Source organism: Pelecanus crispus, chromosome 6 (assembly GCF_030463565.1).
Source record: "Pelecanus crispus isolate bPelCri1 chromosome 6, bPelCri1.pri, whole genome shotgun sequence".
In the NCBI taxonomy this organism is placed as follows: domain Eukaryota; kingdom Metazoa; phylum Chordata; class Aves; order Pelecaniformes; family Pelecanidae; genus Pelecanus; species Pelecanus crispus.
The window spans coordinates 71614376-71736271 of NC_134648.1; the positions used below are offsets into that span (position 1 = coordinate 71614376).

General features: G+C 55.5%; 3 protein-coding genes across 4 annotated transcripts; 2 read left to right on the forward strand and 1 right to left on the reverse strand.

The window, feature by feature from the left end:
- Window positions 1-19451: 19451 nt before the first annotated feature.
- Window positions 19452-95390, forward strand: TRIM9 (tripartite motif containing 9). Of its 2 annotated transcripts, XM_075712140.1 has the most exons (13): window positions 19452-20267; window positions 63929-64024; window positions 64493-64615; window positions 74479-74589; window positions 75180-75333; window positions 78609-78766; window positions 81606-81744; window positions 87392-87580; window positions 89946-89987; window positions 90710-90733; window positions 91785-92088; window positions 92878-93040; window positions 95328-95390. In XM_075712140.1, the coding sequence occupies exons 1-13, from the start codon at window positions 19452-19454 to the stop codon at window positions 95388-95390; spliced, it is 2382 nt and encodes a 793-aa protein (XP_075568255.1). The 2 variants fall into 2 exon arrangements, with proteins under 2 accessions (XP_075568255.1, XP_075568257.1); XM_075712142.1 differs by lacking the exons at window positions 87392-87580; window positions 89946-89987; window positions 90710-90733.
- Window positions 95391-100341: 4951 nt separating this feature from the next.
- Window positions 100342-113442, forward strand: PYGL (glycogen phosphorylase L). Its single transcript, XM_075712095.1, has 20 exons — window positions 100342-100584; window positions 102097-102198; window positions 103849-103927; window positions 104217-104320; window positions 105551-105682; window positions 106699-106810; window positions 106893-106975; window positions 107970-108113; window positions 108296-108388; window positions 108659-108805; window positions 109410-109573; window positions 109675-109789; window positions 110702-110803; window positions 110882-111029; window positions 111143-111201; window positions 111641-111782; window positions 111958-112165; window positions 112245-112379; window positions 112963-113029; window positions 113254-113442. Exons 1-20 carry the CDS (start codon window positions 100342-100344, stop codon window positions 113440-113442), a joined length of 2568 nt encoding a protein of 855 aa, XP_075568210.1.
- A 719-nt stretch (window positions 113443-114161) lies between these two features.
- On the reverse strand, window positions 114162-120795 carry ABHD12B (abhydrolase domain containing 12B). The gene is made up of 13 exons (XM_075712952.1): window positions 120707-120795; window positions 118538-118665; window positions 118046-118148; window positions 117815-117934; window positions 117433-117463; window positions 117224-117269; window positions 117006-117135; window positions 116715-116755; window positions 116349-116428; window positions 116146-116228; window positions 114849-114927; window positions 114555-114679; window positions 114162-114183 (listed from the first exon to the last, which is right to left on the reverse strand). Exons 1-13 carry the CDS (start codon window positions 120793-120795, stop codon window positions 114162-114164), a joined length of 1077 nt encoding a protein of 358 aa, XP_075569067.1.
- Between the last annotated feature and the right edge of the window lie 1101 nt (window positions 120796-121896).

Consider the following 121896-nt stretch of genomic DNA (forward strand, 5'->3'; position numbering starts at 1 on the left):
ATTTTGGAGGGGAGCTTGGCAGGAGCCATCCTGCATATCAATCGAGAAGGCTCCCCGGGAGCCTCCCTTCACTTATAAAATCCTCAGGCATATTGACCAGGCTCTGAAGGGCCACCTGCGACTTCTGCCTAGCTCCAGCTTTCCCTGCTGCCCTTTCAGAAGGTCTCTGGAGACAGCACCTTCTGCTGGGTACCTTTCCTTTTCCGGAAAGGGTAGTCAAGCATTGGAACAGGCTGCCCAGAGAGGTGGTGGAGTCCCCATCCCTGGAGGTGTTCAAAAAACGGGCAGACGTGGCACTTTGGGACATGGTTTAGTCTACCCTTAATTGGTTTAGTGTGGACTTGGTAGTGTTAGGTTAATGGTTGGACTGGATGATCTTAAAGGTCTTTTCCAACCTAAACCATTCTATGATTCTATGATCCTATGATTCCTTGCCAAGAGTCTATCGCTATATACTGTTAAAGGCATTTTGGGGAAGCGATCAGCCAAGCTGCTTTGGAGGCTAGCTCAGGCCAGCAGCCTGGGGAAGGGCAAACGTGGATGAAAAGAGCAATGTGTAGGAATTAAGACCAGCACAAGTGGAGTCTCTGCCATATTTCTTTGCCTACAGATTAAAGCTTCCCATGGCTGCTTGAAATTTTCCCATGAAAAGTAATTTCTCTGATAAATATAATGAATCAAGGTCCCTTCCAACCCAAAGCATTCTATGATTCTATGATTCTATGAATCAGTGATGCTTGGGAACTGTTGTGTGGAAGACTTTTCTTCTAGAGTCATCCTCTTTCTAAAAGGCAAATATCTTATTTATTCCTTACTTGGATAAAGATTTTTCTTTAGCAGATATTATTTCCTGCTACTGCTCTGTGAGTCAGGGCACCTTGTACAGACACTGTAAGGTTGTGCCATGCTACAGTTGGTTATTTATGTAAGGGTAGATAATTACAGCCATTAATTGGGAATTAATGAATTGTATGCAATCCTCAAGCAGCTTTCTTGCTGCACAAAGACGGGACCACAGCTGCGATGAGTGCCAGGAGAGAAGGTCCTCACCAGGGCTACTCGGGGCTAAAGAACCGCTCTAAAAATTGAATTTTAATGGCCTATTTTGAAAGCCAGCGTAAGGGTGCTTGGAGCCATTTGATGCGGAGCTTGACTTCCCACAGAGCCTCGCCAGACCCTGGAAAATATTTTCAAAATACAGGCTAAATGAGGGCAACCTGAAAAGCCTCCCTAGCCTTTTCAAAACCATAAAATCCTCTACACGAAGCACTAGGTAGGGGTGACACAGAGCATCCTGCAGCCAAATGGCCCAGCCTGGCCGCCTGCTGTGGGCTTCAGTGCCCCGACAGCAGCTTGTCCCCACCAACGGGCTGGCACGGGTCTCTCCACTGGGCAGCTATGGCACTTGTGGTTTAAGGGGCTGCCAGCATCCCTCAGGCAAGCCGGACATGTGATGGGCACCCCGGGAGGTGGCATCGGCAGCCAGGCGCAGCATACTGTGCTTGAATACTGTGTCCAGTTTTGGGCCCCTCAGCACAAGAAGGACATTGGGGTGCTGGAGCGTGTCCAGAGAAGGGCAACGGAGCTGGGGCAGGGTCTGGAGCACAGGGCTGGTGGGGAGCGGCTGAGGGAGCTGGGGGTGTTCAGCCTGGAGAAGAGGAGGCTGAGGGGAGACCTCATCGCTCTCTGCAGCTCCTGGCAGGAGGGGGCAGGGAGGGGGGGTCGGGCTCTTCTCCCAAGTGACAAGCGAGAGGATGAGAGGAAATGGCCTCGAGCTGTGTCAGGGGAGGTTTAGATTGGATATTAGGAGAAATTTCTTCACAGAAAGAGTGGTCAAGCACTGGACCAGGCTGCCCAGAGAGGTGGTGGGGTCCCCATCCCTGGAGGGGTTCAAAAAACGGGCAGAGGTGGCACTTTGGGACATGGTTTAGTGGGCATGGGGGTGTTGGGTTGATGGTTGGACTGATGATCTTAGAGGCCCTTTCCAACCTTAGTGATTCCTGGTTTTACTTTCATTACAAATAATGCAGCCACCAAGCCAGGAAACATGAAATTAATTACTTCTTTCCCCTTAATTGGTTTAGTGGTGGAGTTGGCAGTGTTAGGTTAATGGTTGGACTGGATGATCTTAAAGGTCTTTTCCAACCTAAACGATTCTATGATTCTATGATTCTGTGATTGCGTCTGCATTGCGGAGATGCACTATTCATTGATCCAGCTCTTGAGACCACTCTTTGGGGATGCTTTGAGTTTTAAGGTTTTTCAGATGCATCTGCAGTAGCTCCTCTGTCTGGTGCCACGGGATGTAACAAACCTTTTCCGTTTTTGCTTTATTATAACTGTTTAGATAAACAATGAGGCTCCCCTTAGCTTACGTGATTTTTTTCCACAGCCAGGTGGTATTTGCAGTGTGAGGACATCTGCCATAAATGATTCATTCCTTCCCCTCCTCTCTCCACTGATACTTTCCTCCTAGCCATAATAATATGCATTTTCCCTGTTAATGTTCCTCACGCTTCTGTGTTTGGGATATTTCTGCCCCAGGAGGGGGCTGGCGAGAGCAGAGGTGGGTTCCCCCTTGCAGGAAGGTGAGACCCACAGTGTGGCACAGGGACATCCCTGCCACCCACCTCCTCTCCCTGGAGGTGACACAGTCAGCTTTTCGAGGGCTGCAAAGCCAGCATGGCACTGCCCGCGGGACTGCGTGGCCGGGCTGGATGTTCCCGGCACCAACACGGCCCTCTTCCATCAGTATCACTTGGAGATATTTAAATCCCTTTGGATAAGCTTGGGAAACCACAGCCAAGAGTCCCCAGCGTGCCCATCACTCCATGTCGGTGAGAAAGTTCAGCGAAGCAGCTGCTAAACAGCTATAAATAAGGAGCTTGGGGAGCCTGTTTCCAACTGCAAAAGGCAGAGCTGCAGAGATGGCTTTGCTGCGCTCGGATGGTGCTAAATTTTCCTGAGCTCAATAGCAGAGAAGACAATGAAGATCTCAGATGCTGGGATCCTTTTCTCTGACTGCCTTCGCCTCAGTAATTTTGTCTGCCCACCTCCTGCTCCTCCTCCAGCAAACCTCCGCCCCCGGGCACAGATGTAGCTGCAGCATCCGCCAAAGAGGATTACGAGAGCAAGGGAGCTGGGAAGGCACTTCTGCCTTCGGCTGCGCATCCCTCCTGGGCCTCATCCTGCCAAGCAGGGTGCTCTGATGGAAGCCGTTTGCACTGAGCCTTGCAGCATGACAGGACGTCGCACATCCTCCCGCACTTCCCAGTGCCCCATTTCTGCTCCATCCCATTCCTTCCCCGGCCCTCACCGCATCCCACCCGAGCCCACGGCCTCCACGGGGTCTTCAAGAAAACATCTCAATTCAGATCCAAGTCCCTGAACCACTGGAGGAGGTCGCTTGGAGAAGGGTCGCCCTGTGCTCAACCCTATTCTTTTCCCCTACGTGTTCACTGTTGGCCACTGCTGGAGAAGCTCCCAGCCCAGGGTCCAGCACGTATGGCCACTCTTACGTAGTTAAATGTACACACACCTTTCATTCAAGAGCATCCTTTCATGAAAGCCGTTCCCTTGTGTGGTCTCAGCATAAGCAGATGCTGCTCGTTTTTGATGTCCATTGCAGATGGGATCATTTGATCTTCAGATTTCTCAGTGAAGTCAAGTCATAGCCTGCAATTTCCTTTCAGATGCATTAAGTTCCTGCATAATTTTCAATTCACTCTTCTTTTGTGGGTGATGAATAGAGAAGGGTGTTCATCAAAGACAGTTTATTAAAATGCAAATAAACTTCAGACTGAAGGTCCATTTGAGCGCTGAAAATCATGTACTTCAAGAGAGAATATTACATTTGATCCCAAGAAGAACTGAGGAGCAGAATTTTTTTTCTGCGGGGAGCCAACATCATCCCCCATCACAAACACTGCCCATCTCCTCCCACTGAGAGACCTTTATCGGTGGCTTATGGCATCGCCCCAAACGCCGGGCAGCCAGAGCTGACATTTCCCATGCCAGGTCTCTTATCTGTCTTTTTGGAAAAGTTCAGCCAGACCAGGCCAGCCACTTTTGAGGAAGAACTAAAAGTTAAAATGTTAAGTAAAATACCAGGTTAATGAGAATTCAGCAGTAAAAACTGTCAGCGGAAGTAAAATGTTGCAGAGTTCCCAAGGACCTTTTCTTGAGTGTCCCAGGAGATTTGGGAGCCCGCACCTCTGCCTGCGGGCAGCACCCATCTCCCACCCCTCCAGCGGGGTGCAAGAGGAAGCTGGAGGCAGGATTTCCATTTCTGCAACCTTAAAGTATCCCTCGAAATGCTGCCTGGGGCTTCCCTAGGTTTGGTTTCAGCAGGAAGGTGAGAGCGGAGTCGGGGAGAAGGAGGGACAGGAGCCGGTGCTGGGTGTGCAGGAGCCCTGGGGCGACGGCCGTGGGTGCTGAGGCTGCCAAGGGACACAGCCGAGGGGAGGGATAGCGTACAGGGCAGGATCAAACCTTATTAACCAGCTCTATTTTTAAACCCCAAATGGAGGGCCGTAAAATGGAATCACCACACACAGCCCCGGGCTCCTGCCGCCCCTCTGGGCACTGGTAAGGCAGGAGTGAGAGCAGAGGGGCCATTCCTGGGCAGCCGCTGCCCAAAATAGACCCCTCAAAGCCTGGAGCACGTCCCAAGTGGGGAAGCTCTGCTCTTTGCTGGGGATCCAGCGAGGTCCCTGCCCGCAGGGGACATCCCCAGCTATGCAGGTCCCCAGGGAGGTGTGTCACTTGTTGATAGATGTTTCTGTGGCCATCTGCAGCCAGGGAGGCCAAAGCCGTGACCAGAATCTATCCAGGTTGCCATGGCAGCAGGGAAAAAAAACTAAAAAAAAAAGGGAAAAAAAGCAAGTCATAGGTATGGGAGAAGGGATCTCCAAAAAAAAAATAAAAAGCCAACAGCATCTCAGTGCCAACACAGAGGCACTGGTGGAAACTCCTGGGGCCCGTGGGTCATGCTGGGTCACCCCAGGTACCCGAAAACTGAGCAGCCGCCAGCTGCAGCCCTGGTTCTGTGCCGCCTTGCAGTGTGGTTAGGCAACAGCAGCAGCACCCAGTGCCATTGGGTCGCCCATCAGCACCCCAGGCACACAGAAGAGAGGGGATGGGTCATGGATGGATGCAGAGCGGTCATGGAAGGAGGAGGAGGAAGCCAGGAGCAGCGTTACCAGGACATCACTCTCCCTGGGGGGAAAAAAGGCTCCTTAGAGCCTTACAGGATGCCGGGATCAGGTAGAGGTGCTGCCACGGCCCATACACTCAGAGAAGCTCCCTTTCTTACATATGAAAATGCTTCAGCGTCTCCTTGTCCTGTCCTGGTCACTTGTGCATTGTGCTGGAGCCCCGGGGGCCAGGCAGCCAGCACTCGCCACTGGCTCCGGGACATCCAGCGGTTGCAAGAGCCCATCAAAGTGGATTTGTTCCTCACCTGGCCTTTTCTGAGGCCCAGGATGACTAGACTGACTCATTTTAATTCTCTCCCTTTTCTTTTGTAGGTTGATTTTTTCCAGTCCTGTTCCCCACACCCCTCTGCTCCCAACTGCTCTGCATTAAGGCACAAACACAAGTCCCCAAACCTTTCATTTTGCTGGCATTTTAGCAGCCCTTTCAAATCGTGTGGTTGTAGCAAGTGGGTGGCTGAAGTGTCTGTACAAATGATGCCCCTTTTGCTTTCCTGGAAAGAGCCTTCGATGTTTCTCTGCTAAAAAACAAAGCCAAAAGCGGGGCGGGGGTGGGGGAAGTATGAGTTATGGGCAAGAGCCTTCAGACCTAAGAAAAGTCTTAGGTTAGGTTAATGGTTGGACTGGATGATCTTAAAGGTCTTTTCCAACCTAAACCATTCTATGATTCTAAGAGTGTCCAGCAGGTCCTGGCCCTCTACAATTCAGCCATGCCAGGAACAGGGCCATGGCTGGTCAGTGCTCTCTTTTCAGCCAGGAGACAGCCTCACCCAGCTGCTGTTGAACCTGTGGGTGTACACGTATCTTCTTGGCTGTTTGGGAGCCTGAAGTCACTTACTGCAGAGCAGACACGGAGCACCAATGTCCTAATGTCCACCCCTTCCTCTTGCCATGGTCCAGACGTCTCCTTTCCCGCAAGCTCCTTTAGGAGGTTCCGGCTGGAGGGCTGCTTCTGAGCTCCAGCGCGGCAAAGGCAGTCTGAGCCCCACATCTACACCAGCTCAGGATTTCCCCCACCCACATCCATGACCGTCATCTCCAAATATCCTGTGTCTGTGACGTCTCTGCGCCCGCCCGGGCAGCCCACGCACCGGATGGATGGCAGAGTGGGAACGTGCCAAAGAAGTGTCCCTGCAGCAATCTTCAGCTCTGCGCGTGGTGGCCTTGGTCCTGCCCCTGGCAACAGGACAGGCACGTTGTAAGGGCCTGTAAACCATTTCCCACCCAGCCATGCACGTTGCATCTACTCCGATGCCATATGGCCATTAAAAATAAACAGGGAAAAAAGAGGAAAGAGGCTTTTGCTTGGAGAGGGGTTGGTCCCTACCTCGGGGGACTGGCAGGTGACATCCCCTTGCCAGCTCTTGGCTACAGTCACAAGGCGTTGAGGTATGTCTGCCCGGAGCAAGGTGTTTATAACATCTCTTCTTTCGTAAAATCTTTCTGCATCGCCAGGACAGCAAGGACCCTCCAGGAGAGAAGTGCCAGCCTGTCCCAGGGAAGGTGTAGTGAGGACAGTTCAGCTTCCAGTGAGATGGTGTAGCAAATAACACGTCCCATGAGATATTTTCTTTCCACATCCTCTCCTGCACAGATCAACTGTTCATCTACTCCAGCATCTGCTCTCACCAAGTCTGAACCAGATGGGATGGACATCTTCTTCCAGCCATGAGGCTGGGCTGGATGCCTGGGTGCTGGCTCCCCTAAATGCCCAGGGAACGTATGGGGGATTGGAAGTAACACCCCAAAAGAAAGATTTCTGACTTTTTTGAAGTTAACCTCGGTAGCAGAATAGCAGGAGGTAGCGATGGTGTGTAAGAGCAATGGTGGACACCCATGGACACACATTGGTCTTCTGGATGTTGCCCCAGGTGAGTGGCAGCCCAGCATCCTCCCTGAGCCCAGCTGCCACCTGGGAGGAGATGCGGGTTTCTCTCTGTGTCCTCCCACCGTGTTGCCCTTTTATTGAGATTAAAAATTAGATTTTGCCAGCCAGAGGTGAGTCTTCGTGAGGAGTGGGCTCTCAGGGCTGGGAGCATGCCTGGTTTGCTTCCCTCACATCTCCTCAGCGCTTCCACCACCCCTTTGATTCATCCGAGTGTGTCACTGCATGGCAACAGGCTTTTGGGAACACCCACGCTGCGTTATCCGTGGCGGAAGGAGAGGGAGACTTGCCGAGGAGCTGGAAGCAGCGATTCCTCTGTGGAGGGTGAGCGTGGGATCAATGCCACCGATCCCACCCCGGGCTGGAGCTCAACCACCGCCACAGCCACCGCCACAGCCACCACCCCAGCCCGAAGGAGCAGCCGTGGGAGGAGTGAGTGAAGGGTCTTCCTGCCGCTGTCCTTCCCACAGCCTTCACTTTAGGACCTCTTGGCGCAGTGAGCAAGCCCATATGGCTGCTGAAAAGGCAACAGCTATGAGAGGAACGCAGGCCTCCCAAGCCTATCCGAGCCTCCCCTGGAGACAGCCAGTCTTCCTGAACAAGCTCTCCTGCCTGCCCCGTTTCCACGGGAGGCACGTGGGGGGTCAGACACAGCACCACGACAGCAGCAATGCCAGGGTAGGTACTGTCACAGCACCACGAAGTGGGATGTTTGATCCCCTCATTGCCTCTGCCGGGGTCTGGCCACCACCGTGGCTTCAGGTCAGGTCAGATTCTGTCTGCCAGGGATTGGCATCTGGCTGGCAGGACTTGGGATCTGAGGCTGGACGGCGCCGGGGAGAGTGCTGTCTCTCACAGCACCAGCCCAGGACACCCTGCCTCTTTACCGTTGTCTTCCTTCGGGTGAGAACCCACCTCCCACGCCAGCTGTCCTGGAAGGGAAAACGCACAGCAGCATGAGCATCAGCAAACCCACGGTGAGGTCTGGTGGCACCTTCTGCTGCCCTCGGCAGGAGCCCAGCCTCTTGTGCAGTCTCTGAGTGTCCTGGAGTCATGGGCTTCATCTGAAGGCCACGTAGAGCAACAGAAAAACTCAGCGCCTGGGTATCAGCCCATCTATCTCATCCCACCTAACATTAGACGTCCACCATGAAGACATCTACACCTGAGCAAGTCTCTCCAGGCTCCCTTTCCAAGCTTCTGCCTTATTTCAGGTGTCTGATTTAGGAAGAGACGAATCGAGTCCTTGGACGGAGGCAGCAGACAGAGGTGCTTCTTCCTGCGGCCTGCAAGCTGGTGAGATATCTGCACATCTGGGAGCAAGCAGCTAAAACGCACCTCGCGTGCCCACGGGGTCCCCTGCGGGCTGGAGTCCACGTGGTGTTGCCACCTGCACAGGCAGATTTTCCAAAAGTCCAGATTTTGCCAAGCCCTGGGTAGCGGTTTATTTAGAGAGGATGGACAGTGGCAGAGATTTCATCACTGTGATGTCTCCCTTCGCATGTAACACATCATAGCAGATGTCAAACAGCTACGCTGAGCATCTAGTTATCACATTAACAACATAAATATCGAAGAATACAGGGAAGCAGGTTGACTGCCAAAGCTATGCAAAACGTCTAACCTGGAGACAATGTTCCTGTGTAATTACTGTAATGTTAAACATTGTTACATAATGATTACAGATTTCGGGTCAGATACTCCGTACGTCATGGAAGCATGGTGTGTTTTGACATTTATGGGAATACTTTTTATTTTTAGTTAGTTTGGTTACCATGGCAGCGAGAAGAAATCTGCACTAGACTCAGCTATACCTTAGATTTTGGCCTCCCACTTGAAACATCCAAAAACTTTTCAACTGATTTCCCCAAAATTGTCAGCCATAAGCCGCGACGGGTGGAACAAGGCTTGAAAATAGCCCGTACGCTGCTCTTTAATGGGGAAGCTATTCCTGAAGCCCGTCTCTAACGCCTGGTTGAAGGCAGGCACTCATTAGCATTTCAAGTTTTGCTTATTTAGATATCTCAGTGAAGCAGGCTGTACTGCAGAGGTTAGTAGAGGTTGAACGGGTTGAGATGATGATGAATGAGCCGCATTCTGCTCAAAGCAAGCAGGAATTGTCTGAAAACAGGAATATCTTGCAAATACCTCGGGTCCTGTTCCTGAGCTGCACCCCGGGTGCCGTGGGAGCTGCAGCCAGAGCTGCTGGAGTTCGCCGGCGGGGATGTGATCCTGGTGCACCATGAAAGGGTAGCTTTTACAGCTCTCCTAATTGGGAAGCAAGAAGGAAAATGCCTTCGCTGCCCTCCTAAGCCTCTCAGCTATTAGAGCACTGAGAAACGGTGGAGGGGCGGCTGTGATAAATAACTGCCCGTTGGCACTGCATTGCTCCCACGCTCCGTTTGATGAAATACCTCCGGGCGCTGCAAGCTCGCCATGCTGCGGTGCCCGCTGAGCTGCAGCTGGGGTTGGCTTCTAGCAACAGCGATTTAACTCCTGGATTTAACTCCTGGAAAGCCTCCGGAGCGGGAGCGCTGCAGAGGCAAAGGAAGGAGCCTGGGTTGCATCTGCACGAGTTAGGACCAGCACACTTAACCCCTTCCTCTGGTAGGGAACAGCTGCTCTAAGGTGGTGGGAGGCGATGCAGAAAGAGGGGGGTGTAAAGCACCCGATCAGCCACCGCAGAGGGATGGTGCTGGGACAGACCTGGCCCTGCCATTGGCGTCCCCAGAGATGGGAGTTTCGGGTTGGGGTGTTGCTGAGGATAACCTCCCCGGTGAGAAGCGAGGATGAAATTTAATGGGAAGCCAGTCTGGCGTGTGTGTGTGCTGAATCTCTACCGGGGGAGAAAACGATCCCATCAACCTTCCAGTTATTTTCCAATGAAACGTGATAATTCATTGCAGACACCCAGAATTTATCACTGCTTGACAGCCCAAGAAATCCAGGGTTGCCCTGAGCCTCCTCTGCCTCGGCCAGCACAGACCAGTGCACCCTGGGTTCAGTTCACATATGGCAGGCACCTTCCAGATCCCCCCCAAGAGACGCGGGGAAGTGACCGGGAAACGAGCAATCGCCAGCAGGACCTCAGGGATGAGCGAGAAAGGCTTTTGCATGCTGACCGACCTGAGCTGATGGTCTGGAGACACAGAAACCTCCCCGGCACCCAGCCAGGATCTGGGTGAGATGCAAAGTGCTGGTGGAGTGGAGCAGCCCCGCGCGGGCTCCCCCCCGTCCCCTCAAGCTGGCTCCCATATGCCTCCCCTCCCTGGTGCTTTGCTGTGCGTGTTCAGAGAGGGGCGGTTTTATTTCATTATTACCTAGATGCTGGTTTGGCTCAGGAACAAGTGGGCTGAGCTGGCTCCCAGGACCGCTCAGCCTGTCTGGCCACATACCTCCACCCACATTTTGAGGGGATCCATGCCCTCAGTGCCCCGGGCTCTGCTTTTGAAGCACCAGCACTGCTGAGTCCCGGCACTTTTGTAGCCTCCCACGGGCAGGCAATGCCAGGCAGGTCCTGGCCACGGTGGTTATGGCCATTTTGCCAAGACCTTTGCACTCTCCCCCTGCTCCTATCCTTGCAGCTCCTGCTGGGCAGCGCATGGCCACGGGCTCCTCCTTCCCTCAACATCTCTCTTGTGATACCCTCAAACCCCCTTAGATCCCCACTGGCTTATCTATGGTGGCATCTATATCACCTCTCCAAGTGCACCCAAGTGTCTGGCTGCCATCCTCATAGATCACAGAATCATAGAATCGTTTAGGTTGGAAAAGACCTTTAAGATCATCCAGTCCAACCATTAACCTACACTACCAAGTCCACCACTAAACCAATTAAGGGCAGAGGAATAATTAATTTCATGTTTCCTGGCTTGGTGGATGGATTATTTTTAATGAAAGTAAAACAAGAATAGAATCACTAAGGTTGGAAAGGACCTCTAAGATCATCAGTCCAACCATCAACCCAACACCCCCATGCCCACTAAACCATGTCCCAGAGTGTCACATCTACACGGTTGCAGCGAAGGACAAAGAAGAGACCGAAGGCAAGGTTATATTTGTGGAACATCCCCTAAAACCAGCCTCCTGGGGGCAAATCCTCTGCTTACAGTTTCTCCTCCCTTTTCCCGGCGGTGGCTCACCTGCCGTGCCGGTGTCGGATGGGGCGAGCTGAACGCCCCACCAAGCCTCTGAGTGCTGTACCAGCACACACACCTCCATCACTCGGCTTGCTGCTAGAAAACCAAACAGATTGCTTTGGCGCAGCCAAAAACCATGTGGATTGGCACGACCCCCCTGCTAGGGCTCTGCACATGTTAAGGTTCCCCATGGCAGGACCCTGTTATGGTTAAAGAAGCCTTGGATCAAACCGGGAAGCCAATACATTTCAGTGGGAGAGCGTTTCCTTTTTGACACTGAAGACACATGGAATATCACACCTTCAGCACATCTTCTGAACCACTAAATGTTGCTCAGCTGAGCCTTTGGGCAGCAGAGAAAGGAGGAAGAAGACAAGCCCAGCCTGTGGGAGGAAGGACAGATTTCTCTGGTGGGATGAGTTTCATATTGCTGTTCTCTAAAATGAGTCACAGGTCGGAGAAGTGGGGCATTAATCTCAGGGGAGATGAGTAAGTGGGCAGCATGCGAAGGCAACAGTCAAAGGAGCATCACAATTTATACTTGCAGCTCAGCTCTTTCCGTGTATTAGCAGTGGTTTCTGCTCTCTCTCAATTAAAATCAGAAATTTTCCAGTAGCTCCCCAGAGTAAAAAAAAAAAAAAAAATCATGTCACCTTCGAAAGTAATCAGCAAATTTAGATTTGCAGATTTTTCAATACATCTCACTCTGAGGCATCACGTAAGCATTTAGCTTCTCTTTCGCAGCCCTCCTGCAGCAGTCAGACATCCCCAGGTCCTGGCGTATCGCCAGGCTGGGAGCCACTTGACGGAGTGATTTTGCCGTCTTATTTTCAGAAGTGATTTTCAGAAGATGTTTTCAGGAGGTGACAGAGAGGCAGTGCCACCCCGGGGCTCAGCCACCCGCCGATGCCCATGGTCGCTGCCGGCATCACTGACAAAAAGTCCTCGGAGAGGAGCAGCGGTTCTTTGGCATTTGGGTTTTTATCCTTACACTGTGCTACTGCTTAAGTGCTGGTTTTAATAAGGAAAGTGTGTGCTCAGCGACTGTAATTAAAGTCTGTTAAAGGAAAAAATCATTAAATATTTAAAACGGTTACACTGTTAATGTTCTCATTAGTGTTTCTCAGGACCTGGATCCCTGATGAAGAGACTCGGCTGCCCAGAGCAAGTCACACAGCGGCCTGGGCCACCTCCACAGGTTCATCAGAGGGGTTTAAGCAGTTACGAACCAGGGGTTTATTTAACACCCACTCTGTGCGGGTGGCAATGAGTAACTTTCTCGGTGTATTGGGTACGTAAGTCTAGAGATGTTGCTCGTCAGCCAAAGAAGCCCCGAGTGTCATCATTTGGGGAGCAAGGCAAGAGGGAAGCAGTGAGACGCTGACTCCGACTGTGATTCAAGTAGCTCCTGACTCAGAGCCCGCTGAGGTCGGTGGAAAGTCTCCTCCCAATGCCGGTTCAGCCCCAAGCTCAAAAATGGGCAAATCTCCTGTGACTCGATGAGTACTGCTTGTCTGAAACAAGAAATACAGTTCTGTGATTTGATGGTGCTCATGCCATCACCCAGGCACGGAGGACTTCTCGGGTTGCTGCTTTGCCTGTCTCCTACACAACAGAAAAAATTCTAACTTCTAGTGTTTTACTATTGGGAAGCTTTCCTCTAACTTCCAAAATCCATCTAGCCCCAGGAAACCTCATCACTATCCCAGGAAACTGCTGTTCTTTTCCAGAAGTGAGGCAACAGAGCTGGCAACAGCCGTCAGACTGCAGCAGGCTCTAAGCGATGGAAAGCAACCTGTCCCAGGCAAGGGGACATTGGTTCTGAGAACCAAGCATCGAAACATTCGAAAACTTGCAGGTTTGGCTTCAGGCACAAAGTATTTCTTGGATCCCTCATGTTCAGGCAAGTTGGTGACAGTGAGATAAAATGGGCAAAGGTGCCACCTGGGTTCAATGAAGGTTGATCATCCACACTAATTTGGCACTTTTCCTTGAAAAGAAGACGCCTCGGAAACAAATGGGAGGTGGTTTCAACTTTCTGAGCTTCTTCAGTGCACCTGAAATGGCGCTTGGGGCAAATGATATAACTGGTGAGAAGCTCTGAAAATTGTGCTTGGAGGCAGTTACGGACGGAGCCCGGGGAGTTTCAGATGTCACCTAGCATTCCTGCCAATGATCTTTGTGCCAAAGATGAGGGTGACCTCAGCAAACGTGCTAATGACACAAAGCCAGGAGCTGTCATCAGTGCAGAGAAGCAGCAGGATATGTTGGAAACTCTGAATGACCTGGGGGAGTGGAATGACAGCAGGGACGTGGATGTCAAGGTCACGCATGCATGCAGGGACTAATAAACAAGGATTTCTGCTGTCAGCCAAGAGCTCATCCACTTCAAAATGACTGAAGAGAAGGAGGATCAGGGTGTATTGGTTGATTGCGGGATGAATTACGAGCTGCCAATGTCTTAAAGTCATAAAAAGGCAACTCTAATCCTAGGCTGCATCCGCCGAGATGTTTCCGGTAGACACAGGGGAGCACGAGTGTTCCTGCACGAAGGGCTGGAGATGCCGCCTGTAGCTGACACGGTACCACGCACGGTACCTCCAGGCACGAGAGGAGGCACATTTCCAAAGCGCAAAGCATGGTAGTGGAAAATCCATCTGCTTGCATCCGACACCCAAGGCCTCTCCAGCAGCGTGGGGGCAACTCTGGGAAAGCCCTGGGGCACCCCAGCCACGTCCCAACCCCTTCCCTGTCAGGAGGGGAGCCCTGAGCCCTTGTCCGCTCTCTTATTTATCTCTTCAAAGTGTTACGGGAGTGCAATGAATAAAGAAGACTACAGAGCTCTTTGTCGCAGCTCATTCCTCTCTCTTATTTATTAGCTCTAGCCCAGCTCAGGGCCTCATAAATCAACCCAAACTCACCCTCCCGGCTACCCATTACCTGCACACAGGCATCTGTGCGCTGGCACACTTTCGTCTGTCCAGTCCACCTCTCCCCTTGAAATCCCACCCCGGACCCTGTGCGGTACGGGCGAGCAAAGGTGGGAGCCAGACAATCTATTGCCTTCCCGAGACCCTGCCGGCAACCCAACCCACCGATCTCTGCCCCGGTGGATGGAGATCGATCGGCATCGCAGGGATGATGCTGACAGATTAATTAGCGACAGACAGCCTTCAGCTTCGTGTCCCGCTGCTCCTCGCTACAGTCTAAGATGTGAATGCTATTGATTTCCCAAGCCCTGCCTTCCTTCTGTCCTGTAATCCTTTTGCTGGTGGGGATCTTGTCAGAAAAAATTGTGGTGGACATGTCTTTGCACATACACATGCGTAAATATACAGCACGGAGGTTTAAGAAACTACTGTTGCCCAAAGCAAGTGAAGTTTAGGTTATTTGTCATCAAGATAATATTAACAAGAGGGAAATACTTAGTTGTTAAAATGGAAGAAACAGCCCCTGCCTCCCCAAGCAGGAGCCCGGCATCCCCTGCAGGTTCCGCTGGGATGGGCCCAGGACCTGCTCCCAGCTGCCCACCTCCACCTTTGTGCCACCATCACCAACAGCTTCCTCCCACGGGGATTTCACAAAACAAAATACTGCAGAATTTCCATGGAGAAATGCAGAGGTTCGGATGTTTTGTCCCGGTTTGTGATGAAGATTTTCCCTTCCCCAAGGTAACTGCGGAATGTGGCATATTTTTCCCTCCAGCTCCCAGCTCTAGGCAAGTCCTGGTCATTGCCCCAACCCTTACCTCCATCCTGCCAGGGAACTGGGGGGACTGGGGGCTCTCATGCTCTCTTTTCCTCTCTCGACTCAGAGTCCCTTGTGACATCTGCCCATCTCCTCTCTCCTCATATTCTTATTTCTCAAGACAAGGAATGTCTCGGGGACACAGCTGATGGGCGCCAGGAGCCAAAGGGGGTGGCTGGGGTGGAAGATGGAGGGGGATGTGGGAGCAGGTCCCGACACTGTGGGCCACCTCCACCCCTTGTGCCACACCCCAGTTACTGTGGTTTTCCAATCGGTTTAACAGAACCGCAGTGGTGTCGCCATCTTTTTGGCAGGTAACCCACCACATACAATTCAAATAGCATTGCTTGCTGCCCCATCTCGCTCCTGTCGATATCTCCAAGCTCGATCCTGATTTCTAGTCTGCATTTCCAGCAGACAAAGCAAACACACCCGCAGGCTGGCGGGGCGCAGAGAGGAACGGCCAGGAGCAGGCAATTGATGCTCATGGTAACGGTCCTTCTTGTTATTAGGAATCACCAAGGGGATGCAACAGCGCTTACACAGAGTCCCGACAACTTTAATTTATCTCAGCCCAGCGGTGCCTTCTGCATCCCCCAGAGCAGAGGCCGGTTGCAACAGAATCGGAGAGGCACCATTCCCATCGCGGGAGCTGGGGCCACTTCGAAAGCTGAGGCTCCTGGCAAGAGGCACGTGAGAAAAGCAAGAGCCAGCTTCGAACAAGATGACTTCATGATCCTTTAACTTGTAATCGCTGATCACAGCAACATTAGACAAATGAATGTTGAAGCTGGGTCAAGTAATTATTGCAGGTTCATAGCGGCACGCTGCACAGTTCTCGGGGCAGTAACAAGTCTGACAATTGTAAATAATATGCAGCCAGAGCACGGGGGTGCTTGCCTCTCGCTGAGATGAAAGTGAAGGCACAAGCTGCTGCGCCAAGAAGAAAACAGCTAAATGCTTATGATCAAGGGTTGCTTCCAAATGCACTGGCTGCATTCCTCTTTGTCGGGCTTTTCCCTCTTTCTGCCTATTTACATGATCAGCATATCACCACAGCAGAAACGGCATCATATACCTGCCAGAGTGAAAAATGGCCACAGGAAACAAGAGGCAGAGCAAACAAGGAATGATGGGTTTACTTCAGCAAAAGGGCAGCTAGAGGAATGAGAGCAGGGAAAAAAAAATGACCAACTCTGAGCAGACACCAAAAAGGAGCAAATGAGGAATGCTCAGCAGAGTTCAGGGGAAGCCACAGTGCCGGCGGTTGATACGGAGCCAGCAGGAGCCTGGAGAAGCAGAAAGGAAAGTACAAAGCACCCCTGCTCTCGCCCCTGCACAGAGCAGGAGAGAGACACACTTGGAAATTCTTTTTCTCCTTATCACTTGTCCCTCCTTATCAGGCTGAGAAATGACGGTGCCTTCCCTGTGCATCTCAGCTCTTGGGCTTCTCCCCCTTCTGAATACCAATGTGGGAGCTTGAGATTGTATCTGCTCGCTGGATCCTGGGAACTGCACGAACCCATGAGGGGATGGAAAGAGCCTCTCAGCACCCCTGCCTGCAAAGGATTGGGCCTTTCAAGGCTAAATCTGATAAATCCCACTCGAATCTCTTCGGTACCTACCCCAGCTGTTGGCTAATGGGCAGGCGTGCTGGGAGCGATGCTCTGCTCCAGCGGGATCGCTCCTCTGCTCCCCTGCTATCCGTCCCTGCGCTCGCCCACGCAACACCACAGCTCAGGCTCAGCGGTCCCGGGCTGTGGAGTCACCTGTGTCCCTGCAGAGGCATGAACCCAGCAGCCGGCATCGGTCCCTGCCGCCACGGCTACTCACACCATATCTCTTTAATCTGCCCAAGACTCAGAGGAACAGCGTGGCTCAGCGACAGCGGCCCACGAACGGCTCCTCAAGAAGGATTTCTGGGGTAGTGGGATCCGTACCGGTTCCCAGCACTCTGGATGTGCACGTACAAGCAGCCAGAGGAAAGAGCACCGGTGACTGTCCCGTTTTGTCTGGACGCTTCCAGCGCCAAGCAGATCACTGCCTCTCCTGGATGCTGCAAGATCATGCCCATCAGCGGGGACTGTCACGCACCGTGTCAGGGCTCTGAGGGCACTTAATTGCCCTGACGAGCCTCACCGGGGGCTCCCCCACCCCTCTGCCCAGGGTGCTGGAGCTCCAGCTAAGCTCAGGTCTTGGCCCTTGGCCCCAAACTGGCCAAAACCTCAGCCACAGGGGCATCCAGCTCTCACCCTCTCATGGTTACTGGGGAGTTGCTGTGAACCTGCCTCAGTTTCCCCATCTTTGCCGCCAGTCCCCCTGTGCCATCCCATGGCTTAGCTGTTGAGCATCGGGATCCCAAAGCCACTCTCCCTGCACCCTCAGTAACTGCCTGTGAATGGTGGCAAGGGCTCATAGAATCATAGAATCATTTAGGTTGGAAAAGACCTTTAAGATCATCCAGTCCAACCATTAACCTAACACTGCCAAGTCCACCACTAAATCAATTAAGGGGAGAGTAGCAATTTCATGTTTCCTGGCTTGGTGGCTGCATTATTTTTTCATGAAAGTAAAAACTAGGAATCACTAAGGTTGGAAAGGACCTCTAAGATCATCTGTCCAACCATCAACCCAACACCCCCATGCCCACTAAACCATGTCCCAAAGTGCCACCTCTGCCCGTTTTTTGAGCCCCTCCAGGGATGGGGACCCCACCACCTCTCTGGGCAGCCTGTTCCAATGCTTGACTATTCTTTCCGTGAAGAAATTTTTCCTAATATACAATCTAAATAGAATCATAGAATTCATCCTTCCCTTTGGGCCAGGGCCCCGCGCCTCGCATAGGGGATTGCTCCCAACCTTCTTCAGCCCCTCACTGCCCCCACCGTGGCTTCGCAGAGACTCTGCAGCCCCTCTGAGCTCCAATTTCAAGCCCCAGGCTGGGGACCCTCTGCCCCCAAGCTCCCATACCGTGCTGCTCTCGTCACGGCTCCTCTCCCAAGAGCGGTCCAAAGACACCAGGAGAGGTCCAAAGACACCATCACGGGAGGCACAGAGCAACTGCGCTAACAGGCAGCCCCAAACGCGCGCACAGGGAGAGGGAAATGAGAGATAAGACAGAAACATTCCAAGTAATCTTATTTTTCCATTGGCTGAAAAGGAACCATGGCACTGCACGTTGCCAGGATATTTTAGACGACCTTCAGAGTAAGCACGGTTGACAAACCAGCCGCAGGAGACCCGCCAGCCCCCCTCCCCGCCCTCCAGCAGCACCCCACGGGGGTGTCCCATGCTCGGGGACCCCAGCACGCTGGCCCACGCAGGCCTGCCTCCCTGCTTCTGCAAGCCTGTGTATCAACGCAGTCAGCTTACTGCTATGATTAATAGAAAGCTATAGGATTATTGAGCGTGTTGCATTTATTAGATACATGTGGCTGTTGTAATAATGATGACAACAGCCTCGTGACCTGGGCCCTCAGCAGATAGATTTCTCGTCTCCAGCGCTCCCAGGTCTGAAAGTCGCCTTGTGCTGTCAGAGGGGAAACTGCAGGAGCCCCCCGTATCGCACACGTGCCCCGTCCTCTGCAAAACTTGCCCCCAAACACGCTCCTGTTCTGCCTGGACTCGGGGCTCCTTCACACTCCACCGCTCAGCCCCCTGCGGCCCCGCAAAGCCCCCCACAGCGGAGCCTCACCCGCCAGGTCCCCCTAAAAACCAAACAAGAGGGAGGCTGCAAACCATCCTGCGGCCATCCAAACTCGCAGGGCTCTTCTGCAAGAGAACCCAGGTCGCCTTCCCCTCATGCTGAGCAGACCACCGCAGTACGCCCGAGGGCTGGGACCTGACTCCCGCTGCCGTGACCCAAGGCACGGCAGCAGCACACAGCGGGGCACCGCCGGCCCTCCTGCTGCCGGCAGCGGGGCCCCCGAACCCCTTCACCGGCCAGGCTGCGGGCCTGGGGACACCGCAGCGCAGGGGCCTGAGGGAGGCCGCCATCTTAGGGGGCACCCCCGGGGCTTGGGGCAGGCTGCTGCGGGCACCGCGGGCTGCGCGCAGGGAAGGCGAGAAGCCCGTGGCGGTAGGGACGCTCCCCCTGCGAGCGGCGGGGAGCCGAGGACGGGGGAAACCGGGGCGGGAGGAGCCGGGGCGGCCCCGGGGGCAGACCCCACTCCCGGCGCCCGACCCCGCAGCTCCGCGCCGCAGCCCTGAGGAGAGACCCCCGCAGCGCCGCCGGCGGGGGGGGGGGGGGGGGGGAGGAGACGGACGGGCAGGCGGCAGAGCCAATCGCAGCGCGGAGCCCGCCTCCCCGCCGGCGGCGGGCCAATGGCGAGGCGCGGGGCGGGGCGGGGCGGGGGCGCGGCGGGCGGGCGGCGGGCGGGCGGCAGTCGGCGCCGAGGCGCGGTGCGGTGCGGGTCGCTCCTCTGGCTCTGCCGCGGCCGCCGCCGCGCCCGCCGCTTTCCCTCCCTTATGGAAGAGATGGAAGAGGAGCTGAAATGCCCGGTGTGCGGCTCCTTTTACCGGGAGCCCATCATCCTGCCCTGCTCGCACAACCTGTGCCAGGCGTGCGCCCGCAACATCCTGGTGCAGACGCCGGAGTCGGAGTCGCCGCAGAGCCGCCGCGCCTCGGGCTCGGCCGTCTCCGACTACGACTACCTGGACCTGGATAAGATGAGCCTGTACAGCGAGGCGGACAGCGGCTACGGCTCCTACGGGGGCTTCGCCAGCGCTCCCACCACCCCTTGCCAGAAATCCCCCAACGGCGTCCGCGTCTTCCCGCCGGCCGCCCCGCCGCCCCCCGCCGCCCTGGCTCCCCCGCCGCCGCCACGCAACGCCTGCCTCACCTGCCCGCAGTGCCACCGCAGCCTGGTGCTGGACGAGCGCGGCTTGCGGGGTTTTCCCCGCAACCGGTTGCTGGAGGGCGTCATCGACCGCTACCAACAGGGCAGGGCGGCGGCCCTGCGCTGCCAGCTCTGCGAGAAGGCGCCCAAGGAGGCGGCCGTCATGTGCGAGCAGTGCGACGTCTTCTACTGCGATCCCTGCCGCCTGCGGTGCCACCCGCCGCGGGGCCCGCTGGCCAAGCATCGCCTGGTCCCGCCGGCCCAGGGTCGCGTCAGCCGCCGCCTCAGCCCCCGCAAGATCTCCACCTGCACCGACCACGAGCTGGAGAACCACAGCATGTACTGCGTGCAGTGCAAGAGCCCCGTCTGCTACCAGTGCCTGGAGGAGGGCAAGCACTCCAGCCATGAAGTCAAGGCGCTAGGCGCCATGTGGAAGCTCCACAAGGTGAGCCCCAGTCCCGGGGTGGCCTCTGTCGGCAGCCCCGGCCGAGCCCCGTGGCCGGGAGATGGCTGCGGAGGGTTGCCTGGCCAGCACACCTTGCCCCGCACCGTCCGCCTTCCCCTTGGCTGGCAGGGTGGGAGCATCGCCACCCACCATCACCCGCACCGGGGCTGCGTTTTGCACCCTTGCTTGGGAGGAGAGTTGCCCCCCGGCGCGGGGAGGCGGGCGTCGGGTAGATGATGCTCCCCCGTGGGTCCCCAAATCGTGCCGGCTGGCTCCCACGAGCCGAGGCTCTGCCGATGGGGCCTGTGAGTGATGGCCTGGGGGTGGATCGGAGACACCTGTGCTGCGGAGCTGGAAAAGCGACGGGGAGCGATGCTTTCGCGAGGAGGGAGGCGTGAAATCTGCCGCGGGGGAGGACGGGGACGTGGCAGCGTGGGGTGCTGCTGAGGAAGGGCTGCTGCCTCCTCCCGCACACCGAGTCACTGGGAGGAGGAGGAGGGACAGCAGCGGGCAGCGCGGTAGCGGAGCCTTTTGCTGAATACTGATCAGCTTCTCTTCAGCGCGCTCGCTCCCACACGCGTCCTCGCTGGGGGAGAGGGTCCCGGCGCTGGAGGCAGGGACGTGGGTGTTGTTAGTGTCAGCTCCGTTCCGTCCGCCCCGCTGCCTCTCCCCCTCCTCACGCCGGCGACCCCCTCGCTGAGGGAGCTGGGGCAGAAGTGACAGGGATGCGGGCGGACAGGGTGCAAGGGGATGGGCGTCACTCCTGGGATGAACGCCGAAATAATCGTTCCCCGCTCCAGCGAATCGCTGCTGGCAGGAGAAGGTGGGGGAACCTGTGGCAAGGAGTTGGGGAGAGATGGGGAGGTGCGTGACCCCCTTGCCGAAAGGGGCTCGGCCGGATCGCTTTCCAGGAACATCCAGGAACACAGGCTGCGTGGCGGCACGTGGCTCCGTGGAGGATGCAGGCTGCTGGGTGCAGCTCGTGCCCCGTGCTGGGTCAGCGGGTGCATGCAGGGACAGGCCGTCGCTCGCCGTGACGCTCCTCGAGAGGGCTGGGAGAAGAGGGTAACCGCGTTACGTTGCGGCGTGGGAGGAAGGGGTACGGTGGTGCCTGTTGCTGCCGGAAAGGGCTCGTCCTGACCCCCTTTTACTGGGAGCAGGAACACCTCCTCCGTGGCTTTCCTGCACTCTTACAAAGACGAAGCCCATGCGCCGGAGCAGTTTTGGTGCCCTGTGCCCTTGTCCTTACACATGGGGTGCAGTCACTGCTCCCAGCTGGTGTTGGGCTGCCGGGGTGCACTGTGGCATGGGTAACTGCTGACCCGCTCACAGGAGCACAGGGGCTCTTTTTGGCTGGCGTGTTAGCATGGCACAAGCCGTCGGGTGCCGTAGGCATCTTGCTCCTCTTGCCTGTTCCGAAACCCAGTCAGCGCTCGCTGTGCAAGGGCAGCATCTTCTCCGGAGTCTGGTCCTCCTGGCCCAGCTCGTGGTGGAGGATGGACCCGCTCGGGCTGTGCTGGTGCAGAGCAGGAGCGGAGCCGGGTCCAGCTGTCGGTGTTGTTCTCCAAAACGAGAGAAATCTAATGGGTACCAGGCCTTTTCATAAAGGTTTTGCTTCACCTTCCTGCTTTGATTCAGGTGCAGCAAGGCACTTGGCTAGATGCACGCGTGAGTATCTGGACAACTTCGTATGCAAGTACTCGGATACTTCAAGTTCAGTCCTCATGTTCTTGATTAGGATGGCGTATTCTTCCTTGAACGCTTAGCTTTTCTTTCAAAATACCTTTTTGGGGGGAGAGCTGTAGCAATGCAATGTCATTGATGTAGCTAACAGCTGTGGAACTGTGACATTATTTGAAATGATGATTTTCATGCAATTTCTCTCAAATTTTTGGATATTGGGAAGTGAAGTCACACCTGCCTTGAGGGAGCCTGTGTTTCTGCGGGTGGTCAAAATGGCTTTTTTGGTACAGCAGTGCAGGGGTTTACTGCTGTTTCCTGATGCTTGCTTGTTAGGGGAGGGAAAAGAGTCTGTCGAGTCACTTGTACGGTATAATCAAAGGAGGGATTCCAGAAGTGCTCCCTGAGGTGCTGTGTAACTGAATCAAGGGGAGAGGCTGTTGACATTTCAAGCTTTATCCTGCTTGGGACTGGGCATTGGGAACCAAACCACCTGCGGATTTGAGCCGGTGAACCTCCTGCAAGAGTATCTGGGTGTCATTTTTTTTGAGGGGACGGGCCCTTTGGCAGTGAGACAAACTCGCCGCAAGGTCGACTGTCCCTTTTTGCCTGATTTTTTCGCTGCGATGAGTGGTTGTACCGAGTACCTAGAGCTCGTAAGAAAGGACAGAGTCGTCAGCTCTTGACTTCTCCATGATTACAACACTGCTCCACACAAAATATTCTTTGGGATACGTCTGCGCTCTTAATTTCTGACCCGAGGAGGCTGAGATTCTCGCTGCAGTCTGCGATGGTCCGAGAGTGCCTAGATGAGCTGCTGTTCTTGAAAGCAGCATTCACGCGTCAGTACGTGATTGCCGGGCCCTAGGCAATCGCTGTTAAGTGCAGCGTGCTTCGCTTTGGAAAGGAGACCAAAGGGCTTTTTACAGACCTTTTCGGGAACTGCCCCAATTTTTGCTTTCCTCTGACAGAGCGCTGATTGTGTGGTTCTCGCAGATGATCGTTTCAAAATAATCTGTGCTGAGGCACAATCAAACATAATTGAGGGAGCTAGGATTGCTAAGCCGGACACAGATCATGGGAAATCCTCTCTCTTCCTATCTTCCTTTCAGGACAGCTGTTGGGAGAGGGGTAAATATTCAGAGAAACATAGAGGAAAATGGGTTTTTAATCTGAATTGTCCCAGTTTTGTACATATATTGCAGCTGTCTGGATTCTATCCTGACAGGCTGGAGTGCTGCTTGGCATGTCAAAAGCAGAAACACAAGATGGAGCTGAATCATTTATTCTTTGCGCATTCGAGTCCCTCTTGCTTTTGCTGGGAAGTGCGTGGTGAGTGCAGGCTCAGCAGCTTGCTAATGTTTTTTTTTATATATAGATAAGTAGATACATACATACGTACACAAACGGACTGGAAGGGATCTCCAGGGTCACGCAGTCCAGTCCCCAGCTATCCCCGACAGCCCTGAAATGCCATCCGTCGGTTGATCAGGCTCTGTCTTAAAAACATTTTACCCTTGCCGATGCATGTTGGAAAGGTCTCCCAGAAGTTCATGGTTTCTGGCAGTAGCTTTTGAGCAGGTTTAAAAGCTTCCTGGCTTAGGCGATGGAGAGAGAGTGATGCAGAGTAAGTTATTCCTGCCCGTCTCTCGTAGGGTGTCGGGTGGTTGCCCGGCACTGTTAGATCTGGCTGTCCTCTGCAGAGTCCCTGGTACTTCTCGCCCCATGGCTGGACACGCTCCCTGGGGTGGGTCATGCCTGCCAGAGGCTGGTTTTGTCTTTGGGGTCAGTGCCCCGCTGCAGCAGTGATGAACCTGGATTTACCGTGCGCAGAAAGAGACTGAAGAGGCCAGTGGTCCCACGGTGAACGGTGATGCAAGCTTCTGCTCTCTTTTTGGGCAGTCAGGCAAGAAGCTTCCCTCTGCTTTGGGTTGGGATCATGGGGTTTTCTTTACAGGGGCTCATGGGGCTCTGCCTCTTTTCTCCACTAGCATCTCTTTCACGTTCCCTTTGCCTTAAACCAAGACGCTGGGGTGGGACCACTGTCTGCTTTGCCTGGACACTGAAAGGGGAGCAGGTTAGGCAGCCTGCCCAGTTCCTCCTGTAGTGAAGCAGAAACAGTCTTGACTTCAGTGGAAAGTAAATAGAGCTCTCGGTTCTACTTTTACATGGGATTTAACTGCCCAGGATGGAATTGCCCAGCCTGGCGACACAAGCCGTCCTCTGATTGCATCATCCCTGCAGCATCTCCACACAGATTGCGGTAGAGACCAACCCTGTAAACTGAGGTTACGTGCTCTGTTGAATCAGCTGTAATGATTGTTAGCAGTCAGAGGCTAATGAGCAGAGGTGTACTCTCTAGACCTCTGCTCATCCAGGCTGTCACTAGCACAGATGGGATGCAGGGGGAGCTCCCTCTTTTAAGAATCAAAAATCCTATGTACGCTAGGCATGACTTTCTTCCAGTTGGTTTGCACAACTAGGGGATGGAAAACACCACCAGTGCCTCTTCGTTTCTGCCCGGAGGGCAGCGGGCATCAGAGCCAAGATAGTGACAAGCAGAGAGCGTTATTCATTACCGTACTTGGCTGGGCCTCTGTTAGCTGCCAGAGAAACTTTTGTGGGGAGTCGCTTTCTTGAGGCATCGTGAACATAACTGCTGTTGGGTCCATGGGAATTCCTGTAGCCCACAACGCTTGTGGGAAGTATCCAGGGAGCTGCTGTGTGACAAAGATCTGTTTGCATTTGCAAAGTAAAATATTTGCTGCTAAAACAGAAGTGGTGAGAATCCTTAATCTTTTCCTGTTGCAAGCAATGCACTTTCCCAAGCCTTGGTTTGACGGCCGAATCCCACCGCGCTTGCTCCGTCACTTGCCACCTGCAGCGGCAGGGTCTCTCCTGTCCATCTCTAGCAAGGCCAAACAACCTTCCCAATTGCTCCAGTTTTCTGTGGCCAAATCCTGAGAGTGGCAGACAGGCTGAGATGCTTTGAAGTCAGGGAAAAAAAGCAAAGAAATGTCACTGAAATCAGTGGATTTACACCAGCTTGTGTCTGTCGGGATCTGGAGGTGATGCTGCCTTCTTTTATTAATTTATTTAGGAAAAAAAGCTTTCTGTCATGTGGCTCTTTCCTCTGCACTTACCGCAGTTAACAGAGTAAGGAGCAACCACAAATATCATGTTAATGAAAGGTAATGCAGTACAGCGAGTCCTACAAGGCATTCTTGGAGCCCGTGTGGCACTTAGAATCATAGAATAGAATCACAGAATGGTTTAGGTTGGAAAAGACCTTGAAGATCATCCAGTCCAACCATTAACTTAACACTGCCAACTCCGCCACTAAACCAATTAAGGGGAGAGAAATAATTAATTTCATGTTTCCTGGCTTGGTGGCTGGATTATTTTTTAATGAAAGTAAAAACTAGGAATCACTAAGGTTGGAAAGGCCCTCTAAGATCATCAGCCCAACCATCAACCCAACACCCCCATGCCCACTAAACCATGTCCCAAAGTGCCACCTCTGCTTGTTTTTTGAACCCCCCCAGGGATGGGGACCCCACCACCTCTCTGGGCAGCCTGTTCCAGTGCTTGACCACTCTTTCTGTGAAGAAATGTCTCCTAATATCCAATCTAAACCTCCCCTGGCACAGCTTGAGCCCATTTCCTCTCGTCCTATCACTTGTCACTTGGGAGAAGAGCCCGACCCCCCCTCCCTGCCCCCTCCTGTCAGGAGCTGCAGAGAGCGATGAGGTCTCCCCTCAGCCTCCTCTTCTCCAGGCTGAACACCCCCAGCTCCCTCAGCCGCTCCCCACCAGCCCTGTGCTCCAGACCCTGCCCCAGCACTTGATGCTGGGAGATGTCCTCTTAGTTATTTGCAAATGGAAATGGGCCCAGGGTGGTCTCAGAGCAGGTGTAAATCACCGCAGCTTCATCTGTCCCAGTGGGAAGTCCAAAAATACCCCGACCTGACAGGGTGGTCGGTGGTTGCACCATCTGCACTCAGGCTCTCCAAAGGCTTTTAAGCATCTCGGCATGCAGACTGGTGTCTGGTGGGATCTGTCTTCATCCAGAAGTTTCCTGCGCTCTGTAGATATCGAACCTTTTCCATTCTCCCCACACAGATGTTATCTGATTTTATTTTTTTCCTTCTCTTGGCCACTTTATGAATGAAGGATCCCACTGGCTTGATATTTCTTGCTGCATTTACTGTGGTGCAGGTCAGGAGCACTGCAGCTGAGATGGGTGAAAAATCAGCCCGTGGACACATTCTTGTCTCTCTCTTGTGGAAATTTCAACAGGTATCAGTGTGTCACCTGGAGACTCTCCTGTTCCCGCATCCGTAGCCTGAAAAACCAGCAGAATTAGCAAGCGCAGTGAACACTGTACCTGGTGTTAAGTAAATGACGTGAAAGTGAGAAAAAGGCATTGTTATTTATTTACCGGGTTTCACAAGATGCACTCGGAGAGCTGGCAGCGGTGCAGGGTGGATCTTGGTTGGGAACATGTTCTCAAGAGGCTTATAGGGCTGCTCTGCATTGCTTATTCCCACTTTTCTAAATAAACCAGCACCCAAAAGTTCAGATTTTTAAAGGGAAAAACTTTGCTTGGTGTCACCTGCCAGAACCTGTTCACTTATGACCACAAAATCCTATTAAGGAGTCTCACGGTGTACTTTCTAGAGATCCAGCACCTACCATTTGGAGATATTTTCATTCTCTTTCCTGAAGTTTGAAGGAATTTTCTGCATCCCTTGATTAACTTGCATGATTCACGTACATATTCATTTAAAGCAGAGTGCTTTTGAATTGCATGTGCTCTTCCCAGCTGTATCAAAGAATAATTAAAAAAAAAAAAAGACAGTTGAAGCGTTACAACTCCCCAATTCTCAAAACTGCTCTTTTGACAGCCTTGTTCCCTGCTTTATTTTGGGGATGAGGCATCCTGTGTGGCTGTGGTATGCATTCTACCTGTTAAATTGGCTTATAAATAAGCCAGCTCATTCCCTCTTCGTTCAGAAAGTCCTACTGGGATGAATTGGATGAATATCTATTTAGAGCAAGCCCATAAGCCGAAGAGAGCTCGTGGTATAAATCTCTGGTGACCCTAGCTCAGGTAGCGTCCTGGAAGGAGAGGCAGAGGCTGGTGCGTTAGAAGCCCAGTTACCGTGAAGAATAAAGCAACGGTGCCAAAGTCCTCAGGATGAAAATTTCTCAAAGCTCTCGTGGACCATCCAAGTTGTAACTGAAAAGGCTGTGCAAAAGACAGGATGGTTTGGTGAACTGGTGCGCTGGGACCGCCGTTGAGGGGTGGCTCACTGGATGAGGCTCCTACCGGATAGTCGTAAGAAGGAAAGCTTTTAAGCTTTCTAACAAGGAGACGTATGTATGTAGAAGCTGGGCCCAACTCTCACGCGTACCAGTGGCACCTCGCTGGTGAACGCAGGAAGGAGATACGTCAGTTCATAATGCAGAAGAGACCAGAGCTGAGACCAGCGTGTCAAAGGATTCGGCTTTCCTATTCAAAGGAAAATTTTGTTGGCGGTCTGAACTAATTCGCATTTTGGCTTCAGCTTTTGGGGACAACCTGACCTGGAGCTGGCTGGAAAAGCTCAGTGGAGGCTCAGCTTTTCTGATAAGTGCAGAATTTCTAGCTAGAAAGAATAAGACCAAGTTCATTTTGAAATTTTTGTAAGCCAGCATCTGGCTGCAGCAACAGGTGAGAGCAAGGAGGTCCTTGACTGTGAGGGTCAATACCAAACCATGACACGGCAGGCGCAGCATGGACTAGATTTTGGGTTACGTTTTTTGCATTTGATTAGCCATTAAATTCACCGCATGACAGAAATACAGGGGCGTTAATAGGCGCACGCTCAGTTCTGTAACGCAGTCAGCAGAAAGGGATCCAACAGCTGAGGGATTTCCCATCAGTGTTACTTACCCCTTCCCCTTTACGAACCTGATATTAGTTGATGGATTTACAAAGACGATGGGAACTGGATGTTAATCCGGCGTGCACGGTTGTTGCCTGAAGCGCCGTGGGCCGGAGCCGCGGTTGCCATTGCCCGTCAGCACGAGGTCAGATCCGCAGCCGGTGTAAATGAGCACGGCTCCACTGATGTGGCAGCACCGAGCCGCTTGAGCGGAAGATCGTGTTTGCAACTCCAAATGCCTCGTGCGGAGATCCCAGCCTGGGTGCCCACATTGGGGCTGCTGCTTCTTCCAGCTTGGAGAGGAGGCATAATGCCTGAACACCGGGGCAAATAGCAAGTTATTTGCGTGAACCCTGGAACCGTGGCACGTCTTTCAACCAGTGATCCCTTTCTTTTTTCTCTTTTGTGGGTCAGATCCTTCCATTCAGCACCATTTTTCCCTTTCCCCTGTCTGGTCCTTCTGGATTTGCGCCATCGGTTCCCTCCTCTCGTCACGGTGCCCTGCGACAGGATTGTTTAGCGCGTGTGAATTAATGACGGCTTACGGCTGTGCTTTCAGCTCAGGGGTGCATAATGCACCCCTAGCATCACTCGTTCAAGCCTGTGCTGTGGAACTGCAGCTGCTTTCCACCTGCAGCTCTGGGGGTCTTCTCTGATGAAATCCCTCTGTCTTCCCAGATAACCAATGCTCCTTGATTCAAGAGACATTAATTCACTAATTCTTTTAGCTTCACCACTTTCCTCCTCCCTGCTCTTTACCTCTTGACCTTTGCAGGTGTCGGCTGTAGATGATGAAAAGAGCTGCTGCTCCTGGCCCAGCACTCAGTGCCTTGGCTGCCCAGGGTCTCTGTCCCTTTGCTAGCTGGGGGCTTTCTGCTTGGGAAGGACCTTTCTGCTGGTAAGGCAGGCTCAGAGGTCTGGTTCTGACTCCAGGGAGTTGTTAGGAAACCATCCTTTTCCAGACAGGTTTCTCTGATTTTATGCCGTGGTCTCTCCACTGGAGTATGTAAGGCTGGGAGAAAGGGGGATTGCATCAAGCTTTGAAACGGATCGTTTCTTACAAGGCGTATTTATTCATTTCAAGACACGGATGTACTGCTTTGGGGTCAGAGTCACCATTCCCTTGCTCCCCTTCCTGGCAGGGCTGGGCTGCGTTACCCAAAGCACCTGGTGATTCAGCCCGAAGCAGGGAAGGAGTGGGAAGAAGCTGGCAAATGCTGCTCCGGCTGTTTATATTGCAGCAAGGAAGGGAAATGCGGCAGCATTTCCCTGAGGATGCTGGAAAAAGAAGGGATGGGCTTGTGGCTATGACTGGAGGTCACCTCTCCCTGCCGAGGATTTGCCTTGTGCTCCTGGACAAATAATTGCTAAGTCTCCCTGCCTGTCCTTTCCCCTGCCTCAGACTGCCCTAGCTTGTCCAAAGCTGCCTCTTAGAAACATATATTTAGCACAGCTCCCTTCCTCCAGCCCAGCAACCTGATCACGGTGCAGTGCAAATTCATAACCAAGCACCTTCTGCTACACGCGGAGAGGTACCGGGAACTTGCAACAGCGCAGAGGGCATCGTAGCTGTCAGGGCTGCGTGAAATCCCATCAAGGACATAATGAGAGCATCGGCCTCCCTCCCTGGGAAAGCGCTTCCATGCATGCTCAGTCGTAAATCGAAGTCGCAGAGATTTACGGGCATGACTTAAATGAGCGCTTGAGTTGGGGCGTCTGAAACGCTAAAACTGCTGAGAGCCCTTGATGTGCAAACGGCGTCGGATTAACTGCGCGCTGGGTGAGAGCTGGCGTTGTCCCTTGGCTTGGTGACAGATGCCACTGTTTCCTGGGAACACAGCGCTCTTTCTTTGGCAGGGTGCAAGAAGGAAGTGTAAAACAAGCCCTGACTTTCATGGCAAAGCCAGTAAAGTCTCAGTCTTGCTGTCCGAGGAAGCGGTCAAAATGCCTCTCTGATTGCCCTGACGTATATTTTATTGGTGCTCCTTTGTAGTTCGGCTGACTACCTCTTTCTTAAACCATTTTTGATCGACACCCAGCACTTTGAGAGGGTCTTCTCTAGGAGGAAGAGCAGCAGTGGCTCAAGTCACACTGTTGCATAAAACCCACTCGGCTCCGCAGCTCAGACGTGGCTGAGTTTGTCCTGTATCCATCCCGCAGCAACGCTTCTTCCATCTTGACATTGAATTCCCTGGAAATGAGGACCTGAAAGGGCGTTTGCTTAGGTCTGTGCCGCCATCAGCCCACAGCTCGGTGAATCAGAGCAAGTGCGTAGACACAGTTTCTCACCTATGAGATTATTTCTCACCTCCCCCGGAGCACAGCAGTTAAAATTTGTTGTTGGTTAAAAAAAAAAAAAAAAATCCTATACCTACAAAGAGTTGTGGTTTTCTGTCATTTTATGTTTTGCCCTCTGGCTGCTCGGCAGGACGGAGGGGAGCTGAGCGCTGCACCTTCCCTTCTGCTCTGCTGATGGCAGATGACAGCCCAGATCGAGGGGCGAGAAGGTTATTTGATCGTATCGACTGCGTGTATCATGCTGTGCTTCTGGAGCTACAAACCAGGCGACCGATCCATCGATCCATCTGTGACTTGGGCGATGGTTCGGCTCTCTATTGATTTCCTACCGCGGCGCCGGGTTGTCAGATGGTGAAGGGCGCGCCGCAGGCAGCTCCGAGGAGGAGCCTTCCTCCGTTTCTGGCTGGCCGGTGACTTGCCCACATCTCCGCTGGGCAGACCCTGCTGAGTTCCCAGCTGCCTCTTGCAGCGGGGTTCTGGCTCGTGTTGCCGTGCCCCAGGTATTTGCTTTTGGCAGATGTGCCAGATGTGGCTGATTGATCCCTCGATGAGCTGTGAGCGGTAGGTAGGTGCCAGAGGAAAGCCACCGTGCTGCTCTGCTGCTGGGATGTCTCCTCATTGTGTGAAGCCTGGAGGAATGCATCTGTTGCAGGGGAGAAAGGTGAGAGGAGGGAAGGGAAGGGAGGTAGGATCCCATCCCGTGGTCTCAGTTGCTTTTTCCTTCCCCACCTTGCAGCTGCAGTGCTTCAGCAGCTGGGGAGGATCCAGGGAACACAGAGTGCTATTTATGTAGTGGGGCCAAGTTTGACTCTTTTCCTAACTGCTCTCAGGAGAAATATGCCTCTTTCCCCTTGCGATGGAGGGAGTGTAAGGAGCTCTACGTGATGAGACTGAAACCTCATTTGAACCCTGTTTGTGACTGAACTAGAGGTATTTCATGATGTGAGCGAGTCAGCTGGTTCCACTATGCTGTGAGAACCAACGCAGGTGGATTTTGTGTTGAAACAACCCTATTTCTGTCTGGGCAAAAGATACTTTCTTCAACTATAGCGCAGTTCTTAGTGCATAGCGAGCGAGAGCTCGGTGCAATGCAGCAGGAGGAGGAACAAGCAAGCCACGACTTCTCGGTGTTATCCTGAGACTTGCATGAGTAGGTTATCATGGGGCAAAATGCCAAAGCTCACAGAGCTGTTCGCGTAGTGCGTCAGCTGGCTTTTAGCTCATGCCTCACAGGTTTGATTTCCAGGTTTTTGTAGCTCGCTAGGTGCCGGTAGCTGCATGGTCAGTCTTCACCTGAGAGTGGGCACTGTTGGGAAGCGAAGCCTGACTGCGCTCAGGATCTTGGCAAGCACTGGAAGTGGTGAGATCGGATTTATAAGCAGGTGCTCTTTACCCCAGGCTCCTGCCCTGTTTCTCAGCTGGAGTAAATCAACATAGATTCATCGACTTAAGTGTCTTCCCTGAGCAAGATCCTTTCCCTGTGACTCCTCTAGGAACAAGGGGAATGCACAGCCCACTTCAGACATGAGTGTGATCTGGGGGAATACCTCCTGCAATTACGTGATGTTTCTTGTGCTGAGTGAGAAAAGTGAGACACTCTTACGGGGCTGTTTCAGTTCCTGGGATCGGTTGCAACGTGGCAGAGGCATTGGCAGGAGGATACACTACGCAAGGTCGTTTGTGGCAATTAGCACAGAACGTCTTTCTGCAGGAGCACGTGCACTCAGCATTCGTCATCTTGGTTCATCTTGTGATGCGTCAAAAGGAAAGTTGGGGGAATAAATTTATGTCACGACTGCGGCAGGCAGTGTTTGGTAGGATAAAAGCCCTTCCTGCCATAATCCCACAGATCTGGCTTCCATAAAGCTGTAAATTGTTACAGGTGTCATGAGTCACATCAGGTCTGAGAGCCTTGGGTTTTACAAAACCAGCCTGTGGCCCCAGAGGGATCTGGTTGGGAGGGACAGTTGAGTGGTTTGATGACGGATGGGCCTGGAATGGCAAAATGTGCAGAACTTGATAGTCTTAAGAAATGGCTTAAGAAACTGTGCGTAGATCGTCCATCGAATGCCATTGACCGCCATGATTTGTCCCATTACTGTTCTGTGCACGTGATGAGAGTTGACAGAAACCCAACGATCGACCTAAGCACTCTTGCAAAACTGGAGGGTTGCATGGTTGCCCAGCTCCAGATACGGCACCTGGCTGGCACTCGGCGCGTGATCTGAACCGCCCGCAGTGATCCCCTCCCCGGCACCCGATAAAGTCTGTGTGTCAGTAGCACGCTGTCCTGGTTTCAGCTGGGCTAGAGTTCATTTTCTTCCCAGTAGCAGGCACAGTGCTGTGGTTTGGATTTAGGATGAGAAGAATGTTGATAACACGCTGATGTTTAGTTGTTGCTCAGTACTGCTTATGCCAGTCAAGGGCTTTTCAGCTTCCCATGCTCTGCCAGGGGCACAAGAAGCTGGGAGGGGGCACAGCCAGGATGGTTGATCCAAACTGGCCCAAGGGCTATTCCATACCATACGGCGTCATGGGCAGTATGGAAACTGGGGGGGTTGGCCGGGGAGCAGCGATCGCTGCTTGGGGACTGGCTGGGTATTTGTCGGCGGGTGGTGAGCAATTGCATTGTGCATCACTTGCTTTGGATATCATTATTATTATTGTTATTATTATCTTGTTCTTATTATCATTACCATTTTACTTTATTTCAATTATTAAACTGTTCTTATCTCAGCCCAGGAGTGTTTCTCACTCTTACTCCTCTGATTCTCTCCCCCATCCCACCGGGGTAGGGGCAGTGAGCGAGCGGCTGCCTGGTGCTTAGTTGCTGGCTGGGGCTAAACCACAACAGATGCATCTGAGGGCTTCATCATCCCCCAGTCCTGCAACCCTTCCTTGGGGTTTTATCACTGAGTTGGTGGCGATTCCCTACCGCAGAGAGCAAGCATGTTGTCAAATGAGAGGAAAGGTGCTAGCCAGAAAATAAGTGAGTTCATATTTAATCAGGAGGCTGGGATTGGAAGGGTGGGATACTGGAGTTTTTCTTCACCCAGCATGTGGACTGGTGGTTTCCAGCGGAGGTCACCAAGGCTGTCTGAAGGGTACCAGGCAGTGTGATTTAATCAGAGTTTTCTTCAGGTAGGTCATGGAACAGTTCCCTTCTAGTGAATGTGTTTTTTATCACCTTGTATGTTATGAACAGTAAAATGAGTATAATTTAAAACAAAAAACATAGAAGTGGTTAGCAATAGGATGAGAGGAGATGGCCTCAAGCTGCGTCAGGGGAGGTTTAGATTGGATATTAGGAGAAATTTCTTCATGGAAGGGGTAGTCAAGCACTGGAACAGGCTGCCCAGAGAGGTGGGGGAGTCCCCATCCCTGGGGGGGTTCAAAAAACAAGCAGAGGTGGCACTTTGGGACATGGTTTAGTGGGCATGGGGGTGTTGGGTTGATGGTTGGACTGATGATCTTAGAGCTCCTTTCCGACCTTAGTGATTCCTGGTTTTACTTTCATTAAAAACTAATCCAGCCACCAAGGCAGGAAACATGAAATTAATTATTCCTCTGCCCTTAATTGGTTTAGTGTTGGAGTTGGCAGTGTTAGGTTAATGGTTGGACTGGATGATCTTAAAAGTCTTTTCCAACCTAAACCATTCTATGATTCTAAGTAGAGTTTGTGTTTATGCAACTGCCAGGTGTTAAGCCATTCTAGAAGAGTTCACACCACAGCAGGCTTCCTGAACCCAAGAAAACATCCACTTTACTTGTACGTGCCCCAAAATATATTTGATTTAAATTAAATATAATGAAGCTTACAGGACCAGCATCATCACCTGGCAAGAGCATGCTGCAGAGTCAAGTTCAGGGGAGCTGGGCTGATTTAGACTGCCTGAGATTCCGCTATAATATACAACCTATTAATAAATGTGCTTCCCAGGGATCTGGAGCAGAGTTATGTGCCTAATGACCATCTCTGTGAAAAGCTTTTAACCTCGGTAAAATGTTTACAAAATCAATATTTGTTATACTGCAGTCATTTTGTTTAAATAGACAGTTTACTTGGTTTGGGGTCTCCAAGTTGATTTGCAGTTACAGTTTGAAGGAGCCAAGAGATCTCTGAATACAAGTAATACCACAAATGTGGGTCGAGTGTGTAATTTAAGGCCAGATTCTGCCTCCCTCATTTGTGCAGAGTGGTCCCTGCCGTCAGGAATAACCGTGGTAACTTGAAGTGATTTACTCCTTCAGCAAGAGGACGGTGGAATTTGACTCTGAAAATTTCTATGCAATTGGTAGGTAATTTATCTAACAGTTTATGTAACAACTTGCTGCGTTCACACTTTTGCGTGTGCATAAACGTGTTCGTCTACCTCTTTGTTACTGAGAATATTTGAAAAGCTGGTAGCCTCGACGACTGCACGGCTCTGCAATAAAGCACCAGTATTTGTTCTGAGACAGAGTTGATATGTAGATGATTATTTTTAATGTATGTGTTCGGAGTGGCAGGTAATATAGTGTATAATTAAATACTGGTAACATGCCTGGCCCTAGACAAGGGGAATGGAGATGATAGGATGCGAATGTGGCAGGCAGAGGAAGAGTGGACGGGGGAGAAGGGTGTCTTGTTCTGCTGAGAAGCGTTTTGGCCCTCCACGTGCTCCCTCCAGCACATCCACGGGTGGCTGGTTTCCAGTGGCCTTGGTCAGCCGGCTGCACCCTCCCGTGCCCGGGAGAGATGGGGTCCGTGCGGGGACCACCGTAGCGGTGCTGATGCGGTGTCCCCAAGAGTGGTGGGTGGGAGGACCTGCTCCTGTGCCCCTCTGAGCAGGGCTTCACGTGAGGCTACCGGCTTTTAAAATATTCTCAGTAACAGGTAGGTGAACGCGTTTATGCACATGCAAAATTGTGAGCACAGTAAGTCGTTAGGTAAACTGTTATATAAATTACCTGCCAACTGCCTAGAAGTTTTCAGAGTCAAATTCCACCGACCTCATGCTGAAGGAGTAAATCACTTCAAGTTACCACGTGCATGCTTCAGCAAGCCCTTTTGCCTTGCAAAACTGAGGTTTTATTTCGGGGCTGTTACATGTCAAGCATTGGAACAGGCTGCCCAGAGAGGTGGTGGAGTCCCCATCCCTGGAAGCATTCAAAAAACGGGCAGACGTGGCACTTTGGGACATGGTTTAGTGTAGTCTACCCTTAATTGGTTTAGTGTGGACTTGGTAATGTTAGGTTAATGGTTGGACTGGATGATCTTAAAGGTCTTTTCCAACCTAAATGATTCTATGATTCTGTGAAGTACATTCCTCCTCTTAAGGGCTTGTCCTGTGGCACACGGATACCACCTCGGTGGCTTTCCACAGTGGAAGCGCCCGTGATGGCTCGGAGCCCACGGTGCTGTTTGCTGCCGGTACTGCTGCATTTGCAGCGAATGCATTTTGTTGCTGCTTTGCTGGGAGCCTCGAGAGAAGGAAGGGAAGGACAGGCCTGGGCAAGCTTTGCTTGATGAGCTGGTTTCCCCTTCTGTATTCAGAATGAGTTGTAAGTTTAAATAGAAACATATTTAAGGACGTCGAAATCTTCAAGGATCAAGGCTGCAACCCAAAGGAACAGGCCCTGGCATTTCTGTAACTTACCCCCTTGCCTTGCAATGTGCCACTGAAAAAAGCCCAAACTTGACATTTTGGAGTTCTGTTAGAAACCCCGGGTTTCTGCCACATTTGTGTTCAGAGCCTTTGTCCTTTATTCCTTCCAAGCTGTCGTGAGAAGCAACCACAGCCTCTCCGCAGTACCAGTGCCTTGAAGCCAGCGGTGCTAGACGTGCTCCCCGTACTGGTTTCTGCCCGGAGCCGGGTGGTAGAGACAGGCCACAGAGCATGGGGCAGCCACGGGACAAACCCAGGCTTGTCCTGCGCCTATGAATTGTGAAACCACGGAGTCATGGCAGGGACACTCAAGCTGACTGCCTAGGAGCTAATTAAGAGCGAGGGCTAATGAGCTTAGGCAGAGCACTGGGCTAATCCCGCTAGAGCAGGTCTGTTGTTCATCCAGCTCTGTGGGGTGGACATCCCGGCTCAGACACCCGTGGGAGTCCCTGCACCCTTCTCTTTTGCGCCACGTTAACATACTGTCCTGGTTTCGGCTGGGATAGAGTTAATTTTCTTCCCAGTAGCAGGCACAGTGCTGTGGTTTGGATTTAGGATGAGAAGAATGCTGATAACACGCTGATGTTTAGTTGTTGCTCAGTGCTGCTTATGCCAGTCAAGGGCTTTTCAGCTTCCCATGCTCTGCCAGGGGCACAAGAAACTGGGAGGGGGCACAGCCAGGATGGTTGATCCAAACTGGCCCAAGGGCCATTCCATACCATACGGCGTCATGGGCAGTATGGAAACTGGGGGGGTTGGCCGGGGAGCAGCGATCGCTGCTCGGGAACTGGCTGGGTATTTGTCGTCGGGTGGTGAGCAATTGCATTGTGCATCACTTGCTTTGTACATTATTATTATTATTATTATTATTGTTGTGTTATTATTATCATTACCATTTTACTTTATTTCAATTATTAAACTGTTCTTATCTCACCCCAGGAGTGTTTCTCACTCTCACTCCTCCGATTCTCTCCCCCATCCCATTGGGGCAGGGGCAGTGAGCGATGGCTGCGTGGTGCTGAGCTGCTGGGGCTGAACCACGACATAACTAATGAACCCCAAACCTGCCAGAGCAGCTGTGAACACTGTCGGGCTACGTGAAGCCACTCTACTACGTGTACAGGCTGCTGCTCAGATGCCCCTTCTCCTGAGCAGGTACTCTTTGCTTACCGATGAGGTCCTTGCTGCACCAGGCCAGAATTAAGTAGCAGGAGGAGTGAAACTCATCTGAGATTTGCTTCTGCTGCTGCTCATCCACCTAGCCCAGCAAGGGGCGGAGAACAGCAGAGCGTTTTAACAAGCTGCTTCCAGCCCCTGCCAGCACATCATGGTGCGTTTGCTTTCCGCACCCGGGAGATGCTCTCCCATTCTCTTTAACGTTTGTTGGCGTCGCGGCAGAGATGGAGGCATGGAATAACAGAGCTCCTGAGACGCTGCAGACTGCTTGTTGCGTTAAGAGGCTAAAGTAATTTGGCAGATGCCCAATTCGTCGTTACAAATCCAGTCGCGTTCGGCGTACTGAACTATCGCGATTACGGATGCACAAACAACGCAATACACCTTCAGCCTAGTCGCGTTTCATGAACTACCACGGCCACGCTTAAAGAGTCTGGTCGCGTTCGATGAGAACTATCACGGCTAGATTAATGAGTAGTGTAGTTTATTAAAGCAACAGACACACAGGTTCCTTTGGATTACCGGTGATAAATTCCCTGTCTGCAAAGCATGTGCAAATACCAAGAGTATGAGTAACACAGCCTGGCTACAAATGCATTAAAAGATATAAAGCGACTCTATAGAGGTTTCTGAGTTTCCACGGAAGGCACTTGATATAACCAAGTGTTCAGATCTTACCCAAAGGCATCCCAATGTGGGGGGAAGAGAGGCTCAGCCCGTCAGTGGATCCCAGAGGTCAGTGGTACGCGATGGTATTTTCCCTAACATTCTCTCTCTCTTAAGCTGTTTTATACTACTTTTTACCCTTCAGGTGGAGCTTGAGTGACTCTAGTCATACATACCTTTGTTATGATTGGTGTAAAATTTTCTCGCTTCACTTTTAAAAGTATAAACTAGAAAAATTCAAAGCGCAAGCTCAGTGAGGGGTGGTCGCACCTTAGAGGCGGGTAGCTTTTGGGATGGAGGTGTGTTTTGGTATTATAACGATATTATAATGAGCAAAGTTTACCAAAGGACAGCATTTTGTCAAAAACACGACAAACTGTTGGCCCAGGGTAGCAAATACGCAGCTTATCGGTTCCATGGTACCTTCAAGTGCCCATATTATCACAGAGCCTGGCCGCGGTGTCTCCACACTGCTCCACCCTCCGGGCAGTTCCTCTTAGAGCCAACACACCGAGTTCCCTTGCAATGCCGACATCTGAGGTTGCAGGCCTAGGGAACTTCCCTGGAATGGATTCCTTGCACACCAGCCGCACTCCACCCTGGAAGCTTCTTCAGTGCTGTACCTTTCCTAAAAACTGTGAATATAAGTTTAATTTCTAAGTCATCTCCAGCAGTTAGTCCACACCACTACCGCGAGCTGGCCAGCTTAGTGCTGGCTTTGAAGCTGAGCTTGTAAATATTACTGAAGTACCTGTCTCCCCAAGAGTTTCAAACCCTCAGCGGGCACGTTGCAAAAGACTTCTTTTCCCCCCTAAGTTAAACCAGTGATTTAAAACAAACCCTTCATATAATAGAAAGAGTGGGGCTTTTGCTGACTTGGCAAAATGAGAGGGGTCTCTGACAGCCTGTTGAATACAGATTTCACAAGGTCTCCGGAGACTCTTTTCTTTTAAAAAAGGAAAAAAAGGTTTTCGGTAAAGGACATAAAATTTATCACTTCCAACTGCATTTGTACTTTTGCGGTATAAAAGGGCTTTTGTGCGTAAAGATAAATACCGCACAGCCTTGTCTGAGATTTGAGGTACCACCTGCTGATCCCGTATGCGGCTCTTTACAAGGCAGCTTACGACTTGGGGCGACCATTTGATGTGCCTTCTGCGAACTAAACCTGTCTCCCATTTCCCCCCTTCCCTGCTCACATATTTAAATGAGGAGAGTTTCTCCAGTATTTTCCTTTACCTTGATAGCCCTCAAGCTAAAAATCACACGTTCCCATTGGGTTGTCTCATTACCGTAGCTAGCAACAGCAGCAGGTCAGAGACCAACGTGATGGGCTTCTTTTATTGCAATGCTTGTTATTAGGAGCGGCTGTGCGTCCCGTGTCTTCTCTTCCAATTTACCTTGGGGTACACAGAGATGCAGGTGAGCTCTCCACTGGGAGATGCAGCCTGCTGCCCAGTGACCCCAAGAGGCTCGGTTTGGAGATGTCGAAAAAGGCCAAAAAGGACCTGGGGGTGTTGGTCAACAGCCGGCTGGACATGAGCCAGCAGCGTGCCCGGGTGGCCAAGGTGGCCAACAGCATCCTGGCTTGTGTCAGGGACAGTGTGGCCAGCAGGAGCAGGGCAGGGATCGTCCCCCTGCACTCGGCACTGGGGAGGCCGCACCTGGAATGCTGTGTCCAGTTTTGGGCCCCTCAGCACAAGAAGGACATTGGGGTGCTGGGGCGTGTCCAGAGAAGGGCAGCGGAGCTGGGGCAGGGTCTGGAGCACAGGGCTGGTGGGGAGCGGCTGAGGGAGCTGGGGGTGTTCAGCCTGGAGAAGAGGAGGCTGAGGGGAGACCTCATCGCTCTGCAGCTCCTGGCAGGAGGGGGCAGGGAGGGGGGGTCGGGCTCTTCTCCCAAGTGACAAGCGATAGGATGAGAGGAAATGGGCTCAAGCTGCGCCAGGGGAGGTTTAGATTGGATACTGGGAGAAATTTCTTCATGGAAAGAGTGGTCAAGCACTGGACCAGGCTGCCCCGAGAGGTGGTGGGGTCCCCATCCCTGGAGGTATTTAAAAGATGTGTAGATGTGGCACTTTGGGACATGGTTTAGTGGGCATGGGGGTGTTGGGTTGATGGTTGGACTGATGATCTCAGAGATCCTTTCCAACCTTAGTGATTCCTAGTTTTTACTTTCATTAAAACTAATCCAGCCAGCAAGCCAGGAAACATGAAATTAATTATTACTGTACCCTTAATTGGTTTAGTGGTGTACTTGGTAGTGTTAAGTTAATGGTTGGACTGGATGATCTTAAAGGTCTTTTCCAACCTAAACGATCTATGATTCGATGTCACAGTGTCTTCCATTCCACTTCCCTCCTGCCCTGCCCCTGACTTGGATGCCAGCTTGGAATTGGCCCTTCCCCTTGGATCTCATGGCTTCCTTTGGCTGTCACATCTCAAGGAGAGTTCACCATCACTTCTGTGTCACCCCTGACTGTCCTTTCACTGTCACAAGCTGCTTGATCTTCTCGGGCCCTTCTGCGACTCCCACATTACTTCCCTGGCCTCCTGGAAGCTCCTTTCCCATGAAGTGTGTGGTGGAGGAGGAGAGAGGCAGCTCTTGCGTTGGGGCCCCCCTCCTCAGCACCATTTTCTCCCTTCTCTGCTGCTTCTCGTCTTGGTCTTTGGGCTTCTCAGCACATTGGGCACCTCATGCCCGTGTTTGTTTTTAAGGGTTTACACTATTTCTCATCCCACGTTAGGCTTGTTGATGTTTTAGTAGGAGAATGAGGGAGCAGTGACTCCAGGAAGGTGGTCACAGTCCCTGCTCGAGATAAAGGAGAACTGCCTTCTATTCCCTCTCCCGATCGGGCAGAGCCAGCACAGAAGCAAGTGTTAGGTATATCTGGATTTTTAAAGCTGGATCCATGCTGCAAAGGCATGGAATTCTCGCACACCTCAGTTTTTTCTCTCGTTTTGCTATTTCCTAAGCATCCCTTTTCCTTTCACAGTGGTTGGAGGTGATTGCTGTGTGAATCTTCCGATGTTCTTCCTGGCTGGAGCTCACATCTATTTCTTGTGCATGTTTATGGCCAGGAAGATATCTTAGAGCTGGTTTGATTCCTACTCTTAGCAGTGCTGGCAAATCCTCATTTGCCGTTCCAGGGATATTCCATCTTCCCATGATGTGATTTAGTTGCTTTTGAGTGCTGTGCCCTGTGGTGGGCCCCTAGCTTGGCTTTCCATCCACCTGGCTGTGCTCGGCTCCCAGCCACGCATCTGAAGTCCTTGCAGAAGCCAAGTTTCTCCAGGCCCTCCAAAGGTGCGGGGACCAGGTTGGCGAGGCTTGGGCTCCCTGTGGAGCGAGCCCTGGCCTTGCTGGTGATGCCTTTGCTGCAGGGGGATGCAAGAGTCCAACATCCAGGTATATCTTCCCCACACTGAGGCAGGATATTATTCTATAGAGACTTTTAGAGGTATTTACTGTATTTGTGGCTCCTTTTCTTCTTAGGCTGGTTTTTCTTTAAGGTCTTGGGAGCACTTCTTTCTTTATTCTAAAAAAAAAAAAAAAGGAATCACTGAAGTAAATGTGAATTTTTCCCCCCTCCCATCCCTTGGTACTTCCTGGATTCTTCACTTCTTCATAAATAATCATGAATGATTCAGTGAGTCCATTAACTGCTTTCCCCATGACACTAAGATGTATTGCTCAGCCCCAGCGATTCAGATATCCTTCGGTTCTGGGTACGGAGTCCCCTCGCCTCCTCGCTCTCTGTAGATACACTGACAAGTTCTTCATTACTTCCTAATTAGCCATACGTCCCGTCTTATTAAAGAATAATTTTTTTAAAGGCATTCATTATCTCAGCTCTTCCAGAATTATTGATTTATTCTTCCTCCTTTTTTATTAATGGGTCTACAATCTTCTCATAATCCTTCCAGTTCATTTGGTTAGCCTTCGTGATAACGACTCTCATCATCCCCTGCCTACACCCTTCCTAGTCTCATACAGCCTTCAAGTGCTTTTGTCACTCTGCCTCTCGCTGTGGTTTATTTTCCTTGAAAATCTTAGTGTGGGCTCTCAAGAGGCCACTTCAAACACGTCTCCTGAGCTTGAGGGAGTGGGATTTCCAAAGAGCTCATTCCTGGATTGCATTAGGAGAGCTGGAAGTTGAAATCCTCAGAGGTTTTAAATCTTTGCACTGGCTGAATTCACACCTTCCTGCACTGCCCTGTGCCTTCGCTCCGGGCACCTTGCTGCCTTTGGTAGGCTCCTTCCTAGAGGACCTGGTTTTAAACCACTTCCACCATCTGCTTGGTCCTCCCTGCCTTGTGCTGTGCCACGTTGCCGTGCTTCCAAAAGGGGTTATGGGCGTGCAAGCCGGCAAGTGGGGAGACCAGAGGTCTGGGTCTAACCCCTCTCGGTACCCTTTCAGTGCTCCTGGCCAAATGGGACACCCGCAGAGTCGCTCCGTTGGTTTTGCCGTGGCATCCTCTGTGCAGCCAGGGAGGCCTGGGGACCTCGGGGTGATGCATGTGTCTTGGTGCCCGGGCTGCTTTCTGCTCAGCAGCCCCAGAGGTAAAAAAGCATGGCGTGTCGCAAGGGATCCATTTGATGGACTCTGGAGCAAAGTGCTGCAGCCACTGGAGCATGTCCTGAGCTTAATGGAGAAATACCAACCAGTCCGGCCTCGCTGCTGGGAGCAAATGGCTACTAGGGAGCTTGGGGCTTGCAGTACTGCCGAGCTTGTCTGCCTGAGGCCATCTCCAGCACCCAGCCAGAGGAAGACGAGGGGCCTGCGAAATGCCCCCTGTGCATGCCCAATATGGGGATAGAGCATCTAGCGCATGCAGTCTGCTCCCCGTCTGAAGTAGGATTCTTGGTTATTCTTAGTTTGGGACTGACATGCTTTCCCCTCTCTGCTTTTCCCTGTTAAGTCCTGTTCCCTCCTTGTTTTGAAGTCTCTGGGATCCAGACTGGCTTTTGCGGTGTCTGCAGCACCAAATGCAGTCTGGTTGCTATCATGTTTTGGGAGTAATCCCAAATGCAACCCTTTCCAACTTGGGAAGCTTGGATCCACATGTAGGGGCTCAGACTCCAGTGCCTGGAGGAAGGAGTTAACAGAGGAGAAAGGCTGGATTTACTGTGGTTTTGCTGCACTTGAGGTGAGGTCTGAGCTTCCTCGCTCTGCTCTAAGTGCTTTCCTGGCAGCAGCCACCCGAGCATCTCCGCCGCGGCTGTGGTGAGTGTTGCGTTCCCAGTGCTCCAGTATCCACGGTGATGGGAAGTATTGCTAAAGTGTGCTTCAAAGGAAATATGAAATCTTGGTCCTTGGACCTGCCCATTGATCTCTGTTGGACCTGCCCTTGGTTTTCTCCTTGGAGAGCAGAAAGAGCCCTCTCCTATGCACAGCAGTGGCAACCATCTTTGGTTTAAATGAGCAGGAGCTCAGTGTGTGCCTGCAGAGCCTCCCCTCCAGCCAGAGGGGAAAGGGGAACTGCTTTTGGAGAAATCACATACATAGGTGTAGGACTACATGAAGCCCAAGGTGTTTGGCAGTGGCTTTGCTCTGCTGAAGAGCCTGGAGCTGCTTTGCCCCGATGCTGAAACCCCACTGGGTCAGTAGGTGGGAGCATCTCTGCTCTGGCAGAGATGTTCGTGGCAGGCAAAAGCTCTTTTTTTAGTAATACAGCTTTGGTCATAGAAAACTTAGATTAGAAGGGACCTCAGAGAGGTCAAGTCCAGCCTTCTGCCCAGAAGCAGTGGCAATAACTGAAGGAGACAGTTTCTCTAGTAAGCTCAACCTGGGGCAAGTCCCTCTGGCTCTCCTTCTTTAGAGAGGCACGAGAAGAAGTAATGCCAAAGCTACAATCCCTGCGACTTCCCAGGCATGAGAAATGCTTCGGTACTGCCAAGAGCTCCTTGCCTCTCGCCTGGGCTGGCTGGAGTCCACAAGAGGCTCACGGCTGAAAGCAAAGATGCGAAGTGGTGGTCTCCAGAGAGCAGTTTCCCACCCTGTTGCGGTGGGAAGGAATGAAGCAGAAAGGCCAGTCGATCCATATGCATCTTGGTTTCGTTTCCCCCGCTCCTGCTGCTGCTGCTGCTGTGGGATACCAGTGATCTTATTAAAAGCAGAAAGCATAAAATTAGTAATAATTTGCTGATGTTCTGTTGCTGGTGAAGTCTTGTCTGCCAGTGACTGCTAGCAAAGCAGAGATCTCCCAGCACTGGTGCTGTCTCTGCTGAGCACGCTGGCTGGCACAGACGGGCTTGGGTAAGTCAGCTGGGTTATTCGGCTGTGCCCTCTGCACGTCCCCGGGGGGCTGACCTGCTGCGCAGGGGCTCAGGTGTGAGGGCAAAACAGCTCCTGAGCAGTCGCACCTTGCAGCTGAGCGTGTTAAGGGGATGTCCTTTCAGTATGCCAAATGACAGGGCACGGCTGTTTTGGGTGGTGTTGCCTGCGGTTCAGCCATCGCACGGGGGTTTGTGGCAGAGCTGGAGCTCGCTGCTGTTTCCTAGAGAAGTGAGGGAGAGCTCAGGACAGCTGCTGGAAATGCTCAGGTCCCCAAAGCATGTTTCACGCATGGCTCTGGGCATCCTTGTTACACAGAACATCTCTGGAGATTCAACATTTCGCTTTCATGCCCATCAGGTGCTCGCCGTTAAACACGAGCTTTAAAGCACTAGCCAAGAGCAACATTTAGAAAAAAAACAGAAGCAAAGAACCCATGTTCTCTTAAAAATATGTCAGAGAAGCAAAGAGAGCGCTGTTTGCTTTGTACTCCGAGGTTAGGTGGGTAGTGGTGTATTTGCCTGAAGAGATGATAGTACCCTGTGATTTATTTGGTCAAGTCCTATACACAGCACAGTCCATTGAATACCTCAGAGGAGGGCACAAGAAACACTCCAAAAGGCACCGTGAGCTATCCTACGTGTAGGGGAAAGTCATGCCGGCACAGCCTCAGCTAGAGGACGGCGATGGTGTGGGGCACCTGGGTGTCGAGGCAGTTGCAAAGCATGGTCGTAGCATGCAGGGCTGGAGTGACCACAGGGGAAAGAAGGAATGAGCTGGGCATGTGTGGAGAGGAGAAGAGGAGGTTGGAGAGGTGGGTCGTGATGGTCTTCAAGCCTCTAGCGGCTTGTATTTCCATAAATGCAGCAAAAAGTTTAGCGCTTCAGTTGTAGCAGTGGAAATGTAGTGGAATTTACCCTTCTCCCAGAGCAGGCTTTGTGATAGGAGTTTTGGCATATAGGCAATGACCGGAATAAGTGCTAATACCATCTCCTTCAACAGGTATTAGCCAGTAACCCATTAGGGAGTATCAAATTGGGAAAGATGGCCTAAGGCTGAGAACATTTAGATTTGAGACAGTGATGGGAAGGACCAACTGTGGGCTGTAGTCCTTCAGTGCCGATGCTGTTTCTCTTCAGCACACGCCAGGCTGCTTTCCGCAGGGGCAGATGGTTAAGAGCAAATAGCCAGAAGGAACATATACAGGAGAGCAATAGTCTTGTAATTGTGTAGGACTTTGGATATGCCCAAGTAAGATTGGAGTGGGAGAGGAGATACCTTTTGTTAGGCTAATTTAGCTGGGAAAGGCAGACAAGCTTTTGGGTACACCAGCCCATCCTCAGAGGCTGCAGCATCAAGGATTCATTAGGAAATGCCAGCAGATGGGTTGTCTGCAAGGCCATGGTGCAACCCTGCTTTGTGGAGATGCTGGGGGGATATATGCGCTTCCTCACGTTGAAGGGAAGGCCTGTGTGTTGATAGCCGAAAGGAATGAGATGCCATCTCCCATCTGTGCCTTTGAAAACCTCCCTTCAGCTAAGTCCACGAACGCTTGCTGATGTTCTGTAAAATCTCATTTTTGGTCGGCAGCCAAAGAGGCAAAGGGCTGTGAAATGAGAAGCTGCTGCTGAGGCACTGGGCCGGGATCTCTGAAAGCCGCCGTGCGTTGCCAGCTCGGTTCAGATGGCCGGTGAGATACCGACTGACAAGACGCAGAGCCGGGAGGATGCCACGGCTGTGTGACCTGTTTGGTGTCGGTCTGCATGCTCTTGTTGTTTGAAAGCTGTGCTTACCTTTGCATGAAGCACATGAGGCCTCCTTAGACTGGGTGCCTACCCAACTGCCCCAGAGCTTTCTGATCTCCACTGGCAGGAGATGGGAGAAGTAGACTTGGCCATCATCACACTGGTCACCTGTGGTAGAGCAGGGCTTGGACTCCAGGCCTCCTGGATGCCGTAGCAGGACCATGTTCCGTAGGAAGGCAGTTTCATTGAGCTGCCCTCTGTGGTGGGACTTCGTGGTCATCAGCGGCGGTGCTGATGAGTTGCTGTTGTTCTCCCACCGCCAGCCCCAGTGAGCGCACTGGATGCCGGCCGATCGCAGCGATGGCGTGTATTCCTTTTCCCCTAGCGCCTCAGTGAGCACGGCTCAGAGCTGAAGAGCGCAGTACGATTTGCATTTCTAGGCAATTAAATGTCAAAGCAAAGTCAAGATGTTGGCTAGCTGTCAAGCCTGTTTACAACTGTGCCAGCCTACAGCACGCAGATGGTTATTAAAGGCTATAGGACAAGAGAAAAGGATGGTCAACACGCTCACGGCAGAAAGAGGAATTGCCCCATGGGGCTTTCAACCTGCTTTCTCCTCTGTTTGGGCCAGGACTGGTAAAAATCGTTGTTTATGCAGTTAATCAGGTTTAAATTTAACTCCAAACAAAGTAATCAGATTTAAAGATTTAATGCAATAATGGGATGGAGGAGCTAAAGTGTGAGTAACCACGGAGGCAGGCTGAGTGGGAAGGCAGTAATTGGATCGAAGGCAGATGGAGCATCATTTTAAGGCAGAAAGCATAAGATCTGCAGCGTGCACCTTCCTGGATCTCGGGCAATACCAGGAGCACGTCTGCTGCCTCGATGGCTGCGTAGGGGAAGATGCTTGGTGCTCGTACACAGCAGTGGCCTGGCATCTGTGTGCTCTTGTGCTACCTGTACCCCAAAAAGTGGGTGCGCTGATCCCCTGGCAGCTTTGCCTGCAGGCTGATGGTCTTGTTTTGTTTGCACGCTTGTGCATCCGTAGTACCTTTATTCTGTACAGGACACAGGTCTTGGTCCATGAGATCATAACCTGAGTCTTTGCTTACATGTTTTTCCATGCACCATGGAGAGAATTGGGGTCTAAGGAGACAGGGTTTGCCTAGTGGGACTTTCCTCACCATTTACAGGACTGTCCCCCAGATTTTTTGAATAAGAAGATGCAGCAGTAGTTTGTGCAGTTCCAACCTAGCCAGACCCAAACCTTTCCCTGTTACTGACCTGATGGGAAGTGGTTTAAAGCTCCTTGACCTTTTCTGGTAGTCCTTCCCCTCGTGCTCATTCGTTCCGCATAAGTAAGAGCATTTCATAGCAATCCCTGGGGAGCTCATTTTCTTCTGGGTGGACTCAAGCCCTCTGCCACTCCTTGAGCCTGAAGGAGAAGGGAGGTCAAGTGGAGCATTGGCCTGGGGGGGGTGTTTGCTAGGTAGATGGCAGCAGGTTGCTGCTGCGTTGCTTTTTCTTCGTTGGGAGAGTTACCGAACCTCTATCCTGATCGCTCCGCCAACAAACCTGCGTCCGACCTGTGGGAAAAGGGCCGTTTGCTGGGTATTTTCACGGGTGGGTTTAAGGAATTCTGCAAGAAAAGTAATGAGAGGATCTTGCCAGGAAAATGTAGACCAAAACTTGAGAGGTTTGTCTCGGTATGGATGCAGCTCTGGTGGTCGACCTATCCTCAACACATGACAGCCTTGAGCCTTTTAACAGCAATGAGCTGAAGCAGGGAGAGGGTTTTGCTGCTTCATGTATATAATTAACACTGGCCGTAACGCCGTCACTAACTGTTTCACATCCTGCTCTTCATGTCATGGGCACATGGGAGTCCTTGGGAAGAGCTGACAAGCTTGGCCATAGCTAGGTGTTCCCTGAGCATCATGCGGAGGCCTGCTTTGATGTTTGCCATTGACCAGGGAGGCTACTTCTGTGTCTCTAAAGCTTTGGTGGGAATTCATACAGCACCCCACAGCCTCCCCATGACCAGCACTGCATTTGCCACGTGGCTAGAATGAGCCCATTCCCTCCTGCACTGTTTGGGAGCTAATGGTCTTAGCACAAGGCGTGCTTGCATGAACACCTAGGTGATGGGGCCTTGCGTGGACGTGTGCCTGACATACAATTGCCAGAGGTGGCCAGCCATTCCATGGTCACAGGACAGCAACAGTGGCATCTTGGTCATATGGTGACTATACCTCCAGTGCTATGATGGATGTACGGCCTTCCACATCTGTAAGAGGTTCTGTTGCCTCTCCTGAGGTCTTCCACTAGCTTGTGAGAAGGGTGGTGCAGAAGAACCTTCTCTTGGAGGGTGTTATTGGTGCAGTCCTTTACATCCCAAAGTAGTTTTCCCAGAGAATGGAGACTGCTCTTGGTCACAGCAGTGTTGTGGGTCAGAAGGTGGCCTGATGTCCAGGCTTTTACCTTGCAGCAACTTTTGCTCTTGTAAATTAATTTTTAGGCAAGTTGAAGAACGTATCTCAGGTTCTGTCTCTGCTGGACAATGGGGATTTTCTTGGCTGAAACAAACAGCAACAGCCAGAGGATTTGTTTAATCTTAATGGAGAAAGTAAGTCATGTCTGGCCCAGTTCTTCTGCTGACATGAGGCCAAGCAAGAGCGCTTCTGTTAAGGGTAACACCATATGTCAGCCTGGGGAGTTGCCATGACCTGCTCTTCCCTGCGCACAGCAGGGAGTGGAGAGCTGGATGGATGCAACACCAGCACACTCCTTTATCATTCACAAAAATGCTGGTTTTAAGCCCATTTCTCCAGGTTCTCCTACTTTTGCAGCATGCCTGAAGGCTCCTAAAAAGAGTCCACGCTCTTACCAGTGCATTCACACTGAGCCATTTGTCTTTTTACCTTGTTCAACCTCCTCCACTGCCCCTCGTTTAATTCCAGGCCCCCTGTAGAGGCAGCTCCCTCTCCGATGTGCCCTGGGATGGTCCCTGGAGCTGCCTGCTTGGGGCTTCTTGTGTGCGTCACTTCACCAGCCCAGGCGAACACCGGGTCGTGGTGGGCTGCTGCTGCTGGGAAGATGATCTAGAGACGTGACCGCTGCATCTCAGAAGACAGCGCTTGGGGTAACAGGCCAGCGTCAAGGGGAGACTACGCTTGGAGCTGGCCCAGGAGCTCAGGACACAAGTTGAGTGCTTAATACCTGTTCCCTTATGTCTGCTGCACCGTGGGAAGGGGAATCCAGGGCTCAGAGGCTTATTCAGAGTGAAGGGAAAATGCCACAAGGAGCAGCGATCTAAGGAGGGACCAGCTGCTGTAGAGATTAGCTGCTAAGCAGCCTTCTCAGGAAACGCAGTGTCTGGTTTTATTAACTGCCTTTCTCTCTAATTAAGGCTGTGCAATGGATTTATTACTTTTTAAAACAATAATAATGCTATTTCAGTGGTTGCCTGAGACGTGGAAGATCTTGTTTGATGAGCCACTTCCTTCTGACCTGCAGAGTACTCCTCCAGAAGCTGAACTTTCTGCTTTCCGAGGCTGATTATAACTAGATCAGTTGCCTTGATGACCTTGCACTGCCGAACGTTATTACTCTCAATATTTGCCGTGCACTGACTTCCTCAAGAGCTGTGCAGCAGACTGGTGGGTAACTCTATGTCAATAAGCCAGCTCTCTGTTTCCCTCCTGGATGCTCGTTCAGGGCTGGTTCTACGTTGGTAAGGGTAGCGAAGGAAAGCAGCATTAACAGCAGCTCTTGGTAACGTGCATCTCACTTTCCAGGGCACCGGGAAGCCAAATTTCTGCAGTTTCCCTTCAGCACAGACTTGTTTTCTGGGTGTTTTTCTGGATATTCCTAGTAGTCCGTCTGGAACGTGTCCTGCTCTTTGTCATCCCTAGGGGAGGGCCATGTGTTGATCGGACCAGAATGTGCCTGATTTCAGCAGGCAGCCCCAGTGACGTTAGGAGGTTGACAGCTGTACTCTTCCCTGACTGATTTCCATCCAAGGAAGACCTTCGCCGGGCAGGCTTGACCCCGATCTGCTCACCTCAAGCGGGAGGCCGCAGTGCAGCTCTGTGGTGCCATTTCAGAGCTTCCTCCGGACGCAGCCCACGCAGCACAGAGCTGCACCCAGGCCAGTCGGCCTGAGCACCGAGCTAATGGGGCTGTGGTGTGATGCTAAGCGTGCTGCGTGGTGGTGTGCTCAGCTCTTGCCTGCAGATTTCTGACACCATTGCTTGGCCAAAGGATCCCTAAGCAGGACCGGGCACGCTGTCCTCCTCATCTGTGGTTCTTCTCTCTTGGCTCGAGGGCTCACGGAGCTCTCAGCAACCTGGACACGTTCCCATCTCCTCTCTTGTTTCCGGATCTCTCTAACTGGATTCAGCTCTGCTCGTTTCATCTCCTTGCCCCTGTGCTAGCAGCAGCTGCAGTCGGAAGCGAGGGAGCCTGGCGGAAGCCGTGCCCAGTGGGAATGCCCCTCTGCAGATGAGGAGAGGAGGCACCCCAGGGCAGAGGGGTGCGTGCTGTCCCGCCTGACTCGGAAACGGGCTCCAGTCTCCAGCAGGTGGAAGCCCAGGAGGAGCAGGGCATGGCCCAGGCACTGTCTGCCCATGGGTCGGAGCCTGTGGAACAGCCCTGATGGCTGCAGCAACAGCGTCCGCAAGGCTGCCCTTCGCCACGCAGGGGTTTGCTCCAGCACTCGGCCCTCTGAGGGCTGGGGAACAGCAAAGGGATGCTTAAACCTCCTTTTTCCACAAATATAGGAAGAGCGTGTGCAAGATGGCGTGTTCCCAGCTTCTCCAGAGAGCTTCTCCCAAGTAGTTAGCAATAGGACGAGAGGAAATGGGCTCAAGCTGCGCCAGGGGAGATTTAGATTGGATATTAGGAAAAATTTCTTCACAGAAAGAGTGGTCAAGCACTGGAACAGGCTGCCCAGAGAGGTGGTGGAGTCCCCATCCCTGGAGGGGTTCAAAAAACGGGCAGAGGTGGCACTTTGGGACATGGTTTAGTGGGCATGGGGGTGTTGGGTTGATGGTTGGACTGATGATCTTAGAGGTCCTTTCCAACCTTAGTGATTCCTAGTTTTTACTTTCATTAAAACTAATCCAGCCACCAAGGCAGGAAACACGAAATTGCTAGTCTGCCCTTAATTGGTTTAGTGGTGGAGTTGGTAGTGTTAGGTTAATGGTTGGACTGGATGATCTTCAAGGTCTTTTCCAACCTAAACGATTCTATGATTCTGTGAGTGCAGGTGTCGTTGTGTGCTTATTCTGCCTGTAAATTGCACCTCTAGCAAAAAAACAACCCATCTGCCTGGGGACGTGGCTGTAAGTGCTGGACCGGGGGAGCTACAAGCATTTCCACCCACTCAGGATGCTGCATGTTGTTGCTGGACCATGCAAGGGAGGGGAGGGAGCCTGGAGCAGTCATTGCTCAGCCACGAGCTGTCCTCTGCCTCTCGCCAGCGTCATTCATCTCTAGAAACATAACAACACTGACACGCAGCAAATGAGCCCGGTGCTTCCAGGGTGGTTTGGAAATGCCACCGGCTGCACAACAGCAGCTATAGATCAGCGTGCTCCCAGCTGGGTCACAAGTGACAGTAATCAGCCATCATTACAATTGCATTCCTTAAGACGTGGCTCAGCACAGTCTGTAAAGGGAGCTACGTGCTGCTCTTGCTCTGGATGGACTGGCTTGCAGCAGGATCCTCACCTTGCCTTTTCCAAAGCATCTCTTTGCTTCCTCCCGTCAGCCTCATTACGACCCATACGGAGCTGCCCGTGCTCTTGTTGCTGGCACGTGTCACTTTGGTGGCTGCATCCATCACATCTCCACGTCTCCTCAGCCCAAAGAGCGCGTCTTTAGCATACACCTATGGGGCTGGGAACGAGCCCAGCCGCCCCGTGTTGTGCCCTTGGTACGTGGGAGCCGTACCCAGGCTGTGGGAGTATCTCCGCAGCACAGGTAGATGGGTGATGTTGGTCATGTCCTTTGCAGAGCTCTCGCTGTTGTGGCAGTCGGAGGCTGTGCGGATGCGTGAAGTCAGCCTTATGTCAGGCTCGGGCATCACTAGTGCAGACAGGAGGGGAGCCCTCTTCCCTGAGCTCTCATCTTGGCCTCCAGCAGTGAGAGGCTTTGTGCATCTGATGAAGATGGTGAGCAAAGACTGCTTTTAGTTGATGCCTTCTTGTTGCTCTACAATTCACCTCTATCTCACAGCAAAGATGCGTGGCTTTGCCCTCCGTGCCTGTTTCGGGCTACTTCAGACTTGCTGGGCCCGGTGACTGTCAGTTGTAGAAGCAGCAAAGCTACCCCGGAGTTGCAGAGGCACGGACGAAGACGAAACAAGGGCCAGCGTGCAACTTCACCGCCCTTCACCGTTGGCAAGACACGGCTCCTGGGTGCACTGATGCCAGGAGAGGGACTTTGGATCTACAGCAGGCCTGGCTGAGGGAAGGAAAAGGAGGGTTGTGCACGAATGCACAATGGTCCAGCCTGTGCTAATTTCCCCCCACCAAGCCTGCAAGGTTGCCTGTGAGTGCTCCAGAGGGGAAGAGATGTGTCCCAAGGATCCCATTTGGATCTTGGCTAGCTATAGCTTTAGGCTATAGGCTTTAGAGCTGGGAGCCGAGTTTCTTGCTGCCTGCCGTGCCCTGAGCTGCCCCACGAGGAACGACGGGGAGGAATTTATTCCCGTCTCACTTGCATGAACCAACCACTAGCAAAGTTCATGGCCTTCTTGCTGGGCTTCAGATCCCAGAAGAAGCCGGACTCAATCACTATCATCTCGGTTACAAGACTCCAGGGGAGACTGCCACACAGACCAGGATGTGGAAATTGCTCAGCTCAGAAAAACAGCCTGCAGCGGACAGCTGCGATGTGTTTTTGCAATACTCTTGACCTGCATTTCCACCCTGATGTCTGTGCAGAGCTGCAGCAGGACCTGGACTCCTCTCAAGGACACAACCTGGAAGATGCACTCCGGGAACACGCCTAATGCAGGGCAGCTGAAGCAGGACTGGGCGAGGGTGAGTCCAAAGTGTCTCTCCTCCTGAAATACGGAGAGAGTGGACCTCAGCATCAACTCACTCTACGGATCTGCGCCAATCAGTCCACAATATTTGGCCTTTTTTAAATAGTTTCTCACCCATACCTTGTTTGCCCCCCTGTGTACCCGTGGGCAGGCAGCAGACCCTTGCTTAGCTTGTGTTTTTCTCAGCATCCCTGAGCTGGCGGTTCTGTCTGTGATTTCAAAGAGATGTGTGTTAGGTTTCGCCAGTGAAAAGCTGAGATGATTTGTTGATGAGTGTTAATGAAGCAAAACAGGAATTAATTGGACAATATCAAAGGGTTATTACTAGGTGCTTACATTTCTTCTCCCTAAGAATCAAAGCAAGGACTATATCCTACATCAAAGCAAGGACAGAGCATCTTCAACACATCCTCACAGCAAGGAACTCTCAGCAAGGAGCAGCCCAAGACATTACATACCTCATGTATTTGTTTAGTCCAGGGACTAGGGACAGCCAAGCAAGTTGCCAGACATGAACTGATCCACACTGAGTGTCCCTGTGCAAAGCTGGCCTTCACCAGGTTGCAAGGAATCGTCCTAGATCTACCCTTTTCCAGGGGCCTAAGCTAAACCAAGATTGATCCCACAGCAGTGCTTGAGGCATAGAAGGTCACTGCAGCTCCAGTGGTATCTAATAACTTCATCTGGTGTGCCCATGGTTTTGGAAGCAAGCCACTGGCATGTTATCTGCAGCAGGTCCTGCACCTGGGACGGGGCAACCCCTGGTATCTGTACAGGCTGGGGGATGAAGGGATGGAGAGCAGCCCTGCCGAGAAGGACTTGGGGGTACTGGTGGGTGAAAAGCTGGACACGAGCCGGCAATGTGCGCTGGCAGCCCAGAAAGCCAACCCCATCCTGGGCTGCATCCCCACAGCGTGGGCAGCGGGGCGAGGGAGGGGATTCTGCCCCTCTGCTCCGCTCCGGTGAGACCCCACCTGCAGCCCTGCGCCCAGCTCTGGGGCCCTCGGCACAAGGAGGACACGGAGCTGCTGGAGCGGGGCCAGAGGAGGCCCCAAAAATGATCCGAGGGCTGGAGCCCCTCTGCTGCGGGGCCAGGCTGGGGGAGCTGGGGGTGCTCAGCCTGGAGAGGAGGGGGCTGCGGGGAGACCTGAGTGCGGCCTGGCAGTGCTGAAAGGGGCCCATAGGAAGGGTGGGGACAATCCTATAGGAAGGGTGGTGAGGCACTGGCACAGGTTGCCCAGAGAGGCAGTGGAGGCCCCATCCCTGGAAACATTCCCGGTCAGGTTGGACGGGGCTCTGAGCACCCTGGTCTGGTTGGAGATGTCCCTGCTCGCTGCAGGGGGTTGGGCTGGATGGCCTCGAAAGGTCCCTTCCCACCCAAAGCATTCTGTGATTTTATTCTATGATTCTATCTCACAGGCCTCTTGGCAGCTATATCTTCTGCTGGAGCGTTTTGCATGCTTGCTTGTTTGCCCCTTGAAGAAGTGGGGTTAAAGTGCAAGGATGCTGAAAGTTGGGGGTTCAGGTCCTCCTCCTCGTACAGGCTTCTCCTAAAGCCTGCTGAGAAATCATTGCAGGCTGCAGAGCATCAGCTGTCCTGGCCACAGAAGGCCTGCGAACCAGGAAGCAGCAGGTTCAAGTGAGCACAAGGATTCGCAGCCGGAGCAAAATGCTCCGCTGCTTCAGAGTGGAAGAAGCAGCGTGTGACCTGTCCCCCCCAGGCACCACAGCCCGGGCGTCCCAGCTAGGCTGTCATACACGCTGATCCTAGCAGGGGGTTTGGAGGCCAGAGTTAATTCTTTTGCAATTTTGGCATAACAATTACATGCATTACAGTCCACGCAAAGAGCATAATTGATGGTTTTACCCTAAGTCTCTTGCTTCCAGCAGTGTCCCCAGAGCTGGCTAATGTGCAGTTCCAGGGCTTGGTGGCCGTGTTGCAGCAGGTTTTTTTCAAAACTTTGAAGTCTCCTTTCAGAGAGGACCCCTGAAGCCTGGGGCTGCTCAGGGTGTAGACCCCCGTCCCTTTCTGCCGTGTGTGCAGGGCGAGGGGCTTTGGGCAGCCAGGCAGAGAGCTGGGGGCTAGGCAAGTCACTGTGCTAGTACAGACAGACTGATGGACATTGCCGCTGCTGCTGCAGGTTGTCACTGAGACCAGGCTAAATAAAACGTGCAAGAAACTCGGCACGAATGCCGTGTGGCCCACAGCAAGGCTGGGAGGAGGCAGAGCAGCGTGCCTGCCTGGGGCCAGGGAATCCCAGAGCCACATGGGAGGCAATGAAAGGGTTTTAACAAGGTCACGCTTGAAAAGAATATATCCTTGTTTTATATCCAGGCTGGAGCCTTTGAATCAGTTCTGCCTGCTGAGGAAACACACTGCCCTAGTGTCTGCGTGAACAAAGGCAGCGGCCGGGGCCATCTGTGCACCCAAGTGACAGCACATCGCTGGGCCTTCGGCTCCTGGCTGGTTCTTGCAATCATCATCTCGCAGGGAGCAGAGGGGAGATGATGCGGCAGGATGGGGATCCCAGGGAAGCGAGCGACCCCACAGACACAGGGCTTGGGCCCAGGAATGGCACAGACCCAGGCTTAGCCATGTACCGCAGGGGCTGGTGAGGCCGGCGCGGTGCCGCAGCAGGCAGGCATCCTGGTGACGGGCAGGCTCGCCGGGGCAGGCAGCTGCCCGCAGCGTCTGACCTGAGCTTTCAGCATTTGCCCTTCACGGGGACATCCCAAGCGCTGCTCCTGGGGACCCTGCCATGCCCTGCCCTCCCCAGACCCAATGAACACCCATAACCCTGCAGCAGCTCCTGATTAATAGCAGGGGAGGACAGATGCGCGTCCGCGTGCAAGATTTCACCTTGATACGCGATGACTTGGGGCGGACGGGAATAAATAAAAACAACCTGGGCTGAGCTGATAAGGCCTCCTACTCTGACACTGCCGGGATTGGCAGTGGTTTCTGCTCTGCGCTGCGGCACGCAGAACGGCTTTGCTCTGCTGTTATCAACGCTATCAAAAAATAAGTGTATTTAACAAAATCCTACCAGCTGGCAGGCAGCAGCCCAGCTTCGGGGCAAAACCCACTGCACCACCACCCCCAGCTCGCGGGAGGGCTGCAGACAGCCTGTCTGCCTGGCAGAGGGGACATGAGGGGTTTTTCCTGGCTGAATTCTCCATTGCCTCCATCCTGGGCTGGTCCACAGTCCCTTCTGCAGTGGGGCTTCCCCCTGCCAGCTTTGGGTGGGATGCGTGAGTCTTCTGCATTGCTACATGGGGCCAGGGGAAAATGGTAGAAGATGAGAGAAAGGAGAAGGCTTGCAGGAGGGAAATTCCCTGTGCAGAAAACACACTCTGTGTCCCTGCGGATGCAGAGCACCCTCAGCACCTGCAGCTGTCTGCGGGCACTGGGTGCCCTCAGCTCTGCAGAGGGGTCGAGGGCTGGGTGCTCTGCTGCTCCGCACGGATTGGTACAGCCGTGCCAGGTTGGACCCTTGGGCATCCCAAACCCACCGCATCCCTCCTGGTTTGCACTAAAAAGGCTGTAACTCACCTATGCTTCATCTGGGGCCGGGGATCCTTGTGGAGCTGCACGGGGGTGTCACCACCATGGAGGTGAGACACCCCAAAATGTCCCCATCTCAGCTGACCTCCCCTGCCAGGTGCTTGGACCTCCCGCCTCAGGTTCTGCCCGGGGTTTTTCCCAGCATTACAGAGGCAAAGGGCCGCATGCTTCCCTGAGGAGGACCTACCAGGGTCTCGGATTAATAGCAGTGGGTGTAGTGGCATCTCTGCCTTTTCCAGAGGTGCAGGGGCCCCTCCGCAGGCCCTGGTATTAACTCCGATGTCAATACAAATTGCCCCAAAGATAATGCGCTCTGCAGATGCCCGCTGCCGAGGGCCAGCCCGCCTTGCACGTGCGGAGGATCATCTGCTTTGCGGACCCCAGCTGCCCTCCAAGCTGCTGCAGAGGCAGCAGGAGCAGCCCAGCCCTGAGGCACGCTGCTGGCGTGGAGCTCCTCTCCCCGGGGCTGCCGTATCTTAATAGTTTACATTTCATCTTCCTCCTGCATACCCCAGTGTCCCCAGCATAACTGCAATGAAGGAGGAGAACCAAAGCTCCCGGTACGCAGTGGTAGCGATCGCTGCCTTCCCATCCCTTGCTCCCCCCACCGTTGTCTGCAGCAGGGGAGCAGGAATCGTTCCTAAGGGTTCATTTCTAGCCTGTGGTTTGCACCCAGGAGCTTTGCTCACAAACCTGGCTCTGTGTGTGTGTGTCCTGCTGACAAGCGTAGGCTCTTCCGTCTGTTGCTTTATTTGCAGCTTTATGTCAGGCTGAGAGCACATCCTTCTCACGGGAAGCCAGGAAAACCTGAGCTGGACCGATGTCAAATGCGCAGCAGCAGAATGGTGCGGTGTTTGGAGGGGGGTAATTCAGACCCACACTCTGTTCCTGTCGCCAGCCTTGGCTCAAAGTTGCAGTTAATAACAGCTAAGACGGTCCGGCTTTGCTCACCCTGCAGACGCAGAGCATCAGTCACCTGTATCTACTCTGCATCCCTGCCAGAGGCGGGCCAGGGTGGACCTGGGAGTGAGCGCTGGTCTCCAGCTTTTAAGCCTGTTTGCTGCCTGATTTGCTGTCCAAAGATTTGCTCTTCCTACCTGACAGGAGGGTGCAGTGGGGTGGGGGTCGGTCTCTTCTCCCAAGTAACAAGCGATAGGATGAGAGGAAATGGCCTCAAGCTGTGCCAGGGAGGTTTAGATTGGATATTAGGAGAAATTTCTTCATGGAAAGAGTGGTCAAGCATTGGAACAGGCTGCCCAGAGAGGTGGTGGGGTCCCCATCCCTGGAGGGGCTCAAAAAACGGGCAGATGTGGCACTTTGGGACATGGTTTAGTGGGCATGGTGGTGTTGGGTTGATGGTTGGACAGATGATCTTAGAGGTCCTTTCCAACCTTAGTGATTCCTAGTTTTTACTTTCATGAAAAAACAATCCAGCCAGCAAGCCAGGAAACATGAAATTATGACTCTCCCCTTAACTGGTTTAGTGTTGGAGTTGGCAGTGTTAGGTTAATGGTTGGACTGGATGATCTTAAAGGTCTTTTCCAACCTAAACGATTCTATGATTCTATGATGCTGCAGAGTTCAGCAGGCAGAGACCAAGTGAGCTGCAACGAAAGTGCTGCTCTCCACCAACCTTTTGGGCAGAGAGGCTGGGGATGAGGTTGCCTCGGGGTGTAACCCGCCGTGTGCCACACGTCTACGTTTCCAGTGCGATTTCAGGGGACCGGGCTTGGCAGAGCAGAAGGGAGAGGAGGAGGAGAGGACCTTTGAGGAGGTTCAGGTTTGATAGCCATAGCTGCAGAGGTGTAAGGCATTTTTGGTAAGAGGTCTCCTTACATATGCACAGGTAGTAAGCGCCTAGCCCGGCGTGGTGTCACATCATGTGCGTTAGGAGCTGGCGGGCTGCTGGAGCTCTAGAAGCTGCTGTCTGTGAGCAGTGATCAAACAGAGCTGTTTCTGAGTAGGTTTTCAGGCTTGTTTACTTGTCTTCATCAGAGTAAGTACACAGGGATCACCGACACAGTTTGGGGATGTGGGCAAGGGAAACGGGGAAGGGTCTGGACTGTTCAGTGGGAGCAGAGGCAGCACGGCCAGTGGGCATGGGGCTGTTGCTGGAGAGCAGCCGGGGGTTTTAGCAGTCAGCGTGAAGCAGCGATGCTAAACCAGCCCCAGAGCAGGCCCAGCAGGAGCGTCTGAGTGACTGTCAGCTGGGCAAAGGAGGAACAAGGAGTCGGGTGAGGGCGTGATTTCATTTCGGCATTTATCGTTGCTCAGGAAGGAGCCTCCCCCGGGGTGGATCGGCCGGCTCCTTCGCAGCACAGGGCACAGCCAGCTCCCCGCCGTCGCCTGTCTCCCATGAGGACCAGCCCTTGCAAGATCCCCGGGACGCGGCGCTGCCCGGTCTGCTCTCCCCTCGCCCCGCCGTGCAGGCTCCTGTCTCCAGGGGCAGGTTCAGCCCAGGCTCCAGCTCTGGGCAGAGCTTCTGGTTTCTCTTCTTGGGCAGCGTTGAACCCAGAAGCCAGGCTCTCGTGACTGGAGCCGAAAGCCAATTAGCAGCAGTTTAGCTTCACCAACTTCCTGACTGAATGCAAGTTTTAATTAAACATCCCATTTTAATTAGTCAGGCATCACATACAGTAAGTTTGCCTCAAGATTCAAAGGCTGTAGGTCCTATGCTTTAATTAAAAGAAAGAAGCACATGACTTCCACTTCAGCATCTGTGACAGCTCCTCATCCTTTCGAGGGTACAAGCAGAACAGCTGGGAACAGCATCTTTTCTTGCCATGGCTTATTCCTCTTCTCTTTTACCTCCATATGGATGCTCCAGCAGAGGAACTGGCTGCGAGGTGACTTGGTTGGAAGGAGAGAAAAAGCAGGGGCTGGTTGGGATGGGAAACACCAAGCCTGGAAACATGAAATTAATTATTACTCTCCCCTTAACTGGTTTAGTGGTGGACTTGGTAGCGTTAGGCTAATGGTTGGACTTGATACTCTTAAAGGTCTTTTCCAACCTAAACGGTTTTATGATTCTATGGGGAGCGGGGCTTCCAGCTGGCCAGGGAACCTGGGCTAGCAATTGGTTTTTGGCTTGCAGAAGAGCCCTCCTCTCCATTGAGCAGAGGAGGAGACTGGCATCTCTCCCCAGTATTCCAGGTACTTTCTCTAGCGTCAGAGCCTGCAGGCAAGTTGGGGTTTGAAACAAGAGCAACTTCCCTTGCCCTTGTTGGTAGCCAGCACTAGCTAACTTCAGATTTTTCCCAGTATGCCAGATGGAGCTGTCACACAGAGCTGGCTCTGCAAATCCAGTATCCAAGCCTGAGCAGGACCCGGCGCCTCCTAAAATAACAGACTCGGCTCCCTCCTCGCCTCAAGGTAAACCTGGAGGAGCTCCATCGCTGGCAGCTGGGTTATATGGGAGGAGAACCAGACCAGCTCCATCTGAGAAGTGATGTGAAGTTTAAAATGGTGCTTTTCTCCCTTTCATAGAGCCTGCTCAGCCGTACTGAGGCACCAGCCTTCTGCACCCGACTGTGCTCACCCGTGCTCTGGGACAAGGGAGAATCAAAGAGTGACAGAAATCCCTTTGTCAGCCGTGCCTGGGAAGGAGGGTTACAGAGCTATTAGCGAGCACAAAGAGGGGATGGAGTCTCTCCTCAGTGCTCCGGGGACAGAGATTTAAATGCTTAGCTCCCATTAATGCTAATGTGAATTACAGAGGTCTCTTCTTACTGCCTTGAAACAAGAGCATTGAAAAAGAGGCCAGCTTTCTGCAAAGAACAAATTCACTTGATTTTAAGACACCGCTAAATGGGGTTTTTCTTCATTTCACACTCATTAATTCCCCTGCCTGTGCTAGCTCGGAGTGGGACTCTGCTCCGGTCCAGCGCATACGAGCTGGCTGGCCCACTGCACGCTGGAGGACGCTGGGTCTCCATCCGCCGTCCCCTGCTCTGGCGGGGGGACAGTGGTCCTGAGAGCAGGGTTCCTGTCCCTGAGAAGCTCCAAAGATTTTGTTTCCCCATGGAGATGCAAAGTGCAATGTTCCAGCTTTTTGCAAGGAGTGGAAATCCCTCCGGCGTGTGTCAGAAATATGAACAGCATCTTGTCTCCTGCGATCTGGTATGGCACCCGCAGGAGACAAGGCTTGAGGTCCTTCCGACCTCTTGCTCTTGCGCAGGGGACTCCTCCTGAGTCTCCATCTCCTGCTCCCTCCATGTTGATCACACATTTATGGGAAACCTGTGACTCTGCCTTCCGTGTCCGGTGATTAAATCCTTCTCTGAAGTGACAGACCACATTAAAGCTTGGGTTTGCTCCAAGGGTCATAGAAGGTACCCGTAGAATTTATGGACCCAATCAGGCATTTAATTTCTCTCCGCAGCCTCTGACTTATTAACATAATAACAGAAACCAGAAGGACTTTGTTTTTCTGTGGCGTACGGTTATGAATCACGTTGTCACTGCGCCTGCAGCGCTGCCCTTAATGAATACATTCAGGCATGCCCGCGAGTCCCTGCACACATTCCCATACGCGCTCCGTTGTCGTATAGCATTAATTAACCTTGTTTAATGGGCTAACCGTGATGGCTTGCAGCTCTGAGTCCCCAGGAGGGTGACTCTTGCCGTGAGCAGCAGGGATGCAGCAGGAGAGCTGGCCAGATGTTTGTTGCAAAGGAAACGTGCCCAGGAACGTGTCTCTGCTCCGGGAGAGCCTCGGCATCATGGGGACTCTTCCTGGAGATGGGCATGAAGCCCATGCTGATGAAAAAACAAACCTTAGAGCTCCCATTTCCATCGAAGAGCCTGTGGCCACCCATTTATAGCAACTTGAAAACACCCCAACTTAGAATCATAGAATGGTTTAGGTTGGAAAAGACCTTGAAGATCATCCAGTCCAACCATTAACCTAACACTGCCAAGTCCAACACTAAACCAATTAAGGGCAGAGTCATAATTTCATGTTTCCTGGCTTGGTGGCTGCATTATTTTTAATGAAAGTAAAACCAGGAATCACTAAGGTTGGAAAGGATCTCTAAGATCATCAGTCCAACCATCAACCCAACACCCCCATGCCCACTAAACCATGTCCCAAAGTGCCACCTCTGCCCGTTTTTTGAGCCCCTCCAGGGATGGGGACCCCACCACCTCTCTGGGCAGCCTGTTCCAATGCTTGACCACTCTTTCCATCAAGAAATTTCTCCCAGTATCCAATCTAAACCTCCCCTGGCGCAGCTTGAGCCCATTTCCTCTCGTCCTATCACTTGTCACTTGGGAGAAGAGCCCGACCCCCCCTCCCTGCCCCCTCCTGCCAGGAGCTGCAGAGAGCGATGAGGTCTCCCCTCAGCCTCCTCTTCTCCAGGCTGAACACCCCCAGCTCCCTCAGCCGCTCCCCACCAGCCCTGTGCTCCAGACCCTGCCCCAGCACAGAATCACAGCTTTGCGCAGGCGATGCTAGCTCTCGCTGCACATCACGGTGAGCTGGGCAGGCCAGTGTCAGCACCCCAATCTCCATGCCAGGGACAAGGGATGGGGCAGGGTGTCCACTGTGCACCTCATCAACCTTATGATTATGGAAAAAATAAGGTTTCCCGACTAGTTCATAAAGCTTCCCCTTGCTCGCAGGCACTGGTGGCATTGAGAACATCTCGAGCAGAGGGAAGGGCTGAGGTGGGGGCGGGGGGGGGGATGCGGTGTGAGACCTCGAGGAGGGAGGCTCTGAAGGAGATGGACCATCTTTTTCGGACTTTCTGTGGCTGCGCCGTGGAAGCCGTTGTGCTGTGGGACTGGGGGTGTCCGGGGTGAAGGAGCTGCACATGGACAGTGCACACTGGCATTGCAGAGCTCTTATTAAATTTTATGAGCACATTTAAAATGCTTTCCCATTAGGAAAGCCTCAAAAGAGTTGTGTTGATATAAAGATCCCCTTTCTGAAACGTATGTTGATAGCAAAAAAAGCCTCCCAAAGACTTTATTAAAGGAAAAAATCCCACCATGCTGCAATTTTAATGAGGAGCTTGTAAACATAAACTCCCACTGATTTTCTCTATTAATTGCCTGCGTTACCAAAGACCAGGGCCCTGCAGCGCTCGGTTCTCCGCAAACCACCTTGCCGGGCTTAAGACATCTTTCTAAATCTGGGAGGGCTGGAGCCGTGTGTGGGCAGCGGAGGGCAAGCGTGGGGCAGGGCGATGGAGGCTTTTGCAGGGGCACAGCGGAGAGGACGAGGCAGGGCTGGGCCATCCCTGCGGCGCGTGGGGCTGCCAGCGCTGCGGGGAGCGGCTCGGGCTCCGACCTCGGCTCTCCTCCAGCCTTTGCTCGGGGAGGGGAGGGAGGAGAGACGGGGAGGCCCTGCTGAGCTGACTTAGCAATCCCATTTTTATGAGAGATGCATTCGCTGATTAGCTCCACATCCTAATGACTCGGGCACAATAAATTACAAAGGAAATGCAGAAATCGCTAGGGTTATATTAACATCTCCTGGGGAAGCAGCAGTAAGGTCATTTTCTGGGCCATTAAATGGTTGCCATTTGTTCGCTACCTCGTCTCTTCGGCAGCAATTCTTTATTCTTTTTTTTCTCGATTTCAGCCCAGCACCATCTCAGCGGGCGCTGCGCTCCGGTGACCTCGTGTCCCTTCCCCACCATCACTCCCCCTGCTCCCCTCTCCCATCTCGCCTCCTCCCTCTCCCCGCGCCGGTGCCCGGGGGAACACGGCACACGGGGCAGGTGCCAGCCCGGTGCCAGCGTCCTGACCACAGCAGGGATGGTCACATTAGGTTTTTGGATATTTGGGGACATCAGCCATCTCCTGGGCCCCCTTCTGTGTCCGCCACAAAGAAAGATCACGCCTCAGAACCTGCGTGGTGTTTGCAGGCTTTTTGCAGCCCACCAAAGAGGCAAAATCTCTCCCAGAGGTAAATTGTCGCGGGTGATTTGCCCAGCTCTTGAGATAATAACTCTTACTGAAATCATGGCAAAAGCGGAAGATTCCCGAGTTAATGTCTGGAAAGTGCCAGGAAAATGAAAAAGCACAAGACATAATCGTTATTACCGTGTTATGCAGCTCAGCTCAGCTGCGGGCACGCGCTCCCACCCTTAGCACCGGAGGAGGAAGGGGCAGTCAGTATTTTGCATGGTGGTAGAGAACCCTGCTTTACCTTAGCTTTCAGGAGGGATTGGGAAATTGGCAGTCTGGTTCAGGTGGCCTGACCTGTGCCCTTTGGCTAATCATCTTCAGCAGACATGGGTCAGATCCTACAGGATTTTTGATGTCTGGCTCCCTGGAGAGCACGGATCCAGGGCAGGTATCGACCGGCTCACTTGGAGACCCAGGATGGATGTGGCTTTTCTCTGATCACCCAGGGAAGCCTGCGGAGGAGGTGGACACTGAATATCTGCTTCCCAAACCCAGGGCATCCGTGCTGATGGCTAACCCTCCTTTTCCTCTCCTTACCCTCAGGGCAGCAGGGGCAGGACACCTCGGCGGGTTGCTGAAGGCTGCGCACCTGGGGAAGGCAGCGCTGGGCTGCAGTCCATCCCCAGCCCAAATCACGCACGCAGCAGCTCCTCCAGCCCAAGGATGAGTCCAGGACATGGAAATGACCCTGCTCTTTCTTCCCCCTACAGAGCCAGCTTTCCCAGGCCCTGAACGGGTTGTCAGACAGAGCCAAGGAAGCAAAAGAGTTCCTGGTCCAACTCCGCAACATGGTGCAGCAAATCCAGGTACTGTGTCTCCTAGCCGAGGAACAGCCCCTTCCCACGGGGATGAGCTGCTCCCTGCAGTCCTCTGCCCCATCACCCCAGCTTGGTTTGGTGGGTGCTCTCCCAAAGGGGCCCACAATTAGCACCTGCCTTTTCATATTACCCCCTGCAGCCCTCCCAAAAACTGCTGCTGCCAAAGCTGCCTGTGTCAGGGAGTGAGCAGCAGAGACCCCAGCCCTTCCCATCTCTGCCGTAGGCAGATCCAAGGATGTGGAAGGATAGACCAAACCTGTTGCTCACCTGCCACCGCCGCATTTGCCATGAGCCAAAGGTGTAAGCACCCCATGCGCTAATGGTACGGATTTGTGTGTTGGGGTGGTGCAGCTGCACATATAAAAATGGCCCATGTGGTATCATTAAAAAAAATCAGGTTTCCCAATTGAAATAGAGACGTGTCCTAGGCTGCGATGCTCTGCTCTTGACCCGCAGGAGAACAGCGTGGAGTTCGAGGCCTGCCTGGTAGCCCAGTGTGACGCCCTCATCGACGCCCTCAACAGAAGGAAAGCCCAGCTGCTCTCCCGGGTCAACAAAGAGCACGAGCACAAGTTGAAGGTGAGCCCCTACCCACCGGCTGGGGTGGTCAGAGAGCTTTCTGCAGGGTTGGCACCCAACGGGGACGAGGACCGTGATGCTATTTGTTGGGGTGAAACGCCGCGGGAGGAGTGGGGAGGTCACTGGGAAGCCACTCTTCTTGCTTTTCACATTAGCTGAATTCCCTTTTGCTGCAGATGCCCAGCCCACTCCCAGCATGACTGGCCCTGAGCAAAGCACTGTGGTTCCCACTGAATTATCCCGTTACTGGGCCAAATCGTAGTCATTAGGTCAGCAGAGCCATGTCTACAGCATCCACAGGCTGGAAAAGGACCTTGTTCATTCCCCACGTTGCTTCCGAGCTACTTGCATGATCCTGCAGGATGCTGAGTGCCTGTAACTTCTGCTGGCTTCAGCTGAAGTCCTGGGGCACTTGGTGTCATGAGATGGCAGTTTTGTCATCAGGCAGGAGCAGGAATTGGGCTGTTTTCTGTGCTTGGTGAGCACCTCATGGCCTCAGGGTGATGGTTGCACTGAGAGGTGAATTGTTGGCATTGGGGGAGCTGAGATGCAGCTCTAGACGTGAGTGTTGAGGTCAGCTGTGAAAACGGTCCTGGTCCTGGCTTGTGTCGTTCCTGCAGACACTACACTGCGTCTTTTCAGCTGGTTTGGGGCTCAGAAGGGAAGCAAAGGGCCAAATCTCACCAGGGACCGGTGGAGTGGGTGTAGCAGTGCCCAGTACCTGTTGGACTGGGTTGCACCCTGGCCATCACTGATAATGGGCCAGCTGAAGCATTTCACACCATCCCCTCGTACTTCCAGGGTCCCTCTTTCAAGGGCATTTCAGTGTTTGGGCTAGAAACATCTGTATCTCTTCTCTGGCTCCATTTCCATCCCCCTGGTCTTGCTTCAGGCCATCCAGGAGGCTCCGAAAGGGATTCCTGGACCTGCCTAAAATGAGGGAGGAAGCCACCAGTCTCCAATCTGTCTGGAGACGATGGGCACCGCCACGCAAGGGCTTGTGAGTGTTTCCATCGGGAGATGGACAATAGCAGCTTTGTAGGACCGAGCCCAGCATCAGTGCTCAGCGTCCGACAATAAAGCGCAACCGCAAACAGGCGTGCCATGCCGCCAGGCTGTCTTCTAGGCGCAGAGAGGACCCCCACTGCCCGGTGGGCTCTCTGTCCCTTTTCCCCTTCAGGGCACGGTTAATTAAACTCTCACAAAGCCAGGCAGCACAAAGCAATTTCCCTGCTCAGCACAACCCACGGAGGCCTTTCACTTTTTGGCTGGAGGAAGGGAACTGCATCCTACGGCTTGCTCTTACTGCATTGCCTATCCCCCCAGCATGTACATCCCACCCCCGTCCACCCTTGTTACCAGCCAGGCTTTCTCATTAGGTAGGCCTGGCCCTTAAAAGAAGAAACAGCACCTGGGTTTCAGACTGGACGCTGTTAAAATCAGCCCACAACACTGGGTGAAGGCACGTCCGTCCCCTCTGCCCTGGGGACAGGGACAGAGAGGGTCTTGCGTGCTTTCGCAAGCTGCAGCGCCCAGGTCATTGCCGCATGGGGCTGTTTCCCCTTTGCTCCCTCGGAGGAACCCCTTGGATAAAGGAAATCATGGCCTTTAGGACAAGAGGAAAAAGCCTCAGGTTGTGCCAGGGGAGGTTTAGATTGGATATTAGGAAAAATTTCTTCACCAAAAGGGTTATCAAGCACTGGAACAGGCTGCCTGGGGAATTGGTTGAGTCCCCATCCCTGGAGGTATTTAAAAGACATGTAGATGTGGCACTTTGGGACATGGTTCAGTGGTGGGCTTGGCAGTGTTAGGTTAGTGGTTGGACTTGATGATCTTAAAGGTCTTTTCTGACCTAAACGATTCTATGATTCTATAAAAGGCAGCACCTGCGGCTCCAGCTGGCCATGGGCCGGGCTGGCCTCGCTCAAAGGGTCAGGGGAACGCAACGAGACATGAAAAGGGAGCAGCATTGTGCCTGGAGCAGCTGCCTCCCGGCGGGACATCACCCCCACTGCCCAAGGCTGGGGCTGGCTGCAGGGGGATAACAAAGCCCCCAGCTTTCTCCCCGAGGCTCTGGAGCACTGGAGGCATTGCAGAGGGAGCGGGAATCCTTCCAGGAGGGATGTCAGAAGGGATGGTGTGCAGGGTGTGAGACTCTGCAGCAGAGGGGCCACCTCCCCACCTCTGCCTGCCCCGTCCGCAGCAATGTGCTGCGTGCTCGATGCTGCCTCTTCCTACATGTGCCCTGGCATGCACTTTGCACTGAATTTGGACCCATGGTGGGTCCTGCTGCGAGGCCATGGGCCTTGCTTTAGAGAACAAGGCTGATGGGGAGCAGCTGAGGGAGCTGGGGGTGTTCAGCCTGGAGAAGAGGAGGCTGAGGGGAGACCTCATCGCTCTCTGCAGCTGCCTGACGGGAGGGGGCAGGGAGGGGGGGTTGGGCTCTTCTCCCAAGTGACAAGCGATAGGACGAGAGGAAATGGGCTCAAGCTGCGCCAGGGGAGGTTTAGATTGGATATTAGGAGGAATTTCTTGACAGAAAGAGTGGTCAAGCATTGGAACAGGCTGCCCAGAGAGGTGGTGGGGTCCCCATCCCTGGAAGTGTTCAAAAAACGGGCATAGATGTGGTGCTTAGGGCCATGGTTTAGTGGGCATGGTGGTGTTGGGATGATGGTTGGGCTGATGGTCTCAGAGGTCCTTTCCAACCTTAGTGATTCCTAGTTTTTACTTTCATTAAAAATAATGCAGCCACCAAGCCAGGAAACATGAAATTATGACTGCCCTTAATTGGTGTAGTGGTGGAGTTGGTAGTGTTAGGTTAATGGTTGGACTGGATGATCTTAAAGGTCTTTTCCAACCTAAACAATTCTGTGATTCTAAGATTCTATGTTCACATTAGGACAGGACAACATTGGCTGCTGGCTTGCAGTGATAGCTTCACCCCCTCCCATAGGAGACCAGTCCAGAGCATCCTAGCCTGGCCCGCATGTCCACCTGCCACTGCTGTGTCCCCAGAGCAAGTCAGCTGAGGAGGAGATGAGCAGATAGATTGGCCAGTGAAACTTAACTGTGCCACCCAGGAGCCCTTTCAGATCCAAACCAGTTGCTCCAGCAGCTGGCACGGAGCCGCAGCGCCCTGGCTGCAGCCGACCTCTCCGTGGGCTGGGAGGTTGGCCATCGTGGCACGGTGTGGCACCGTGTGAGCGAGGAGGAGAGGCACAGAGGGACAGAGCCTGCCCGCTGGCGCGGTGCCGCAGGCGCCTTTCACCGGGGAACCCGAGTTCCCATTCCCGTGTGGCGCCCGGAGTTGAGCTTGGCTCGACTTCGGGACTGACCTACTTTGGCTTGACACATATTTCATGGAGGCAGGCACAAATCCAGGTTTGCCTGTGGGCCAATGTTAATTGCTCCGGAGGGGGAGAGGTCTGGGAGGAAATGAACTTGGAAGGGATGTTTCCCTGGCTTTCCCCAACTTCCCCCTACACTTGGATTCAGATTAAGAACAAGGGCTTTAAAAAAAATAGCATCTGGAGGAGCAGTGGGGCCAGGTGCCCGCTCCACCTCCGGGGCAGATGTCCTTGTCTGTCCTACTCGTCATTGCTGGCCCTGGTTTTCAAGGGAAGATGCCCTACAGCACGGGCCAGTTTGAGCAGGGGACATAGAGGCTTCCCTGCAGTGTTGTCCCAGAAAGAAATCTCTCCTTAATTCACAGTACACATGGACTGAGCTCTGTCTGTGCCTCCTTTAAGCTCTCGGCAGTCATGGACAATTCTGGCCTTCTGGCCTTCAGGTCGTGGGGTGCCTTTGCCCTGGGATTTCGCCATGGTGTTTTGGCTGCAGAGCCCTTGCAGGCAAACAGCGGTTGTCACATTTCCCAGGGGAGCTAATTATATAGGAAATTCTCACCAAGGGCTCCTGTTTGTACCGCCGGATCTCCAGAAATGAATTGCTGGTCCAGGACCCTTCTTCAGGGGTTACAGTCAGGATTTTCCAGGAAGCCCAAGGGAACTTGGTGTCCCCCATTGGATTAGGTCACTGGTGATCAGGACTGGTGTGAAAGGATGAGAAACGGGACAGAAGAACAGATTTTGTTTCCCGTACCGTACCATTTCTGTATGAAACACCAGACAGGACATGCAGGTCACATGAGCTCATCATGAGGTGCATCATTTCCCAAAGATGCTGATACCAATGCCGATCATTTCCCAAAGATGCTGCTTTCCGTTACAAATCCCTCCATATTCTGCATTATTTTCCTCCAGCCGCAGTGTCTGCGCACCTTGGGAAGGGCATTGGCACCAGGAGCTGGGCACTGAGGAGCTCTGCAGAGCTGTGATCGGGCTGCAGGGGATGCCTCTGGTTTTGTGGTGTCCCTCAAGCTTTCCACTCGTTTTACTGAAGAGCTGGATCAAGTCTGTCCTCCATAGCATCTGTCCACATGCCATGTTCTCCAGTGGCTCTGCACTGGAGACCAGCTCTCCATATCGCACCTTCCGCTGCTTGCTGGTGCCTTTGATCAAAACGGGCTTGTGCAAGCCTCCGGGACGTGCCGCTGCCAGCATCACACGGTGTTGTTAACACAGCAGCTCTGCTTTTCCCAGCTCCGGCCTGAGCCTCCTCTCCCAGTAGCAAGACGCAAGTCACCATGGAAACATCCACCTGGAGATGCTCTGCTCAGAGGACGTGTGATTGTGGGATTCGGCACAAACAAGCTGCTGGGATCTGTCCCAGGGATTTTTCCATCTGGGATTTTTCCATCTGGGTTTGCAGCGCTGCGGCGAAGCACAGCAGCACCGCTCCCCGTAACATCACCCTCCGTCCCCGCGGCCGTGCAGGTGGCCGTACCCCGGCCTCGGCGTGCCCGGGGTGAGGAGGTTCTGTGTCCTCCACGTGACATCCCCGGCAGCACGCGTCCCAGGTGCTGTGGAGACGAGGTTCAAGTGAGGTTGAGTGCCTTGAAAACCGGTTATCTACCCAAGAACTAAAAAGAGGAGGAAGGTGAGGAAGACATTTAAGTAGAGATGAGTGTAGATGTTATTGCCTTCTAGGAGCTGTATTAAAATGTAAATTATAGTTAATGTCATCTTACAGGGAAGGAAAGCTCTTGAAATACATTTCCTATTTTAAGGTAGTAGCAAACTGCTGTGAGTGCACAGCAAAAGTCCTTTTTATAGTCTGTAATTAGCAGCCGGGTTCTGGCTGTTGCCTCCTCTGGTACCTAAAGGGAAAAAAAGGCATTTGATAAAAACGACCACAAACATGTACGGAGCTGCCCAAATCCCCTCGCCAGCTGAGCCATTAGCCCTTTCCCAGAAGATGCCACCATTCAGCGAGGTGTGTTACCCGCATTGTTTCAGAAAAGGTTTGTAAACTGTCTACCTCCAGGCAGAATTCATGGCAGCCTGGTTTTCCTGGCGATCTGGTGAATACTGCACGCCTTTTGAGGCCTCCTGAGGCTGCCCCTCAGCCCAGCACAGCCTCATTTGCTTGCACGAGTTAAAGGCTTGAGGAACTTACAAATTTTGCTCTTCATTACTGGGGTAACAGGAGCTGAGGTACCCCAGGGAGTGGAAATCTCTGATGCATGAGCAACCACAGGATGCTTAAGGCCATATGGGAAACTTGTGGGTTTTGCTGGCCCCACTGGTGCTGTCAAAGGTGTGGGAGATGTTTATGTCTTATTTTTAAAACCTTTGATTTCTCTCATCAAAGCGGCTGACAGAGTCTTGCTGTTCCTGTCTGTGTCCCATTTCTCTTGCACGGAGCGCAGAAGCTGTAAAGCCACGAAGCCCCATTAGGTCCCAACCAAAGATCCCTCGTCTTGCCTTGAAAACAGTTGGTTGGTGGTGAAGGGAAACGTGGATTTCTGCTGTCGTAGAATCATAGAATCACAGAATGCTTTGAGTTGGAAGAGACCTTTAGAGCCCACCCAGCCCAACCCCCTGCCATGAGCAGGGACATCTCCAGCCAGCCCAGGGTGCTCAGAGCCCCGTCCAACCTGACCGGGAATGTTTCCAGGGATGGGGCATCGACCGCCTCTCTGGGCAACCTGTGCCAGTGCCTCACCACCCTCAGCGTAAAACATTTCTTCCTTATATCCAGTCTAAATCTATTCTTCTTTAGTTTAAATCCATTACTGCTTGTCCTGTCACAACAGGCCTTGCTAAAAAGCTTGCCCCCACCCTTCCTATGGGCCCCCTCTCAGCACTGCCAGGCCGCACTCAGGTCTCCCCGCAGCCCCCTCCTCTCCAGGCTGAGCACCCCCAGCTCCCCCAGCCTGGCCCCGCAGCAGAGGGGCTCCAGCCCTTGGGTCATGTTGGCTTGCCTGCTGTGTAGACGCTGCAATTAAAACTGCTGTTTCATGCTTTAGTTCTCCAGATGAAGAGGTTCTGGAGCCCCGAAGGGGATCAGAGTTGCAGAAGGGCAGGATCGCTGGGGCTAAGGGTCTGGGCTGGGACGGAGCCACAGCCGCTGCTTTGGGTGCAGTTTCTGAGCACCTAGAGCAGGCTGCCTCCAGTCAGGGTTTTACTTCCATTAAAAAATAATCCAGCCACCAAGCCAGGAAACATGGAATTAATTATTATTTTACCCTTAATTGGTTTAGTAGTGGACTTGGCAGTGTTAGGTTAATGGTTGGACTGGATGATCTTAAAGGTCTTCTCCAACCCAAACGATTCCATGATTGTCTCCAAGGCTGGAGACTCCACAGCCTCGCTGTTCTGGTCTTGGATGACCTTTATGGGAAAAAAAAGCTTTTACTTACATTTAAATGGAATTTCTTGTATCTCAGTTTACACTCACATGCATAAAGATTTACGTAGTCTCGGTGGCAGCCTGCAGCAAGCACTTCCACTCCGGACCAGACCTTTATTAGCCGGGATAATCTGCCAGGAAGCTGGGTAATTACTCAGCCTGGAGCTGCCTGGTGCTGGCCTCACCTCACCCTGCTGCCGGGGAGCGGGCAGGGTAGAGATGCAAAGCCAGGGCTGAGATCCCCATGCCCCAGCTCCCTCCCTTCCAGTACCTGGAAGCCCCGCAGGTCTCACGCTGGCACCGGAGCAGTGGTGGCAGGCCCCCTTGCCTCACCGGTAACCCCATCTCTTGACCAAACGGGTGCCGGGGGAGCCAGCCGAGTGTCCTGGGCTGTCCTGGGACACCCATCCCTGTCTTTGCCAAGCAAATGCTGTTTCTTGGAGGCTCACGTCTGTCTGGCGGTAGCAGATGGCAATTCTGCTGGTAATACTTCGAAAGCATCTACTCGGGCAGGGAGAGGCTCTCAAATTCATTATCCTGGGCAAACCAGACAGAGATTTTAAGCTGCAAAGAAGATAAGAAGATTGTTTTACCAATCCCATCTTTGCTGTCTTCCTGGTGGCATGTGCATTTCCCCGGAGAGGGGTCTCACCTGAAAGAAGGAGGTTGCTTTTCCGGGCATTCAGGGTGTGCTCCCCACTCTCCTATCTGCAGCCCAGCAGGCAGGGAATGCAAAACCTTGCTCTGGCTCGGCAGTTGCAGTTGGGATACGCTCAAACAGCAAGGTTAGAGCCCGCAGGCTGGGCTGATCTCACACTCAGTGGTAACACCACGGTCTGCAGCTGAGAGATCCTACATCCATACGGCCGCCAACCCTTGCGGGAGCGGAACAACCCCCCAGCACCCTCTCTCTGGGTGGAAGAGATCAAATGCAAAGGGCTGCTTTGCATTGCTTGGCCAGGGCTGCAGGTTGCTGCAAGGCTTTGCACCCCTGCTGCACCTTCTGGATGCCACCCTGAAAGGCTGACCGTCCCCACAGAGAAAGGAAGCCCAGGGGCTTGCCCACGCTTTCGGAAGAGATCAGTGTAGGAGTCCAGATCTCCAGGACTAGCTGCTGCCTCTGCTCCATCCCAGCAGACCCATTCCAGTGCACTCAAGTGTTAGAAACTGGCACTGGATTAAGTTTTCCCTTAAGTTTGAGGCCAAAACCAGTGTGTGCCGATCATGCTGCTTGCTAGCCCCGTCTTGGAAGGATCCAGCATCTCTGCAAGCCTCTGTACGCACGTCTGGGTCTAGAGGAGCAATATGGGAGCTCCCCCTGCTGCCTTCTCCGCCCTGCACATGGGGTGCGCTGGTTCCCCAGCACCCGGGCTTGCTCCGGCCTCCCTTTGCCACAGGCTGGAAACATCAGGCTGGGATTGCAAAAAGGAATCTCAGGAGTGGCTCTGCAAAGAGCAACTCCCTAAAAATAAAAGGAGCTGGCTAGGGCAGTGCTTCATAGCATTTCACGGATATGTTGTCCCAAGCTGCAGGACTGGTGATGCGTTTCTTCCTGTTAGGTGATGAAGTAGAGGTGATTAAATTATAATTAAGCAACACACGATGTGATTGATTGCCCTGCAGGAGTCATCACCCCCCTCGAAACCCAGGTTTATTCACCGCAGGAGGCTGACATGCGCTTCGTTGCACCTCCTGGTCCTTTGGACCCTCGGGATGCTCACAGGAGGGGGTGCTCCTCAGCCCGGGATGGTCCTTCAGGCACCGCTGTGCCTATGGAGCAGTGGGCACACAGGCGCTGGGATTCACCGACTGCGGTGCTGAGGACACAACTGTGCCTTCAGAATCGTTAATCGCTGCTTATTGCTGTCTTTTCCATCACACTGCAGCTGCTGATGCGAAGCTCATCTTTTCTGCCTGGAACATCCTGAATAGCTGTGGTCTCTAGAGCTGCATAGCTTTGTTCACTCAGAGTGAAGAACTTTACACAGCTTTAAAGCTCTTCCAGGGGAAAAAAAAAAAAATCTGCCACGGGCACGTTCCTCTAAAGCATAAAATCTCTCTTCCTGAGCTGCTTTGCCAATCTCCCATCCACCACCAGGTCCATCTGTCTGTTCTGCTGAAGAAATCCTGCTGACGCCGGGTGCGGACCTGCACCGTCTCCTTCTGCGGGGATTCAGCGTGAGGGAGCACCTTGCAGTTGCTCTGAGAGGCCAGCCAGCCGTCACATACCGATACCCTCGTGGTATCGGAGCCTGAACCCCATCCTCCCCGCTCTGTTTCAGGGAAGGTCAGCAGAGCCCGCAGGCACCGGCCAAACCACACGCTTGGTTGTACTCCACTGCTGGGATGCTGAAACGCATTCCCCTGCGGGAAGCATCTGTGGGTGCAAGACGACGTGCTTTAGCATGCAGCCTGGGCAGCCCCAAGCAGAGCCTGGCATGCTGTAGGGAGCCCTGTCACAAGGAGTGCAGGATTTATCTCCTCTCACTGGCACACCGCTCCCTCTGAGCTCATCCCCAGACTCCCGCTGCAGCCGGTGGAGAAAATGAGGCAATTCTGCAGCACGGTCCATCTCAGCTGATGGGCAGATGAGCATCTCAAACAGATCATTAGTCAGAAGGGCGGTGCGTTCATTCCTCTTGGAAATGCCAAAATACCAGGCTCGCTCCTCACCCAGGGCAGTTGGGTGCAGCTGCCCCAGAGCCAAGCCCACAGCCCGGCTCCGCGCCGAGGATGGATAGGGCAGCCCCACGGAGGCCTGTGTGTCTATGGAGGTAGGCATTTGCTTCGCATGGAGTTCATAAGCTGTCATTTGGAAGCTGGCTTAATTAAAGACAGAGCAAGGAACTGCCCTACTGCTTTGAATAATTACGTGGGCTAGTAATTTTGAGTGAAACAAGGCTTCTTGTTGTTCACCAGGTTTTCAAAGATCTGGAATTTGGTGTATGACTCCTGGCCGGTTCTGCCTTTTTCTCTTCCTTTGAGTCTTTGCCTCCCTTCACGTTGCCCTGACCCCGTCCCTGTGCCCACGCAGCACAGAAGCCTGTTTGCTCCCCGTCTCCCAAAACGCCGCAGCTCCAAGCAACGCTTGTCTCTTTGTCCCATTGCAGGTGGTACGAGACCAGATTTCTCACTGCACGGTCAAGCTGCGCCAGACCACGGGCCTGATGGAGTACTGCCTGGAGGTCATCAAGGAGAACGACCCCAGCGGCTTCCTGCAGGTTGGTGTGGAGCTGCTCACGTCTGGGCTACGAGGGGAGCGGGAAAGGCGTTGCACAGACGAGGGCCCTGGGGTAACACAGCAGAGTTGGGGGAGTTACACCAAGGATGATGTCCCCAGCTTTTCCAGCCATAAAATCAAGGGTCAACCTCTCATCGCCTCCAAGTCATGGCAGGACAGAAGCAGAACCAGCCCAGGGACGTTTCTTTCTTTGACCGGAGGAATAGAGGGTTGCAGCAGATGGTGGTGTATCTCTGGAGCAGTGATTGTAACGTGCTGTCCCGTGGTTTTCCAGTGAGAGACGGACGTACAGCACTTGAGAACTGCATCCCACCCTTCATTCCTGGGCTGGTCCCTTTGGTACTAGGCCCTGCCTTGAAAACAGTCCCCAAAGCTCCTGGGGTCCCTCTGGCAATCCCAGCCTGCAGCAAAGGGTGATGCTAGAAACCCCGGGTGATGGCCCAGCCTTTGGCAGTCAGGGACAGAAGTGGCAGCCTGGGAGGCGCAGGGAAGGTGGAGAGCAGGGGAGGGACAAGGCACGGCACACAGCCCAGGTGGCCCGCAGTAGCTGAGGCTGCTCCTTGCCACCAGATCTCCGACGCTCTCATCAGGAGAGTGCACCTAACCGAGGACCAGTGGGGAAAGGGGACGCTCACACCCCGGATGACCACGGACTTCGACCTGAACCTTGACAACGCCCCTCTGCTGCAGTCCATCCACCAGCTCGACTTCGTGCAGATGAAAGGTAAGAATATTTCCAGTGCCTTTCAAAAACCTGCTCATGCTGAGTGCTTCTGTGCAACTCATCACAGGGAAGGGGCAGCAGAGGACAGCTTCTCATCTGCTCCCAGCGAGGTCGGGCACCCCAGACCCAGAGTTGTGCCCGTTCTTGCGTCTTTTGCACCCCTCTGCCTCCCTGTCTCTGCTCCCTGGGCAGCCTTGTGCCAGATCGAGGTGCCAGGAGCTTGGTTTTGCCTGGCAGTGCTTTAGAAAGTGCTCTGCAGTGCCAGGAGAGCCAGGCTGCTCCCTGCTCAGCTGGTGGAGGTTGGGACCAGGGACTTGGGAGCAGCACAAGGCACTTCCCAAACCTCCGCTCACACACGCTGGCTTGCTCAGCGCTGAGCAGCGTCTGGCACCGGCCAGCTAGTGAGCTGCCTGCTGTGGGCAGCCACCTTGTCCCTCCAAACACAAAGGCACAAAGAGCGACACCGCTTAGCTCGAGGTCTTTCCTCCCTCCCTTCTCCTCCCTGTTGTTTTAGACCTTCGTTTCAATTTTAATTTCCTCCTCGTTCTCCGTTCCCTCTGTGCTCTCGCTCCCGTACCACGGAGAGCCGCTGCATTTGCATCGCTTTGCAGGAAGCAGAGCGCCGCTGCAACCTGTGAGCAATTTGCAACTCAGCAAGCCCTGGGAAGCCGACAGAAGATGCAAATAGGCTGTGACGCAGGGAACTCAGGAGGACGTTGAACGTAGGCCTGTACCTTCGGCTGGTGCAAATGAGCTGCCTGGGGGAAAGGCCACCAGCTGCGGGTCTCGCATGGCTCTTCGTTGCCATCACGGCTGGATTTCCTGACCCAGGAGCCATTTGCACACACCAGCGTTTCTCGGCGGTCAGACACAGGAAGGCTGTTGACCACACGCTTCCTCTGTAACGATAACGAGTGTCTTCAATTAATGGCCCTGCTGGTATTTGCTGCAGCGAGAGGGGTGCGTTGGGCACGGCTGCTGGGAGCGCTCGTTGTTGCTCATCGTTAGCCAGGCCATTAATTTGAAGTGTCAGTAATGTTTTTTGATAGACAGGCGAGCCAAACCCAGGGAGGGCTGTATTACTGGTTTGCTTACACACAAGTCACGGAGACGGTAGCGTGTTCCTGCCCTGCCTTCTTTCAATTTAGCCCGGAGGGTTATTTTTAATTAACAAGAGCAAATCTGCTGCTAGTTTAGCTGCCCGCCCTCCTCTGTGGAGGCAGGACAGAGCTGACACAGGCTGTCCTCTCGTCTCACTCTCCCTGTGGAAATAAGTTGATGTTTTATAGACTTTGCAGGAGGTTGGTTTTGGATCCCAAACACGTCTCGCAGCACCGAGGGAGGCAGGGCAACACCAAAGGTCTCGATAAAGAGCAGAGGTGAGCAATAGGTACAGGGCATCCCACATCCATTGCCAGCACGTGCTGGGCAGGAGCAGCATCCCTTCTGCTGTGTTAGCTGTAACGCCAGGTCTTTCCCCCCTCGGTTTCTCCAGGCCCTCAGCCTGGCGGTTCCTGCTGAGGATCTGACCCAGGAGGTGGAGGATTCGCAGTGGGAGGTGGTAAATGGTGAACCTTTGCCAGCAAGTCCATCTTTGTTCTCCCAGGCGTCCGTGGCTCCTCCACATCTTGTCTGGATTCTCCATGTGTTTTTTTCACTGGCTCTTGTCAGACTTTAGGCAGTGAGGATGAGGATGGAGGATGAGCCAGCTCTGTTGAGAGGAGGTTTGGGAGGGCTCTCCCTGTCCATGGGATGGGATGTGGCAGTGGACATCCCCCTTCCCTGTCATGCTGTCTCCCCTCCATGCTTTGCAGAATAGAAGCAGGCCCCGTTACACACCTGCAGATACCCAAATACAGCAGCTGGAGCAGAAAAAGCCCTGACAGTGCTTTATGTCCCCTGTGTCATCCAAAGGGACCTGGACAAGCTGGAGAGGTGTGTGAACCTCATGAGGTTCAACAAGGCCAAGTGCAAGGTCCTGCACCTGGGTCAGGGCAACCCCCGGCATCAACACAGGCTGGGGGTGAAGGGATGGAGAGCAGCCCTGCGGAGAAGGACTTGGGGGTACTGGGGGGTGAAAAGCTGAACATGAGCCGGCAATGTGCGCTGGCAGCCCAGAAAGCCAACCCCATCCCGGGCTGCATCCCCAGCAGCGTGGGCAGCGGGGCGAGGGAGGGGATTCTGCCCCTCTGCTCCGCTCCGGTGAGACCCCACCTGCAGCCCTGCGCCCAGCTCTGGGGCCCTCGGCACAAGGAGGACACGGAGCTGCTGGAGCGGGGCCAGAGGAGGCCCCAAAAATGATCCGAGGGCTGGAGCCCCTCTGCTGCGGGGCCAGGCTGGGGGGGCTGGGGGTGCTCAGCCTGGAGAGGAGGGGGCTGCGGGGAGACCTTATCGCTCTCTGCAGCTGCCTGACAGGAGGGGGCAAGGAGGGGGGGTCGGGCTCTTCTCCCAAGTGACAAGCGATAGGACGAGAGGAAATGGGCTCAAGCTGCGCCAGGGGAGGTTTAGATTGGATATTAGGAAAAATTTCTTGACGGAAAGAGTGGTCAAGCATTGGAACAGGCTGCCCAGAGAGATGGTGGAGTCCCCATCCCTGGAGGGGTTCAAAAAACGGGCAGAGGTGGCACTTTGGGACATGGTTTAGTGGGCATGGGGGTGTTGGGTTGATGGTTGGACTGATGATCTTAGAGGTCCTTTCCAACCTTAGTGATTCCTAGTTTTACTTTCATTAAAAATAATCCATCCACCAAGCCAGGAAACATGAAATTGCTCCTCTCCCCTTAACTGGTTTAGTGTGGGCTTGGCAGTGTTAGGTTAATGGTTGGACTGGATGATCTTAAAGGTCTTTTCCAACCTAAACGATTCTATGATTCTATGAGTGCAGCCAGCTCTGCAGAGTGTGTCTGGGAGGGTGTCCCAGGTTTGGGACCAGCTGCTGTGAAGAGTCCAGGCAGTCTGTGCCAGGTATATTGTTGCACTGCCATATTTCACCAAAATTCATTAGAAAACAGGAAGAAAGCAGAGAAGCTCTGGGGAAATCTGAGCTTCACCAGGCTGCGGAGTGGAGAAATTTGATGGAGCTTGTTTGGAGAACGGTCCTTCTGCTTCCTCCCCACCGCACACCCACAAGATCGCAGTTACATCCCTTGTGCCATGCTGGCTTCTGAGGCCATAAATGCATCCTCCATGCTTCAGCTGAAACGTGCGTGCCGCGGCTATCCCCCTGCTCCTCCTCTGTGGTGCTAGCAGCCAGGGTTACCCTAATTTGTGTTTAGTTTCCTCCCCAGTGCCGGCCCCCCCGATCCTGCAGCTAGAGGAATGTTGCACCCACAACAACAGTGCCACCTTGTCCTGGAAGCAGCCCCCCTTGTCGACGGTGCAGGTGGAAGGCTACATCCTGGAGCTCGATGACGGCAACGGCGGCCAGTTCAGGGTAGGTGCTTGGAGCACGAAGCCAGTCCCGGCGGCAAGGTGTTGCTCCTGGTTCCAGTATTGCCCCACCATGAAGTGACCAAAGAGCTCCCCAGATTTTTTCCAAGTCCCCTCCTTCCTTGGAAATATGAGACTCACTGCTGGGGAACCCCTTGCTCTTTTGTGGGGCAAGGTTATTTGAGGGGGTGGAAGTACCTTTCCAGTGACCGATATGACTTGCGAATGCAAAGAACACATGTGAAGCTCCATCTTTTTAGGTTGCTAAATATTTCATGCAAGGTATGCTAATTGCCATGAAAAACTCGTAGTTTGCCAGCTGCCAGCAAGGAGAGGTGTTTAAGGCCTGAGGGCTTTTAAATTGCTGCAATTACACAATTAAAATATGATTTTTCTCTGATCCGACACGCTGATAATTATCCTGGCGTGTTCACATCCACCAAGAGCAGACGCAGGGACAGCCCATCGCATTTTCTGAATTCATCCACAAGAAACTCAGGCGGGCAGGAGCCAGAGCAGAGTCGAGGCAGAAAAGGAGGGGATGCAGGTGGGATCTGGAGAGAGAAGGGAGCAGGAGGCTGGGTGCGTGGAGACCAAGGCTCAGCCCAGCCACCCCGGCAAGGTGAGGGCAATTCCACAGGATGCCGGTCTTCTCCCACCAGCCGTGGCAAGGGGCTCGGATGTGCGTGGTGTTCCTGCCGCTGGGGTTGCAGAGGGCTGCTCCAGCCGATGGGATGCGGCTGGTGTCACGACGGGGAATGTTGCTTGCTTCTCAAATCACTTGAATCATTATCCTGCCCAAAAGCAGCGAGTTCACCAACCGTGTCAGGCAGCGATTTGCCCAGTGAGCTGGGAGTGCCGACTGTCGTACAGGTGACAGTCCCTGCTGAGAGCAGGTCAGCGTGTAGCCCAGCCTGTTAGCTACCTCCCACGCAAACAGGCAGGAGAGATTGGGACAGTGTCATGAGGCAAGAGGACTCTGCCTTTGGACACCGAGCCACAAAGGGACTCCTTACAGTGAGCCTGGGGTGGTGAAGTGGGAGCTGTGCTCCCTCATGGGGTGCCAGCTACCGGAGAGCTCTGTGGGTGCTGGAGCCCAGGTAGGTCAGGGCCATCTTAGCGTCCCATCACCGATCTCACTCGGTTCATTGGGACGCCTACATTTGCTCCTTGACCCCAAGCGCTGTTCCCAGGTCCGCTGTGGCTTGGGCTGCTCCCAGCCCTGCTCAGGGTCTTGGGAAGGATGGAAGCTGTGAAGAGTGGCTGGGAAGCTGCCTGGCCGAAAAGCACCTGGGGGTGTTGGTCAACAGCCGGCTGCACATGAGCCAGCAATGTGCCCAGGTGGCCAAGAAGGCCAACAGCATCCTGGCTTGTGTCAAGAACAGTGTGGCCAGCAGGACCAGGGCAGCGATCATCCTGTACTGGGCACTGGTGAGGCCACACCTGGAATACTGTGTCCAGTTTTGGGCCCCTCAGTACAAGAAGGACATTGGGGTGCTGGGGCGTGTCCAGAGAAGGGCAGCGGAGCTGGGGCAGGGTCTGGAGCACAGGGCTGGTGGGGAGCGGCTGAGGGAGCTGGGGGTGTTCAGCCTGGAGAAGAGGAGGCTGAGGGGAGACCTCATCGCTCTGCAGCTCCTGGCAGGAGGGGGCAGGGAGGGGGGGTCGGGCTCTTCTCCCAAGTGACAAGCGAGAGGACCAGAGGAAATGGGCTCAAGCTGCGCCAGGGGAGGTTTAGATTGGATATTAGGAGGAATTTCTTCATGGAAAGAGTGGTCAAGCACTGGAACAGGCTGCCCAGAGAGGTGGTGGAGTCCCCATCCCTGGGGGGGTTCAAAAAAACGGGCAGAGGTGGCACTTTGGGACATGGTTTAGTGGGCATGGGGGTGTTGGGTTGATGGTTGGACTGATGATCTTAGAGGTCCTTTCCAACCTTAGTGATTCCTAGTTTTTACTTTCATGAAAAAATAATCCAGCCACCAAGCCAGGAAACATGAAATTGCTCCTCTGCCCTTAATTGGTTTAGTGGTGGAGTTGGTAGTATTAGGTTAATGGTTGGACTGGATGATCTTCAAGGTCTTTTCCAACCTAAACCATTCTGTGATTCTATGATTCTAAGCCATCATGTCTGCTCTGCAGTGCAGGGGAGCATGCAGGCACCCCTGTAAGCTCTGGGCACATGCACCCACCTGCGGGGAAGGGGCCAGGTTCAAGTGTTGGCTCTGGAAGCAGCAGCACCCCGTCACCTCGGGCAGCAAAGCGCAGCAGGCTCTGGAGTGGGAGTGGGGCAGCGAAGCTTTCCCACGCGGGCGAGCTGCCTGCCCAGCGCTTCCATCTGCTCCACGAAGGGCAGCAAACAGGGCTTTGTCTTGGGATCTGCTAAATGCAAGTCAATGTTTTGGGAGCCGTGGGTTTCTGTAGCCCGTAGGCCTGTTCACCACTGTCCCTGCTTGCACAGCGCCCGTTTGGTGTGATCGCCTTGTTTTCTTTCAAGGAATGCTTTGATCCTGCCACCCAAGAGCATGGAAAATTGTTTTCTGTAAGGATATCTCTGTGTCCTAGGCTCAGTCTGTATAAATTCCTCTCTCTGGCGGAGCCTCTCCGGGATTCAGTGGGAGCTTGGCTGGGATTGATGCCTTATGACTTGGTCGTATATGAGTAGCGTATCTTTCCCCTACAGAAACTGGTTTTATGGCGCAGTATTGTCAAGGAACAAACCATAGGGTCCTTCTGCTTTGTTTTAGCCATATCCGGTGCTCGGAAGTCTGCCCCAGGTAGCAGAGCACCGTGCGTTCTCCCACCCCTGGGACTCCGTGGTCTGGGCACTAATTGTGCTTGCTTTGCAGGAGGTGTACGTGGGCAAGGAGACCATGTGCACGGTGGACGGGCTTCACTTCAACAGCACGTACAGCGCACGCGTCAAAGCCTTCAACAAAACAGGAGTCAGCCCGTACAGCAAGACCCTGGTCCTCCAGACATCTGAGGGTAAGGCATTGCAACGGCTCCAGCCCGACGCGCTCGGCCACAGCTCACACGCACGCTTGGGGCCTGTCCAGCCCACCCAAGCTTAGCATTGCAATCCAGGGAACCCGCTCCGCTGGTCCTCCAGTACCTCAGCAATCATTGCAGGAAAGCCAGCACTGACAGGAGGAGGAAAGGTTATGTCAGGAGCCTTGAACAGTGCCAGAATTTCTCTCTCACCCCTTTCCTTTGCAGAAGTTGTTCTTTGGGGAGGTACAGTGAGAGGCATCCCACAGAGAGGTATTTCAAATTTGGTTGCAGCGGGGTTTGTATTACACAAAGGGAAGCTCAGATGTTTTCATTAATTCCATTTAAAACCGCTGTCAACGTTGCTCCTGAGACACTAAGGGCTGTGCATAGCTGCACAACACCATAACCGCACGACGTCTCCTCCAGCCCCTGGCAGTGCACGACAGAGAGCAGAGGGACCATGAAGCCGCACGGGTGCCCGTGCCGACCCAGGGGAGTACAGCCAGCCACGCCGGCATCATCTGCATCACCCTCACACCGGCAGGCGCTCAGTTAGAATTATTAAACACTGCCTTGCAGGTTGCAGAGGAGTCTCCCCGCCTGACTTTAAGTACATTTGTCACACCAGGCGCTTAATCCCTCGTGGAAAATTAGCTTGCTTCTGACACGCAGGTGGAGAGTCATAAGGCTAGCTCCGAGAAATGAGGTGGGAGTCAGAAGCAGTGGGCGATGCAGCCGTGACGGAAGGAATCAGCCCGCACTGGCACGTTTTGCCGCCCCGTAGCCTTGCTGCCAGGCAAGAAACCCCTCCTTGGGAGTTTTCCACGCTCAGTGGAATCCCTTTTCCTTACTCCCAGACTAAAATCTCTCTTTTCCACGCCATGTGAAGATTTGTTCCGCAGCGGTGTTGCCGGACCTGGCTGGCAGCTGGCTCAAGAGCAGCAGCACGTTCCTGCAGCCCAAGCTGCTGCCGGCAGACGCGGTCTGGGGTCGGAAGGGGACACACACAGCTCATGGGGCTGCTGACGGGGCGGAAGGAGGGTGAGATCCTTCTTGCCACAGAGCACCTCTGGTGGCTTTGAGCAAGGGGAAAAAATGGTTTTCTGCTGGAAACTGATTTACAGGTAGAAGGAGAGCAAGGCTACGCAGAGCGTTTTCGCTTGCTTGCCTGCACTCATCTGCAGGAGATAACTCTTCCAGCTCAGAAAGAGCATGTGCCAGTTTTGGATGCGTGGGCAGGACAGGTCATCGAGGAATGGGACTCATGTGGCAGAGGTAGAGCAAACCTGTGACAAACCCTTGTCATACAAGAGACAGAAAACTCAAATCACTGGCCACAAAGGCCTTGGCACGTCCATCTGAGAGCTGTGTGCCTGTTTGCAAAGCTGGGCACCAGCGTCAAGGAAACTGCAGCGTTCCTCTGGAGATCCAGGGACAGGACAACCCGGATCCAGCCCCGTGCTGCGGTGGACAGGATTGCTCCCAAAGCCTGAAGGTCAACAGTTCTCACCCACTTCACTACCCAGCTTCACCAGCCTTTGCAGGAGACAGCAGAGCTTTGGCTTCTCATCACATCTGTGTCTCATAAGACCCATTTGAGACACAGTTTCCTAACCAAAACCAGTTGGGCTTTAAGTCATCCCAGCCAGGAGTTTGCCGGGTCCCTGCTATGATCTTTCCAGCTCCGCTTTCCTCTCATAGGTGTTTTCGTTGTCGAGCCGAGCTCACCTATCACGCAGCTCCAAAATACGAAGGAACCTGGGAGAAAATAGGTGTTCATGGTCCCAGCAGGCCAGCTGTTCTTGGTGCTGGTGCCTTGGTCTGTGCCAGCAAACAGACGTTTCACTTTTCTGAGCATCGGATGAAAGTTTGCTGCATTCAGCCTTTTCACTGAATGGGTTTTTGCATTTGTTATTCCAGCACGAAAGAAAGAGGGAGAAAAAATCAAATGGGCCTGGAGCATTTTCTGCTCTTAGAGGCCGTCTGAGCTTTTTGGACTCAAATAACTTACATCCATGTGCAGCTTCTGGATATCCGAGTGACTTGTTGAATAGAGCCACCTCGCACATCACAGCTCTCGGTTAGGCTTTTATTTCTGGCCTTTACAGCAGCATCAGGCCTTTAAGTGCTATTTTGTCTGAAGTAGGCTTAGCTTTCCCCTTCAGCCGTGCTCTGCAGCTTGCCACAAAGTGTTTGTGCGGGAAGAGGGGACAAAAGAAGAGATGGGCTCGATATGAAGAGAACGTCTTTCTGAATACAGCTGTGCTGCTCTAAGTGGTTATGAAAAATTCTGCTTAGAGGGTGTTATTTAAAAGCTGGCTTCTAGTCCTAGCACACAAGATCCTTATCTGCAGCCTGTGGAATTTAACTGAAGTCTTTCTTCTGCCTTCCCTGAGCAGTGAAATGTGCTGTAGAGGCTAGCGAGGAGTGAAACGTCTTGCAGGGTCTCAGCATCTGAAGCAAACAAGGATGAGAAGAGGGTAAAATTGTGTCTGGGCCTCTGCAGGCATGTCTCTGTGGTCCTGCCCAGCTGAACAGCTGAGGCGAGCCAGCCAGCACCGATGGGAACGTCCCACGGGAAGTCAGCACAAGCCTACAGCAAGCTGCAGAGCACCTTCCCAGCCCGTGGTGTGGCACGTCTTCTGATCATCTCAAAGGAACTACATTTTCCAGCTGAGGAAATTGCAGTTCACTCTTTAAAGCTGGTGCTTGGTGCCAGGGGCACGGCAAGGGGGCTCCTGGCTGGGAGGAGGTTTAGTGCCCCAGAGCCCTTCCCATGTACTGCGCCCTCAGGGGCTTCCCAGGGATGAAGATCCTCATCATCAGCACAGCCAAATGGCAGGAAGGGCTGCCATGGTCCTTACCTTGAACGGTGTCCTCTCCCTACCTGATGGCAGGCTGTTTCACAGCAGCCCTAGGAGTATCTCTTGCCCCATCACATCTTAGCCAGTGCCTCCCAGGACCATCACTGCAGGCCCCAAGGCACTGCCATGTGGGGCCTGGCTTAACCTCTCTGTTTCTTCAGCACCTGCGTGAAGTTCAGCTGTAGGCTTGGAATTCAGCCTGGAAGAAAGTTCTCAAGGTGACCCTGTCCTTAGGCACAGCCATCTTACAAAGCTTGGCCGGTGGCAGCACTGTTCGGCTGCCCTTGCCTCCGGGAGACCTCAGGTCTCCCCCCAGCCTCCTCTTCTCTGGGCTGGGCAGCCCCAGCTCTCTTGGTCTTCCCTCATCCAGCAGATTTTCCAACCTCTGTCCAGTCTCCTGCTGACTTCAGGACCCAGTCTGTTTTCCTCCCAGCTCTTTCCCATTTTCACCCTACCCACAGCCTTGGGGCTGTGCACAAGGCGCAGTTCCTTGGTGGATTCATGGCTGCGGTGAGAGCAGCCTCTGAAAGAGGCCTTGCAGAAGCCCCTGGCTCTGGTCTGCTGGTCATGGTGGGATGCAAACGCCCACTCCCAGGAACAGGCACCTAACGCATGGTGGCAGGGAGACCTCCCAGCTGCAGTGGGATTAGAGTCTGCAGGTGGGCTGGCTGCTGGGCTGCTTTTCTCTACAAGGATTTCTGAGGTGGCTTCTGAGTCCCTCCAGTGTTGTTTCTTTCCATGGGCTGTCCAGCAAGCTGGATGATGGGCCAGAGAAGTTGTAGATGCCCCATCCCTGGAAGCGTTCAAGGCCAGGTTGGATGGGACTTTGGGCAACCTGGTCTAGTGGAAGACGTCCCTGCCCGTGGCAGTGGGGTTGGAACTAGATGATCTTTAAAGGTCCCTTCCAACCCAAACTGTTCTATGATTCTATGATTCTATGGGCTGAAGGACCAACTCATCCCAGGTGGAGATGGAGAAGAGGAGCTTGGCAGTGCCGGAGGGGACCGTCCCCGCCTGCTCCCCAGGCCCAGATCTGCTCTCCTGGCTGCGGCAGAGGTTCGATCTCCCTCCTGCCAAAACCTGCTGCTCCGTTCTCACCTTCCCCAGGTCTCTTTGCCCACCCACACCTCAGCCCTTCCATTGGGCTGCTTCATGCCCTCAGCCACGCTCTCCTGGGCATGTGCCGCCCACACTGCCTGCAGCGGTGCACTGAGAGCCAGCACGGGGGAAGAGCCGTGTCTCCGCTCCCCCTTCTCTTGGCTGCTCTGAGTCTCCAGATTTAGGCATGGCTGCAGAGTTTCAAGGTAAGCCTGGTTTTGGCTTCTTGTATCTTTGGCGAGACGCAAGCCTAGGAGCAGAGGATGAGGGAGGAACACCTAGCTTGTCACACCCTGTGCCCTGCTGTCCCCTCTCCCGGGTTCCCAAACTTGGCCAACTCTGCCAACACCACGAGCAGCCGCTCCCGACCGCCTCCGCCACCCACCTGAGCTGGGGATGTGGCAAAGGGGCTTGGGCACCACCCAAGGGAGCCCTTCCCCAGCCTGGTCAAGCACCAGAAGCTTTCCTCTTCTTTCAAGCCTAGTTCCTCATCTGGGGCCCAACTTTAAGTTCCTTACCAGCCATGGAGTGACCCTCAGCAGCAACCAGGGCTTTTTAACCAGCAACTTTTGGAAAGGGGTGAACAACACAAGGGGAGATACACTGCAAGGAGCTACAGGAACATAAGGTGTTAGTTAGGGAGAGCCATGAGCCCAGCTACTCTTGGTAGTAGTTCCTCTCACTCTCGGTAGATGTTAGAGAGCACATCCCTCCCTAACCTTGAGCTCCATTTATTGACCTGTTGTGCAGTAATTTATTTAACCCGGGTCTGAACCCACTGACACTCTTTGCTTCCACAGCCTCGCACAGCGGCAAGTTGCAGAAGTTACAATCCACTGCACAAAGAAATGCTTCCTTTTATCTGCTTTAATGTGATTTCCAGCTCAGCCCGTATTTACAGCTGAGACGGGAAGGCTGGGGATACAGTGCCCAGGAGTTTATCTGATTTGAATGTGTGGAGGATGGTGGATCCTACATTTTCAAATTAACATAGCCCTTGGCAAGGCTAGGGAAGGAGTTGCAGGAGGTGACCGTTTGCAGTAGCGGGGAATGGAAACTGATGACCCGAGGGGTTCCCTCTACTCTTGACATTTTGCTGTGAATCACATGAGTTAAATTCTTACTGTAAGGCTCAGATGTGTTTTGACAGGTACAAAGGGATACCAAGAACACAACATCCCGAACAACCTTTGAGTAAGGTGGGTGCTTGGTGGTACTTAGGGTTATATAGCTTAGTACAGCCCTGCAAAACACCTTTCAGCGTTACCAACCGACTAGCTTTTATGCCAGTAATTATTGTGCACAAAAAAGTATGAGATTTATTGAAGAACGATGGGAAGGGTGCATGGTAACTTGTGAATTTTTTTAGGTGCGTTACTGTGAAGAGGTGCAGGACTCACTTTTGCGTTTGTCATGATGACATGGGAACATTTTGGAAGATGAAAATATCTTTATTGCCGATACTGTCAGAGGCAAGGCTTGCCTGAAGGGTCTCGCTGGGTTGCACAGCACCAGACATTTCTGCTCCATGCACCGTACGCACGCTCGCTGCAGCAAAGCAGGGCCCGTGCGTGCCGAAGCGTCTGTGCTCTGGTCCGAGGTCTGGTCTTGGGCGATGGAGTGACACCGTCCAGCAGACCCCATTTCTGATCTCTAGTTTGCATTGATCTTACGTTTAGACACGCAGTCAGAAGAACAGACCCTCCCTTTTCCAGTGCCTTTGGAAAGATCGCAGCTTCGTAGAATGAGTCCTTTCTCCTCCACCCTTAATCTACAACCCAGCTTTCCGGGGAGATCCTACTTTGAGCTAAGATCTTCGGCCCACCAGCTGAGCTTGCATTCTTCTTTACAGTCCCTGAATTCAGCCGGTGAGCTGAGTGCCTCTGGCATTTCTTCTTGGTCTGTGCTTCTGGGCATCTCCAAAGTTATTTGTTTGTTTTGTTCCGTTGTGTTTGTTTTTCCCATGACATGCGGATGGCAGGGGGAACTCCTTCTGTTTGTCAGTGGCCTGCTCCTGCCGCGGAGAGACTTTTCAGTGGCCTAGTTCTCGTGGTGTGTTCATCTCTACGTACCAGCATGGGCAGTTCCAGGCGTGGGGTGACGGAGCGGCGCAGTAACTCCTTATGTGGGTGCTGCTCTTGGCAGGGCTGGCGCGGCTGAACCATTTCGCACAGCCAGCCGGCAGAGCAGATCCCTCATCTCTAGTCTGTACTGATCTCGTGTCTAGGGACAGTCAGAAGAACAGACCCTCCCTGGGAGAAACCTGTGGGGCCATCTCAATGGTTTGCTTTCCTGATACAACCAGAAAACGCAGCCTTGCTGTCCAATTTGTTCTGTGAAATTAGTTTGCTCCATTAAATCTAGGCCCCGCTTAAGAAAGAAGCAAGTCTAGATGTAAGCAAGGTCTAGCCAAGGCCAGCTCACAGACCCCTTGCCATCTGGCTTCTTAAGACCCTGAAGATGCGGGCTCTCGCCCGCTCAGCTTTAAGCACGGGGCTCGGCTTTTGCGAAACCAGACGTGATCGTATCGACGTCTCGTTTCCTGCAGAGCAGAGGAAACCAATCCCGTGATATCTTGCTCATCTGGCAGCCCCCACAAGCGCTTTGCTTGCCTCCTTGCGCCCGGTCCTGGCGGGCTGTGGTGGGACGTAGGCAGTACAGGCAGAAAGAGTGATGGTATCGGGCAGCGAGCGAAGGAGCCGCAGGCACAGTGCACCTCTCAGAGCTGTTTTCTAACCAGTCTTTGCACATCTTCCGTTGCTAAAGATCCTGGGCCCTGATTCTTCCGCCACTCTGGATTTACACCGCTCCGTGGGCTCCGATGGAGTAATTCACGGCTTTCTCTGGTGTAAGCCCAGGAAGAATGGGGGCCCCCGATTGTTTGATTTCCATCCCATAACCCGGAATGAGGAATGCTGCAGCATGACCCTTGCCAGAATAACCGGGGGCCCTGCAACTTTCTTTTCTTTGTGCTTTTTATGTTGGGTTTTTTTTGGTTTTTTCCTCATCGTACTGCTGTGCGCTGATGGCTTGAACTCTGTTTTGTTACGGACGTTTCTTACTTTGTGTCCAGTGTACCCAGATCCACTGCGATGGCCATGAGCAATACTTGTGTGTGCAGTGTGGACCTCTGCAGCCGCGGTCTGGGGTGGTGGGGCAGGGCAAAAATGGGGTCCAGAATGTGCCCATGTGTCCGTGCTGTTTCGCACTCAGGTCAACTTGTATCACAGCGATGCAGAGAGACCTTGAAAACCACTCTTTGAATAGGGGCGTGGGGCACGATTCATTAAAAGAGCCTCAGGATGCTTTCCCACCAACACGCACGTCAGCAGGGTGAAAAGCCTGCTGCTTTGCCAGAGGAGAGGTGAAAAACAGTCACAGAGCAAGACAGGGGTTTCCTTAAAATCCAGCACCCATCACAAATGCCCTCCCAAAGTGCAGTGCCAACATGGGGCTTCGTGTTGCCCTCTCCTCCTGGCAAGGACAAGCTCCTGGATCGGGACAAGCTCCTGGATCAGTCCCCGGCTGCAGTCCAGCTCCCAGGAGGTGTTTGCAGCCAGCAGTCAGGCACAGCCCGGTCACAGGAGGATGAAGGGCACCCCAACGCATCCCACCCGTGCAGCTGCAGCCGGGTGCCCTTTGGGTGCTGGCGGGTTCTGAGGCCAGGCATCTGCCCGCAAGGACCCCCTCTCCTGCTCCGCTCCTGCCCAAACCACACACACGGCAGGGGAGGCAGCCTGGGAGGGCTCGGTGGTCCCTATTCATTGGGCACACCAGTGGCTGCTCTTCTTTCATCAGTCCCTGTCCTCCAAGGAGTGGTTTGGGGTTTTTTTTAAGTGATTCAACTGAGGGTCAATCTAGAGAATACTTACCAAGTGGCCAAGTTATTCTCCCAAGGCTAAAATTTCCTGCCCCTTTTCTGGAGGAAGGTCCGATGATTTGGCATCCCGAGCAGGTAGCAAACAGACCTGATGCTCTTGAAGGCTGTGATGGGATCTGGCAATGCAAGAGCAGATACTGCACACTTCCCAGAGGTGAGACTCACCAAAACGGCCAACAGCCCGCACTCAAACTCACGGGTCGTATTTGCGACCCCTCTCCATGCTCTCTGGCTTTTAATGAATCAGGCATCCCGTGGCTGGCTGGCTGCTTAAAGGTTAAATGCTCATGAGTGTTTTTCAGGCGGTTGTTGTTTCTTAGCTGTGATGTGTGAAATGTAGTATCTCTTTATAGGATGCAATTTTGAGACACAAGGAACGCCTTACTCTCAATTAGGCAAGTATATTTATTACAATTAACCGGCACCTACTCCACGTTGCTCATCCTTTTTTCTTTTTTTTTTTTTTAATCTTTAACTTTCTTTGGCGAGTGAGCAGTGTTTCTTGCGCATACCCTGCTTGCAGGGCACTCTCGGATCTCATGGCAGTAGGTAAATTTGGAGGAGGAATGGTCATTGCTGTATCATGTAAAGGCATTTTAAGTTTTCCCCAGTACGGTTTTAAAGAGAAGCCTGAAGTCAGTGCTCTGGAACTGGCCCTGTAATTAAGAACTGATCCTCCTGCTGAAAGCAATACATATTCCAGTTCATTAAGGGCGCTTGAACGTGGGCCAGATGCCGAGGAGGAGGCGATTAGCCCCTCTGCAGCTAATTACAGCGAGCTCTCGGCGTAGCTGCCGGCCTGTCCCATGCAGACTGCAGCAGCGCTCAGCACCCTGCAAGGTCAGGCCCCTTCATTCCCCACCGGGAGAAGGAGCCCCGTGCCCAGCCCAGCGCGATTCCCTCCTCGGGCAGCTCGCACACCGTGCCGGCCAGCCTGCGCCCGCGGCCAGCCCGAGCCCGTCCTCGCTCCGCCTCTCCCCACCTTGACGCAAAACGCTGAAAGGTCCGGGCGCTCGCTGGAGAAGCAGGCAAGCAGAAATTGTTCCTCGTTCCTTTCTTTACCCAACTTTACGTGCTGTTTTCTCTCCCGCATGCTTTTCCTTGGGAATGACCACAGTTGACATTAAAAAAATGGTGGCAGGTACGGAATCACCTCCGTCAAGTGGTGAAACCGGGGCACCCGCGTGCATGTGAGCTGTCCTGTGAAACGATCCAATAAATCAATGAATAAATCTCACCGGAGTGTTTTATTTTTCAAGCCGTATTTACTCCTGCAGGCGTGAGAGTGTTTTGTGGATGTGTCAGTTCACGTTTCGGTGACCGCTGGAGAAAACCACCTGGGGAACCGGGCTGGTGGCTTGTGAAACCCCCTGCCTCTGTCTTGTTGAGGACGTGACACTGTATCTGTCAGATTTGCAGTATCCGAGTCCCGTGCATTTAAACCAGCAGCCCTACTGAGTCCTGGAGGTTTTCAGGCATTTTCCAGCCTTCCCATGAGCTAGCTCTTGTCTTACGTGTGGCCGGTTGCTCTGCAGGGAGGTTTCTCGGCGTGACGTAGCATCTCTGTTAATGCAGACCTTTGTATGTGCTTTTGGTTCCCAGGGCCGCCAGCCCTCAAACACGCACACGCAGTTTATCTGCTAATCCTCAGTCCCCTTCCCACCCTGGGCCTGACCCTGCAAACTGTTGCTTGCATGAGTAACCCTTAGTCGTAAGAGTAAATTACGTTAGCTAGAGCCTGGAGACCTGGCCAGGATCGCACGTCTCCTGCTAGGGCTAAATTTTAGGAGATCGTGAGGATCCCGTGGGCTGACGAGCTGAGACAGACGGATGGTGGGAGGGGATGGAGACAGCCAGGCACCGGGAAGCCGCAAGAGCAAAACTCGTCTGAGTCCCGGCCGTAAAACCTCAGCCAGGCTGCAGCTGCACAAGCTCAAGGCATCCCTCCGTGATGGAAGGTGCCCTCCGTGGTGGAAGGCGCCCTCCGTGAGCCGGCAGCCCCCTCCGCTCTGCCGCTCCCTGCCTGCTTCTCGCTGCCGCGGCGGTGCGCAGCAGCCCGAGCCCCCGCCGTGCCTTCACGCTATGTGTCGGCCCTGCATGCAGCATGCGCTGTTTCGTGTCCGCTCCCCGTGGCTCGGTCACCGACGGCCGTGCTCCCGCCAGACTAACCTGATGTCGTTTGTGTGTTCCAGTTGCTTGGTTTTCTTTCGATCCTGCCTCTGCCCATGCTGACATCATCTTTTCTAATGACAACCTGACTGTCACCTGCAACAGCTATGATGACAGGGTTGTGCTGGGGAAAACGGGCTTTTCCAAAGGGCTCCATTACTGGGAGCTGTCAATCGATCGTTACGATAACCACCCTGACCCGGCCTTCGGTGTGGCACGCATCGATGTCCTGAAGGATGCCATGCTGGGCAAGGACGACAAGGCCTGGGCCATGTACGTGGACAATAACCGGAGCTGGTTCATGCACAGCAATTCCCACACCAACAGGTACGTGGTCTGGAACAGGGTCTTCCTCCCAGAGACCACAGCCCAATTTTGGCCCAAGTAAGAGCCCGTGGCTTTTCCAGTGGCACCTTCAGGTGCCCACGGGAAGGGTGCCGTCTCTCCTAATCACCTCTATTGGAGGATGCGCCCTCATCCCAAGCGAAGGACAGTCCCTACCTCCCTGGTTCTGCCTTGCTCCAATATTCCTTCCCTGCCTACTGCGACTCTTTCCGTGCCGAGTCCTCCCCCGAGCATGCACGGCACCGCTCCTGTGTAGCACCCCCTTCCCGTTAACACCCAAAGCCTTGCAACTCGTGCGACAAGAAAACAGTGTTTGCCTTTATCCCTGTGCCGCAGCTATTGCTCGCTTTCCCCATGGGACAGCGGGGCTGAAGGCTTTGAAGCTTGCGGTAGCTTGGGGAGAGCCTGGTGTCACCTTCCCGCAGCCTCGAGGGCCGCTCCCTGATGGGTCAGCAGGTTTTGAAGGGGGCCCTGCAGCTTTGCTCGCCAGGTCCGCTTGCTTTCCCCCATGGTTGCGTTGCTGCGGCTGCTCTGGTAGGTAGCTTTGCCCTCGGGGACGTCCCGGCAAGCGGAGAGCAACTCTGCCAGAGGCTTGAGGAGATGCCCAGGGACTTGTGAGTGTGGCTGGGATGGGTGCAGGTCATGGCCTGGCTCCTGGGCGAGCTGTGAAGTTCAGCATCGTCAGCCCTTCTTGAGGTCCATGGCCTGAACCCCAGCCAGGAGCACAAGGGACATGAAGCCAGAGATGCTCTGATCTTCTCGCCCCCACAGAACCGAGGGCGGGATAACGAAAGGCGCCACGGTGGGAGTGCTGCTGGATTTGACCAGGAGAACCTTGACGTTCTCCATCAACGAGGACCAGCAAGGGCCCGTCGCCTTTGAGAACCTGGAGGGACTCTTCTTCCCCGCGGTCAGCCTCAACAGGAATGTGCAGGTATGTGCTTTGACCGTGCTCTCCGGAGCACCGCAGCGGCTGAGCTTGCTGGCAGACTCCCTCTAATGCTGCAGTCACTGATACTCAGCGGCGTGGGGACATCGTGGAGCGGGGAGGGCTCTTGTGCAACAGGGGCAGCTTGGAAAGACCTAAATTTACACCCTGAACCACCTGCGAGGCTCTAAAATCAGGTGTCCTGGTTTCGGCTGGGATAGAGTTAATTTTCTTCCTAGTAGCAGGCACAGTGCCTTCCGGCTCCCTGCTCCAGGTTTCTCCATCAGGGCTGATGAAGCACCAGGGTTCTCCGGCCCTCTCTGGTTGATGGGGTTTGACAACTCCGTTTTGTGATACTACCCCACGAGAGCCTCACCAGCTCTTGCAGCTCTCCCAGGACCCAGATAGGAGCATTACCAGGGAGAAGGGCACCTTTTACAGCCTATTTTCCTCTGGGGAGTTTCAAACCCCTCTTCTCTCCCTCTCTCCCAAGCTCTCAGCTCTCCTGAACATCACCAAGCGGTGGCTCCCTGGGTCTATCCGGTATTTTCGTCTTTCATTTTTCTTCTCACCAATCTCATCCCTGCTATCCTCTCCCCCAACAAGCCCCCCGCGTTCACCGAACCTGGCTTTGGCACATCCACCCTGCCACCGCTTGCACCTCCAGCACTGCACAAGCGCCCAGGCACGTCCTAGGGCACGTTGCACGTAATGGATGACCTCAGGGTGTCGAGCATTTGGGTCTTCTGCAGCGCACGTCAAAGGCATCACCTCTCTGCAAGGGCAGAGGCACCAAGTGACCTCCGTAAATTAGGGATCCGTGGATTAGGGCATGCTCTGCTGTGTTGTCCGTCGGGATACAGGGCATGCTGTCACCAAGGCAGGGACAGTTTGCCAGCAGCGCTTGGGGCAGAGGTTGGTCAGTGCCATCCCAAACCCTGGGAGCATCCCTGCCGGAGCATCCCACCCCAGGGGCCTTGCAGGTGGAGAGGGGCTGGCAAATGTGCGCCGTGCCGGGGCTGTGCCGGTGCTTAATTCGGAAACATAAAAGAAGCCCCTCTTGTCTGCGCTGCTTTTAGAGGTTATCGTATTAATTCGGTGTGGAAAAAACATCCTGCCCTGTGATGGGTTTCATTCCTAGCAGAATCTTCTACCCAGCCCTAAAAGCCGAGGGCATCTCTAGAGCCGCTCTGCTTTCTGAGAGTTCTCTGGGCGAGGCAGAGCTTAAATCCCCTGACAACAGAGGAGCCCCATGGGATGCTGATAAAAGGCTGCTGATAAACCCAAGCCATTCGTTATCCTTCTTCAAAGGTGTATGAGCAATTAAAAATTACTCTAATTAGGAGGGAAATAATTGTATTTTAGACAAAGTTGTCTATAAATCTGTATCTGAAGGGGAAAATGCTGCTGTTCCGATAAAAGAAGGAATCGCGCTTTGCTCCCAAATTAAAGGATTTGTGGAGGAAACCGAATGACCCATGCACAGCTCCTCGGCGCGCATGTGGGTATTTGCAGGACCTGGCCCCTCGCCGGGTCAGTCCGTTCGAGCGGAGCCGGCCCGTAGCCCTTCCTACGGACCAGGGTTTTCCTAGACACAGCGAGCATCAGGTCTCTGCTATTTCTTCCACTTTCCCTTTGTCCCCGTGCTGCGGTCGCTGCCACATCGCTCCCCGTCCCCAGGCGATGCCGGGCCGAGTGCCTAGCTCCCATTTTGCACTTGAGCATCCCCGGAGCGTGGTCCTGCCCCAAACACCCCGCCGCTACTCAGCTTCCCCGCCGCAAAGGCCCTTCCTCCCGACGGCAAGTGGCCACGTCCCCTCCGCTGCACGGGGGGCTTGGCTCGGGGGCTTCTCGGAGGTCTCCTTCTGTACCGAGTGGCTTCGCTGTCCTTCAGCCTCCTCCATACCCTTTCGTCCATCCTGTCTGCAGAAAGACCCAACTGCTGCCCTGTCCCACCTCTCCGGCAGCCGACTGTCGGATCCGTCCGCAGCTAGCTGGGAATATTTGAGGCTTGGTACCGCTGGTACCAGCAGTCCCGCTTCACAGGAGCCCCAGCAGCGCAAGCGAGTCATAAAAAAGCGAGATGGGAGCCACCGCCGTGGTCCTGGGGACAGCATCTCCCACCCCCTGGGTCCCCGCTGCAGCGGCGGGGGGTGCGCAGCGAGGCAGGAGGAGCGGCGGGTTCCCTGCAAGCTCTCGCGCCGCATCCTGCCTCGACATTCCGGCTGCCGTGCCATGGGCTGCCCCACCAGGCACGGAAGGATGCAGCCGAGCCCTGTATATCTCGTTGCAGGTGACGCTGCACACCGGCCTGCCGGTCCCTGAATTCTACGCTTCACGCTCGGCCATGCCGTGAGGATGCTCCCGGAGCCGGCTGCCTCTTCTCGGGATGAGAGGAGCCAGCCCGTTCCCTCCTGCGGGACGAGGCCGGCCGCCGAGCCGCCGGGTCCCTGCTCGGCCGCCGGCCGGAGACAGGGAGGCAAAGCAGGAAAGAAGACCCTGGCTTTTGGCCGCCTCTGGTCTCCGCCCTCCCGCGCTGTCCTGTATGTGTGCGCTTCGCTGTTTAGCTCTTTTTGGCTGATGAAGTACCTAGGTAGCCTGAGATGTTCCTCTGTGTCCGCTTTTAGGTTTGGTTTTATTGACTTGAGTTGGGGTTTGGGGGTGGGGGGGTGGGGAGCCGTTTCGTCTCATTTGGCAGAGCGCTTTCCCCTCCCGTGGGGCTGGCCGGAGGGACCGAGGAGGGACCCCCGCCACCGGAAAGCTTTCACCCACGCCAGCCCCGTTACTTTGCAGGATATTTCTTTCCCCCGTGGCCTTTCTTGCAGAGCGTGTAGAGGTGGGTCCTGGATTACCAGTCAGTCTCCGTGTCCTTACCAAAACGCCCGGCCCCGGCCCTCGTCCCCCCGCGGCATTTCTGTGGGGCGCAGCGGTGGGGCCGGGGGGGGCTGCCCTGTCCCCGGGTGCCGGCAGACCCTCAGTCCGGCGCCGAGCGCCTGCCGCCCTTCTCACCCCCGGCTCCCCGCAGCCCGGCGCCGGCACGCGCGCCACAGCCATACGCCGGCGAGTCCTCGCCCGGCTCTTTGGAGATGAGCATTTATTTTTTTATAGTTGCCGTATAAAGCCTAGCCTTAAATACTAACTGATAGTGTCCTTCCGTTCACCGGAGAATTCGTTCTGCAGTGAGTGTCTGACGGGGAGCCCGGGGATGATGGGGAGGGGGATGAGGTTGGGGATGGGGAGGAAGGAGAGCTGGCCACAGCCCTGCCACGCACTCAGGAATACGTGCCCGCTGCCCCGTGCCTGCTGCCGGCAGCAGTTCCCGTCAGCCTCCACTCCCGACCCTGACTTTCTGGTAATTCAGAGGCAGGAGAGGAGCGGGAGGTGGCGGGCGCCGTGCCCGCTGCCAGCCCCCGTTCCCGTGCCGAGGCCGCCTGCATGCGCATGTCCCCACGCTTCGCTTTTCGGTCCTTCCTCGTCTCCCCAGCGCGGCTGGCGGGGCTGGGGGAGGTGGCGGTGTCGCTGCCGGACGGGTGCCAGCGTGCCCGGCCCGGCCGGAGAGCTGCAGCTCCTCGATCCGGGATCGGCGGGGAGCTACGGGAGTACCGGTCCAGCAGAAAGACAAATGTAAATAGCCCGCTCCCTTCCAGCGTCCCTTCCATTCTCTCTAGGACGGTCCCATTCGCTCCCTTGTTGCTCTAGTATTAAGTTTACCTAATTTATTGGATGGGTGCTATCTTGTCGACTTACACCGAGGAGTTTCTCTCAGCTGCAGGAGAGCCGTGTTGCGGGACAACGCCGAGCAGCTCTTTGGTGAATTCCTGACGAGCCCCCGTGGCCGGCTCACCCGGGGCTCCTCTCTCAGCCGTTATCCCCGGTTCTTTAGGATGTCCATGGTGCTTATTAGACTCCCAGTGATTGTAAGACGTCGTCCCCCTGTACCGCGATGATAGCTGCATACAGCCGCTGTACTGAAGAGAAGTGTCATGTTTGCTGTTCTAATAAAGGACTTTTATGAGAGAAGGGCAGCGCTTCCCAGAGCATCTCTGCGCCGCCACAGCTTCGGTTGCCATCTCGTGTGTCCCCCCCCGGTGCAGGTCACCAGACACGTCCCTGCACCCTGACCGCTGGGAGATGGCGGCAGAGAACGGGCAGAACTCGGTTCGTGGGAGGGAGGGGGGCACAGAAGCCAGCCGAAACCCAGCGCTGTGGCAGCACCATAAGATGAGCGAGGGGTGGGGGGAGCTCGTGCTGCCGTGTCCCCTTTGCCGGCACGGCAGCACCACAGCACCCTCTCCCCGTCATGGTGCACAGCCGGCGAGGCAGCAGCACCCGCGGGGCAGCGGGGACGGGAATTTTTCCACCTCATGACCAGGAGCTGCCCCAGGAGGGAGATGGGTCATTGCAAACCCCGTGTTACGCCTGTGGTGCTCTTGGGGAGCTAACCCCGGCACAGCCATGAACCCCAAATCCAGCAGCCCCACATCCCACCCAGCCTTTTCCCAACCCTCTCCCTTCCCCAGCACGCTCCCGCCTCCCTTCTTCGTGTGCACGAGGAGCGGTGACGATTCCCCATTCCCAACGTGGGTGCTGGGACGGCGGGAGAGGGGAGGGGGCAGCTCCCAGCTCCGCTGCCCCACGGCGACACGGGGCCCTCCCGGGGCTCCCCGCTCCACCTGCAGCCATCAGCAGGGGAGTTTGGGGGGACCAAGGGGTGGTCCCGGGTGCTGAGGAGCAGGGATGTAAGGAAGGAGGGATGGCATCCGGCGGGAGGGAGGAATTGCCTAGGCTGGATACGGAGCAGCATCTCCCGGGGGGCCAAGCCGCTGCGTCCAGCCCAGCGCAGCCACCCCAACACCAGCCCCGACCTGGGGACCCTGCCAGGACGAGAGATCGTAGAATCACAGAATGGTTTAGGTTGGAAAAGACCTTGAAGATCATCCAGTCCAACCATTAACCTAACACTGCCAAGTCCACCACTAAACCAATTAAGGGGAGAGGAGCAATTTCATGTTTCCTGGCTTGGTGGCTGGATTAGTTTTTAATGAAAGTAAAACCAGGAATCACTAAGGTCGGAAAGGATCTCTAAGATCATCAGTCCAACCATCAACCCAACACCCCCATGCCCGCTAAACCATGTCCCAAAGTGCCACCTCTGCCCCTTTTTTGAACACATATTTTGAACCCGCTCTAGGCACCGAGCCCCTGTCTGCTCTGTATCTGGCCTTTAGGGACGAAGGAACCAAGCCCAAGCTTCCGCCCGGACAATAATCCTTCCATCCACCCTGTGAAAAATCAGGAAGATGGCTCACATTCCTTCATTTCCACATCGCCCGTGGGCAGTTTGGGAACCAGCCCCTTCTCCGAAGGCTGTGGCTGAGCCGCTGCGGCCCTTTGCCGGCTCAGCGCGGAGCCTGGTGCTTGCTCGCTCCCAGCCGGGTGACGGCCGGGGTGGCTGGGTTAATGCCGGGAGCACGCGCGGCCCGGCCAGCCCGCGGCACAGCGGCCGCCTGGCCTTGCTCTTGGGCCGCGCGCGGTTTAGCTTCGTAGAACCGGGCAGGGAAAACGCGCAAGGCTGGAAAGGCTGCGCCGGCATGGCTGGAGGAAGAGGAAGAGGTGTTGCGTTGTACGCTCAGATCAGCTATTCTTGCCCTCGGGAGGAACCGGAGGCAGGAGGCAGGGCAGGACTCCGCAGGCAGGCAGGGCAGGCAGGCCCGGAGCCGGTCACGAGAAATCCCACGCCATTTCCAGCGGGATTGCGGAGCGGGCAGAGAAAAGTGAGGAGGCGAGGGGGCAGGGGAGACGGCTGCGAGGGAGGGGGTGCAGGGGAAGAAGGGGTGCAGGGGAAGAAGAGGTGCAGGGGAGGGGCTGCAGGGAAAGAAGGGGTGCAGGGCAAGAAGAGGTGCAGGGGAAGAAGGGGTGCAGGGGAGGGGCTGCAGGGAAAGAAGGGGTGCAGGGCAAGAAGAGGAGCAGGGGAAGAAGGGGTGCAGGGGAGGGGGTGCAGGGCAAGAAGGGGTGCAGGGGAAGAAGAGGTGCAGGGGAGGGGCTGCAGGGAAAGAAGGGGCTGCAGGGCAAGAAGAGGTGCAGGGGAAGAAGGGGTGCAGGGGAGGGGGTGCAGGGGAAGAAGGGGTGCAGGGGAAGAAGAGGTGCAGGGGAAGAAGGGGTGCAGGGGAAGAAGGGGTGCAGGGGAGGGGCTGCAGGGAAAGAAGGGGTGCAGGGCAAGAAGAGGTGCAGGGGAAGAAGGGGTGCAGGGGAGGGGGTGCAGGGCAAGAAGGGGTGCAGGGGAAGAAGGGGTGCAGGGGAAGAAGGGGTGCAGGGGAAGAAGGGGTGCAGGGGAGGGAGGTGCAGGGCAAGAAGGGGTGCAGGGGAAGAAGGGGTGCAGGTGAGGGGGGTGCAGGGAAGGGGGTGCAGGGGAGGGGGGTGCAGGGAAAGAAGGGGTGCAGGGGAAGAAGGGGTGCAGGGGAAGAAGGGGTGCAGGGAAGGGGGTGCAGGTGAGGGGGATGCAGGGCAGGGGGTGCAGGGGAGGGAGGTGCAGGGCAAGAAGGGGTGCTGGGAAGGGGGTGCAGGGGAGGGGGGGTGCAGGTGAGGGGGATGCAGGGCAGGGGGTGCAGGGGAGGGAGGTGCAGGGCAAGAAGGGGTGCTGGGAAGGGGGTGCAGGGGAGGGGGGGTGCAGGTGAGGGGGATGCAGGGCAGGGGGTGCAGGGGAGGGAGGTGCAGGGCAAGAAGGGGTGCTGGGAAGGGGGTGCAGGGGAGGGGGGGGTGCAGGTGAGGGGGGTGCAGGGCAAGAAGGGGTGCAGGGGAGGGTGCAGGGGGGGTGCAGGGCAGCAGTCGGGCAGGGGGGGTCCCCCTGGGCCCCCGGAGCGCCCCCCGGCTCCTCGCCCGCCTCCTCTCCGCGCACCCCCCGGGGGCGGCCGGTCCCCGGGCCTCCCCCTTGGCGCAGCCCCGGCGGCCGCTCCCGCCCCACGAGTGGGCGGCCCGTGGGGCGGCCCCTCCCCGGGGCACCGGTAGCCCGGCCCAGCCGGCGAGCTCAGCCCCGGGGCGGAGGCGGAACCCGGTGCCGGCGCTCAGCTCCGCCGAGCCCGGTGCCCCCCCCCGTCTCCCCGAACCCCCCCCCCCCGAGCCCGGTGTCCCCCCGTGTCCCCGCACCCCCCCCCCCACCGATCCCGGTGTCCTTGCAGCCCCCCCCCCACGGACCCCGGTGTCCCCCCCTGTCCCCGCATCCCCCCCCCACCGAGCCCCGTGTCCCCCCGTCTCCTTGCATCCCCCCGACCCCAGTGTCCCCCCGTGTCCCCGCAGCCCCCCCCGCCGTCATGTCGCGACCGCTGTCGGACCAGGAGCGGCGAAAGCAGATCAGCATCCGCGGGATCGTGGGAGCCGAGAGCGTGGCCGAGCTGAAGCGGGGCTTCAACCGGCACCTCCACTTCACCCTGGTCAAGGACCGCAACGTGGCCACCCCCCGCGACTACTTCTTCGCCCTGGCCCACACCGTGCGGGACCACTTGGTGGGACGCTGGATCCGCACCCAGCAGTACTACTACGAGAAGGACCCCAAGGTGGGAGCGAGGGGATGCTGGAGAGGACCCCTTTTGCCAGGGCAGGGGGTGGAGGGTGGTGGGAAACCCCGACCCCACCCCAGTTTTCCCAAGGTGGGTCCTGCGTTCTGGCCGGGCTGGGAGCGGGGGGATGCATAAAGCCATCGTGAGCCCCTCGGGTGCAAACCCTCCTGCAAACACGCTAGGAGAACACGGATAATAGGGAGGCCCTGCTTTTTCTTGCGTTTAGGGATATCCCCCACTGTCTTTGCCGAGCGGAGGGACTGGACTTTTAACAAGCGAGGCCACTGTCCTTTGCTTTGCAAAACAAACACGGCGCGGCTTGGCCGGGAGCTGGGTGCAGGGCATGGGAACAGCGTTTGTTGTCCTGCAGCGCTGGCGTGGGTGCGGTCTACCAAAAGCAGCTGCAAAGCCTTCTAGGGTGAATTAGCCGAAAGGCTTAAACGAAGCCCAAGCCAGCCGCGAGCAGGCCTCGGTTAAAATAGGCGCACGCCTAATCCGCGCCGCGGGGATCCTCGGAGCGTGAACGATCCGGTTCGTGCAGGAGTTTCTGCGCCGCTGCTCTGTCTGCGCTGGTTTGCGCCGAGCGCGGGGCTCCGGCTGCCGGGGGGATTAAGCCGTAATCCCCTCCTGACACCTGGACAACTCTTGTCGGCTCCAATTTCTTCCCGGCAAGGGAACACCTTGCTGGGGCCGTGCCAGCCCCTGATAGCTCAGACCCCTCCGTGTTGTGTAAGGGTGAGGAAAAATAAAAGCTGAGCCTCTTGCCAGGGCTTGAATCTGGGCGCTGAGCCGTGCTGGGTGCCGTCTGCCCGGCATCGCTGCCTCCGGCTCTGCTGGGACCAAACCCACCCTGCCCAGCACATCCCATCGCCGTCCCCAGCCCGACCCCGCACAGGTCCTGCGGAAACCTGTCAAGTCAGCGGCTTCCTCCAGCCTAAATCCTTCCGTAAAACCTGCCGACGCCGGGGGACGGCTTACACAAGCCTACGTGTTACTGGCCGCATCCTGCCCCCGTCGTGTCAGCGAGAGCGTGCAGTGCTCCTCAGACCGAACCCCCCGGGGACGGCAGAGGAAGCCCGTGTCCCTGCGGCTGTCACACGCAGACGGCGACGGTGGCTTGCTCGGTTTGCTGTGCAGCTCGCGATGACATTAGGAAACGTCTCCTCTTTAAAGTTTAACTTTGTACCACCACGGCTACCGGCATGCTCGGGGTGATCATCCTGAAGCCGTCCCTGCTCTCGGACAGGCTGCCGGGGCTTGTCCAAGGAAAACCGCCTCGGCGCTGCCCTCTTCCCTGCTTGGGAAACAGCAGTGGCAGGAGAGCAGGGCCGGGGCTGCAAGGCACGGCCGCCTCCGAGCAGCTCCAGCCCTCAAATTCCCGGTGCAAACCACCCTGCTTTTGTTGAGAGTCGGGCTTTTTCCTCTTGCTTCGAGGTTACACCCGATAGCGGCTTCTCCAGCCTCCTCCGGCCCCGGGGAAGGTGACCAGGGGGTGGTTTTCTCTTTCAGAGGATTTACTACCTCTCCCTGGAGTTTTACATGGGGCGGACGCTGCAGAACACCATGATTAACCTGGGGCTGCAGAATGCCTGCGATGAAGCCATCTACCAGGTGAGCATCCCAGGGGGGTCGGTGAGGACCCAGACTCGGGGGGCTCCACGCTCTCTCCGGCTCCTGGGGATGTTTGTGTTTCACCGCGCTGGCTGCAAACTGCTCCCCAGTTTGCTCCCCAGGCGATGCCTTACTGGATAAACGCTGCTCCAGGACCTGCTCTTGAAAGGCCCGGGGCCACAGCCGGTGCTTGCAGCCCGATCGGGGCTGCCCAGCCCGGCGGCTGCGTGCTGAGGGATGCGGCACGGTGCTGCTGAGCACCGGCAGGACGGAGGCTGAAGCCCACAAACTGCAAGGAAACTCGTGGCTCTATGCACGAGGCCATTAATAGCTATAATCGATGGCAGAGCGGAATAAAACCTTGGCTGAACTCAACCCCAGCCTGGCGCTGGCACCGACGCCATCGTACGTGGCTGGGGAGGTTGCACAACAGCAGGAGCAGCTTTCGTGCAAACACAGAGGAACTTATTTTTAGGATTTTTTAAAATTTTTTATCTGTTGACCTTGCAATGAGGATGGCAGCTCGGCTGGGGGTGAGGGTAGAGGGGAAGAGCCCGGGATGCTACATGGTGGCAGCCTGAGGAAGCGGAAGGTGTGAGGTTATTCGGAAATCCTCCTCTTTGCAGCAACGGCAGGTAAAGCTCCGAGGGAAATCCTCCTTACTGCATATGCGGAGCCCCCGGGACACAAATGCCAAATGTTTCTAAAATAAAATGTTTGGCATAATAGAAATCACTTAAGATATTTCTGTAGGCGTTCAGGGCTGCCGATGAAATTCAGAGCTGTGCAGCCTAGTGCCGTGAAACACCGGCGCTGGTGCTCCCAGATCCGTCTCTGACTGGCCAGTTTGGGAGAAGGTGCTGCCCACTTACACAGGAGCGGTGCAGGGTCCGGCCCTCCTGCACGGGTGGCCGTGGGACCGGGGCTGTCCCTGCTTACTGCGACTGTGGGACATCGGGGGGACATCGGACCAAGAGGTTTCCATGGGAAAAGGTGGCTCAGCCCTGGCAAGGCACCGTCTTATTTCCCGCTGAGCTGCCCGAGGAGCTTTGCATAGGCAAAACCTCTTCCTCCCACAGCGTCACAGGCTGGAAACTTTACATTTCCTTGTAAAAGTGGTGTAGCTGCTTCTCCGGGCGTCTCCGTTGAAGGGCGATGCCTGGAGCCAGGGCGACGGGCACCTGGGTGCCTGCCCCAGCGGGGCTGCAGCCGTGGGGCTGGGGCATGGAGAGAGGGGAACAGGCCCAGGAACGAGCCCTGGGAGACCTGCCCGAAATGTCTGGGACCATGAAAGCAGCACTTTCGTTATGGCTGGGTGCCCCCCACCCCTGGAATCTCGTCCGCAGCGGGGTCAAGGACTTGCGTGTCCCTTGTAAAAGGTGACTTAAACGCCAGAGCTGGGCCCTGTCGCAGCGTGGAGTGGCAGTGGAGAAGGGGGACTTTGCTTTGGATGCAAATCCCCAGCTGCAGGGATGGGTCTGGCAGGCTCGGGTGCCTTTCCACCCCTCCTGAAGCCCACCTGCAAGCGGGGGGGGCAGCAGCGGCGGGCGCAGGGCAGCACCCCGGGGTGCGTGCCAGCGGTGCCTCCCCTCCGCGTGGCTGGGCACTCTGAGAGTCTCCAGCCCGTCACCTTCTCCTTCTCATCTGTAGCTCGGGCTGGACATGGAAGAGCTGGAAGAAATCGAGGAGGATGCCGGGCTCGGCAACGGCGGGCTCGGCAGGCTTGCTGGTGAGTGAGCCCCCCAAACGGTCTCGTTGCCTGGGTGGTGGGGCACAACCCCGCAGCCTTTGCATCTGCCATGGGGGGTACCTAAACCTTGGCGGGGGGGGGGGTTATGGCTCCGTGCACGGGGCGAGAGACGCGGGGTGGCTGGCAGCGAGCGGTGGCTGCTGGCCCTGGCTCCGCGGGGCAGCTGCTTGCGGCCGTCGGCTCTCCATGGGGAGAAGGAGCCGCTGCCTGCCGGGGCTCCGGGCTCCCCCGGGAAGCGCAGCTCCCTGCTCTCCTCTGTCCCTGGCAGCCTGCTTCCTCGACTCGATGGCCACGCTGGGGCTGGCAGCCTACGGCTACGGCATCCGCTACGAGTACGGCATCTTCAACCAGAAGATCCGGGATGGGTGGCAGGTAGGGACAGAGGCGCGTGGCCCTCACCTTCCCCCGGCACGGCTGAAGCCCCGAGCCCGGCCTCTCCCTTAAATCAGGCGAAGATCAGGGAGTTCGGACACCCTCCCTTAGCCTGGAGGATGCTGGAGCCAGAGTTGGTGCTGTGACATTTCAAACTTGTCAGATGTTTTCTCGAACGAGTTTAACTTCTTAAACCGGTGCGAGCGCATAGCATCCCTCCCTGCGGCGGGGAAGCTTGTCCTTCATCCCGCCTGGCTCCAGCCCCTGTCTGGGGCTGCGGTAGGACCGGAGAGGTCCCTGCTTCCGCTGCCGCCTCTCCGGCATCCCCGCTCCGCCTGCACGGAGCCGCAGCCGCCCCAGGCCCTGTGCATCCTAGCAGCTCCTGGCAGGGGCCAGCGGGATGCTCTCTTTGGGAGTTTTTTGGCTGCTTCAGGCTGCCCTCATCCGCGTCCGCAGCGTGCCCTGCTCGGGGCCAGCAGCACCATGAGAGCAGGCGAGGGTGGAGGAGCTGTGTCCCTATTCCTGGCGGGGATGGTTTCGCTGAGGCGGTACGGCGGTGGTGTGGGGAAGTCTGGGGGAGGCCAAATCCAGCCCCCTCCCAGCCTGGCTGCGCTGCTCGACACCTGGGTCAAAAAGCATGAGAGGGTGGAAGGGGCTGCTTTGGAAATGCAATGGAAAACATGGTGTGCATCTGCAAAACTGCTGGTGGGAGACAACCCCGAATAGCCAGAGGGACTCTGTGAGCGTCTCCAAAAAGCTGTACCTACGGCCAGCAAGTGGAGGCCTTTCCTCCTCGCTGCTGTGAACAAGCGATTCCTCGGCTGCTGCGTCCTAACGGGGCTTATCTCCTCTGACCCCCACGCATCGCCCCTGCCGCCCAGAGCTCCGACCCAGCCGTGCCGAAACTCCCATTAAGAGGGTTAGCGGTGTCTCGGTCGCAGCGGTGTTAGTGGTGCGCTAAGAGAAACGTTGCCTTCATCCCCACCTCCTCATCCCCATCCATCACCCCTCCGGCAGGGAGACCCCGGGGTTCAGGGTGGTCGGGGTAGAGCCCTGCCTCCGGGCTCACCCTGCGGTGCCAAAATTTGGGTTTAGGGCGGACGGACTCCGAAGCGTCATCCCCTTTGCCATGAGCAGCCGGAGCTTTTCCCAGCCAGCCTCCACGGGGCACAACCCGGGGAGGTCCGCGGCGCTGGGCGGCCCCGTCACCGCTCTCGCTCCCTCCGGCAGGTAGAAGAAGCCGACGACTGGCTCCGGCATGGCAACCCCTGGGAGAAAGCCCGTCCCGAGTACATGCTGCCTGTGCATTTCTACGGCCGGGTGGAGCATGCTGCCACCGGTGCCAAGTGGGTCGACACCCAGGTACGGGCCGGGGCCGGCGTGCGGGGAACCCCCCTTGCGTGGTCCAGCCAGCGTCCCTGCCAGGGAGGGTTGTGCCGGTGAGGCTGCATCACTGGGGTGGAAAAGACAGTGGTGGAGCAAACTGGGAAGGAGATGGACATAGGGATGGGGACAGGTTTTGCTGCTCCACCTCTGCAGCCAACCTCTGAAATACCCAAAAGCACCTCCCAGCAGGTCTGCGTGCAATGCAACGGCTCGGCACGGCGGCTTAAATTAAGCTTCCTGACCCTCGCAAGCCTCTCTCCATCCCCTGAGCGCTTCTGGCAAATACCAGCTGCCGGGCAGAGCTGGGAGAGCCGGGGTGTCCCCAGGGCAGGGGCTGGGGGTACCAAGCACATCCCCATAACTGCCTGACTGGAGGGGGTGGGGAGGGGAGTCGGTCTCTTCTCCCAAGTGACAAGCGAGAGGACCAGAGGAAATGGCCTCAAGCTGCGTCAGGGGAGGTTTAGATTGGATATTAGGAGAAATTTCTTTCACGGAAAGAGTGGTCAAGCATTGGACCAGGCTGCCCAGAGAGGTGGTGGAGTCCCCATCCCTGGAGGGGTTCAAAAAACGGGCAGAGGTGGCACTTTGGGACATGGTTTAGTGGGCATGGGGGTGTTGGGTTGATGGTTGGGCTGATGATCTTAGAGCTCCTTTCCAACCTTAGTGACTCCTAGTTTTTACTTTCATTAAAAATAATCCAGCCACCAAGCCAGGAAACATGAAATTATGACTCTCCCCTTAACTGGTTTAGTGTTGGAGTTGGCAGTGTTAGGTTAATGGTTGGACTGGATGATCTTAAAGGTCTTCTCCAATCTAAACGGTTCTATGATTCGATGATTCTATGCATGCAACCCTGTGAAGGTGGATGCCACCCTGAGCTCACTCCTGCGGAAGGGTCTGTGGGACGGGAGGGCTCTGGCAGGGCCGGGGGGACATGGGGGGACACCAACCGGGGGCACAGCCCGGCTCCGGCTGCCCTGCCGATGTCCTAGGTGGTGCTGGCGCTGCCCTACGATACACCCGTGCCCGGGTACATGAACAACACCGTCAACACCATGCGCCTGTGGTCGGCTCGGGCGCCCAACGACTTCAACCTGCGAGACTGTAAGTGGGTGCTGGTGGGGTGCCGAGCGGGACAGGGCGCAGGGGGGTCCTGCACCCACCTTACCCCTCTGCTCCTCCCCAGTCAACGTCGGAGACTACATCCAGGCCGTGCTGGACAGAAACCTGGCGGAGAACATATCCCGCGTCCTCTACCCCAACGACAACGTAAGTTGGGGATGGAGGGGTGTCCCCGTTTTAGGGATGGCTAAAGATTGCGGAGCAGCCCCTCTCGCCGGGACGTTGCAGAGATCTTTTAGTTGCGTTTCAAGCCGTCTGTAGTGCTTGGATGGGGATTGCTGCCTCTCACCAGCGCTGCTCGGGGCTGCAGCAGACAAGCGCGTTCCCAGGCAAATCTGTGCTCAGCACGGTAAAGGGAGTGGGGATGAGCACGTCCTGCTGCAAAAATGTTCCTCGAGTCTCAAAATACAACATGAGGGAAAACTGATGAACGCCGCTGGCATTTTCCTGACCTTCCCTTGCAGCCCAGGACCAGAGATTGTGCTTCAAATTCCCCTTTGCATCCCAACCTCTCGCTGCGGGGTGTTCTTGCCGTGCTGCACGAAGGCACGATGGGATGTACAGCCCTTCCCCGGGCACAGAACGAGTTGCGGAGTCGGGAAAGAAGGCGAAGAGCTGCTCTTCCTGCTCTGCAGCCTGTTTGGGCAGGCCCTGATGTTTTTTTTTTTTCCCTGTATAATCCTACCCCGGCGTTCCCAGCTGGTGAGGAGAGCCGGGGACACCACGGCGCCGGTGCTGAGGTTGCCTCCCGCAGATCCTCTCTCGCAGACCAGCGTGTTGATGTTTTGGGCTGTGTGAACGATGGTTTTAATTCTTGTCTTAGAAATAGCTCCTAGGTGTTACAGCCCCTGTGGCTTCCCTTCCCATTGCCCCAGTAACTTTCCTTGCAGCCGAAATTTTCCAACCAGGGAGAACAGGTTTTGACGGTGCTCGGGGTGGGGGGGATTTAACCTCTGTTTGTACCAGCACATCTCAAACCCCCGTGCTGAAATCTGGAAAGCGAGAAGATGTTGGGGTTAGAGCTGCTGCCAACACCGGCGCTGGTGGAAGCACTGGGGGCTCGTGCCGTGCAGCTCCTCCAGCGCAGGCGTGCCTGGGCAGCGCGGTGCAATCCCGCAGTGTCCTGCTCCTCTGCTCACAGTTCTTCGAGGGGAAGGAGCTGCGGCTGAAGCAGGAGTACTTCGTCGTGGCTGCCACCCTCCAGGACATCATACGCCGCTTCAAAGCGTCCAAATTTGGGAGCACAGAGAGTGTCCGAACCGTGTTTGATTCCTTCCCCGACCAGGTACGAGCCGTGGTTGCTCCGACGTGTGCCTTGGAGCTCGTTTGGACGCCTCCCAGATGCACACCCAGGGCTGGAGAGGTTTTGTGGGCCCTCCGTGGGTGCCGTGCCCAGCTGACTTGAGCAGTGGGATGCCCGCGCGTCCCCCACGTGTCCCCAGTGTGCCACCCCTGCTCTCCCTGCAGGTCGCCATCCAGCTGAACGACACACACCCTGCCATGGCCATCCCTGAGCTGATGAGGATTTTGGTGGACATCGAGAAGCTGCCGTGGAACAAGGTAGGGAGACCCAACCTGGCCCCTGGGTCCCCTCTGCTTGCATCCACCCTCCTGCCCGCCCGTGGTAGAGGAGCTGGGGAACCAGTTTCGTAGCTGCTGGTGGCCCTGGGGACGGATGTGGAGCAGTCAGGTTGGGTTGAACCAGTATGGAGATGGAGGAGCCAGCTCGGCTGGGCTGCTGGCTGCCGTGGGAGGACCATGCGTGGGTGCTGGCACCCGCCCGGCGCTGCCTCCAGCCTCGCTGCTCAGCGCCGGCTCTCCCCCCGGCAGGCCTGGGACATCACCAAGCGTACCTTCGCCTACACCAACCACACGGTGCTTCCCGAAGCCCTGGAGCGCTGGCCGGTGGACCTGGTGGAGAAGCTGCTCCCCAGACACCTGCAGATCATCTACGAGATCAACCAGAGGCACCTGGATGTAAGTGCCTTGGGGCGGCGCAGGAGCCCTCTCCGGAGAGGAGGACGGCGATGGCACACGTTGTGCCGGCGGGATTAGGGGGAGGCACAAACCAGTGATGTTGGGTGTGTGGCCGGGTGGTTCTGGCTGCTATTTTGGGAGGCTGGTGTATAGGAAAGCCCTTCCCGCCAGTCTGTTGCCATCCCGCAGTTAGTGGCTATTTTAAAGACTTCACCCATCGCTCCAGGGACTTACCTGCTGGCATTGCTTTGCTCCCTAAACGCTAAATGCATCCTGGGGGATGAGGTTGGGGGTACAAAGGAGATGGTGGTTCAGCCTCCTGGTCTGGTAGCATGAGGCTTTTGCCCAAACAGCCCCGCTGGCCAAGCATGTGCCCACAAGCCCGTCTCCATGGGGGCTTGGGGGTCCTTCTGTCCAGACATCCGTGCTGGGGAAGGGCACCCTTTGGGAGGGGGTTTGCACCGTCACTCTGGAGTAAAAGCCACCGCTCTGGCTGGTGCCAAATGCGTTGGAGACGTTGCTGTGGCCCCCTCCTCGGGAGCCATCGGGTGGGACATCCCTAAGCACCAGCACCGCTCACCGCCTCTCCGGCCTCCACCGGCAGCACATCGCGTCCCTCTTCCCTAACGACGTGGACCGGCTGCGGAGGATGTCCCTGATAGAGGAGGGAGGCACCAAGAGGATCAACATGGCCCATCTCTGCATCGTCGGCTCCCACGCTGTCAACGGCGTGGCGAAGATCCACTCCGAAATAGTCAAGACTCAAGTGTAAGCGCATGGAGGGAGGCGGTGGTGGATCACCCTCGGCTTGGAAATGGTGGTGGTGCCAGGTGGGCGAGCCTGAAGCTGTCCCTTCCTTGTCCTCGCAGCTTCAAGGACTTTGCAGCGCTGGAGCCAGAGAAGTTTCAGAACAAGACCAACGGCATCACCCCACGGCGCTGGCTCCTGCTCTGCAACCCGGGGCTGGCGGAGCTCATCGCGGAGGTAACGGCGTGGGGGGGACGCGCTGACCCCCGACGCTTCCCGACCACAGGGACACTGCCCGCGGGGACGCTGCTCCAATCTCAGCCATCTGAGCCCAGGTGTGCCCAGGTGGCCAGGGTGGCCAACAGCACCCTGGCTTGTGTCAGGGACAGTGTGGCCAGCAGGAGCAGGGCAGGGATCGTCCCCCTGCACTCGGCGCTGGGGAGGCCGCACCTGGAATGCTGTGTCCAGTTTTGGGCCCCTCAGCACAAGAAGGACATTGGGGTGCTGGAGCGTGTCCAGAGAAGGGCAGCGGAGCTGGGGCAGGGTCTGGAGCACAGGGCTGGTGGGGAGCGGCTGAGGGAGCTGGGGGTGTTCAGCCTGGAGAAGAGGAGGCTGAGGGGAGACCTCATCGCTCTCTGCAGCTCCTGGCAGGAGGGGGCAGGGAGGGGGGGTCGGGCTCTTCTCCCAAGTGACAAGTGATAGGATGAGAGGAAATGGCCTCAAGCTGCACCAGGGGAGGTTTAGATTGGATATTAGGAGGAATTTCTTGACGGAAAGAGTGGTCAAGCATTGGAACAGGCTGCCCACAGAGGTGGTGGGGTCCCCATCCCTGGAGATGTTCAAAAAACGGGCAGAGGTGGCACTTTGGGACATGGTTTAGTCTACTCTCCCCTTAACTGGTTTAGTGGTGGACTTGGCAGTGTTAGGTTAATGGTTGGACTGGATGATCTTAAAGGTCTTTTCCAACCTAAACCATTCTATGATTCTATGATTTACATCTTTTAAATGGTCAAGCTCTGTTTGCATCTCACCCGAGTCCCCTGCTCCCGCTTTCCAAGCGCCGCTGGCTTTGCCGGGCGGGAGCAGCGTGCCCGATGAAGGCGGCCGCCCCCGTCCCGTGGTCAGCGCGTGCCTGTGCTCCCGTTGCAGAAAATAGGGGAGGACTACGTGCGGGACCTGAGCCAGCTGACAAAGCTGCACGAGTTTGTGGACGACGACCGCTTCATCCGGGAGGTTGCCAAAGTGAAGCAGGTGAGGGGTGCGGGCAGGGGGGCCGCAGGCAGCGGGAGCACCGGCCCGGGGGCTGACGCGCTGCCTGCCCTCACCCAGGAGAACAAGGTGAAGTTCGCGCTGTACCTGGAGAAGGAGTACAAAGTGAAGATCGACCCGTCCTCCATGTTCGACGTGCACGTGAAGAGGATCCACGAGTACAAGCGGCAGCTGATGAACTGCCTGCACATCATCACCATGTACAACCGTAAGCCACCGCGCACCCCGAGGGGACAGGCTGCCCTGGGGGGGCACGAGCATCCCGATCCCCCGGGGCTGCAGCTAAAACAGAGGGTCACACCATGCTGCTGTCTTCTCCAGGCATCAGGAGGGATCCTGCGAAGCTGTTTGTGTCGAGGACAGTGATCATTGGGGGCAAGGTAAGTTGGGTCAGGATTTTTAGGCATTTTGGAGGAAGCCCTGGAAAATTCCCTAGGGGATTTGGTTGTAGATACTCTCGTGGGGTTGTCTCCCCGAAGGCCTCTAGGAAGTCCTGAGGCAGCACTTGTTGGCTTCAACCCACGCAATGTTCTGCTGCCTACAGTCATGCAAGCCCCCCAAAACTTGGTGGCTTCAACCCAAGCAAGGTTCTGCTGCCTACGGTCATGCAAGCCCCCAAAAACTTGGTGGCTTCAACCCGCGCAAGGTTCTGCTGCCTACGGTCATGCAAGCCCCCAAAAACTTGGTGGCACAATACATGAGTTGGATGAGGGATGAGAGCAGGGCTGAGCGAGTGCTTCCCTGGGCACGTGGGAGCTGGGTGCTCCTCACCTGCCCCTGGCACCAGCCCTCCAGGGTCACCCGTGGCTTTTCTCCTAGGCTGCCCCAGGGTATCACATGGCTAAAATGATCATCAAGCTCATTAACGCTGTGGCTCAGGTGGTGAATAACGACCCCGTTGTGGGGACCAAGCTGAAGGTCATCTTCCTGGAGAACTACAGAGTCTCGCTGGCAGAGAAAGGTAGCCCACGTGGGACACGCTGTGGGGAGGGGATGTCCACCCCGTGGCTGTCCACCCCGTGGCTGTCCACCAGCCCATGGGTTTATCAGAGACAGCAGATCTAACATCCTTCGCCCCAATACAAACCCAAAGCTGGTCACCATGAGCTCCTTGCATCCATGTGTTTTGTTGGCAGTGATCCCTGCTACCGACCTGTCGGAGCAGATCTCCACGGCGGGCACCGAGGCATCAGGTACGGGCAACATGAAGTTCATGCTGAACGGGGCTCTGACCATCGGCACCATGGATGGAGCCAACGTGGAAATGGCCGAGGAGGCTGGAGAGGAAAACCTATTCATCTTCGGCATGAGGGTGGAAGACGTCACGGAGCTGGACAGGGAAGGGTGAGGGCTGGGGACGCCACGGGGGTGCCACCACAGGCAGCTGGGGCAGCACCATCTCATGTCAACCCTTCCCTGCCAGGTACAACGCCCAGGAGTACTACGACCGGCTCCCCGAGTTGAAGCAAGCCATTGACCAGATTAAGAGCGGCTTCTTCTCCCCGAAGGAGCCTGACCTCTTCAAAGACGTGGTCAACATGCTCTTCCACCACGACCGGTGAGGCCTGGGATGCCATCCATCCCCCGGGTTGGGTCTCCACCAAATTCCCGGTGCCCATGCAGAGCAGCCCCCTGCCCCAACCATCCACCCTCTGGCTGATAAGGTCCCATTTTCTGGCCCTGATGTTGCGTACGTGGACGAGCGATTGATGCTCTGTGTGTACAAAAGGTTCTCCATGTACGGCACTTCCCGCTTGCCGCATTAACGCCTGGGGTACATTAAGGCCAAGACACATTTGGGTGCACAGCCCTTGCCAGATGATAGATGCTTTTAGGTATCTCAAGGGCTTTCCTGGCCGGAGCACTAAGCAGCCAAGGGCCGTGGGTGTTTGCACCGGGGAAATGTTTTCCCAGTGACCTGATGCAGGGTGTCCCATCCTGGCCCTGCATCGCAGCACCCGCGGGCTTGCAGGGCTCTGTACAAACAGGGCTGGGGGGGGAAAATCCGTCTGAAGCACTCATGTTTGAGGAAACCCCAGATCTGGCAGCCGGAGCCCCGTGCGCCGCCGCCACCGGCCACCGCCGCGCTCCCACTGGCGCATTTCTGCCGTCGTTGACTCCCCCTTTCTTCGCTGCTACAGGTTTAAAGTTTTTGCAGACTACGAGGCTTACGTCAAATGCCAAGAGAAGGTCAGCGAGCTGTACCGGGTGAGTTCTGGCCTGGGGGCAAGGCGGGGGGAGCCGTGATGGGGGCACAATATCCCATCCCAGAGAAGGGCTCTGGCAGGGTTGTACACGTAGATGGGTTCCCGGCAAGGAAACCCCTGGCTGTGCTGCTGCAGGGGGTCCCTGGTTGAAAGCCGGTCTCGGGGCCAACGTGGCACCCATGGGCGCAAGCCTCCGGCCGCACTGTCCCACCACTCTCCTTGCAGAACACCAAGGCGTGGACCAAGATGGTCATCAGGAACATCGCGGCAGCCGGCAAGTTCTCCAGCGACCGCACCATCAAGGAGTATGCCCGGGACATCTGGCACGTGGAACCCTCTGACCTGAAGATCCCGCCGCCTAACGAGCCCCGGGATGTGGTCGAGGACAAGACCCCCAACGGCACCGCGGCGTAGGGGCACGGAGCCACCGCCGGCTGGAGCCAGGGGACGTGAGCACGTGTGCTGTAAATTTTTCCCTGCTGTCTAGTCTCTACGTTGCTGCTGTTGGCTTTCCTACGGATGGGGAAGGGGGCGGGGGGGGGGGGAATTTTTATAATCTAAGTGTCGTGCGGAAAGCGAAACCGCGTCGCCCTGTTGCTTGCATAGGTTCTAAAAATAAAAGTGCCACTGGAGTCCAAGGGGCTGTTTGCTGGAGCCTAAAATTAGGGACTGGGCTCGCTTGCACCAATGCTAACGCAGAAAGAGGGTGCAGGGGGTGAGCTACTGGGGCTCAGTGCAGGACAGGGTGGGCAGCACAGCTGGCCACAGCTGGCCACAGCTGTCTGAGCCCTTGCAGGTGATGCCGAAGCAGGACTTGGGGTGCAGCTCTTGCCAGTCCTGAGGCATCAGTGCCAGGGGGGGTTCAGGGGTGTTTGCAATCAGGTCCCTATCCCCCCACCGCTGCCCCATATGATGCTCCTGGCCACCGCTTGCATGGGCCTGTCCCAGGAGCAGCACCCAGATCACGGCAGCATCTCCATCCCCCGAGGAATCGGCCGCGTCCTCGAGGCAGCGGGCAAATTAGAAAGCTTCTCAGTAGTTTTTATTACGCACAGCAGTAAGTTCAGTGCAACGAGGGGTTCCTGGTGCGGGTTGGAGGGAGTGCTCGCGGTCGCTGCACGCAGCAGCTGCCATCACTTGACGTTCAGGAAGTCTCTGCAACAAGATGCAATAAATCTTACGCTGCATCACTGACCGTCCTGTGCTGCCTGAGATCCCGATTTCTGATCCCTGGCTGTGGGTCTGAGCTGGGCTTAGAGCAAAGCTGCATCTCTGCGCCCAGCGCAAAGAGGAGCTGGGGGCTGTCCCTGGGGCCACCTCCCCATGACACCCACACCGAGGACAGGCTCAGGGCAGCGAGGAGTGATCGGAGCTTCAAAAATTGATGCCAGCGAGCACCAGAGGGAGGGGAAGGAGCAGGGGGAAGGCACCTGCATGGTTGCAGCAGGGGAAGCTGCACCCATGGAAGAAAAGGCCAAGGCTCGTCCTGTCTCCCCCCGCCGCCATTTCTGCAGAGCAGCACTTACTTCACCAGGGCGGGCAGCTCCGGGTTGAACGAGATGTAGTCGTGGGCCAGGCCCAGCTTTTGGGGAAAGGTAATGAACTTCACCTTGGTTTTGTCCTTGTAGGCGCTGCGTGCGGTTTCGAAGAGCTGCCATGGGGTGGGAGCGTGGTTAGTGGCATGCAGAGGGGACCCCCAAACCCCTTCCCAGCACCCTGGGGCTAGCCACCCCCTCTCCCTCCCCTTCAGCCCCCCAAAAACCGGCTAAACCGGCACCCACCCCCATTAAAGCCCACGTAGAGGCGATGGTGGTCCCCACCTTGCGGCCCAGGTGCAGAGGCACCACAGCATCATCTTCTGCGTGCAGGATGAGGAGCGGGCAGGCCAGCGCCTTCACGCTGCGGGCAGCAAGCACAGTGCCGAGGAGTCACCCTGGAGCCGACAGACCCACGGGAGCCTCCCTGGGTGCTGCTAAAACCCCCCCAGCAACCCTGACCCCCCCAACCCAGCCCATCGGTGGCTAAGGGCAGCTGAACTGCCCCAGGGTGATGCCCACGCTGCTCGCCTCAGCACCAAGCGCCCTAATAAACTTAAACCCCTGACACAGGGTGCGCAGCCTTCAAAACCACCCATGAACCACGTGGCTTTTAGCAAAGGCACCCACAAACACAGAGGGGAAAGGACCCTGCCCCCAAATTGTGTGTATGGGGCAATGCAGGTGGGACTCGAGTGCATAGCGCTCAAAAAAAAACCAAACAAAAAAAAAGATGTTGGCTTGTGGACTTTGCTCAATAGTAATATTGATATCTAAAATTATGCAAATAAAAAGCCACTTCTAAAGTATGAGTAAGCTGGGCAAACACAAGTAAGAGCACAGCAAGGACTGCACCTGGAATGCTGTGTCCGGTTTTGGGCCCCTCAGCACAAGAAGGACATTGGGGTGCTGGAGCGTGTCCAGAGAAGGGCAGCGGAGCTGGGGAAGGGTCTGGAGCACAGGGCTGGTGGGGAGCGGCTGAGGGAGCTGGGGGTGTTCAGCCTGGAGAAGAGGAGGCTGAGGGGAGACCTCATCGCTCTCTGCAGCTCCTGGCAGGAGGGGGCAGGGAGGGGGGGTCGGGCTCTTCTCCCAAGTGACAAGTGAGAGGATGAGAAGAAACGGCCTCAAGTTCCACCAGGGGAGGTTTAGATTGGATATTAGGAAAAAATTCTTTACTGAAAGTGGTCAAGCACTGGAACAGGCTGCCCAGAGAGGTGGTGGAGTCACCATCCCTGGAGGTATTTAAAAGATGTGTAGACATGGTGCTTAGGGACATGGTTTAGTGGGCATGGGGGTGTTGGGTTGATGGTTGGACGGATGATCTTAGAGATCCCTTCCAACCTTAGTGATTCCTGGTTTTTACTTTCATTATAAATAAGCCAGCCACCAAGCCAGGAAACACAAAATTGCTACTGTCCCCTTAACTGGTTTAGTGGTGGGCTCGGCAGTGTAGGTTAATGGTTGGACTGGATGATCTTAAAGGTCTTTTCCAACCTAAACCTTTCTGTGATTCTATGTCCAATTCACCCCTCCTCGGCCAGCCCCGCGGGGCTGGCCGTGCCCCATCCCTCCAGGCACTCACTTCTCGTCGCTGCGGAAGAGTAAGTTGTGCAGAGCTAGCGAGTCCAGCACGAGGTACCCGAATCCGGGGAAGTGGCTGTAGATCTGCAGGGAGAGAGTTGGGGGGGGGATGCTCAGTCGTGGCTTTGATTGCTGCACCTTTCCCCTGCCAGGAGGGAGCCCCGGGCAGCTGGGCGACCCCGCGGGCAGAGCCCCTGGGCTCACCTTGGTGACGGGCATTTGGGCGGCCGCATCACGGAGGTTGGTGTAGGCCGACTCCAGGATGACCGCATCCACCTGGACCCCTGAGGGGAGAGCGGAGTGAGAGCAGGCACAGCTGCGGGGAGGCCGTCCCCCCCGCCCCGAGCTGCTGCCACGCTCCCGTGCCAGGCAGCAGCCATGAGGCCAAGATGCCCTCGTCCCGCTAAGGAGGATGGGGACGGCCACTTGTCCCCGCTGCAGGGGCCGAGCCTGATGCTCGAGAGCAACAGGGCTCCCCAGCTCCTCTGCGGTCCCCAAAACCCATCCAGGGGTGCGCAGAGCCCCGGGGGGGACGCTGCGCGGGGCCAACCCGGCCACGCTGGCCCTCACCTCGCTCCTCCTGCAGTTTCCTTGCCGCGTTCGTGGCAACCCTGCGAGAAGAGAAGCGGAGGTGGCGGGGGGGGGGCAGCCGTGACGCCCCGGTGGGACGCACAGCCCCCTCAGGCTCCCCCCTCGCACAGGAGGTTTTTGCTTTGCGGGTGCGCCCACCGAGGAGCTGCTCCAACCCCTTGGTCCGTCCCCGGGTGGCACCGGTCCGGCAGCAGCGTCGCAGCCCAGGGACCGGCTGCGGGCTCCCAGCATGGGAGCATCGCCCACCCCGGCCCCCGGCCCCGCGCCTACCCCGTCCCCAAGGAGTGTCCCCAGAAGAGGATGCTGCTGTTCCCGCTCCGCGCTTTGGCCCAGTCGTAGAGTGCCAGGACGTCCGTGGTGAGGCCGCTCTCCGTGGGGTGCCCGCCGGAGTCCCCATAGCCTGCGGGGGACACGGCCAGGCGTCACGACCCGGGGTGGGACACCGGCCCCGGGGCGGTCACTCCGAGAGGCAGGGGGGGTGACTTTACCTCTGTAGTCGAGAGCCAGGATGTGGAAGTCAGCAGCCCCCATCGCCTGTCAGAAGAGCGGCACCGTGTTATGTCCTGGGGCAGGGGGAAGCACCCCAGGACCCCCCAGCATGGCCAGGTTCACTCTGCCCAGGGTCCTTCTTGGGTCCCGGAGCCAGCATGAGCCTTACCCCCGGTAGGTCCCGGTCCCCCCGCACGGGACCGCTTACCTTCAAGAACTGGATGCGGTGGCTCGAAGCCCTGATGGGGAAAGGGAGGTTAAAGCTCAGGGAGGGACCCTCAAGGGACCCTCCCCTCCAGCGCCCGTTCAGGCGAGGGACCGGGGTGGCCTTTTCCCAGGAGGGGAGAGCTGGATGCTCGGGGGTGGGTGGGTTTTCACATTTCCCTTGAACTCAACGGGATTTTCCTCCAGCCATGGAGTCAGAAACCGCCGCAGCAGCCCCGGCCCCGCAGCACCGCTGGCTGCTGCACCGAATTTGCTCGTTCTCACCCCGCGCAGAGACGCTGCGTGAGAACGGCCGCCGCGCTCCGCGCTCATCCTCCCCTGGGAGAGGCAGGCGCGCGGTCCCGGCCCCGCTCATGGGTACTCGCCTGGTCCCCCCATTTCCGTGCAGGTAGATGATCACGGGGTGAGCGTCGGCAAGTGCCTCCTCGTACCAGCGCTGGTCCTTGCCCTGTGCCTCGGCCGCTCTGCTGCCCGGCACCGTGTGCCTGGGGGGGCCAGAGCGGGGTTAGCCCGGGGGGGGTCCAGCCGGTTTAGCCAGGACGCTGGCGTAGCCACGCGGCTGTGCCCACCCGGCACGCCGGGGCTGTCCCGCTCACCAGATGCCAACCGTGACGCCCGGCTCGGTGGTGAGGTACAGGCTGACGGTGTTGTTCAGCAGCAGCTCCGGCCGCCGAAGGTCCACAAAGAAGGGGAAGGACACTGACGGAGAAATTGCAGCCGTCACACGGGCAACCCAGCAACCCTCCCACCCAGCTTTTGCACATTTTCCAAAGCAACATGTTATTTTTTTTATTCAATAATTTGCCCGGAAGCCAAGGGCCACGCTACGGCTGGCTCGGGAAGCGGGTAGGCGAGCAGAGCCGTCTGCCACCTCCTCCCACCCGAATTTCTAGCCCCGTCGCTGCTGTGTGTGCCCAGATGTGTTGCAACTTTAGGCAGCAAACAGGGTCGGCAGCACCGCGTTACCACAGCTTGCAAAACACGAGGCGCCAAGAGGGAAGGTCCCTCCGTGCCTCCTCTGCAAGCCCACAGCAATGGGAGCTCGGATGGGTGCTGTCCCGGTGCCACCCAGGCACCGGGGCACTCACGGAAGTTCAGGAAGACGCATTTGGTGAGCAGGACAGGGAAGAGGCGGATGAGGAAGGGCACGGAGATGTAGATGAGGAGCAGGTCCAGGAGGAGGGTGCGCAGCCCGGGGCACCAGGCCAGCCGGCCCCTGCAAGAAAGGCACCTTGTTAGCACATCCTCGCCCACCCCAAGGATTTCGGGGCACAGCAGAGCGGGGTCCCCATTCCCAACCCCAGTCACGATGGTTGGATACAGCGGCTTTTCCCCCGCGAGGGCCTGAGGCTGCCGCTTGCGTCCCCGCTGGGACCCTGGCTCCCCAAGCCGGCGTTGCGTTTGACTTTTGGGGATGGAGCTGAGGCGTCGGAGCAGCCCCGCCGTGACACAGCGTTATGAGAGGCCACGAGCCGGTCCCCTGCAGCCTCCCACGGATCATCGGCGGGCAGGAAGGGCAGGGCAAGTGCCAGGGCTGGGAGCTGCAAGCCAAACCGGCAATAAGGAGTGACTGAAACTCTGTGGCAACAGCCCAAGCCATGGCTGGTGAGACAGAGTCACAGAGGTGTCCCCAAGCCCGGCTCCGAGAGCTTCTGCAATTCTCCAGGGACAAGGAGCTGGGAAAGGGGCTCGGGGAGCCCACAGCACCACGGGAGAAACCAGTCCCCAGAGCGATGTCCCCCAGTGTCACCAGCACAGGGTGGGGAGCGTGACCACCTCCGACAGCATCCTGCCCCGAAGGGCTGGGGGTCGCATCCGTGCCCTCTGCAGCGAGCTGCCGGCCAGCCCCCGCCCCGGCCTCCGAGAGGGAAGGGAAAGCCAAGAGCTGCAGATTCCCTGGCAGCAAGGTCTCTCGTGGGCTAACAGCGCTGGGTAGTGGGGCAACTAGTCCGGGCGCTGAGGGATTTAGGGCAGAGGTTTCTGACAGGCGTCCAAGCACAGCTTGGTCCCCGCCAGCGTGTGCCTGGGGTCACAGTCACTGCTGCAGAAGCGGATTTAGTTCACTGTGCGCCCTGGAGTGATGCAAGATGCCGAGAAAGGGTTGCAAAGGGGGTGTCAGGGCAAGGTGGCATGGTCCCCCGGGCACAGGCAGCCTTCCCAGGTGGGTGCAGGGTGGCATGAGCCGTGCTGGAGCCACAGGGAGCTCCTCGAACCCCAGCTGCCCCCCGAGACTTTGGTGTGAGCGGTCCCGCTGTACGCTGGCAGCAATGGGCTGGCAATGCCCCCGCAGTTGCTGCAGTTAATTATTAGGTGCTGCTCGTGGTCTACACCTAATATTCAAGTGCAGGGGCGAGCACTCACGCCCATCCTTGCACAATACCTGCTGCGGGTGAGAAGTGATGGGTCCGGGCTGGGGCGGGGGCACGTGCCCACCAAGGGGCACCTCTGACAGCTGGCACGGCCACAGGCCACCGCACGGCATCACGGGGATGGCAAAGGGACATGGGGACACAGCCACAGCGTGGCATCATGGCAGAAGGGCACGGCCACAGTACGAGATCACGGCCATTGGCAGGGTGACGTGGGGACATGGCCACGATATGGGATCATGGCCGTGGCATGGGGATATGGCCGTGTGGTACAGGATCACGGCCGTGGCAGGGTGACACAGCCACAACATGGGATCACAGCTGTGACATGGGGACACGGCCACGATATGGGATCATGGCCGTGACATGGGGACATGGCCACGATATGGGATCACGGCCGTCACATGGGGACATGGCCGTGTGGTACAGGATCACAGCTGTGGCAGGGTGACAGGGGGACACAGCCACGATATGGGATCACGGCCATGACATGGGGACATGGCCGTGTGGTACAGGATCACGGCCGTGGCAGGGTGACAGGGGGACACGGCCACGATACGGGATCATGGCCGTGACATGGGGACATGGCCGTGTGGTACACGACCTGTGGCAGGGTGCCACAGCCACGGCCGGGGACACCCGCGGCGTCACGGCCCCAGCAAGGTGACAAGGCCATGCCTGGGGGACACAGGAGCACGGCGACGGCCCCGGCAGGGCCACGTCTTGGGGACAGCCCTACGGCACAGGGGACACCGCGGTGACACCCGCTCCCCGGGGACCCGCACACGCTCCCGGCGAGCGCAGCGCGGCGCTGCCCGGCCCCGACTCGCAGCCCGGCGGCCGCCAACACCCCCACGGCGGCCCGGCAGCCCCGCACCGGGTACTCACCGCTCCCGCCGGGCCGCGCCGGCCCTGCCCGGAGCCCGGGCGCTGTCGCTGTCGCCATCGCCGTCGCCTTGCTCGCCGCGCCGCCGCATCGCCACGCCACCGCCCGCGCCGCCGCCGCGCCGCCAGGCCACGCCCCCGCCGCCTGGCCACGCCCCCGCCAGGCCCCGCTGAAGCCTCCAAGCCTCGCCCCTCACCGCCAGGCCACGCCCCCGCCTCCAGGCCACGCCCCCGCCGCCTGGCCACGCCCTCGCCAGGCCCCGCTGAAGCCTCCAGGCCTCGCCCCTCATCGCCAGGCCACGCCCCCGCCGCCAGACCACGCCCCCGCCATGTCCTGCTGGCGCCTCCAGGCCACGCCCCTCACCTCCAGGCCACGCCCTCGCCATGCCCCGCTGAAGCCTCCAAGCCTCGTCCCTCACCGCCAGGCCACGCCCCCGCCGCCAGGCCACGCCCACACATCCAGGCCACGCCCCCGCCAGGCCCTGCTGACGCCTCCAAGCCTCGTCCCTCACCTCCAGGCCACGCCCCCGCCTGCAGGCCACGCCCCTCCGGCGCCAAGCCACGCTCTCTCCCCGCCCCTTTGCGCCTCGGGGGCGGGGCCAGGGCTGCCCACGTGGGGCCGCCGCGCCCGCCCTGGGGGGCAGCGGGGACCCCAGGGAGGGCGGCGGGTCCCGGTCCCTGAGGGCCGGGTAAGGGGGACCACGGGGTGACACGCCGGGAAAATCGGCCTTGCCGTGGCAAGGAACGCACAGGGAAAGCTTCCGGGTTAAAAAAAAACCCAAAATTTAAAAAAAAAAACCAATTTTTTTAAAAAAACCCAATTTAAAAAGCCCCCAAAATTAAAAAAATAAAACCAAATTTTAAAAGTCCAAGGTTTCAGACCGAAGCTGGTGTCTCAGCCAGGTTGCCCACCAGCAGAGGTTGTCCCCTGGCTTCAGCCGGAAGGGTAGAAACCCGCTGCCGGTTCCCTTCCCAGCTGCGAGTCCCGCCTGCAGCTCTGCCAGGCTGAGTCAGCCCCAACTTTTCAGGCTGGAACTTCCCACCAGCAAAGGAATGTCCCCGTTTGGCCGGCATTCCCAGTGAAACTTGGCCAGGCGCAGCAGGATGAGCTGCCGGGATGCAGGCACGCACGGCCAGGCCATCGCCTGCTTCGCCGGGCTTGCCAACGGGGCCTGCAACCGAGGGGGCTTCGT

What these genes read in the sequence shown, in the direction of transcription:
- TRIM9 (XM_075712140.1), top strand. Translation starts at nt 19,452, where the DNA reads ATGGAAGAGATGGAAGAGGAGCTGAAATGCCCGGTGTGCGGCTCCTTT. An exon ending in CCATGTGGAAGCTCCACAAG is followed by an intron (nt 20,268 to 63,928) that starts GTGAGCCCCAGT and finishes TTCCCCCTACAG; the next exon opens with AGCCAGCTTTCCCAGGCCCT. An exon ending in ACCCCAGCGGCTTCCTGCAG is followed by an intron (nt 74,590 to 75,179) that starts GTTGGTGTGGAG and finishes CCTTGCCACCAG; the next exon opens with ATCTCCGACGCTCTCATCAG.
- PYGL (XM_075712095.1), top strand. Translation starts at nt 100,342, where the DNA reads ATGTCGCGACCGCTGTCGGACCAGGAGCGGCGAAAGCAGATCAGCATC. An exon ending in AGATCCGGGATGGGTGGCAG is followed by an intron (nt 104,321 to 105,550) that starts GTAGGGACAGAG and finishes TCCCTCCGGCAG; the next exon opens with GTAGAAGAAGCCGACGACTG. An exon ending in TTGATTCCTTCCCCGACCAG is followed by an intron (nt 108,114 to 108,295) that starts GTACGAGCCGTG and finishes CTCTCCCTGCAG; the next exon opens with GTCGCCATCCAGCTGAACGA.
- ABHD12B (XM_075712952.1), bottom strand. Translation starts at nt 120,795, where the DNA reads ATGCGGCGGCGCGGCGAGCAAGGCGACGGCGATGGCGACAGCGACAGC. An exon ending in GGCGTCACGGTTGGCATCTG is followed by an intron (nt 117,935 to 118,045) that starts GTGAGCGGGACA and finishes TGGCCCCCCCAG; the next exon opens with GCACACGGTGCCGGGCAGCA. An exon ending in CACGGAAATGGGGGGACCAG is followed by an intron (nt 117,464 to 117,814) that starts GCGAGTACCCAT and finishes TTTCCCCATCAG; the next exon opens with GGCTTCGAGCCACCGCATCC.